This window comes from Ahaetulla prasina, chromosome 4 (genome assembly GCF_028640845.1).
Source record: "Ahaetulla prasina isolate Xishuangbanna chromosome 4, ASM2864084v1, whole genome shotgun sequence".
Taxonomy (NCBI): domain Eukaryota; kingdom Metazoa; phylum Chordata; class Lepidosauria; order Squamata; family Colubridae; genus Ahaetulla; species Ahaetulla prasina.
Genome location: NC_080542.1, coordinates 108,823,957 through 108,946,767, shown reverse-complemented (window position 1 = coordinate 108,946,767; position 122,811 = coordinate 108,823,957). Strand labels below are relative to the sequence as shown.

At 37.4% G+C, this 122,811-nt stretch overlaps 2 protein-coding genes and 1 long non-coding RNA gene across 5 annotated transcripts; 1 reads left to right on the top strand and 2 right to left on the bottom strand.

Annotated features, from left to right (window-relative positions):
• The first annotated feature begins 10,548 nt into the window (after nt 1-10,548).
• Nucleotides 10,549-14,675, top strand: LOC131196982 (uncharacterized). The gene is made up of 3 exons (XR_009154856.1): nt 10,549-10,641; nt 11,822-11,983; nt 14,548-14,675. It is a non-coding gene; the product is annotated as an uncharacterized LOC131196982 (long non-coding RNA).
• A 17,876-nt stretch (nt 14,676-32,551) lies between these two features.
• CRPPA (CDP-L-ribitol pyrophosphorylase A) lies at nt 32,552-104,174 on the bottom strand. 3 transcript variants are annotated; one of them, XM_058180512.1, is made up of 11 exons: nt 103,907-104,174; nt 96,576-96,855; nt 64,472-64,621; nt 61,397-61,501; nt 57,481-57,526; nt 52,501-52,598; nt 51,010-51,099; nt 49,997-50,089; nt 49,387-49,509; nt 42,658-42,742; nt 32,552-33,236 (listed from the first exon to the last, which is right to left on the bottom strand). In XM_058180512.1, the coding sequence occupies exons 2-11, from the start codon at nt 96,798-96,800 to the stop codon at nt 33,208-33,210; spliced, it is 1,044 nt and encodes a 347-aa protein (XP_058036495.1). In that variant the 5' UTR covers nt 96,801-96,855; nt 103,907-104,174; the 3' UTR covers nt 32,552-33,207. The 3 variants fall into 3 exon arrangements, with proteins under 3 accessions (XP_058036495.1, XP_058036491.1, XP_058036494.1); XM_058180508.1 differs by having other exon boundaries at nt 32,873-33,236; nt 103,750-104,174; XM_058180511.1 differs by lacking the exon at nt 32,552-33,236 and having other exon boundaries at nt 42,275-42,742; nt 103,750-104,174.
• Nucleotides 104,175-115,561: 11,387 nt separating this feature from the next.
• On the bottom strand, nt 115,562-120,184 carry SOSTDC1 (sclerostin domain containing 1). Its single transcript, XM_058180513.1, has 2 exons — nt 119,879-120,184; nt 115,562-116,871 (listed from the first exon to the last, which is right to left on the bottom strand). Exons 1-2 carry the CDS (start codon nt 120,069-120,071, stop codon nt 116,456-116,458), a joined length of 609 nt encoding a protein of 202 aa, XP_058036496.1. The 5' UTR covers nt 120,072-120,184; the 3' UTR covers nt 115,562-116,455.
• Nucleotides 120,185-122,811: the final 2,627 nt, after the last annotated feature.

Below are 122,811 nucleotides of genomic sequence, written 5' to 3'. Positions count from 1 at the left end.
TAGATTAAAGCGGTTGACATTAAGTTTAAATCTATTGGTTGCTCTTGTATTATTGCAATTAAAGCTGAAGTAGTCTTTGACAGGAAGGACATTACAATAGATGATTCTATGAGTTAAACTTAGGTTTTGTCAAAGGCGATGGAGTTCCAAGTTTTCCAAGCCCAGGATTTCAAGTCTAGTGGGATAAAGTATTTTGTTGTTTACAGAGGAATGGAGAACTCTTCTTGTAAAATATTTCTGGACACGTTCAATTGTATTGATGTCAGAGATATGGTGAGGGTTCCAAATAGGTGAGCTGTATTCTAGAATTGGTCTAGCAAATGTTTTATATGCTCTGGTTAGTAGTGTAGTGTTTTTGGAAAAGAAGCTACGTAAGATTAGGTTTACAACTCTTAGAGCCTTTTTTGCTATGTATTTGCAGTGGGGTTTGGCACTTAGATCATTTGACATGAAAACTCCAAGGTCTTTAATGGGATGGGGGTCATATGTAAGGTAATGTCCATCAAGCGAGTACTTAGTGTTTGGGTTCTTTTTTCCTATATGTAAGACTGAGCATTTGCTGGTTGAGATTTGGAGTTGCCAAGTTTTAGACCAAGCGGTTAGATGATCAAGGTCTTTTTGAATGATAGATGTATTATCAGTGGTGTTAAATAGTTTGACATCGTCAGCAAAGAGAACACAATTACTTGAGATATGGTCACAAAGATCATTAATGTATAGTATGAAGAGTGTTGGTCCAAGGACGCTGCCTTGAGGAACGCCACTCTTGACAGGAACAGGATTTGATAGAGCATTGCCAATTTTGACCACTTGTTGTCTGTTAGACAGAAAAGCAGATATCCATTTGTGAAGGGGTCCTAAAATGCCGTAGGATTTTAGTTTTAGGAGAAGTTTATCATGTACTACTGAGTCAAAAGCTTTGCAGAAGTCTATGTAGATTGCATCTATTGTTTTGCCTTGATCGAGATTTGTAGTCCATATGTTTTTGCAGTGGAGAAGTTGTAAGTTGCATGATAATTTTTTCCTGAAACCAAATTGTTTATTGGAGAGTAGGTTTTTTGCTTCTAAGTGTGAGATAATGGATTGGTTGATGATTGATTCCATGACTTTGCAGGTGACGCAGCATAGAAAGATTGGTCTGTAATTTTTGACTAAGCTGGGGTCTCCTTTTTTGAAGATAGGGATGACTGTGGCCAGTGACCAAAGTTTGGGAAGGGAACTGGTAGTGAAAGGTTTATCAAAGATTATGCTTAGGGGTTCTGCTATATTAGTGGAAAGTTTTTTTAAGAAATAGGCACATAGTCCATCGGGTCCAATAGATAACGATGGTTTTATGTTATGAAGAGCTTTTCCAACATTTTCTTCTGTGAAGTCTATATGAGTTAAGTCATCATGTTCATTGCTGGTACGATTGTGGAATGTCGGATATGTGTCATCGCTGTTAACAAAAACTGAGCCAAAGAATATGTTGAAGAGGTTGGCTTTAACTGTTTCGTCATTGCATTCTTTGTTGTTAGAATCTTTTAGTGGTGGGATGAATCTTGTGTCTTTAAGTTTATTGTTAACAAAATTATAAAAGGCACGATTGGAATTTGTGCGCAGAAGGTCCTCTTCTTGTTTGATGTGGTAATTTGTGCATTCAGTTTTTATTTGGTTGCATATATTTCTGTAGCGGTTTTTGAAATTTGCTACAAAGCCTTTTTTGTTTCTTTTCCAGAGGGATTTTTTTTTTGATTGAAGCTTTTTTATTGATATGAGTAGTTTGCTTTTCCTGATCATGGTTGTCATTTGTGGTACATATAGTTTAATGACTCTATTGATTTCAAGTAGGAAAACTCTATAGTGGTCTTCAGCAGTTATGCAGTTTGCAAACAGATTTTGCCAGTCCAGAAATAAAAGATCGTTGTTTATAAGGTCGTAGTTGGCTATTTTGAAGTTGTAGATGGGGATACTATTGTTATGACGATTTGAGTATGGACATTTATTGAGACTAAAATCAATCATGCAGTGGTCACTGTTGGAAAAAGGTTCTTTAATTTGTAGTCCATAAATTGAGTTTGGGTTGTTGCAGAAGATGAGATCAAGGCAGTTGTTGAGTCTTGTATTGTTAGTTACAAGTTGTTCAAGACCTAGGTTTGTAACAGCGTTGTATAGTGTAGTATGGATTGGATCACTTGTACATTCATTAGTTATCCAGTTAATGAGAGGTAGATTTAGGTCGCCCAGGAAGATGAGAGGGTATGGGCAAGAGGTAGCCCATGTTAGCAGTGAGGTTAGCATATTTGCATGGGTAATGTCATAGTCAGGAGCTCTGTAGCATAGTAAGAATCGAAGAGTAGTGTTAAGGGATAGGTCGCATACAATAGTTTCAGGGAGAAACTTGAATATTTTTTAGATTCAGTCACTTTTTGTAAAAGATAGCCACTCCACCACCTCTTCGGATTTCACGATCTGATTGATGAACTTATCTTATCTTATCGCATTCTTTGACAAAATGACAAAATTAGTAGACCAGAGGAATGCTCTCGATATAATTTACTTGGACTTTAGTAAAGCATTTGATAAAGTAGACCATAACCTACTACTAGATAAAGTAGAAAAATGTGGATTAGACAGCACCACCACCAGATGGATTCGTAACTGGCTGACCAACCGCACTCAACGTGTAGTCCTCAACGGAACTACATCCACATGGAGGGAAGTATGCAGTGGAGTACCCCAAGGCTCTGTTTTAGGCCCAGTACTCTTCAACATCTTCATCAATGACTTGGACGAGGGGATAGATGGGGAACTCATCAAATTTGCAGATGTCACCAAGCTGGCAGGAATAGCCAACACTCCAGAAGATAGGCTCAAGTTACAGAAAGATCTTGACAGACTTGAACATTGGGCGCTATCTAACAAAATGAAATTCAACAGTGAAAAAAGTAAGGTTCTACATTTAGGCCAAAAAAACAAAATGCACCAGTACCGTATTTGTGGTACCTTGCTCAATAGTAGTACCTGTGAGAGGGATCTTGGAGTCCTAGTGGATAACCATTTAAATATGAGCCAACAGTGTGCAGCAGCTGTTAAAAAAGCCAACACAGTTCTGGGCTGCATAAACAGAGGGATAGAATCAAGATCACGTGAAGTGTTAGTACCACTTTATAATGCCTTGGTAAGGCCACACTTGGAATATTGCATCCAGTTTTGGTCACCATGATGTAAAAAAGATGTTGAGACTCTAGAAAGAGTGCAGAGAAGAGCAACAAAGATGATTAGGGGACTGGAGGCTAAAACATATGAAGAACGGTTGCAGGAACTGGGTATGTCTAGTTTAACAAAAAGAAGGACTAGGGGAGACATGATAGCTGTGTTCCAATATCTCAGGGGCTGCCACAAAGAAGAGGAGTCGGGCTGTTCTCCAAAGCACCTGAGGGTAGAACAAGAAGCAATGGGTGGAAACTGATCAAAGAAAGAAGCAACTTAGAACTAAGGAGAAATTTCCTGACAGTTAGAACAATTAATAAGTGGAACAACTTGCCTGCAGAAGTTGTGAATGCTCCAACACTGGAAATTTTTAAGAAAATGTTGGATAACCATCTGACTGAGATGGTGTAGGGTTTCCTGCCTGGGCAGGGGGTTGGACTAGAAGGCCTCCAAGGTCCCTTCCAACTCTGATGTTATGTTATGTTATGTTATGTTATGTTATGTTATGTTATGTTATGTTATGTTATGTTATGTTATGTTATGTTATGTTATGTTATGTTATGTTATGTTAACTTGATATTCTTTGTTTGAGATAATGGAGTCAGGAAGGGATGAGTCCAGCCATGTTTCACAAACAAAAATGATATCGAATGTACCACTGTTTAACATTTTGCATAGAGAAATCACAAAATATATTTTATGCCAGTTAAAAATATGGTGAAATCCTATTGTGCTCTTCTTTATTGTAACAAAGTATCTAAAAGGTGGAACAAGGAAAATAAATTTTGTAAAGTTCTTATTATAATAATGGTTGAATCCTAGAAGGGAGGGAGGGAGGAAGGGAGAAAGGAAGGAAAGAAGGAAGGAAGGAAGGATGGATTTCTAATACTCAGCCAAATCCTCACATGGAAATTCATTGGGGAAACTAGAAGGAAGTTGTTTGTATGTTTAAATATGAAAATATCTCTGAAACAGTGAACCAGAAGAGCACACATTGTGTAGGATAATACTAAATATTAAGAAATCACACTGGTAGTATCCACTCAAAGGCCACAGTGTGTTAATCTCTTAAGGTTTTGCAGAGGCTTCTTGCTGTTTTCTCTAATGACAATGATACCATCTAAATAGTATTGAATGCCTGGACAGCATTGAAGTACATGGTTTATGGCTCTTTGCCAAAATGCTGGTACAAATACTACTCCAAAATAAGTCTATTGTAATAATATAGTCCAGTGATGGCTAATCTTTTTGCCGCCATGTGCCAAAAGCAGGGGCAGTGCAGGAGGTCGTGAACATGCATGTCCACACCCAAAATGCAATGCCCCCACACACGCCACACATGCGTGCATGACCCCCCATGCGCCCCCTGTGCATGCACATGCAATCTCCTGTGCTCCCCCACTCTCCACACATGTGCGTGCAATCTGCCCACCTTCCCCGCCCCCACAAGGGTGAGTGACCCCATGGCCCATTTTGGGCCTGGCAAGCCTCCCTGAAGCCTCCTGGGACCAAAAGCAGCCTACAGGTCCCTAACCGTCACCCCCACACATGCGCTCAAAAACCCCTCCCTCTCCCATACACGAGTGCATATCTCCCAGATGTGCACTGCCCCCGTGCCTGAGACTCAAAAATCAGTTGGCCAGCAGAGGCATGTGCACATTTGTGGTGGTGCTGAGCTGGCCGACGGCTTGTGTGCCTGTAGAGAGGGCTTTTCTCTATAGTTTTTAATCATATTTCTACATATTTGTAGAATTTCTGTACTGCTCTTTACATTCACACTGTGCTATACAGATAGTCCTCCACTTACAACCACAATTCAACCCAAAATTTCTGTTGCTAAGCAAGGCAGTTGTTAAGTGAACTTTTCCCCATTTTAGGACCTTTCTTTCCATAGTTGTTAAGTGAATCGCTGAAATTATTAAATTAGTAACATGGTTGTTAAGTGACTATGGTTTCCCCATTGACTTTGCTCATCAGAAAAATTGCAAAAGATGATTATGTGACCCTGGGACACTGAAACTGTCATAAATATGAACCAGTTGCCAAACATCTGACTTTTGAACATATCACATGACCATGGGAATGATGTAATGATTTTAAGTGTGAAAAATGTTCATAAGTCCCTTTTTTCAGTTCCCTTTTAACTTCAAACAGTCACTAAATGAACTGCTGTAAGTTGAGGACTACTTGTGCAGCAGAACCTATATCCAATTGTATTAATATTGTTTTGCCATTATATTTTGGTGTGATCCCTATGACTAGCCTTATTTCATTGTTTATGCTTTAAAAGCCATAGAGCTATCTGTTTCATTCACAAATTTTTCAATTTAGTTCACTGTCAAGGTTCCAGAAAAACCTCTTCTGCATAAAAAAAACTCAGAAGCCATTGTCTTTCAGAGTTCTTTACTAGCATGAGGAAACTGGCACACGATGAGTGAAATTCCAAAACTGAACTTCCAGATTCTTTTCCCAGTTATACAAACCCCAAGAGTCCCACCCCCCCGACCCCTTTGATGGTCACATGGTCCCACGTTCTCCCAGTTCATTCGAATATCTTCTCGCCACTCCTCCTGCAGATGTGAACACCATCCGACCTTGACCGCTTGAAGAATATTACCATACTCCTCAACCCCCCTTCTTCCCCTCAGGGGAAAAATGTGGCAGCGTCTGGAACCCTAAAGTCTAGTATGGTATCCAGGCCTGACAACTAAAATTTCTATGTTATCTTTCACTCTAATGTTTCCATAGAAGTGGCAATTTAAAATACTTCTTTAAATGTTATATTTGCCTCTGTTTTCTTAATTCTTTCAGAATTGCGTGGCCAGTCTCTTTTTAGCTCTGTATCTATATGTATTGGACAACTTGGAATGCATTACCTGACTCTGTAGTTTCTTCTCATAACCCCAAAGGCTTTATTCAAAAACTGTCCACGGTTGACCTCACCACTTTCCTAAGAGGACTCTAAGGGGCGTGCATAAGAGCACATACGTGCCTACCGTTCCTGTCCTACTGTTTCTTCCCCTATGTATATATATGTTTTTAGTACCTCGTTTCTCCTCATATATACGTTCATATATTATATAACCATTTATGCAACGCTTGTATATATATATTGTTATATTGTTATGACAAATAAATAAATAAATAAAAATAAAAATAAAACAAAACATTCCAATATCTTTTTAAGAAATGTATGCTACAGCAGACCCTTTCTCTTTCAATCTTAGAAACATAAAACATTCTGCAATCAATAATGATTTTTCTCACCAAATATTCCTTTGTTATTTTTATAATTCTGCAAAATTGAAATGTGAAGGATTTCTGGGCCAATCAACATGAATGCCACTTCTCATAACACTCAACAAAACATCTTTTTTTTATTTACTGCAAAAAGTGAGGCAAATGTATCTGCATATAGTGTGCAGATATAGAACTGTTAAACATATTAAGCCTCCCAACTGCTGAATTCTTTTTTCTGTCTTTATTCAGTACAATCAGTTCATCATTACTAGCCCAGGCCAGTCTATCTATGTACATATAAAAACACTATGATGCTTTTTAATTATTTATCCAAGTTAGCCATGACCATTTTGTCTTTTTTATTGATCAAGCAATAATATCAGAAATATTATCAATAATATGATAAATAATAAATTTATAATTTATTATTATTATTATTATTATTATTATTATTATTATTATTATTATTATTATTATTATTATTATTATTATTCTGATAAATAATATCAGAATCAGAAATCGTTGTTTTGGTGGCTTATTTAACTGAAACAACTAGAAAAACAACTCTAGTAAATCTGAAAAAATCATTACAAACTTAAGATAGTATAACAATAATACAATTAAGCGACCAATAAAAATAATATTATAATGCACAACAACTTGTGAATTTGTGAATGCTCCAACACTGGAAATTTTTAAGAAAATGTTGGATAACCATCTGACTGAGATGGTGTAGGATTTCCGCCTAAGCAGGGGGTTGGACTAGAAGGCCTCCAAGGTCCCTTCCAACTCTGTTGTTATATTATATTATAACTGACTAAGACTAGTTTTGTTTTTTTTTGTTCTTGGCTTTTTTTCTGAGAGCTAAAGAAGAATGCATGGACTGATAGAGACTGAGTGGCATGTCACAAATGAACTTTTGTCCAGACTAAGTTTATGCATAATGCTAAGCCAAGATTTTTAAATTATAGTTTATTCAGTGAACCACAATGATAAACATAATTTGAAGACATGTTGAGCCACTCACTATTTTGTGTACTTTTAAATTAATAAGATCCATAATAGCTTTATATATAAAAAGGTTTTTTAAAAAAATAATTTGGCCAATAATTACAATTTTTTAAAAAATAGAATGAAAGGAATCACCATTTTCTAAACTTCAATATAGAAATCTTTTAAATATAAATCACTATTTTCTTCATGCCTGGAGACTATGACAAAATTTTGGAATTGAAAATGGAAACATGATATAAAATCTGATGGATGTTATCAAATCACCCTCTAGACAAGAAAGGCATCAATTTCTGCATTTCCGAAAAATTTCTGGATCTGCTTTTCTTCTCATTTAAGCCAGACAAAAACAACTCCCTTCATCTCCTAGGCTGAATTGCCTCAGGTATTTGAGGCATTCCCTTTCTCCTCCTCTGAGAATAAAAGAAAGTAAAAGATATTGTATCCTAAAGTAAACACATCCAACAGACAGGTGGAGTATTGTATTGACAATAAGAAAATGCAAAATACTTGTAAAGGGTGGGAAAGAAAACCTGACCTTGGGCCACTAAATCAATCTCTTGGACTGTGATTCCATATAGCAGTCCAATAAAAGGGGAAAGGAAAGGAAACACAGAAGAAAATTGTGCACTGCTACGGATCATCTATTAAACTGTCTGTTGAATCTGGTATAATGTTAAACAGACCAAAGATACTCTGGTATTGTGCAGCCGGAATTCATAAAATATTCAGTTGATCCACCTCTATAAACGTATTCACTGAAGCCCATATTTCTCTTTTTATTTTAAAAGTGTGGACAGAGTCTGTCTACTCATCAGTATCCCACTGTCAGCCCTAGCATCTACAAAGAGCAGACTTGTGGTTTGTTTTTAAACATGTCACTAAAAAATCTTTTTAAACTTTTATCTCAGTCTATTTGCTCATATATGTGTAGGCATGAATGAAATTACTTTGATTATTTAAAGTCAAGAATTTAGTTTAATGTATTTTGACCAAAGACTGACAAAATGGGTTTATTAACTTCTTCAATGTTTTGGTGTCATCCATAACAGGCTAGAAATTCATGTTCTTGATGGCTAATACATAGTTTTTGAATATTCTCAAAAGGACTATTAGAAGAGGACAAACAGGAAAAGGCTATCCCATTTTCAGATACATAATAATTAGGCATACAATTTGTATGCCTAATTTCACTTTTCAATCTTTTTGTTGACAGAGAAACACAAACAACTATTTAACTTGTTCTCCATCCACCCTACCCTGAAACTTTAAGAAAGGCAGATGTGGATAATTAGATAACAATTAATATGGTTGGATAAAATGCAGTGATCCTTAATATGATGAAACAGTTTTGAATGTTGACAGGGAGGAGCCTAAGTTTGATGTTCTGATATTCTGATAAGAACTTGGTATGTTCAGTTTATTGGAAAGAAGACTGAGGGAAGAGATGATAGCAATTTTCCAATGCTTGAAAGATGCCACAGAGAATAGAGGATTCAAATTATTCTCCATAGCTCCTGAGGATAGGATCAGAAGCAATGGGTGAAAGCTCTTCAGAGGAAGATCCAATCTGGAAATAAGGAGAAATTCCTGACAGTGAAAACTAAGAAGAAGTGGAACAGCTTTCTTTCTGGAGTTGTGGGTGTTCCATTGCTGGAGGTTTTCTAGAAAAAATTACACAACTATTTGTCTGAGATGGTATCAGGATCCTGCCTTGGGCAGGGAATAGAAGACCTCCAAGTTCCTTTCCCACTCAGTGATTCTATGACAACCTCTAGTTTGGGTGTCGGCAACCTGTGGGTCTGGAGCTGCATGGAGCTCTTTCATCTCTCTGCTGTGACTCCCTGCCAAACTGGATTCCACCAGTGGCTGGTCCCGCCCCTTGCCCTCCCCTCCCAGTCATTCTTCATCTAGCCTGAGAAGGTAAGGACGATGGCGGGGAATGGAGATTCACTCCATATTCCAGATGGATGGATGGATAGATGGGTGGGTGGATGGATGAGACAGGGAGAAGGTGGGAGAAAGACAGAGAAAGACAAAGATGATAGAGAGAGAGAGAAAGAGAGAGAGAGAGAGAATGAGAGATACAGAGAGGGAGGCAGTGAGGGAGAGGGGGAAAGAGAGAGAAAGAGAAAGATGAAAAAGAGAGAGAAAGAGACAGAGAGATGAGAGAAAGAGACAGAGAGATGAGAGATGGAGGGGAGGGAGAGAAAGGAGAAGGTGGGAAGAGATAGAAATAGAGAGAAAATGAGAGATGAGAGAGAAAGAGAGAGATACAGGGAGGGAGGAAAGGGAGAAAGAGAGAGAGAGAAAGGAGAAAGAGAGAGAAAGAAAGAGAGATGAGAAAGAGAGGGAGGGGTAGGGGTAGGGGGAAGAGGGGGAGAGAGAGAGAGAGAGAGATAAGAGGGAAAGAGAGAGACAGACAGACAGGCACAGAGACACACAGAGAGAGATACCTGTTTCCCATAGAAAAGAAAACACTGGGGGCCACAAAACCTTGATAGGCGTGGCTGGAGGGTCATGTGATTGGGTGGGAGTGAATGACATCAAGTTGGCCACACCCACCCAGGTTTTGTGGCTCCTAGTGTTTTCTTTTCTGTGGGAAACAGGTTCAAATGGCTTATGCTGACATCAGAACCAAAATTAATAAGGAGCACATTATGTTCAGATCTCTGGAAAAGACTCTAATGGCGGAAAAGGTGGAGGGAAGGAAGACAGGACAGCAAGCAGCAAGGTGGATGGACTCAGTTGCAGTGGTCATGGGTGCACCAGCGGAAGACCTGAAAAATCAAGCTAGAGACATGTTGTCATGGAGAAATCTATTTATCTTGTCACTAGGAGTCAACAATGACTTGGTGGCACTAACCAATCAGTCAATCAATAATTTACAAAATTCATATTATGAAGGTATTTTTAAGGCAAGCCAATGAGCAATCAAACCCAGTAAATAGCAAAGGAAAGAAAAAGGGTTTCTTTTTTTTACTTTCTTCTTTGATAATATAGATTGATTTTGTGAGGCTGTTCTAGTTCCTTCCTTCTGAATTTACAAGGAAACTGGAGCTCTATAACTGAAGAAATATATCCTTTAGCACTTGATTGTTTTCCTGCGAGTGAAAGGTAACAAACTAAATTTCTTCCTGCCTTAAATCTGGAATTGTTTTCAGGCAAGACTGATATTAATATTGATGGAGGGAAATGGTATGTATTACTGCACTGTTGAGTAACTAAACAAAACAATTACAACTTAATAAATTAAATTGCTACCTGTAATTATATGCTTATAAAAAGTGATTCTTTCGAGGAATACCAAGATTTTAAATCTATTCATTGAAAAGTTTAGCTGAGATAGACACATGCATTTTTAAAGTGATGAGTTAAAATAAATGAAATGAAACTGCTTTGTATGTTTTATATATATTTTGCTTCGTAAGAAATTGATATAAAATATTAAGTCACTGTAGAAGCTTTTAAATGAAACACTGTCACCTATTAGTGAGAATAACCCTTATTCCTTTGCAAAAGCACTTGGAAATTAGTCAGTCCTCACTGCTGGCACAAATAGCAGCTTTAAAATCCTTTATTACCACCCTGTTTGTCTCTAATATGCTCTGGAATTTTCTTTATGAACAGCGTGGTAGTAAAGAGATCATAACATTCTTTATAGAGAGAATGCTGCCCTGGTGCACGGTTATAATGACTTATTTTTTTAAAAAAAACAAATGGAAATATGGGTAACTCAGAGCAAGTAAAATCAAAATTTAAAATAATATTTTTAGATTTTGAACATTTTTAAATATCAGTAATTATTTTAATGTTTTAACTACTACACTCATACTTTATAGTAACTGTGAAAGACACTAGAGATTATGGGAGCCACTGAGTCGGGGGCATTCATTCATTCTTCTGTGGGATAGCTAGTCAAAATGTAGAAAGAAAGTAACATGCAAAATAGACACAAATATCTGAAACAGAAAAAGTGGGAAACAGCTCTTTTAAAACCATATCAGAAAAATGCAGTTGTAGGTTGCTTTCAAGGGAGTAATGGATGAGTAGACTTCTATGAATAATTCACTGTTTTGAACAGTGTACACTTACTCTAGCAACCATTTGTTTTATAAATCTTGTCCAAATTTGCCAAAAGGTCTATCTGGAAGATCCAAATTTTGACAGAATAAATGGCAGTGCAAATGTGTTGTTTGTGAAAGATCTATTAGCTACTCTTGTTCCTTCTAACTCTGAACCTGTTGTAGCTTCTCACAAAAATTGTATATTTTCCCCGATCCAGAAGATGAGAAACTTCAGGAAGCAAGCTCTGTAACCTGTCAAAAAACCTCATATGATCTGAAAGATAAATTACCTTTGCTTTTGATCTTTTCAGGGGAAACAACAATATTGCAGAAATAAGAAAGAAGTGGCGTTATTGAGTTAGACTTTCTTGATCTTATAAAAACCAAGACATAAGAATATTGATGCTTCCAGTCAAAATAATAAAAAAATTAATTACAGAAGTCAAACACCATAGAAAACTTTATTTTGTCAGGTAAGAAAATGGTCTATATAGTTCAAGACCAGTTATAGTATTTTTATCAATAGAAAGGAATGGACATCATATTCTTTTGTAAATAAAAAATAAAGGATATCATTTTAGGGCATATTGTTATTGAGAAATCTATGTGGCCACTAGGAGTCGACAGAGACTCGTGGGATGTAATCATGCGTGCAGATATTATTATTGTTTTTGCATCTCATCTCAAAATACAACTGAATTTACATGTCTATAAAAGTTTGCTGCCTGAAGAATATGCTTTCATCTATCTTAGTCTTTCACAACAGAGGCATCATCTGGTACAAACTATGCTGAGGAAAAAATGATGAAATGTGTATCATGATTTCATACAACACATATTCCATTGTGTGCTCTACTCCCCCACGTTTTACATCTCATGGTTTCATACCCAGATTTTTTTAAAGAGGATAATGTATCAGGTTTGGTTAAAGGATTAACTTGCTTAATTGCGAAAAAAGAATTGTGAGGAAAAAATTCTTTAGGTCCTATTTTATTTATTTATTTTAAAGGGTTGTATGTGGAAAATAGGCATGGTTTAATGAAATCTGCAGATAATACCAAGCTAGGTATTGTTAACATAAGAAAAGAAGCAGGAAATTATGCAGAATGAATTGGGATGACCTCATGAATTGGAACAATATAAATGGAATGCAATTTAATAGTATGAAAAGTAAGATCATGAATGTGAGATCAAGCAATATGTATTTTGTTACCGGCTAGGACTTATTAATTGAAAATAACTGAAGAGATACAGGTTTATTGCTTGATTATATGCTGACAAAGACCCACTGACAAGATGCAGTTGCTAAAAGGGCAAATTAATTCTTGGGTATATTTGTGTGAGGTCTATAAGTTGCCAACACAAACAGTTCCAATTGAGTCATCCTTGGCCCAACTATAAGTAAACATTCAACTAAGCCAAAAAGAGAGAATATACTATATGTGTACATTTGCTGCTTTTTCTCAGTCAGCAAAATGTCTTAAGATGTTCTTCTGAGCATGTTTCAGAGATATCTAAGAAAGAGAAATAGGAATAATATCCACTAGACACGGCTGGATTCAAACAATGCATTAAGTAATCACTGCAACAATCACAACCTGTTGAATAAACAATAATTACTACTTAAACAATAATTACTACTTTTATACATTACACTAAGCTAAATAAAAAACATAGTTAACATTATGTGTGAATTGTATCAACAGATTAAGTCAAAACCAATCATACTACAGTCCATTAAGCTATGAAAACCAAGAAACATGGTTTATAAAACATCTGTCATGACTCAGCATTATGTATGAATTCAGACATGTGAGGTTTATTAAAAAATCATAATTAAGCAAACATTATTTCTGAATATTATGTATACATATGAACTCAATACCACATATAATGTTGAACTCATTTCTTTTTGTGCCACAAAATTTTGTCTCATAATTTTCTGATACTTAACAATGGGATTCAAATGGGAAAGCAATAAACTTGCTGCCCTTTGATGATTATCACTATTAGTGTTATTAAACTTCACAATAATTTATAACAATTACCATCTTCAGTTCATCCTTTTATTGTCTTAGTAACCACAAGAATTAAATTTATGCTTCAAAATAGCTGTTTCTTCTTTTCCTTCCCCTTCCTATTTCAAATAACACCTGTGACTTTGCTCTGAAGCGCTCAGCTATTTAGTTATATTTTTGAGTTGTGTTTCCTATTCATTTTGTAGAAGATGACTTTGATTAAAGTTTCATAAGGAGAGAATTTTGTGCATATATTCTAGGAAAGAGCGTCTCAAATATATACTACAGAAATAAAAAGGTAACGAAGGTTTTTCAAGATGACATCATGCTTAATATGGACAAGACATGACCACAAATAACCTACAATAACCTTTTAAAATTAGTTTTTTCCTGACTTTATAAAGCAATATTTTATTTGGCAGCTTTTCATTGGCATGCACGTCCAACAGTTTTGTTTGTTGTCTGTAACCAGGAAGATACAACCAGGATTTTCACGTAAACTTCCTTCAGTTAATGTGGTTTAGCAATTTTTTGGCTCATTGTTACAAATTGCTGCTGCTGATTTTTTTTCCCTTTGGAATGTGTACTAAGAACAAGAATATGAAGACTAGAAAAATTGTTTTAACTTCAAGATCATTTCATCCAAAAAGAGTTATAATGGCTTTTCAAATACTAGCTATAGCATTTTATATTTAGCAGTTATGTAATATTATGCTATTGTGAACACAAAAATGGGTGGAAATCTGACTCTATCCACCGAAGCATTGCAAGACAGCAAGAGGCAAATTATTATTTGTAGAAAGATGTATGTAAAAAAATAATTTCTAAACTGGGGCTAGGCAAGTCATATGAAAATAACAGAAATGCTGTTTAGGCCATCAAATCCAGCTACATGAAAAAAATCTAAATAAAAGCATCTTTAACAGATAACTGTCTCATCTCTGCTAGGTAACTAGATTGAATGATGAACATTTATCAATATTAGAAGATTCCATTTTTAACTTTAATCTCTCTTCCAGTAATGATGATCATCTTTCAAAAAAAACAACTTTAGATTTTGGAAGATTTTAAGTGTAGCAAAGAGGAAATAAGGAAAACGATATACTAAAGCAATCATGCATATAAAAAGAACTGAAATGCTGCAAAGTATCATTCGAAATCTTTTCTCTGTCTTACCATTTGAAATAGGAAAAAATGTATTAAACGTTTGTTCTGAAAACAGAAGTCCATCATACTTCCCTTTGTCCTTCATATAATCTTGTCATTTACTGTTTTAACACTCAAAATAATATTGATACAAGTAACTGTATGCAAATGTTGAAGTCTTTCCAAAACTTAATTTGCAGTTTTTATTATCCTTGATTATTAACCATCTTGATTAAAGGCAAGATCTAAATGGCTGGAAAAAACAGTTTCTATACTATAATTTGCTTTGACTTAGTTTTTTGGTATTATTTTAAAATATACTGATTGCTTTTTTGGCATAGCACACCTTCTTGTCCTTGAATATACTATATCTGTTAATTTGGATTTCCTTTATGTGAAAACAGGGTCATTTGGTATTAAAATTAAGTTAAAATAATGCCAACTTTTGTTTCATGTCATTGGGTGCCTCTAAGCTATTGAAGTTATTTTGATGTGAAATCCACAGAACTTTGATTTTGACATATTGTTCTTCTTCTTAGTACATTTGCAGTATTTGGAATTCTTCAAGAAATCAAGTACTGTGGAGTTTTCATATTGGAAAGTGGCCAAAAGAATAGAAATGAAAGAATAAATCTAACAGGACACCTTGGATTTGATTTCCAAAATATATTTCAGAATACATGAGAATTCAGCATGGCACCTTTATGCATTAGAATAGCTACATCTTTTCCTGGGATTATGTGCTAGCTTTAAGATATTTCATGTTCCTTTATGCACTAAAACATCTTTTGAAAGGTGAGCATTTGTCTATATATTCAGTATATATTCAGCCCTAAAAACTGTTTCCAATTTGAAGCAGTGAATAGGTCTGTGATGGCAAACCTATGGCATGCGATCGTTGCCCTATCTCAGTGCATGTGCACGCCAGCCAGCTGATTTTCCAAAAGCTTTCATGGAGCCTGGGGAGAGCAAAAATAGCCTTCTCCATCACCATCCTGGAGGCCCTGGCAAAACGGCCATTTCCAGCCTCCGGAGGGCCTCGGGGCGGGGGGGGAGGTGGTTTTCGCCTAGAGCCTGGGAAAAATGAAAAACAGGCTTACAGGGCCCACCGTGCCATCACGTGCCAAAAGCGAGGGGAGCGCAGGGTGTGCGTACATGTGCAGGGGCTGGGCACATTGAATTATAGGTGTGACACCCCTCCCCCCCGGCACTCCCTCCGCTTTTTGCAAGCGATGGAAAAAAGGTTAGCCATCACTGGAATAGGTCATGTGTGTTTTTTGTCTGTATATATCCTAACAAAAGGATTAAGAAGAAGAACTTCCAGAATTTTCTTTTCTTTTTTCTTTTTAAAATGTCAGTAACAAATTATTATTAAAACAAAGTATCATGCATGGAAAGGAACAAAATTATTTTGTTGTTTGATCTGATATAACAAGTATTTTTAAATTTTAGATTTTGGTAAAGCTTATATATTTAAGCTTTTTGTAAAGATCAGGAAATGATTACCACTTCTCTAGTGTTGTGATATTTATTTATGAAAATGTTCCAGTCAGGTCTGCATATTCAAATTCTTCCTGGTCCACTTTCATGAGTACAACCTAAATCTCTGGCCCAGAATGATTCAAAATATAATGATCTATTTTCATTAGCTTGCAGAAGAGATGTTACCTACAAGCACCTAACATGATTTGCTAATTCTCTTAAAATATATAATTATACAAATAATATAATATTAAATATTACAATATTTAATTTTTTCAATTAAAATTGAGCCAGTAAGATCTATTTCTATTCTCCTCTTAAATAAGCTGGTTACCTGAAATAATTTGTCTAAATGATGAGCCTTTGAAGCAATGTAGATGAAAGAAAAGGGAAAACTAGCTAATTTGGAAGCCATACTAAGAATCTGAACAAAATTTGAAAATGAAGTGGTTTAATCAGTGTCAAAATTCATGACCCTATGTGTCTTATAATAGTATAGTACAGTGATGGCTAACTTTTTGCCATCGTGTAACAGGGCGGTCGTGTGTGCCTGCATGCCCATTCCCATAATTCTATGCGCTCTGCTCCTGCACATGCAGGTGCTGCTTCCTCACTCCCACCACTCTTGGTATACAATGCCCCAGTAGGCCCATTTTTCTCTCTCACCTGCTCCAGAGCCTTTCTCGGAGTCTGGGGAGGGCTAAAACGGCCTTCTCCCCCTCCCCCTCCCCCACCCCAAAGCCCTCCGGTGGCCAGAAATAGCCCATTTGTCAACTTCAGATGTGACTGGAAGACTCATTTTTTTGCTGTCCCCAGCCTCCCAAGGCTCTCTAGGAGTCTGGGGAATGTGAAAACAGCCTTTCCCACCCCCCAGAGGCTGAAAATGGCTCGTTTGCCAACTTCCAGTTCGTTTCTGGCCTTCAGAGGGCCTCCAGGAGGATGGGGAAGGCCCTTTTTGCCCTCCCCAGACTCCTAGAGAAGTTCTGGAGGCTGGGGCCAGCCAAAAACGGGCCTTCCCCACCACCACTCCAAGGCCCTCCAGAGGCAGGAAACAGCCTGTTTCCCTACTTCTGGTGGGTCCAAAAGGCCCAAAAATCAGCTGGCCGGCATGCACATGTGCATCAGAACTGAGCTCATGTGCCCACTGATATGGCTATGCATGCCACCTGTGGCACATGTGCCATAGGTTCGCCATCATGGGTATAGTAGATAAATATATAAATGGATATGGCTCCAAAGGAAGCTATTGCAATGTTGGAGAAAGATGATTTTGTACTGATATCTAAGACTACTGTATGCTGAATTCTGTTTTCCATAATTCTATATTGGATGAATTCAGAAACAGCTAGGAGCCTTTGTAGCCTTAAAAAAAGCATTTATCCATATTTCATAGGTTATTTAAATGCAGCTTCTTTCTCTAATGTCTTAATTATATAGCTCTCTGACAATATATGTCTTGAATGAAAAGAAAAGTTTCACTAATGAAACATGCCCTATTGACCTAGCCAAAATTAACTGGCTTTGCAAGAATATAGCCAGCCATGTAAAAACAGGAAGCTGTATTTCCCCAAGTAATTCTGATTCACCATGAGAAAAACAACTGGTTTTCTCTCTCTCTTAATGTGTAAAAATGTATGGGCAGGAATAAAGCATATATATGCCTTTCTTTAAGGTGTGTGGGTGTATGCGTGCCTGCGTGCTTCCAGTAGAGGTTCTCCAGCACTAATTTCAGGAGAAGCCTGGACTCAAACATAGTCTGATTTAGACAAAGGTTTAATTTTGCACGATTACCGTATATACTCGAGTATAAGCCGAGTTTTTCAGCACATTTTTTGTGCTGAAAAACGTCCCCTCGGCTTATACTCGGGTCTATACGGCTTATACTCGAGTTTTTTTTTTTTTTAAGCCCCTCGGCTTATACTCGAGTATATACGGCTTATACTCGAGTTTTTTTTTTTTCTTTTTTTCACATTTTACCGGACGGAAGCCCTGCCGGTGCAGTGAGAGGGCGGGGCGGGGGAGCCGCCAGCCTTCTCAGCTGAGGGAGGGAGGGTTTCCCCAACCGGTAGGTGCCTCATTTCCCACCCTCGGCTTATACTCGAGTCCCCAGTTTACCCCAGTTTTTGGGGTAAAATTGGGGACCTCGACTTATACTCGGATCGGCTTATATTCGAGTATATACGGTACTGTTATTCAGTGAGCTGGGCAGAAAAATCCCATTATTTCTCAACAAGCACAATTTTTCTAAAATAGATTACCATTATCTTAACCCCTCAAAAAACACCAGAAGGTAAATCTTCCTTAATATTCATTATTTTGTGATAGTTTCTCAGCAGTAACATTATATTTTTCCCCATAGATGGCAGATTTTTTTAAAAAATACTCTACATGCCAACACATCTGCTTAACATGTTAATTTGTGGCTAGATTTTCATGTGGAATGGCCTGTTTAAATGGACAGAGTGGGCAGGTGATTCCCTTGAGAGGGAAGAATGTGCATCAGGTAGATTGTTGCAAAACTGATTTGAAATAAATTGGGTCCCTATCAAAAATGCCATCCGCTTTGTCACCCTAACATCTACCTTTAGCCGACTATATGACTATAGGTGTCTTTATGGAGTTTGAATTACTCCATAATCATTCACTATTGTAGGACATGGGAAACTCTCTTTTTTCATTCTTCTTGCTTTCAAAAAGCACAAATTAAATCACACTAATTAGTGAATAACATACAATTTAAAAATGAAGTTTAAATATTGTGGCATAAATATGCCATCCACATATGTGTTCACTAGTGATGGAATTCTAATTTTTTTACTACCGATTATGTGAGCTTGGTAGGTGTGGTGTGGCGTGATGGGCGTGGCTTGATGGGCATGGCAGGGAAAGAATACTGCAAAATCTCCATTCCCTCCCCACTCCAGGAGAAGGATACTGCAAAGTCCCCATTCCCTCCCCACTCCAGGGGAAGGATACTGCAAAGTCCCCATTCCCTCCCCACTCCTGGGGGAAGGATACTGCAAAATCTCCATTCCCTCCCCACTCCAGGAGAAGGATACTGCAAAATCTCCATTCCCTCCCCACTCCAGGGGAAGGATACTGCAAAGTCCCCATTCCCTCCCCAGTCCAGGGAAGTATACTGCAAAGTCCCCATTCCCTCCCCACTCCTGGGGGAAGGATACTGCATAGTCCCCATTCCCTCCCCACTCCTGGGGGAAGGATACTGCAAAATCTCCATTCCCACTCTACTCTGGGCCAGCCAGAAGTGGTATTTGCCGGTTCTCCGAAAATTTCTGCTACAGATTCTCCGGAACCTGTCAGAACCTGCTGAATAGCACACCTAGTGTTCACAAGCTACATCCAATTCCCCAAACCAAAGCAGGGTCTTGACTCACTAAGTCCACAGAGAGAATTTGACCTGTCTTTGAAGGATCTGAGGCAAATGATAAGTTGTGTCTTAACATACTGCAATCCCCTTTTGTTCAATCAATGGTCAGCCTCTTTTCAATACTAATAAGGTGGCAGTGACTGAAATGTAAATTGAACTTACACTGGAAAAAAAAAACCCAAACAGGAATATTTCAGGATACTCTTGTTTACTCCACTTTTATTTTCATTTTAATCTTATATAAAATAGTTTATGAACTCATCTCCAGTCCAATTAAACTACATTAAACCCAGAAAATATACAAAATAGCCTTCCTAACCTGCTGTCTTTCAGAAGTAATATTAACACTGTGACTGCTCAGAACCAGTCATGACACCAATGAGTTGAAGACTGATTTAATCAACTGGTGGGGCAGAAAACAACTATTATAAATAAAAAATAACTACATAATCAACTAATGTTAAAATAAAAATATTTGGTAATTGTACTACTAAATATTGAATAATTTAATAATTTTATGGCCCTTTGGAATTTAATAATTTTATGGCCAGTTCTCATAAATCAAGGTAGTCAATACTATTACTTCCACATTTATAGAAACCAAAAATATGTCTCATTATGTTACAGAGTTACATTACATAATAGAACAAGAATGAAATATAGATTCTTTATTACACCCACAGTAGACTTGTTAGCAAATGAAAAATAATAGAAATTAAGAGATACTTCACAATGTTTCCCCTGTAACAGATGTAACAGCTGTACATAAGTGGTGTCTTTAGTGCTGATTTATTAAGGTTATAATAGTGAGCGTAGGACAGTTAAAATGTACATCTATAAGAAGTACACAAATGATAACGAAGTAAAGCAAAACAAAATAGATAAAAATAAAACTAAGTTAAAGTTTAAAAGGACTTCCCTGTGTATTATTCCACTTTAAGCCTTCTTATGGCAATAGCTCCTGATAAGAACTTGGCAACTCTGTTCATAATGCAGAGTCCTGATCTGAAAACAGGAAAGGAATTGTCTTACCTCATTGAAAACTACAAATGTCATGCACTTTTTGTACCACTGCTATAGAGGCATTCTTAGAAAATAAAATGATATGTGGTTGTAGCATAGTGTTTTGTCTTGAAATGTTCTGTTCAGAAAAAAAAGTAAATCAAAAGTTAGAGTAATAGCATTCAGTCTGAAGATATAATGAAGAGAGATCCTATCAGTTTCCCTTTTGATAAATTTAAAAGAAAATTGAGAGCTATTGAATAAATAAAATAAATAAAATGGTTCTTGTGATTGTCTGTATCTACTACAATGATTATTTTTATAAAAAAGCATGTTAGCTTTTCAATAAAATCAGAACCTTAAAGTCTGCTCATTACCAAATATATAAACCTGGCATCAACCGTTCTTGAGTGACATTAACTAATGTGCATAGTGGTTTAAGTTGCTTTAAGTTCTGGCAAATTCACAGTAAAGTGAATTTCCTGGCTGACTCGGAGCCTTGTCATTTCCCTTTTTGTTAAAACTTTTGTCTACCAAAATAGGTTGCTTAAAAAAAATTAGGTACCTTCCTGAGCTTTTGGAGGAAAGGTGGAGTGTGACAGGCACTATAACAATAGAATTTTATATTTATTGTTGCTATGTAAGCACAATAGGCTTTGGCAAATCAAAATAAAGCAGATTTAAAGAAAAATTACATACATGTGTCCATACACACATATGCAGCTAAGCACACATGGTTAAAAAATCTATAGACTAAAGAATCAAATTGGTTATTTTTCTATTAACCTTTATCAAAACTGCAGAAGTGTACTGTTTTCCATGCAGTCCCAAAGTGATTCACTTTAATAGCTTATGTAACCAATGCAGATTGGTTATATATCTTCACACTGATGATTAGATTATACTATAAATCAGTAATGTGACTTGCCTTATACTTTTTAAAAATAATTTTATAAGAAGATCTGTCACACAATAGCACATTGTTCCAGGTGCTGAAATTAACCAATAATATTCAGAATCCATTGGACCTATAGAGTCATTAGACTTTATAGGTCCAATGTTTGTTTCTCCGTGTCATATACTCTGTTTCCCCAAAAATAAGACATTCCTTGACAATAAGCCCAGTTGGGCTTTTGAGTGCATGCGCTAAAAATAAGCCTCCGCCCGAAAATAAGCCCTCCCTGAAAATATTTAAATGCAGAGCTGGAAATCAGGTAAAACGGCAAGAGGAGCCCTATCTTGCTCCATGTGCCCCAAAATACTAAGACCTCTCCGAAAATAAGGCCAAGCACTTATTTTGGGGTTCAAAAAAATATAAGAAAACATGGTAATATATGTGGGTGTATGAATAATTTTGTATTTGTTTGTTTGTTTGTTTGTTTGTTTGTTTGTCATGATTATGTAGTGTATATTGGAGGTGGTGACCCTTTGAGAACTGTATGCAATGAAATTGCATTTTAATGTATGTCGATTCAAAGTGACAATAAAGTTATTCTATACTTGTACTTATTGTACAAGTATAATAAGTAATTGATCTCTTATATATTTCCAACTTCAATTATTTATTCGGGCTTATTTTTCTATTTATTCTCATTTCTTCTTCTTCTCAGAAATTACCTGTATAGGTAATAGACAAAGTCTGAAGGATAGCCCCTCCTTAATATAATTGTTGGAGAATGAACTTCTATTTCAGTAAAGACAGGGAAGGGAGAGCTATCTTTTTTGAGCTATCATTTATTATGCTATAGTCCCTCTGCTGGACCAAGTAAATATAACAGACACTTGACATTTCCTTTGCAATTCCTAAGTACAATTATTCCAGTACATGGAAAAAAAATCCCTTAAACACTTACATCCTTGACAGTAGCAGAGTGAGAATTAAATTAATGAGTACTGTGGCTGTTTGCTTTTCACAGCACACCTCATATTTGCTTCATTCTATCTTTTGATGAAGAACAATGGACAAAACTATTTATTGCCTATAGTACTGTTTTAGATGGTCAGCCTAGACATGGTAGGGATGAAGGGGAAAGTGGAATATGGTTTGGGGACCATCTACACATGATAGTATACAATTAACATCATATGAGAGCCACAATTCTACCTATGACTCAATCCATGTTCATGAACAAGTTCTCTTCCCACATTGGTTCTGCTTTACCAAGAAAAATAATCCCATTGGAATGTATAATTAAATCAGAACTGGGAACATGTGATCCTCCTGATATCTTTAGATTCCAATTGCCATTAAACCAAGCAAGTGAATCCATGGTGGGGGATGATAGGAATTCTGGTCCAAAAATATCTGAACAATGTAATTTTTCAACAGTTTTAATAGTAAGAAAAATCAGGATATAAAGGTAAATAATTGGCCAAGATTATGCAAACATGTCCAGCAATTCCTTCTCTAAGTCATATTGCAAATGATTCGACATGCCTCTGATTATATGATCTGGTCTTACAACATTGGGATGTCACCTATAAAGTTTGCAGTGAAACATATTTGCTACGTAATAAGGCAACAACTAAGAATAAAAAAATACCTAAAATAAGATTAATTTTACTGTTGCTCCTGATACATACTAGTTGCATGATCTCCATCCGACAATATATTTTGACTGACTTATTGTATTTTATATTCTTAGTACATATAATCAAAATATCAACATATATCCACTTAGGTATAAGAAAATCACAATCTAATATAAAAGGCAATAGATGCAATTAAAAGCAGTAGTGAAAACCTCATTTGCTAATTGCCCACTGGAACTATTCACACTAAACAGTTTCTGGTAGGTAAACAGTTAGGCAGCCTAATATAGAGAGAATATGAGACCATTGCAAAGTGTGGACGTGCAGCTGCAACATTATCTCTTGTCCTGGGAATTACAATGAGGGTATTTATAGCTTAGTATCAGGCCAGGCAATAGACAAGAAGCCATTTAGGACTTTCTAGATAAAAACACATATTATATGTGTTTCTAAATAGAATAGAATAGAATTTTATTGGCCAAGTGTGATTGGACACACAAGGAATTTGTCTTGGTGCATATGCTCTCAGTGTACATAAAAGAAAAGATACTTTCATCAAGGTACAACATTTACAACACAATTGATGATCAATATATCAATATAAATCATAAGGATTGCCAGCAACAAGTTATAGTCATACAGTCATAAGTGGAAAGAGATTGGTGATGGGAACTATGAAACGATTAATAGTAGTGCAGATTCAGTAAATAGTCTGACAGTGTTGAGGGAATTATTTGTTTAGCAGAGTGATGGCCTTCGGGAAAAAACTGTTCTTGTGTCTAGTTGTTCTGGTGTGCAGTGCTCTATAGCGTCGTTTTGAGAGTAGGAGTTGAAACAGTTTATGTCCAGGATGCGAGGGATCTGCAAATATTTTCACGGCCCTCTTCTTGATTCGTGCAGTATACAGGTCCTCAATGGAAGGCAGGTTGGTAGCAATTATTTTTTCTGCAGTTCTAATTATCCTCTGAAGTCTGTGTTTTTCTTGTTGGGTTGCAGAACCGAACCAGACAGTTATAGAGGTGCAAATGACAGACTCAATAATTCCTCTGTAGAATTGGATCAGCAGCTCCTTGGGCAGTTTGAGCTTACTGAGTTGGCGCAGAAAGAACATTCTTTGTTGTCCTTTTTTAATGATGTTTTTGATGTTAGCTGTCCATTTGAGATCTTGCGATATGATAGAACCCAGAAATTTGAAGGTTTCTACTGTTGATACTGTGTTGTCAAGTATTGTGAGAGGTGGAAGTATGGAAGGGTTTTTCCTAAAGTCTACCACCATTTCTACGGTTTTGAGTGTGTTCAGTTCCAGATTGTTTTGGTTGCACCACAAGGCTAGTCGTTCAACCTCTCGTCTATATGCGGATTCGTCATTGTCTCGAATGAGACCAATCACTGTTGTGTCATCTGCGAACTTCAGTAGCTTAACAGATGGATCATTGGAGATGCAGTCATTGGTATACAGAGAGAAGAGAAGTGGGGAGAGCACACAGCCTTGGGGGCCCCTGTGCTAATTGTACAGGTATTTGATGTGATCTTGCTTAGCTTCACCTGCTGCTTCCTGTTTGTTAGGAAGCTTGTGATCCACTTACAAGTCTGTTCCGGTACCTGTAGCTGGTTTAGCTTAGTTAGAAGAATGTCTGGAATGATGGTATTGAATGCTGAACTAAAGTCTACAAAAGGACCCTTGCATAGGTCTTAGGAGACTCAAGATGTTGTAGGATGTAGTGCAGAGCCATATTAACAGCATCATCTGTTGATCTATTTGCTCGGTATGCAAATTGCAAGGGGTCTAAGAGCGGATTCGTGATGGTTTTCAGGTAGGAAAGCACTAGCCTTTCAAAGGTTTTCATGACTACAGATGTTAAAGCAACTGGTCTGTAGTCATTCAGTTCCTTGATGGTGGGCTTCTTGGCACTGGGATGATGGTAGGCGTTTGAAGCAAGAAGGAACATAGCACATCTCTAGTGATTTATTGAAAATATGGGTGAAGATGGGGCCAATTGGTCAGCACAGACTTTTGAGCAAGAAGGAGTTATCTTGTCTGGGCCTGGAGCTTTTCCTGGCTTTTGTCTGTGAAATAGGTCCTGCACTTCCTTTTCTGTGATCACTAGGGGTTGTGAACCCAATGAAATGGGGTCAGTTGTAGGAGGCTTGGCTGTTGTTGGTGTGTCTGAGATGGGGTTGTGGAGATAGGTGGCTGTAGTTTCCTTTCAAACCTGCAGTAAAACTCATTCAGGTCATCTGCCAGTTCTTGATTACCTTCAGCCTGGGAAGGAGGTTTGCCATAGCCCGTGAAATTTTTAACAGTTTTCCACATGTTTGCTGGTTCATTTGCTGAAAATTGATTCTTTAGCTTTTCAGAGTAGCTTTTGCTGCTCTTATCTCCTTGTTAGGGCATTTCTGGCCTGATTGTACAGCATTTTATCACCTTTTCTGTAGGCTTCCTCTTTGGAATGTCGTAGCTGCTTAAGTTTAGGTGTAAACCAAGGTTTGTTATTACTGTGTATTCGCAAGTTCCTTGTAGGTACACATAGGTCTTCACAGAAGCTGACATATGATGTTACAGTATCTGTGAGTTCATCCAGGTCTGCAGAGGTATCTTTAAAATATTCCAATCAGTGCAGTCAAAACATGCCTGTAGCTTTAATTCTGATTCCTCCGTCCAGGTTTTCACTGATTTAATTATTGGTTTTATGGCTTTAAGTCTTTGCCTGTAAGCAGGTACAAGGTGAATCATGCAATGATCAGAGTGTCCTACAGCTGCACGTGGTAAAGACCGATAGGCATCTTTTAGTGTTGTGTAGCAGTGGTCTAGAGTATTCTTGCCTCTGGTGGGACAATTGACATGCTGAAAGTATTTTGGTAGTTCTTTCCTTAAGTTTGCCTTGTTTAGATCTCCCAAAACAATGGCCAGTGAATCAGGGTGTTTGGCTTCAGCCTCCATGATTTGGTCAGCTAGAGTTCGTAATGCCTCGTTTACACAGGCTTGTGGTGGGACATAAACAGCAATTAGAAGAAATGAGGAAAATTCACGAGGCGAATAGTAAGGTTTGCAGTTGATAATTAGAGTCTCTAAATTGTTGTCACAGAATTTGTAAATTATGTTAAAATCTTGACACCAGGATGAATTAATATATAGGCATAAGCCTCCTCCTTTCTTTTTACCAGATGTTTCTGGAATCCTGTCTGATCGTTCAATTTGAAATCCTGGAATGTTCAGGCTGCTATTTTCAATTGATTCATTTAACCAGGTTTCAGAGAAGCATAGGACTGCTGAATTGCGAAAATCAGAATAGTATTTGTTTAAGAGGAGTATTTCATCCATCTTATTTGCAAGTGAGCGTATATTTGTTAGGAAAATTGAAGGCAGAGGAGTTTTAGTGCGAGTTCTTAGCTTGATTAAGATCCCAGATCGTTTACCTCTTTTCCTTCGTTTCCGTCGTTTGGTTTTTTTAGTAATCCATGGCTCCGTGGGAATTGCCTCCTCCTGTGTTAGAATCTCCTCCGTGTTTGTAAAGACAGGCGGGGGTGAGATTAAAGAAAGCTGCTCCTTAAAGAAATGTTCCTTAATTTTTAGCAGATGGTCTCGTGAGTAGGAAATCCGTAGTGAGTCACAGAGAACAATTAGAAATAAAGAAACAATTAGAGAGCATTTCACCGAGGCAGCCTTCGTCGGCGCCATCTTAGGTCAATATAAATAAAAACACATTGAATTTCAGGCACAATTTCAAGCAATTCAACCACAGAACAGGTAGGTTATGGTTATATTAACATGATAAATGAATACTAACAAATAAACAAACCAGCACGTAAACAAATAACGGTAAACAAACCATTAATCGCAAATAATGAAATGGTTGCCATTAAATGACTTTAGAAATGGGATAAAATAATACAACAATTACTATACATGTATTTAGCACAGCCCCCCACAAGGCTGTGTGCTCTCCCCACTTCTCTCTATATACCAATTACTGCATCTATAACAATCCATCTGTTAAACTACAGAAGTTCGCAGATGACACAACAGTTATCAATTTCATTCAAGACAATGATGAATCCGCATACAGACAGGAGTTTGAACAACTAGCCTCGTGGTGCGCCCAGAACAATCTGGAACTGAACACACTCAAACTGTAGAAATGGTGGAAGACTTTAGGAGAAACACTTTCATACTTCCACCTCTTACAATACTAGATAATACAGTATCAACAGTAGAGACGTTCAAATTTCTAGATTCTACCATATCGCAAGATCTAAAATGGACAGCTAACATCAAAAACATCATTAAAAAAGGACAACAAAGAATGTTCTTTCTGTGCCAACTAAGAAAGCTCAAACTGCCCAAGGAGTTGCTGATACAGTTCTACAGAGGAATTACTGAGTCTGTCATCTGCACTTCTATATCTTTCTGGTTTGGTTCTGCAACCCAGCAAGACAGACACAGACTTCAGAGGATAATTAGAACTGCAGAAAAAACAATTGCTACCAACCTGCCTTCCACTGAGGACCTGTATACTGCATGAATCAAAAAGAGGGCTGTGAAAATATTTACAGACCCCTCACATCCTGGACATAAACTGTTTCAACTCCTACTCTCAAAACAATGCTATAGAGCACGTTACACCAGAACAGTTTTTTCCCGAACGCCATCACTCTGCTAAACAAATAATTCCCTCAACACTGTCAAACTATTTACTAAATCTGCACTACTATTAATCTTCTCATCGTTCCCATCACCCATCTCCTTCCACTTATGACTGTATGACTGTAGCTTTGTTGATTGTATCCTTATTATTTATATTGATATTGTTTCCTGATTGCTTATTTGTACTCTATGACTAACAGTAAATGTTGTACCTTATGATTCTTGATGAAGGTATCTTTTCTTTTATGTACACTGAGAGCATATGTAGCAAGACAAATTCCTTGTGTGTCCAATCACACATGGCCAATAAAAAATTCTATTCTATTCTATTCTATTCTATTCTATTCTATTCTATTCTATTCTATTCTATTCTAGCTAGTATATAACAAAGATTCTATGCCACAACTAAAAATATGTTTTTGGGTCAGCAATGTGGAAATGGCAGCTGCTTTTGGAGCTTTTGATCAGCTGGCCTTCATAGACTGCAAATGTCTTCTAGGTTTTGAGGAAACCAACCATCTCTATAAAAATGAATAATGGATGGGAACTGACCAAGGAGATATTCAACCTAGAAATGAGGAGGAACTTTCTGACAGTGAGAACAATCAACGAATGGAACAGCTTGCCTTCAGAAGTTATGGGAGCTTCATCAATTGAAACTTTCAAGAAAAGTTTGGACTGCCATTTGTCAGAAATGATGTAGGGTCTCCTGCTTGAGCGGGGGGGGTGTGGTTTGATGGATTAGATGATCTATAAGGTCCCTTCCAACTCTTTAAAAGGTCACAAATTTAGGACAAGCTTCCCAAATTCCTTTCTCTCCTGAACCTTGCCCCAGAAATCCACATTTCTTCAAAAAACAGTGGAGGAACTTGTTGAACTTTCTCCCTTCCTCCCCGCCCCCATTAAGTACAGAAACTAAACTCTCCACACCTGTCCTTCAATCTCAACCCCCTTTAACCACTTAATTTGTTAAATTTACTTCATGCCTGGAAAGAGGGTGACAAAATCTATAAGTTACTTACTTTGATGACTGCCATATGGACATTTAAATGTACTCCTAATAAAATTCAACGGTAGGAGGAGTGAAACTACTATTGCTGAATAATTAAATGTATTTTATTCATTGAAATCTTTTCCAGATCTCTAACTTTCCAAATTTTTATTAATATAAATATAAATCTATCATTTACATATGTAGATATAGGTAGAAAGGCAAAAAAAATCTAAGCATAGGATATGAAAGCTAAATAACTTTGGGGCAAGTATAATAATAGATTTGCTACAATACTATGAAGAATCCAAATGTACATAATAAAATCAAAAGTGAAACATTCAGTGTTCTAAAGAGAGGTGAGGTGAAACAAGATATGAAATGACCTTTATTGTCACTTTTTCTGTAAACACACTGGCATACATTAAAAAATAAAATTCTTATGCCCGTTCTCAAAAGAAAATAAACCAAAATGTTGAAAATCCAGACAAGCTAACGACACAATATGAGACCAAATGCTTTATTCAAGTTTGCATTGCACTGATGACACAGCAGTTTCTCACCTCCTGATTTGTTTTTAAATCTATCTTCATGTAATCCATTTTAGGCTCTAAGGAGCAAACATTAGCAAGCAAAATAGATGGTAGTGACACTTTATATATGGATTAGCCTTTAGTGTAGTTGTTAGCCCTCCAAGTTTGCCTCATTTTCTATTTCGATCACACAGTCTCCTCCTCCTCAGAAGATGCTCAGCGCTTCCTTGCCTCAAAGGTTGCTGCTCCCTGTGACTCCGCCACCCAAATCACCAATCACTTTCAGAGACTGCATTAAGTCTCACACCCTCCATGCAACCCCACACTTCTGCCGCTGGCACCTTCAACAGAAACAGTCTGTAGCAATGCAGACTCTCCAGAACAGTTTTATCAATAATTCCTCTATTGCTAAATATCTCCACATCTATTATAGGTTGATAGTCATATAACTGTTTGGTAATACATTTACACTTTCTTGACACAATTTCCATAGATTCACTCAAAACAGATGTCACTTTCATTTCCAAAACCCGAACACTCTTTGAGAGTCGAAGAAGCTGCAAAGAAGCAAGGCATCGCCATTTTAGAATCATGCAGAACACTTTAATTCTTAGTGAAATTATTCGAGCATTATTTCTCCATATCCCCTACCTTTGCTATTAAAACTATGGAACATACTATCATATATTATACACTACTAACCAGAGCTTATAAAACATTTGCTAGACCAATTCTTGAATACAGCTCGCCTGTCTGGAACCCATACCACATTTCAGACATCAATACAATTGAATGTGTCCAGAAATATTTTACAAGAAGATTTCTCCACTCCTCTGAATACAACAAAATACCTTATGCCACCAGACTTGAAATCTTGGGTTTAGAAAACTTAGAACTCCGCCACCTTCAACAGGACCTGTGTTTAATTCATAGAATCATCTATTGCAATGTCCTTCCTGTTGAAGACTACTTCAGCTTCAATCACAAGAGCAAACAATAGATTTAAACTTAATGTTAACCACTTCAATCTTGATTGCAGAAAATATGACTTCTGTAACAGAGTTGTTAATGCTTGGAACACATTACCTGACTCTGTGGTCTCTTCTCAAAATCCCCAAAGCTTTAACCAAAAACTGTCTATTATTGACCTCACCCCATTCCTAAGAGATCTGTAAGGGGCATGCATAAGAGCACCAACATGCCCACCGTTCCTGTCCTATTGTTTCCTTTCATTATATCCAATTTATATAGTTATTACATACTTATGCTTATATATATGCTTATATATTATATAGTTACTTTCATGCTTATGCTTATATATAGTTGTGACAAAATAAATAAATAAAATAAATATTTTAAAATACAAAGGTTTTGTATCTGACAGGATACACATAAGAAATAGTTGGTAGGATTATAAACATTCTAATTATTGACAGAAGAACATAGTAGAAGAAAAATATCTTTCTATGGACAACACAACATGGCACAACTAGAAGAGATTTGTTTCAATTTTGGCAATGAGATAATTATTTTTTATCACTTTCCAGATTGGTGACAACTCTTGCAGTGATGTATAACCAAAATGGATTGGGGATATAGATTGTATAACACAGTATTGTGTTGGCAATGTGATCATGGTTAGTTGCAATTACATCACTATCAGATTACCAAATTGAAATATGTCTTGTAGGAATAGTGAATTTAGATGAATAAATACAAAATCCTAAAAAACTGAGAAGAAATGAGGAAAATATGGATGCAAATTGTGCCTGTTAGGTAACTGAGCAGGTTGCTAGTATTAAATACTTACTCAAAATGAAGAATAATTCTAAAGGAAATAGAAAGAAGTTCCTATGTGTTAAAAATTATAACTTTATCACTAAAAGCATTTAGAACAGGGCTGTCAAACTCCTGGACCACAGGCCTGATGCGTCACGAAACCGTGACGACGCGAGTTTGACACCCCTGATCTAGAAGGATCATGCTTTTCATTGGAAACACAGATAAGACTGTTACAGAGGGCAAATCAAGGGAACAAGATGTTATCTGTATTACTATGCTGGTATTTTATGGCAAAATGAATTTATCTCACTTATCGGAAGTTTGCTTACATTTTATTTTAAAGTAAATCATTTTTTCAATTAGTCTCACCAAAGTGAGAGTTTAACTACAATTTCTCAAGAATTAGACTTCTTAGTTCTAGTTATTAGTATAATAATTGTGATTTGACACTGTGGGCATAAAATACTGAGGGAATTTTATTATTTCAACTTCTTCTGAGTATCTTACTGAGATAGCAATTGTGATTCATAACAAAATTACCATCTGTTGAGTTTCACTCAATGTTCCAGATTTTTTTTTACTGATAAGAGATAAGAGAACTCTCCAAGTCTAACTAATAAGAGAACTCTCCAAGTCTAACTAATTTCAGCCATGTTACAAGTTATTACTATTTTTTATTAAATTAAGGTACACTAGAACAAAAAAAAAAAGATAAGCTACAGCAGGTGGCAGCACTTCACAGATTATAAAAAGTAATTTGGTGAGATGAAGCTACTATTTGATGGGGGATTATTAGAAAATGCCAGGGATGCAATTTAAATGGCAGTTAGAATATCCTGGAAGACAATGGTGTTTGATTTCCATCCATGGGTTTATAGGAATTACTTGTATCAAGGAATTTTTTTCTTGGTTTTAGCATATTACAGCTATATATCTGACACTGTCTGATCCTAAAAAGAGAGTCTGGTCAGCACTTGGGGTGGAATATCACCAAGAAATCCAAGGGCTATAGATTATATATAGTATTGAATACTGCTAATTATTCTATGTGTTTATGACTGTTTTGCTTATTTATATCCTTTTTTTGGCGCCAATTTTTTTTCATGTGTCCATGTCTATGTCTATACTTGTTCTTGATGATAAATGAATGAATGAATGAATGGTAAAGCAGGAAGAATGTCCTAGGAACAACCAATAGCAAACCTATTTATTTATTTATTTATTTATTTATTTATTTATATATATATTTATGTCACAACAATATACATAAGCATCACAAAATGGTTATATAGTATATAAACATATATATGAGGAAATATGAGGAAGTATAAGCATATATGTATAAGAATAAAAAAACAATAGGACAGGAACGGTAGGCACGTTTGTGCTCTTATGCACGCCCCTTATAGTCTCTTAGGAATGGGGTGAGGTCAATAGTAGAAAGTTTTTGGTTAATTATGTTGTCTTAGGCACCTAGAGGGACATTTTTCTGAAGTGCATGAAATGCATTAGGCATAACTGAAAGGAAAAGTTATTATAATGAATGGTTAAGCAGAATCTGGACTAGCTTGGAAAGCAAATTTGGTGTTTAATATAAATTACTCAACACTTAATCGATTGACTGGTTCTAGGCCACTAAGAATTTCAAACCATTAATTTGGAAGTTTAGTTGTTAACTCAGAAGGGGCATAATGAAGCTTGCTCTTTTCAATATCCCTGAGAAATCTGGCTCAAGTTAACCATGGAAGAAACTAACTCTTCACAAAATGAGATAATTCACAATAGTTTTAGAAAATTACAGTTAATTTAGTCTTTAATTCTATTTTAATCTAACTTTTTTCCTCTAATAAATTCCTCTAGGAAATTCATATGTCTGATAATTACTGACTGCCAATCGGTTTTACTTATTAAGAGTAGTAAATGGAATTATTATTTTCTTTGTTTTTAAACCTTTCTAGGTAGAAAAGAAATGTTGCTGGAGTGTCTGGGTGGCAGCTTGCATGAATCTATGCAAAACACACACTGGATTAATGAGGGATTGTTATGATTTCAAACAACAGGGAAAAGGTAGCTTTTGCATTGTTGACTCAAGGCATTAGGAAAAGTTTGTTTTTTCAAGCTTAGTATGATTTCCTTGAGCGGGTGTTAAGCAGCCACTCCCAGCTCCTTTGCAGACAGTTAAGTTTCCTTCCTCTCTTTTCTTTTGCCTATATGAAAAAACAAAACAAAACATAAAACCCACATTTAAACCTTTAAATCTTTTTAAATATTATTTTCATAGCAAATTTAGAAAAAAGTTAGTGAAAGTCTGGAGTTCATTGAAATTGGTCTGTTCATTTATTTTCATGGAAATGGGTTTTGAACAATCCAAGGAAAAATGGATTGACTTAGTTAAAAGCTGGTATTCATGTAGCACAACAACAAACAAACTGCTGTAGTGGTAGGTTATCCTTTCCACCAGATGCTCTTCATCTGTAGTTTGTTGGCTGCAGAAGTGCCATCTGCTCTCTGAGCCCCAACAAACAAAGCTGAAAGATGCCAAAGACTAACAGCCTCAGTTCCTGATCCAAAGAGGCAAGGGAAAAATTCTTGTGGAAGAGGACCATTTAAAATCAAGCAGGGTGGGCTTATAACAAGGAAATCTGGCCAAGAGAAGCACAGAAACCATGAAAGTTGGATTGGTCAAACACCATTTGAGGACAAAATGTTCTGAATGTTAAGACATTCTGGAAAAAGATGATCAAGAATGAGTGATGTTGTATATACTCCTCCTTTTCCAGTACAGCCTGAACAGTCTGTAGGAGGAATAGACTGAGAGAAATGATCAAGAGCAGGGGTGGTATTCACTTACCTTCACTACCGGTTTGCAAATGTGAGCACGTGCATGTATAGTGCATTCCCTGCATGTACAGAACATCAAAAACATGGATAAATGGGACATGATTACATCTGGGTAGGTGGGCAGAGCCTCCCGCAGCTGCCGCTACCGATTCACCCAAACCGGATAGAACCGGCTGAATACCACCAGTGATCACTAGTATACCAGAGATGAAATCCAGCAGGTTCTGACAGGTTCTGGAGAACCGGTAGCGGAAATTTTGAGTAGTTTGGACAACTAGCAAATACCACCTCTGGCTGGTTCCAGAGTGGGGTGGGAATGGAGATTTTTCAATATCCTTTCTCCAGGACTGGGGAAGGAATGGGGATTTTGCAGTATCCTTCCCCTGCTATGCCCACCAAGCCACACCAAGCCCACCAAGCCACACCCACAGAACCAGTAGTAAAAAAATTTGGAGTTCACCACTGGAGTATATTCATGCTAGAAAAGTACCTACAGCAGTGATAAAGGTTCACAGGCAAGAACCTGAGGACATGAGTATAAAGATGCAACTCTTGGTCTTAACAAATGGCAGTTAAACCACTTTCATCAGGGAAAATAGCATATAGAAACAAGCAGAAACAAACAAGTAATTTAGACTCCCACCTAAGAACTAGCTCTTCTAATTTGGGGGTGGTGGGAGGGGATTGAGGCAAAATTTCAGATCAAAGGGCATTCCCATTATTAGATAGTATTTTCTTATTGTTAAAGGAAAGCAAGCTGTGTCTCTTTTCTCCTAAAGCCCCACTGCTGCCACCATTATTAATATCACTTGTGTCATATACTATTTTATTTTATTTGCAACAGAAAAATCTGCACTATCAGGTTTAATTTGTATAAAAATTGACACAAACTTCTTCAGTAGAAAAATATTACTGTGGCAAAGTCACTAAGAAAAATATATCTAACAGTTGGTGGCTGTCCAGATTTCTTAAGACATCAATAGAGCAAAATAAACATGTTAAATCTCTAGATAAATAATATTTTTGAGTGCAATTATAGCAAGTACAGATTTAGTGCCTGAAAAAACGTGATTCAAAAGCAAGCAGTATTTTGAGTTGGTAAAAATTATCACAAAATGTGATGTCTATTAACAAAATATCTGCCATAATGGATATAGATAAAAAAAACCCTTCCATTTAATTAGAAGCCAAATGGATGAGATTCCTATCTTCTAATTCAGTTTTGTTCTTACAGGACAGTTGAACAAGTTTCCAAATAACATTTCAATGTTTAAAGAATGCCTATTCTTATAAATAAAGATACATTATATATACTTGATTGACACTTTGCTTTGTAATTACATTCATTTTTAATTTCAGATATCTTTGAAATAAAATAATAAGAATTCAACAAGATTAGTCAAAGGAAATTTCCACAGGTATTTTGGAATCGACAAACCATACTTTGCCTATTATCTGATGGAAAGTTCACAAGGTAAGGACTACCTGCTATAGTTATTTTCCTTTATGATTATAATAAATGTGTGTCATGTGGAATTAATATTCCTTTCCAGTTATGCAGATTAAACAATGCTTGGATTCACTTCACATCCTGTAGCAACAATGGAAATGAACACACCCAACTATGACTCATTATCTTACAAATCCATGATTGTTCTGTGTTAACTTGCTCTCTTGACTCCGGTTGGATAGGATTAGGACACTTCTAATTTATTTAATTGCTTTCATTTTCTTTTCCTCAGTCACATTGAAGAAACCTAACTTTTGCAGGCAGGCTGATATATATTCACAACCTTTTTAATTTCTGCAAATATTGAGCTATTGGGTTTTTTTCCAGAACATTTTTATATTTCCCAAAGAAAAGATGGCTTTGGACAATTTTCAACATTCCCTTGGCTAAACTTTGCAAAAAAAATTTTTTAAAAAGTAAATAACAAAAAATTAGAAATAGTTCCCACTGCTGAGACAACTGGGTTTCGTATTTTTCTTTCTGAACCATTTGTAGTTGACAAACGTGGTCAAAATATGAATCCATATCTGAATGCAAGACATGTGGGCAGTGGTGGGATTCAAACCATTTAACAACTGGTTCTCTGCCTTAATGATTTCTTCCAACAACCAGTTCAGCAAAACTGCTCAGAAAGTAAACAACCGGTTCTCCCGAAGTGGTGAGAACTGGCTGAATCCCAACACTGCCTGTGGGAAAGGATTCAATGTGAGTGGAGGAAACTATGGTTAGAGTTGCCTCCTTCTTTCCATTCAAGCATCTAGGTGAAATAGAGCTTTTGGACTAAGACTGATGGCTAACAGCTTTGGAAATCCAGGTTAAGTAATCCAGCGTATTTTAGATTATTTTGAACAATAATTTCCAGAAACTTAAGCAACACAACAGATGGCAAAAATTTGTGGGAGTTAAAAAAATCTGGAGGACACCAGGGTACTTATTTCTGCCTGCGGCAACAAAAGTGTCAACAGAGTATTAAGACAGGAAGCGCCGAGCCTAAAGGAATAGATTTTCTTTCTATTTCAAAGGAACAGATGGGGAAACAAATTACAATGAACAGGAATTAAAAGTAGTTGATTAATGTGAAAAGCACAGTGTCTGGTTTTTTTGTGGCAAAAAAATTCAAATCCCTTAAGTAAAAAGCTTTCTAATGTAAATCAAGTCTTACAAAAACTAAATTCAATATTATTTTAGAATCAAAATAGATTCTGCTTAGTATTAATCCACAAGCCATAGTGTTGGACTTCCTTGATGCCATGTAAATTAATATTTACAGAAATATGAAGCAAATAACTTATTTAACATTGCATTTCCATAGGTCAACAATGTATGAATCAGTTTTTAAAATGCAAAAAAAAAGCAACCCTCAAAAAGCAAAAATGTCTTCCATGCCTGACACATTTTTAATAGATTGCTCGTTATTATTTTGCAAATATTTCAGTGTTCAATTTCTCCATAAAATCTCCGCAATAATTATTTATTTTATAGGACAATCAGTACTAATTATTTTTAATTGTATAACTATTTTCAATCAAGGCCACTGTGTTTTGAATAATTTGAGACAATTAAAAATTAGCCATAATAACAATCATGTGTGGAAGTAATCACAGCAATAATTCTTTGTTCAAAATTGACAGAAAGCACCTGTAAGACACAAGTGCTATGTGGTCTGTTTGAAAATAAAAAATTCAAATGGTAGTTCTCAAAAGGTTGAGTTTTTGTTGTATACCTTGGACAAAATACAAGTCACTAACAAAACAAAGAATTTCCAACTACAGTTTTCATCAGTAGATTCTAAAATTAATTGCTTTTGCTGTGTTTTTGCAGTAAAGTTTGAATCAAATCAAAATATTTTTCAGTGAATGTACATATGGAAACATGAAAAACAGGATCAGATACATCTACATTTATTCTTATGTTTGCAAGTTCAGCACCAATCAAGCTTCAAGAAGATGGCCAAGAAATAGATCTTTCAGCTAGATTTACTATATTACACAAATACAAAATCATAGAAATTCATGAAAAACATTATCAACTAAAGCACCACAAGGGATATTTATTTTGCATGTCTTGCCATCTATCCAAGTTAATCTAGAAACAAAAAAATTGTGATTCAAGAAATCAATCTTTGAAACAAGAAAAAAAGAAATACTTTTGAATAGCATTTTATCACAGACACAAAACGAACCATATATTTCAAGATAGGATAAATATCAAATCATACATTTTCAACAAATGAGATTAGAATTAAGTAATTTCACTATATAATTAAAAGACTAGTTAGGAGTCTGTAAGCATAGCCCAAAGAGGGATATACCAAGGTTTCTCTATAGCTACTTTTATCTATTGCATTGTCAAATTGTTTGCTTAGAAATTTTTGTTTGTTTCCTGCTCCTTATATTGCTGCGGTATGGAAGTAAACCCTCTTCCTCAATTTGAACCAAGGTATATTAGAGCAGAATTTTCACCCAAGAATTTGATATGAAGAGGTTTCCAACCAACTTCTTAGTCATTGCCAATTTGGTTTAGTATTAAGGCATTAGGCCAGAAACCAAGACATTGAGTTATCTAGTCCTATTTTGGGCATCAAAGCCAATTAGGTGATTTTGGGCCTGTCATTTTCTCTCAGCCCAATTCATCTCACAGACTTCCTGTTGTGGGAAAAACAGGAAGAGGAAGAGATATTAAAGATGTTCTTTGCCTTGAGTTATTTATAAAAATAATAAAGGAGGAATACATATTCTATTATTATTTGTCAATCAGCAAGCTTGGATTAAATGTTTTTGTACTGTTCTCCAAGATCTCAAACTCTGGAATAAAGCATACAATAATCTTAAACATTTTTTACCACAATTATTGTGATTTTTTTTAAGTCATCAGGCAAACTGCTGCTCTGTTTTTTAAGTCATCAGGCAAACTGCTCCTCATGTAAGTCAAGATCTTAGTTAGATCTTGACTTACATGACGGAATAAAAAGGAAATTTATCAAATTTGTGAATCATACTAATCTGACACCTTAAATGAGATAGCCTCAAGATCCAGATGGAACTTGACAGACTTGAACGCTGGGCCCTATCTAACAAAATGAAATTCAATGTATCGAAAAGTAAAGTTTTACATTTAGGCAAGAAAAACCAAAAAGTACACATATAGATTGGAGTTAACAGCAGTAACTCTGAGAGGAATCTTCGAGTCTTAGTGGACAACCAATTAAATATGAGTCAACAATGTGCGGCGGTGGCCAAAAAAGCCAATGCAATCCTAAATTGCATTAACAGAAGGATTTAATCAAGATCAAGTGAGGTACTAATTCCTCTCTATAAAGTCTTAGTAAGACCACACCTAGAATACCACATCCAGTTTTTGTCACCACAGTATAAAAAAAAGATGTTGAGACTCTAGAAAGGGTGCAAAGAAGAACAACAAAGATGATTAGGAAACTGGACGCTAAAACATATAAAGAATGGTTACAGAAACAGAGTATGGCTAGTCTAGTGAAGAGAAGGATCAGGGGAGACGTGATAGCAGTTTTCCAATATTTGAAACTGTTTCCCAAAGCACCTGAAGGCCAGACAAGGAATAATAGATGAAAACTGATCAAGAAGAGATTCAATCTATAAAAAAAAAAATTCTGACAGTGAGAGCAAACAACTAATGGAACAGAAGTTGCCTTCAGAAGTTGTGGGAGCTTCATCACCAGAAGCTTTCAAGAAGAGACTGGACTGCCATCTGTCAGAAATGTTGTAGGGCTTTCTACTTGGGTGGGGGGTTGGACTAAATGACCTACATTGTCCTTTCCAACTCTGTTAATCTAAACTGAGTTGCTTAAAGCTTTTGCCTCTACAAATCACCAACTCTTCATTTGCACCATTGCAGAAAATCAAGACAGTTGAAATGCAGAGCATATTTTATGTGTTAAAATGCATCAGAATTGCTTTGGGTATGAATTTAAGACATAACTGATTGAAGTACTATAAATTTAGAATGATTCTTTACCCTTTAACATAATATTGTAGCAATGAAGTAAAGTTGGCAGAGATATATTTTTGATAGTACATGTGCCATTTCAATAATTCTGATTCAAGATTGTAAAATTTATACTCCAATCAAATTAAGAAATAAATATATGCTGCAGAATCAATTATTATCCTGTTAATATTGGTTTTATTTTGAATTAGTAGTCAAAGCACTTCATACATCATTTCAGAAATCAAGCAATAGCCCTATAAGATAGGCTAACAAGATTATTTCTATTGTGCAAATAAGAAAATTATACATTCTTTGCTTCTAAATCCATTTGTACAAAATTATTCACTTTAATTTATCATTTATTTTGTTAACTACTATATCTCATTTTTTATATTGTAATGTTGATATTTAGAAAAATATGACTTTCTTTTTTATTTTTATTTTTCCTCCCTTGAAAAGTTTGACCACAGTCTTGTTCTTTCCAGTTGGCATCCTATGATGAGTGCTTGGTGCATATGAAAGTACACAATTGTATACACTGCTATGAAGAACTCACAGAATTATTGAACACAAAGAGAAAAACAAGGCCAAAAGATCCTCTGTCTATGCAACCATTCACCATATTAGTTTGTTTTTAATAATTTGCATGATCTTCTCAGTATTGATTATATCAGTATATAATCAGTATATCATATAGTTCTCAGTATATGATTAATTATCTACTCAACCTCAAAGACTTTGTGCATGAATATACACAGAAAAATATAAAATTGCTTAATGCTCATCTAACATCAGTCAAACTTACTTAGTATTTTTATATATATATTATATGAAAACATGCAGTTGAGGATCATAAATGCAACTGGAGTGTGTTCATGCATACATAAGGCTATTAGGATACAAATTATTCTATATGAATACTAAGAGACAACTAACTACTAAAGTGGGCTTTAAGTGAGTTTCTTAAAATAGCACCATAAGTTAAATTAGTATTAAAATAATGTTTTCCGAAAATAACATAACAGAAAATAAACAACGTATTAACAATTTTAAAAGACATTTAAGCTCTTAGTCCTTACTACCAAGACCATAGAACTACAAATATGCAATCTAAATGTTTAACATTTATTCCTGAACACAAGTGGTACAGTGGTCAAGATGTTGGCATAAAAACCATCTAGTTTTCCTTCAGACATAAAAGTCAAGCTGGTAGCTTTGGGCCAATCATCCTCTCAGTCCTACCCACTTTACAGAAATGTTGTGGCGATTGTAGCAGTCAGGAATATTATATATTCCCTCCATTTGTTCCAAAATAAAGGCTGGATAAAAATATGGTACTAAATAAACTGTGTCTGCATAAAAAAGGGATTACTTAAAATACTGTCAGCCTTCCTAAGTAAACCAGAGAGGAAAAATATCGACATGATACAATTCTACTTTACTGTAAGGCTACATTAACAGAGTGCTGCAACTTTGAAAGTACAAATATTTCACTCTCTCATTAACTGCCTGTCAAGGAGAGGAAGAGAGCCTCTGAGTCTCTTTCTCTGCCCATTACGCATCTATTGGTTGTGCAGCTTATCTTACCATTTCCTAGGCAGCATATTTTTTCATCCTATCTCCTGAGATCTTTCTCACATACTAGTACAGTATAAATTATCCATTTGACAATGCGAAGTGCTGGTTCAATTACACACAAATAATGCATTCATGCGTAATGTCAAGCCCACAACCATGAACAACAAACCCTAATAGCTGGGCTGAAGCAACTTGGAGGCCAAAATTAATAAAAAAACTTAAGCGTAGTGGAATATGTAAAGCTTGTTTACAACTACTTGAATTAGTCTTTTATTTTCAGCTCAGGAAATTTATAATCAGCTCATGAAATGAAATGGAATTTGTGTTTAATCCTATCCTTAGGATTAAGGATTAAGGATTAGTTATTAGAATATAATAACTTGTGTCATAAGTGTAATTTGAAATACTTTGTTATATTATTGATTTTACTATTGTGTTTCATCAATTCAGTCTTCTCCAAATTCTAAAATTCTTAGCAGTGTTTAGATATTATGGAAACTGAAATCCAGGATATCTAAGAGAAAATATTTTGGGAAAGCTGATCTATCTCCATTATATATTAAGATGAAATAAACTGTAGGGGCTACATAAAGCAAAAAAAAAAAAAAAGATTGTAACAACACTTACATTTTTCACATGGACTTTTCCTATTTTTCCTACCTACACAAAACAGCAAAACTATGAACATACAACTATACAGTATTTCTCTACAATAACAGCCATTTACATTTTAATAAATACCATATTTTTCGGAGCATAAGATGCACTTCCTCCTCCCCAAAAGAAGCTGAAAATTTGGGTGTGTCTTATATTCTGAATGTAGTCCTGCCCCCACCCCGCTGCCCTCCCCCTTCGGCCTCGGCAGGTCCTCTTCCTTGCTGCAGAGATTGCCACTGATAATAATTTAGCCATTTTGGGCACCGCACAACACGTTTTCAGCCTCCAAATGCTCCATTTGAGAGTCTTTAGGCTGCGTTGATTGCCAAAGCACATAGTTGCTGATCACCGCTGGAAAACGCAACGCACAATGCCCAAAATGGCTCCCCTGAACAGCTCCTGCCTTCTCTTACCCCTTCTGCGTTTCACCTACTTTAGTCATTGGAGCTCCCTCCGACAATCAGCTGTGCTTTTGAAGCTATTTTTGAGCCTCAATGAGGCGCTTCAAGTGAAGTGCGCAATTCTGCACTTCGCCTGCTGTTCTCATTGATGCTGTGCTTTAGAAGCTGTAGTTTAGCCCCAACCCGTGCACTCTCAAAGCCCAGCGAACTAATGTGCTGAAGCTGACCAGGCTTAGGCCGCTAGCCAGATGAATACTTGGTCGGCAGAATTTTTTTTTTGCCCTATTTTCCTCCCCAAAAACTAAGGTGCACCTTATATTCTGAAAAATACGGTAACTTCTGATAGATTCCTTAATTTAGAGTTCAACAGAACCAGACTTAAAACAATTTTCGGTTTACCAGCTCACTGTCATATAAATTTGAACCACTTACTTTTCACTTATATCTTCTTAGAAGTATTTTATTTAGCCTATTTCATACCCTCCTCTCTGCTCAAGGCACTTGAGGCAATGTGCAACTGAATCCTCTCAATTTATTATAAATATATTTTATTTAAAATATTTGTATTTCATGCTAAATATATTAGTGACAAACTCTAGTTCTTAATTGTTAAAAACATCTGTACTTTCAAACATAAATAACTAAAAATATTATTTTTTCATGCTACTAGAAGCTGACCAACAAATGCAGGATTTCGTTCTCTTATCAATACAGTAATAAGTGCAGCTGCTGAATCCATAGTCTCTTGAAGCTTTAGACTCTCCTGAAAGAAAAAGAAAAGTTATTCCAGAGTGAGAAACATTTCTAGAGTTTAAATATAAAAATTCCTGCACAACACCAGTGTTTGAAAGCAAATCCCTCGTTCAGTATTTCAGATCTGCATTTTGAATGTTCTTAGATTGACATAGACAGAATTGCTTCTGAAATCCAAATTCTATTCGCAACCTATACCACATTTTTTTCTAATTATTCTAGCCTAGGTTTTCTCATTTGTAGTGAATAAACTTATATACAATAAATTATCAGATATATCAGAATAGAAAGCATGTCAGAAATAATTTGTTCTTAACATGTTAAATATTGCACAGAATCATCCACCAGCTGCTTCTTTCTGCAGCTATTGCTGGCATTTTATATCCAGTTTATAGATTATATGAAATACCAAAACTTGAACAAGGAAGGAAGGATCTATTAATTACAATCTCTCTTTCTATCTTCAATAATTGGATGTTATTGTACTATTTATCAATTATTGATATTAATATTAATCAAGCTATTAATACACTTCAGGAATTAATTAAACATTCCTGAACTATATTACCAGTAATAGTTGTTAATAAAATTAATGTTTTCTTACATGTATATACCAAATACCATAGCATCTATTATAAACCGCAAACGAAATCTGAAAAAAGAATTGGAATCCTGCCAATACCATTAATATAAATTCATATTAAAAAAATTGAATCTGCAAAAATACCTATCCATCCATCCATATCCAGCCCACACACTACCTGGCACACATACCCATAGTTTTTGTGACCCAGACACCCACTTGCTTTTTCACCTTGCCAGCAGCCACCATTTACTTACCTGCTGGCCTTAGATTTGCACTACAGTTGTATCCCGACTTTCTCCCCAGCTTCCCATAGGTAAAATAAATTGGGAAGCCAGCAGGAATTTGAGAAGGAAGGGAGGGAGGGAGGGAGGGAGGGAGGGAGGGATTTTTCTGATGCTCTCTGGCAGTTTTCCACATGGAATCTCAATGGTAAAGTCAGCAGATAGCTCCCACTGCTATTTTTTTGCCCGCCCATGGTCATTCTATGTCTTTGTTTAGATAAGCAAGCATCTCTGAAATAATGATCCAATGGGACATGGGTTATTTAGTGATATATAGGAACTAAACATTGTATTAAAAATCATATCATTTTCACCATCCATTGTTATATTTAGATTTCATTGGGAACTACACTAGTGTTTTTTTTAAAAAATGTAGCAACATATATTTAAATATATCTAATATTTCTCATAAACATGCCCACAATGATTCTCTCCAAGCTGAATATATTTAAATTTCATAGTTTAAACATAAGCTTCTATTATCACAGAACATTCATTCATCTGTTTTTAGGAACAATATCAGTTCTGAGTAGAAACATACACTGATTAAATGAAGTCATCTTTCTAAAACTACTAATCCATAATCTGTGCATCATGGCTTCTCAACTAAATTGCAGATCTGCCTGTTAGTTGGTTCAAATTAATTTTCAAAAGGAGAACAGCAGGAATTGTTTTGTTAACTCACAAAATAATAATTATAATTATAGGATTTTCAAGTTTTTATTATATTTATGAAACCCAGCTATTGCTCTTTGTAGATTTGAGCAAACCAAAGCCCAAAGAAAGATCAATTAAATTTACAACTTTAAACCAAAGTTATTTCAATGGTTGAATATGGTGTCTGAGGTTAAGATTAATGCATTTTTAAATTCAGTAGGAAGACAAAATTGACTTGGATTTAATTTAATGATACTTAAAACAGAGTCACAAGAATCTCTGGAACTTAATTTATACTACTAACTTAAGTTCTATTTATTTCAAAAGATTCACTCCAATTACAATTAAACTAATTTAATTTCTTAATAAAAATCCAAATAAAAATATTTAGGATCTTAAAGTTGTAAGCAATCCAAGTAATAAACTGAATTACTAAAGTTGAAAAATTATGCTTATATTCCTGAAAGTAAAACTTATTAAATCAGAAGACACATACGACTGCACTAAAATGCAATTTATTTCCATCCATCTAAATGCTGCATCAGATACTGAAATATATGGAACAATGTAAGCTCTACATTTTCTATTCCACAGGCTATTATCCTCTGTTTGCTTGATAAAAAATGTGCATGGAAGCATTATTTCAAGAAGAATCTTTTTACAATTTAAAGATTGAAGTACACATATTATCAGATTCTAACCTTCTTTTCCACAAACCCTGGAATATCTGGTGGGATTCAATTACAAGAATCTCAAATTACAAAACCACTATTTTTCATGGATTTGTTCAAAATTAACTATTTAAGCCTTTCATTGGAAACATGAGGATGGATTATTACACTTAAGGTATTCTAAAAATGTGATTTCACATGTTATAATTCTAATAAGCTGTACAAATTATTTTTCCTGAACACCTAAAGAGAACAAATATTTATTTTCTTAATAGTATGAATAATTCTAAAAACAACAACAGGTTAACAAATAAAATCGTCTCTTTTTAAAAACCTACTAGTGCTATCCAGAAAGAAAAGATGCCTTCTTTAATCACACTATGCAATGTATAAAGTGTAGACAGCAATGTTGCATATATGGTGACAGAAGTAGGACAACATCTTTCTTTGCTTTTTGACAAAAAACTTTCTTTGGAATATTTTGCATCTTTCATTAGCTGACAGCTTTAACTTCAAGTCTCAGCAGACATATCAGAAGCAACCTCATTTAAGAAAAATTAGGAATGAAAAGGCATGAAGTATGTATGGATGTTTGTGGGAAGAACCATTAATAGAAGAAGCAGGAAATAGAAAATAATTTTTGCTTTTAATATTATGTACTGACAAATTTTGTTTATATTTATACTACTATTCAGCATTGCCAAAATCGCATGTCTCATTTTAGAGTGGCGCAGCACAATGGCGGCAGCTGCAACCGCTGCTCCTCAGCTGATATGGAAGCTGCAAGGCGCTGAGCCCGGGAGTTGTGCAGCTCAATAGAGCGGCAACAGCAGTGGTGGCTGAAACCGCTTCCCAGCTGGTGTTTGGGGGGGGGCAATGGCAGCGATTGGTCGCAAGGCTCCATATGCCATGGTGTTTTACAGCTGACCTCGTGGGGTCTACTAATATTGGAAGTGGCATTGTCAGCTAAAGCTGAGCTAGCCAGCATGCTACAAGCAACTCTCACACAAACGGTGGAAAAAACTGAAATCTAGGAGTCCAGAATGGTCCAGGAATGGTGTGAACAGAGCAACTGCCAAATATGTCTCGTAAGATCGACTAAGTCGAAAAACTGGGTCCAACAGAAATGCATGGAGGCATGGCCAAGAAAATTGATTCAGTCTCTTGGGCAGATCTGACTGTATCAACCCATTCCTGGACCATTCTGCAGCCTATTGGGAGAAAAGAAAATAATTTTTGCTTTTAATATTATGTATTGACAAATCTTGTTTATATTTATACTACTATTCAGCATTGCCAAAATCTTAAGAGTATTAGTTTTAATGAATACACAAAAGGAAATTACACCTAAACAAACTAAAAAAACCCTTTAAAACAAAGGCAAGAAAGGATTAATGACCAGATACTTTTTATTAAACAGTGATATTTCTGCCAAATAAACATGCTCTCTCTCTGAATTAAATAATGGGATGTTTATGAAGTTTTTCTTCAAAATTGCTAATTATTCAATTCTTTAGCAGAGATTTTATTCCTAAACAAAACAGCTATTCAACTATAACTTTCTGCTTCTCTACACAGTTCTTCCAACTGCAAGTATAACAAAAGTATTTCCCAAATTTCTCTTGTTATATCCATTAATTTATTTCTTTGCTCTGTTCATGATTAGTGATTTTAATTGCAATGAAAAAATAAAGAATTTTCAAAATTCTTCTAGTCCTACACCCTGCTCAAGCAGGATACTTATACCATTTCAGACAAATCGCTGTCCAGTCTCTTCTATCGGTAATTTTTTTTGGTTTTTTTTGTTTGTTTACATTTATACCCCGCCCTTCTCCGAAGACTCAGGGCGGCTTACAATGTATAAGGCAATAGTCTCATTCTATTTGTATATTTTTTTACAAAGTCAACTTATTGCCCCCCCAACAATCTGGGTCCTCATTTTACCTTTAAAGGGTGGAAGGCTGAGTCAACCTTGGGCCGGGCTCGAACCTGCAGTAATTGCAGGCTCTGTGTTCTAATAACAGGCTTCTCTACTGCCTGAGCTATCCCGGCCCCTATCAATTGTTCTTGATATAATTTGCAGGCACCAAATATATTAATGTATATATACCTTGGGAAAGGCTGGCCATAACATACATAATACATATTTTTTCACAGAATAGTACATTGGCTTTAATTTGCATTGCATATTACATCATTGCATCTGCTTCTATCTGTATGTAGATATGTATGTATTAATATATTCAACTCTAGAATAACATATTCTATTTGGGAAAAAGGAAATAAAGATTGTTCTTGTATACAGGTATAAGCAGTCATAAAATTAGAAATATTGGCTGCAGCCACAGTCTTGCACACTGAGGAAATTAATGGCATTAATTGAAATTTATTTCTTGGGAAGGTTGCTTAGAATTTATATGAACTTCAAACTTCTATTGGGAATTTTTCATTTCTGGAAAAGGAGGTGGCTACTATTTATATATCAAGTATATATATTTAAATATATTTTACTTTATTCTTGCTCACTGAAAAAATGCTTTGAACATCTGCATTGTCAGGATGCATGCATGAGCAGGTAAATGAATGTCTTTTGTCAATATAAAGTGTTAGAACTTGGGCAATAAATTTATAATTATAAATTAGAACAAAATGAATATCTATTACCTGTTACTGTAATTATATTAATAAAATCACTGTTGACTGATGAAGACATGTGATATTTATGCTTGAGGGTTTGTAAAGGAAAACTTACTGATGGTCAAAATATTTGAGCAATTGCATTTTGGTCGAGATTTTTACCAGAAAGATAGTATAATTTTCCCCGCAAATTCCACTTACATAAACTTTTTATCATTCTTGTACATGACTCAGCAAAGCACCGTCATCTGGTTTACTTGCTCACAATTATATTTTATCAAAGATAGCTATCAAGTAGTATGCATTTTATACAGTTCAATGCAAAAATGGTAAACAATTTTTCAATTAAGTTAGATCAAACTAATTATAGTAAGGTGATACTTTATTTCTCAATAACCACAAATCACAGCCAGATCTATAAACTATATAGGTTTATTTTTCACAAGATTGATGTTCCTGACATACAACACCAATCACATTTATTCTACATGTATGCCATACTTGTAAAAAATTTATTAACACAAGGAATCTTGTTTTTGAATGATTCCAGGCTGTTTTATGCTTAGAGAAATCCTCCTTCTAATTGCAATATGGGATGATAAGTTTGTATATTACAGGTCTGGTTGTGAGATGGTACGAGACTGGATTTTTTATTATGAAAACTATAAAACATTTCTTAATACTCTCAAAATTGTTGAATCTCTATTTTCTTATTTAACTTATTAAACTTACAGTGTTTTATCCTATCTACTTTATATTACTCTATATTATCTAAGATTTCTTTTTTTCTCTCTATATATCCATGCATCTGACGTTTGGAAGTCCTTTTGTACAAGTCCTTTTGTATAAGTGAAATCACGGTCTATAGTTCCACATATTATAGCTTTTTTCCCTCCCATGCTACATTTTGTTTTTACTGTGTCTTTAATGTCTTAATGTCCCATTGTCCAAAAGTTACTTGTATGGCCAGATTTGGTTGTGAAAGTCACTCACTTTTTGCTACAAATCACCTCTCAAGAAAGACAAGTTCCTGGGATCTTCTATAGCCATGTAGGCCTTTCTTGTCAGAATTCAGGGCTTTGGAACTGAAAGATGTCTTAGTCCTTCCGGGTTCTGACAAGTTGCTAGTCTCCTAATTCTCCTGCCGCACTCCCTGCCATTGATTTCCTAATGTATCACTGAAAATATTGTGATGGCTAATATGACTGCTACTAAAGCCAAGCTTCCTGGTCACCTGAGACCTCTACTACCTGGCTTTCCAAGGTCTCTACTTGTTAAATTTTTTCACCATCACATATCAGACTTTCACCTCATGTTTCTTCTAATTCTCCATTGCCTGCTTCTCTTCTATAATATCGCTAGGACTTCAGTATTTCTTATTCTTTTCTTTCTTTTTTATTTCTAAGAATGGCTACTTGCCACCCCAATCACAGACAGAAAAGCTTAAGCTTCAAGCTGGTAGGAAGCATGGGTGAAGTTCTTCTGGGCACATTCCCAAAATATGCCTATGGCACCTGTTCTCCCTTCCCCACCCCCATACACAATCCCTAGCATCAGCTCACAGCTCTTTTCTGTTAGATTGCTTGCCAGGAACTTCAACCACTTCACACACTGCCTTTAATGACCCACATGGACTTGGGTTTATGATGGTAGCCACTGCTAGGATTGCTGTTGCTAAGTGATGTGGTCATGTGATGTCTTGCTTTAAAATTGCATTGTTTAGCAATGAAAATTCCAGTTCCAACTGCTGTCATAACCTGAAGACTACTTGTATGTTACAAAAAACTGATACAGATTTTTTCCCACTTATTGTAACACATACCTTTTTATACTGTATAAAGAGACCATAAAGTAAAATATTTTTCTTTTTAATTTCCTTTGCAAGTATAGTTAAACTTTCAATTCCACTGTTAAAAGGTGTATTTTCTAAAGTACCCATGTTTACCTGCAAAGGAAAGACACATCCAAATTATTAATTATCAGAAATGTTTATATTTTCTATCGATACAAGGAGAAAGATCATGATTGCTATCTTACAGTTGATCAAATATTTTTTCTCTGAAATCTTATGTACATTTTGCTTGCAATTGTTAGCATGCTAACCATGGAATAAATACAAAGATTAGTCTATTTCTAAACAAACATGCATAACTGAATCCCATATCTTACCGTATCTGTTCTTTTATATTTTGTCCATCTTCATTTTAAACCATTGCTTTTTGTATGGAATAAGAAATCAAACAAAATATCCAATAAAAGGAAAACCTTCTTCTGGAAGAGCAATAAATTAAAAAACCAAGTAGCTAGTTGAATAATTTTGGTTTCCTTTTTACAAAATCCCTTACTTGTTACCACAATACTTCTAAAAATAAAATATTAATATATTGCACCAGATTGATCAAATATTTTATAAGCTGAAGAAAGAAACCTACCAAAATGAGAACAACAGGGTACAAAACCGAAGCACCTGTGTTTTCAAGTTTGTCTACCAGCAGTGAGACTTCCTCAAAGGCAGGCAGTTTATTCTAACAAAAAAGGAAATAAGATTCATTTTAGAAACCAAAGATATATTATGCTCCTTTTCTTTTAGAACTATGACATATGCTGAATCAGATCGTGTACATACCTACACTGAATTTAAAGTACTATTAAGATTTAAATTTCTCTTTTTCCAAGCAATTAGAGCCATAGAACTAGAACAGTTGAAAAGAAACATAAAATGCAATCTTCTTAAGGTCATTTATGTGGTCAAAAAAATAAAACATTCATAGTAGCATCTTGGGTCTGGATGAGGTATCTTCAGCATCATTAACACACCACCTGCACAGGATATAACAGTCTTTCTAAGAGCAATTTGTTCAGAAATTCATTTTAAAAGCTATAAATAATTTGGATCATAGTAAATTTGCCCAGGTAAGCCAAGTGCAAATTTATGTAAAAAAAAAAGCTAAAAAAGCTAAAATTGCTAACAAATTTGATGTCTTCCTATATGTGGTGAATTACTTACACCCTCTGAATCTGAAAGCATATATTTTGAAAACTTTATATCAAGCTCTACTGTTTTTTGAACTTAGAATACATATTTCCAGTGCAGAATGACTGTTGCTAGTGCAAAAACAGTTTTTCCAATCACTTTGAAATTGTTTCAAGCTCATAATAGCCTTGTTTCAACTTCGAAAAAAAATCAGCTCAAAATATTTCCAAAATGATCAACACAGCTGATTTCACTCTAAAATGCATCATATCAAATTTAAGCTATATTTTTCCACATTTCTCTGAATGTGGAAATTCAATTAACCAAATTGAATGACAATTTGGTTAACATATACGCTAGTACAAATTTAAAAGAAACATTTAAGTAATACTATGTGGCTAAAATATTGTTTTTAAAATTACATAAGTCGTCTTCCCCCATAAACTATTATTTACTTTTTGTAATACTTACTTTTATGTAAATAAAGTTGTAGTATTGTCTTAACAAAATATTTTGTAGATTGTCATTTTTATGAAGGGTAATTGCTACATTTTTAACATGCTGAAAAGAGAAATAGAAATTGTTTAATAAATTCATTTCTAAAACTTGTTAGTAATGAATTGCTAAAACTGCATGTCTCAACTGATATACAAATTGTTCACTGAAGAATCAAGGATATTATTTGCATGATTTATAAGTAATAATTAATATTTCATTATTCAAAGGAAAAAGAAAAAAAAGAATCACACTGCAGAAGAGATAAAGCATTTTGCAGACTGTTTTCTGACCAACGTTTATTTCCTTATTAAAAAATGTATATAAACACCCAAAAGGAATGTAAGAAATATTACAGAAACTTGTGAAACGTTTGAACTCATCAAATTTGCAGATGACACCAAGCTGGCAGGAATAGCCAACACTCCAGAAGATAGGCTCAAGATACAGAAGGATCTTGACAGACTTGAACACTGGGCGCTAACTAACAAAATGAAATTCAATAGTGAAAAAAGTAAGGTTCTACATTTAGGCAAAAAACCCAAAATGCACAGGTACTGTATATGTGGTACCTTGCTCAATAGTAGTAACTGTGAGAGGGATCTTGGAGTCCTAGTGGACAACCATTTAGATATGAGCCAGCAGTGTTCAGCAGCTGCCAAAAAAGCCAACACAGTTCTAGACTGCATAAACAGAGAGAGAGAATCAAGATCACGTGAAGTGTTAATACCACTTTATAATGCCTTGGTAAGGCCACACTTGGAATATTGCATTCAGTTTTGGTCACCACGATGTAAAAAAGATGTTGAAACTCTAGAAAGAGTGCAGAGAAGAGCAACAAAGATGATATGGGGACTGGAGGCTAAAACATATGAAGAACAGTTGCAGGAACTCGGTATGTCTAGTTTAATGAAAAGAAGGACTAGGGAGACATGATAGCAGTGTTCCAATATCTCAGGGGTTGCCACAAAGAAGAGGGAGTCAAACTATTCTCCAAAGCACCTGAGGGTAGAACAAGAAGCAATGGGTGGAAACTAATCAAGGAGAGAAGCAACTTAGAACTAAGGAGAAATTTCCTGACAGTTAGAACAATCAATAAGTGGAACAACTTGCCTGCAGAAGTTGTGAATACTCCAACACTGGAAGTTTTTAAGAAAATGTTGGATAGCCATTTGTCTGAAATGGTGTAGGGTTTCCTGCCTCGGCAGGGGTTGGACTAGAAGACCTCCAAGGTCCCTTCCAACTCTGTTGTTATGTTGTGTTATGTTATGTTATGTTATGTTATGTTATGTTATGTTATGTTATGTTATGTTATGTTATGTTATGTTATGTTATGTTATGTTATGTTATGTTAACTGTGATAAAACCTAATAGAAGAGGTGATATATTAAACATGTTGAACACAACAAGTTCTTGACCAACAGCAACTTTTATATATTGTCTTTAAATGTTGCTGAGAATACTCACTTTCACATGATTCTTCATTTTTTCATTTAGGAGAAATCCCACTTGTACTGCATCTTCCTTTATGTCAGTAATAATGCAAACTTCCTGTGATATAGTGTCTGGCAAAGACAATTTAAAAGAAAAGAAAGAAGAACAAAAAGAACGGGAAGATTAATTTTCTTTACTATTACCTCATTTCCAAGATCCTTTAGTCTCCCCGTATAAAATCACAGTGTATATAGAAAACAGAATGTTTTTTATGACAACCATTAATATTAATGATATTTCCAGGCTTAAAATCTTGGCTAATTTTCTGAATTTTTATAAGGGGAATATATTATGGATTGTTCATGATAAACTGTACAAAAAGTTCCAGGAGTCAAAACAGTTGTTCTGGGCATGACTGTTTTGTCTTTCATTCATAAAACTGATTGCTACTCCTGGATATTCACAAGATAGCTTTGTATTTTACCAAGTTCAATTGGTTATTCATTTCCACATTAGACAGATTCTATAAGCTACTTTGTAGTGGAGTTTTTTAAAAAATATTCTTTATATAGTAAGATAGACATGAGTTAAAAGGGTACAATAAAGTTGTTGGTTTTTCTTTTGTGTGCTTCCAGTTGTAGATAAAAACAAGGGATTCAATTGCTTTATTCAACACACAATGTTATACTTGTTCAATCATTCAACTACAATTTGTTTTTAAGTTTCTGTACATAGAAATTCTACTGGTCCAATGATTATCCTAAATTATGCTATGTGTGAAGAATAACTACCGTGTTTCCCCCAAAATAAGACATCCCCTGATAATAAGCCCAATCGGGCTTTAGAGCGCATGGCAATAAGGCCAAATGCTTATTTCAGGGTTCAAAAAAATATAAGACAAGATCTTATTTTCGGGGAAACATGGTACTAATAAAAAGTCTTCCTACCATCCAAGGGTTTTAGCATCAAAATAAATGTATAAATCTTCCTTTGATAGGTACTTTATTAATGGAGATGCTATCTGCACCTCTGGATAATCTTCTTCTAGATTATTGAGTTAAAACACAATAACTGGGACTAGGGAGAGATAGAACAACTACAGATAACATTAATGTAAAAGGAACATTTTTGTTTTAAGCATCATTTTACTTTATAGAAAAATGCTGACTAGGTGACAAGTCAAGCAGGACATACAAAGTTATGTAGTGCCTGCTGGCAATTCCCCTGTGAACATAAGACTTAGTGCTTGATTTTTAAAAAGGTAAGCTGAAACTGGAATTCAGGAGGTCATATCATCATAAGAATTTGATCAGCGTTCCAAAAATATTAATTCTTCACCTAATTTTAAACATACATTTTAGGGACTACCTTAAAGGCAGACTGAAATCTTCAAGCTTACTTGTTTCAACTAGAGGTTCAAAGATATAGTTAGCCTGAGGCAAGAAATCCTTAAAGAGATTCTTTCAGGATGTTTTTATGCTATCCAGGTTCTAACTACTTTTATAAATGAGTCATCCTAACTGCAGGATGAGGTTTCCCTATTTGTAGACTAATAATATAAGAAAAAGGAGAGACATGCGCCACATTGTCTGCACATCCAGCAAGTTGCTACCTGCTTTATTTCAAGTGCATTAAGACTTATTTTTATTAAATCAGTATTCTATTATTTTCCAATCTACATTTTTTTAAAAATACAAAAACTAAAAAATGCATAATTATTATTTGTGTGTGTGTGTTATGGAGTCCTTGGTGTTCTCTGAACTTGGTTGTTTGCTTGCAGATGTTTCATTGCCTAACTCCCCAAATCATCATATATAAAACTGTTTGTTTTTCTTACCTACATCAGTGTTCAGTTTAATAGAATGGAATGTATTCTTTGTCAACAGTTTATTCTGCCTACAGGAAAAACTTGATTTTTTTCCTGAAGCATTTATTAACTATATTTGCATAGATAGGATTACATTTGTAATTCAAAGTATCAAATAGAGCTCAAATAATTAAAAATAAGTGATATATTAATTTGTTCTAAATTATTTTAGCCCATGTATCTCAGTTGACTTACTTTAATTACTTTAAAGATCAATAGGATAAATTATAAGCTACTATTTAAAATGCCTCTAAAAATATCTATGCAAGCATTCTGTTTAGTATTTAGTTGTAATATTTATTTAACAAATATATATGGCCATCCATATATCCAGTAGAAATCTTAGGCAACAATAAAAGACACACACACAAAAACACACATTTGAAATAAGCAAACAACCCTTCCCAGAAACCACTTGCATCCATCCATCCATCCATCCATCCATCCATCCATTATCCCATTTATGGCCCATTTATAATTAAGACAAATGAATACTAAAGCAAATATCTACATATTCTTCACTTTTCCTTGTTATGTTCCAAAGTTTCAAAATAAATTGCAACTGGATTGTTTTCCATAGCTATCGTAACAGCCAGTTATTTTTGTTTATGCAAAAGCATTAGATTCTCCTTTTAATTTGTCTATGATATGAAACGTTATCAATAATGTTATGATATATGTGAGATCCATCTGTTACCAATGAATATTCAGTTTGGATCCAGATTTAAGATGATCCAATCAATAGACTTCTTTGGTGACTAAAAATGTCATTAAGTTGAATGATGAGTAAGAGTCCTCTTTGTAGACTTTAGTTCAGCATTCAATACCATCATCCCAGACACTCTTCTCACTAAGCTAAACCAGCTACAGGTACCTGAACAGACTTGGAAGTGGATCACAAGCTTCCTAACGAACAGGAAGCAGCAAGTGAAGCTAAGCAGGATCACATCAGTTACCTGTACAATTAGCACAGCCCCCCCCCAAGGCTGTGTGCTCTCCCCACTTCTCTTTTCTCTGTATACCAATGACTGCATCTCCAACGATCCATCTGTTAAACTACAGAAGTTCGCAAATGACACAACAGTGATCAGTCTCATTTGAGACAATGATGAATCCGCATACAGACAGGAGGTCAAACGACTAGCCTCATGGTGTGGCCGAAACAATCTAGAACTGAACACACTCAAAACCGTAGAAATGGTGGTAGACTTTAGGAAAAACCCTTCCATACTTCCACCTCTCAAAATACTAGACAACACAGTATCAACAGTAGAAACCTTCAAATTTCTAGGTTCTACTATATCGCAAGATCTAAAATGGACAACTAACATCAAAAACATCATCAAAAAAGGACAGCAAAAAATGTTCTTTCTGTTCCAACTCAGAAAGCTCAAACTGCCCAAGGAGCTGCTGATTCAGTTCTACAGAGGAATTATTGAGTCTGTCATTTGCACCACTATAACTGTCTGGTTTGGTTCTGCAACCCAACAAGACAGACACAGACTTCAGAGGATAATTAGAACTGCAGAAAAAATAATTGCTACCAATCTGCCTTCCATTAAGGACCTGTATATGCATGAATCAAGAAGAGGGCCGTGAAAATATTTACAGATCTCTCACATCCTGAACATAAACTGCTTCAACTCCTACCATCAAAATGACGCTATAGAACACTGCACATCAGAACAACTAGACACAAGAACTGTTTTTTCCCAAACGCCATCACTCTGCTAAACAAATAATTCCCTCAACACTGTCAAACTATTTACTAAATCTGCACTATTAATCTTCTCATCGTTCCCATCACCCATCTCCTTCCACTTATGACTGTATGACTGTAACTTTGTTGCTGGTAATCCTTATGATTTATATTTATATTGATTGTTTCCTGATTGCTTATTTGTAGCCTATGACTATCATTAAGTGTTGTATCATTAAGTGTTAAATTTGTACCCTATGACCATCATTAAGTGTTGCACCTTGATGAAGGTACCTTTTCTTTTATGTACAGTGAGAACATATGCACCAAGACAAATTCCTTGTATGTCCAATCACACTTGGCCAATAAAAAATCTATTCTATTCTATGACCCTAATGCACTGGCAAATTCAAATTTGGATAATTTGATCCCAGAAATACATAGCATTTACCTCACTGACTACTCTTAAAGGAAACCAATTATGTATCTTTCAACCATTTTCATATGAATAATTAATATGTTTTTCAACAATATAGTTAATATATAGTTCTATATATGTAATATAGATCTACAAATAATATATAGTTCAAGTTAATGTAGAATTGAAACTGTAGAATATGTGATGAAAATGTCTGGTTGATTTAATTTTTAAATTATTTTAAAATATTTAAATATTTAATATTTAATTATTATTTTAGAGATATCTCAGATGGCACATGGGTCAGAAATCTGAAGCCAGCATAATTGTTTCATTTAATTTTTTGAATTTATACATAACACTTTCTCATAAATAACTCAGTGCTTTCTTCATAATTTCTATTTGCTCTTATATGAGAAGAACTTAATGTACCAACAATGAAATTTTTATATATTTGTTTATTCATTCACTAAATTTCTGAAATTAACATCAAACTTAATATTAACCGGTGATTGCCAGTCTATTAAATAGTTACATTCACAGAGAAATAAGACTAAAAATAGACAAATAATGAAAAACCTACAATTCTGTTTTGTTCAAAAATTTAAAAGGTCACCACTCCAAATGACAGCAATATATTTGCTATTTGGGATATAAATAATTATAATAGTGTTTCTGCTCTTCACAAACACAGCATATAAACATGTACATATACATCATATCATTCATCAGGTATTTACACTAACTGACTACTAATGTAACTGACTACTAATCCCACTAATGTAACATATTAAGCAAAATCTACATTCTACCACAGCCCTCAGTGATTAGTAAATTTTTAGACTTACCAAATATAATTATAGAAATATTTTATTCTAATTACTGTTCTTTTTATATGCTGGAATTTTCCCCTTATTTGTAAAGCAGTCTCGGATAGAAGGAACTGCAAGGTTATCAAAAAGAATTGGTGAATGTGTCCAATGCCTAGAAGATAATTTGCAAATTGCAGAAACAAGGAAAAACACATACCTTTGATTAAACAATCAGCTGCAAAAAGATCCCACTTGTAAGTAACCTAAAGGATAAATAAGATTTTCTAGAGAAATCAATATATTAATATATAATTGCAAGCAGAACAATGTCCAAAAGCAACTGTTTACAGTATATGTAAGCACCTCTAAAAGATTTAAGATAGATTTTGAAACATTTAAAATCTATTGAACATTAATTTTGGCACCTTGCAAGAAAGTTTGTATTTCATTTAACAATAATATTTATTATAAGTTACAATTAATAAAGTAACTATAATTCATTCAGTAACAGGTATATATCTGAAAATTATAATCTTAATGAACAATATCATCAAATCAAATATCTTTATTACATTCTCTGATCAGTAAAAAAGAAATTTAATTTAACAAAATTTATTATCAGCAGGTAAAATCAATAAAGACAATAAAACAAAGGTATCTAATTGTTCAACAGTATCACTTGGTGAAAAAGTATCTGGCACCTAGTATGTGATTTAATATCCCTTAAAAAGTAACAAATTTATATCTAACTAGTATGATTTCAAATTTAGCAATAATGGGGAGATTATAACATATCTTAGGACATCACAGAAAGGACACCATAGAAGAGACATAATTAAAAGCAAAATTAAAACAGAGCGAAAAGTAAGGGACATAATAAAAATACAGTTTAAAAGGCAAGCTAAAAGGTGGAAGGAACGCCCTATATAGATGCAATGCCAATGAGATTTGGTTGCTATCTTACCACAGCAGAGGCAGCAGGCCAGTATTGTTAAAGATTACTCTTGATTTCTCAGATTAGAACCGGGGAGCAGACCTAGGTCTTAATACTTGACACATTAACTTCAAGCCTCAAGACTGCATTATTGGGTGCATTCTGGGCTACTGAACAAAATCCTAGGAAATTCAACTGAAGCTTCATAAGACTTTAGGTTTATATATAAGCCAAGATGTATCCCATACAACCCCAGTTCAACTGCTTTTGGAATGTAATTTACCTATGGAATTTAGTTATTGCTTGTGTGTTCTGTTGGGGAGCTGAAGTGGCATAATTTGCCTGTGCTGGTAATATCATCTACAAGTGTTCAGGTTTTCTAATGGTTCAACATTTTTTTTCTTTAATAGAAAGGTAAATAAAATAAATTCAATATATATTTACAAAATAGGACAATTAATATACAGTAGTACTCTCTGTGAACTAGTGGTTTCAAAAGTTCATGTTAGTTATTCTTTCAATATAATATTCGATATAAACACTTTAACAAGAATGAAAAACTACACCTGCCATTCTTGCTTTTTCCTCATGCCAGTCAAACCTGAGATGTACAGTGCACAATAAAGGGACAAGATCAACGCTTGATTATTTTCCTATTTTTGCCACCAAATGTTGATGCCGTTGCCAAGGTTATATGTTTTATTGGACTGTCCCAATCATCATCAGAGAAAAAAAAAGTCTGTAATTAACTTCTCTTATTTGCAGCTACTGCAGCTACAGTAGCAATATTCAAGTAGTGAGACTAAGAGACTATTCCCTTTTTCTAATGGAACTCTAAAGACTACAGTTCATTTCCATTTTCTTGTCCCAATCAGATATATAATTAAAAGAAACATGGAAGCTAGTCTGGCAGGCCATGAACTATATGTGCAATTTATAATCTATGAAAGATCTTCTGATAATTGTTCCAGAACATTACAATTTCTTGTATTGTGTAATTTTATATAAGCTCCAAACTTGTTATTGCATGGATTAAAATATAAAGAAAACTTTCCTGCTGTTAACCCTCAAAACAGAAGGATAAAGATCCTATCCATTATGTAATATTTTGTGTTATGCTCTTGTACAATGTTGTTCTATTAGCTTTTCTACCTACCTACCATATTACCAGAATATCTTCCATTTTCCTCTATGTTTTTTCTTTCAAGATGTTTAAATGTTACTACTGATGATCTTCTTTTTTTTCTGTTCAAAAAGTTTTTATTGGTCAAAAAAGGTTTATACAAATACATATCAGGTATGGTAAATTTTCATTTTTCTTATACAAGATAAGAATTTTGCTCAAATTTTAAACACATACAACAGCCATATGGCAAGCAGGTGACACGAAGTAGCTAAGTTTACAAATCTTACATACGCAATAAAGAAGGGTCAAGAATAAACAGAATATCATACAAAAGAGAATAAGGAAAACCAACACAATACCAAATATCTTTGTCACTTCCTAGTTTTGGATCTCAGAACTCTGGGTTCAGCCTGACCCAACTCCAGGGCCGCAACAGCGGCAGCCGCCTCCGCCCCATGGTCTATAACCTCCCCTTCTTCAATTCCTGGGTCATCTAATTCCAGGAGGGCTTTGTGTTCCTCCACGTAGGCCGTAGCCTCCATAATTGTACTAATTTTTTCGTAATGCCCTCCCGGAAAATCATCAATCCTCTGGCATCAGCCATCTGAAGCCTACTCCTTCTGGTACAATTTGCTTGACAAAAGTAATATTTCTTTCTCATTTCACGTACCTGTCTGGGAATCTGCCTCAGAATGGCTATCTCCTGCCCCTATAAGTCAGTGCCCCACTCCTATGTTTTCTAAGAATTTCATCTCGCCTCTTCTCACAAATTTGCCATGAACCACTCTGGGAACTGCATGCGTGCGTGCATATTGTGAATTAACTCTATAAACTCGATCCACATCCCAATTCATGAAATCAACACCTCTCCCAAGAAATTCTCCCAACAATTTAGTCACAACATCTCTCAAATCTTCTTGGTCCACTTCTTCCAAATTTTGAAACCTAAGGAAATAAGACATTTTATCCATCTGTAGTCCAAGCACAGCATTGCCTGTCGCCTCCTCTCTTTTCTGCACTGCCCGCATCTCACCCTCCAGACCTTCCACTTTCTGCTTGTTTTCTGCTGAGACTTGTTGAGTATCCTTTAAATCCTTTTGGATAGTCCCAATTTCTGCTCTTATTTCGCTTGGCCTCTTTGCAAATCATCCAGTTTCTTGTCCATATTAGATAACTTTTCCAGAATTCTCCATCTCTCCAGCAGTTGGTCTCTGACCTTTGCCATTTAAAAAAAAAATTTCAAAATCCTCAGGCAAGCACAGTATCCTTGTAATTTCCTCCGGATCCACCAGGGGCACTCACAGGAGCAACGAGTCCAGAGTACAGTTAGTCAACCAGGAAGTCAAGGGAAGTGATGTCATCAAGATTCTCATAGTGAAGGCGGAAGCTGGACGCCACCACTGTTCCCCAGAGGAGGGGGCCTCAAACCTCCCTCCTAAATTTCTCCATCACCTCTTCTCCAGAGCTCCACAAAACCGTAATCTTCTTATTTTAAGTTCTCCTCTCTCCAGAATGACTCGTGCTCCTTCCAGCCGCAGGGGAGAAAACCCCCGCACTCCGGAGCACTCCACTGCCACCGATATCCCTTCCTTCTCCATTCCTCAATTCTTCTCCGTTCCCTGTTCACCACCAGGCTGCTGCAGTTATAAATCCAAAGCCCCGGTGTCACCGGGCACAGCGGCCCAGGCGACGACCAAAGTAATGGCCGTGGCCTGTGGCCTCCAAACCCCGCCGAGCCTAGGACGCGCCAGCATCGGTCCCCCCAGTCCTGTATGTCGGCTGGGAGACCCCTGGCGAGCCGTCCGTGCGGCAGGCGTCCTTTTCGGAACACCTGGCCCCTGGGGGCCTCGGCGGCGGCCGGATTCGGGCACTGGAGGCAGGAGAAGCCTCCAGACGACCGTTGCCACTGGACACCGGAAGTCGTCTCTGATCTTCAACTGAAATATTTTATTAACCATAAGTATTATTTATTAAACAATATAATTAATGTGTTAAATTTAATAAGATGGCAGATGTTATTATAATTAGTGCTAATAACACCTAGCTATTAATATAACACTATTATGCTCTTACCTTCCATAAGTCAGGTGGTCCTTCAATAAGTTTAGCATTTATTTTGCTATATTTTAAAGCTAGATGCAAACATTCTGTTCCATAATCCAGATCATAATCACTACACTGTAGAAAATAAAAAGAACAAATTATAGAATATTTTAAAAATAAAATTTGTCATTTAAAATATGGCATGGGATCTTCAATGGATTTACAGAACTTCAACAAAATAGATTGTATTTCTCTATGTTTGGTTAATATTTTAAAAATATTGCTACAAATACAATACCTTCCCCCTCCTGGAAAAAAAGGGTAAATTCTGGGTATTTTTTAGAATCATACAGGAGTTTTTATCTGTGTGTGTGTGTGTGTATACACTTAAATGTTCCCTATTATAATGATAACAATTTTAATTGCTGAGCTGTAACTTTGAAATCCAACCCCTTTTTGCTCCACTGTGCTTCAATCAAATATTTATTAATATAATGTCTCATAGTACCAAGATACAAATGCAACTTAATGACTGGTTGCTTAATGACCATTCAAAGTTACAATACCTGTAATGCACTTCTGATCATAGCAAACTGCCACACAACTTCCCCTGCATAGTCAGATGATTGCAATCTGGATTCTTGGCAATCTGATTGCACTTACCACCATTTGTCAAGTAATAAGCTCACCATTATAATTGTTATCATTATAATAGAAAACAAGTTTTCACACATACAGAGATGAGAACTGCTGTATGGATCTAAACATATTTGAAATACTACAGACAATGATCACATAATTCCATTTGCAATCTTCTCTGCTGATTTCTCCAACGGCAAGAGATCAATGCAGGGAAGGTTGTAAGCTGTTTCCACCTGCTGAGAGGATTCCCTCTTGTCTGTTGGGAGATAGCTGAAAGAACTCCCAGCTGACTTGTGCATGCTTGGATTATGAGGGTCAATATCTGAGTTGGCAAGAGCTAAAAATCCTTCTTTCCCACTTCTGAGGACATCCAAGTTCAATACCTACTTGAATCTTGGCAGCCAAAATCCAAATGTGCACAGAGCCCAAAATCTCTTTCTGCCTCTTAGTCCTTTCCTTGGCCTGTCTCTCTGACCTTTCCCAGTCAAGAACTGTCTGCTAAAAGAGAATCTCAGCTCTTGGTTGAGAGGTCTGTATGTGTGTACGCGTGCGCCTGTGCACATGCAAACCCTAACCCTAACCTAACGCTAATGTCAATTTGGCCAATATTCAATTGAGTTTTAGCCTTCCATAAAAACTTTTTCATTAACTTATCCATTTAATATAGCTAATAGGAAGTAACCCTGGAATCTCTCTTAAAATATACATATAAATGTAATGTTCACTTAAAAATAACTAATAGTACTTGACTTTTAGTATTTGCAAGTGTATGCACTAAATAAAAATCTTTCCATAATTGAAGCACTTATAAAGAAAGTTATAAATTATAATTTATCCATTTTGTTTCAGTTAAGTAGCTTGTCTTGAAAGCTTTAAAGATGATACCTTGTACTAGATTTTAGAAATTAAAAATAATAGGGAAGAGTCTCTGTGAGGAATTCCCTCTTGCTCTGAATCTGTGAGCATCCATTATCTCGCTTTAAAATCAATTGGCAATAAGAAGCGTTCCTGAAGGCATCCTTCTGTGTAATTTAATAAAGATTTCCGCTACGCATCATCCAATGATAGGTTAATTATTTTTTAATTATTTCTGCTGAGTTGCCCCAATACTTTAAGTTTTGATTGTAATTTTGTAATTATTTTTTTATCATGGAATTGATCATTATGTCTCAGATCTTAATTCTAGAAAAATAGCAATAATTCTCTTTAACCCTTCCATGATTTTAAGATCTCTATGGATCCCAGATATGCCAGTTACAAACTTGTAAATTTAATATCAATTTGTGTAGAAATGGGTTGGAATTTCACTAATAATTCAAAGTCTGTTATCTTTTCTATTTGAAATAGTAATATATCTGAATTAATACAGTTCTATTCAGTCCATTAGGACTGAAGGAGCCATCATTCCTTCTTCTCTCTATGGCATAGCAATACATTGTATATAAGTTCATCCAGTTTTTCTCTCCAATTTTTGGAATTGAGCTCTTGTTTTGAAGTGAGTGAGGAAGATCTATTTAATTTATGGGATATTGTTAAAAAGTAGTATATTCACTAAAACAAATTTAAAAGGTTCAGACACAAATCATTTACCATGAACTATCTATATGAGCAATTTACACTGTCAGGGTAATTATGATTTAATAGCTGACCAACTGCTGTAAGGCTGTAAACTGAAATGATGATGCAAATCAGCAGGGTTATCACTTTAAGAGGCTGTCTATATAAGAGAGGCCCTGTGAGAGGGTCTCTCTCCATGTGTGCTTCCTTGCTATAGTTGATGATTGATTGCCTGACTTTGTCTAGTATGTGTATGTATATTTTTTGTAGATAAATCGCTATTTAAAAGACAAACCTCTGTTCACTGTATTTTGCTCCTGGGTTGTTTCAAAATAGTCACATTGTGTGCACTCTGACATATATTTGAGCAGGATAGAAAGCAATCATGAAAATCAGAAATCAGGAATCCTGACTCCCTCTCAGCCAAAAGAGAATTGAGGGGCAAAAATACGAGGTCAGAAAGTGGATAGAAGGGGACCTTTCATAAGAAACAAGCAGAATTAACTCGAACTGCAACTTTGCCAATGTCATTTCTAGTTCCATTCCCACTGGTTTCATTCATTCTAAATTTCCTATGTGTAGCATTTGGAAGTAGGGCAAGCAATAAAACCTTCATCTTCCAGCTAACTCAGTTATAGATGGATAATGACACACAGGTGGTAACAGGTAGATATATCCTTGGGAAATAGTAGTCTGCTCCTGTAGCAGGAGAAGGCGGCTGCCTATCCTGAGATCTACCTATATTCAAGCACAACCAAATCCCTAGCCAAGAAAAAGAAACACTACAACTTCTTCTTTAAAAGAATAACTCATTTGGAGCTTTCAGGTGAGGAATGGCATTTAATACTAAACAACTAAGTCAGTTGTTCTTATTATTATACTGAGGGCAAAAACCAAAATACTTACCTGAAGATATGCTTGATGGATTTTATCAAATAAGAAAGCCTGAGGCATTTCACTTGCTCTGTACTTGGCACGATCTAGTGAATGGTCTAAACATCCCTCTGTAGTGGAAGCAATAACCGTGGAAACAAGAGGACGGATTGCTCCTGCTGCCTAGAGTACAAAAAAATATCAGCTTTAAAACAAGTCAAATCAAATTAAAGAGTTTAAACTTCACATACATTGTTTTTTTTTTGTTTTTTTTTTATTCAAAAAGTTTTACAAAAATTTTTTTCCCCCTTTCCCCCCAACCCCTCTCCCTTCACAAACCCCCTCCCCCTCCCCCCCTGGCTTCCCGGAACAAACACAAGGTATAGTTAAAAATAAAACAAACATATGCTAAAAAAAAAAATTTTTTTCCCAAAACTATTATACCAATTCTCCCTCTCTAGCTCTGACTTCCTCCTTACATAACCAAATCCTTCAAAAAATTAACAATAAACAATAATAAAATATATAAATCAGTAGAACAAATTAATCCTAAAATATTTAAAACCAGCTAAAACATAAAAATCCAATCCAGTTCAGAGAATATCTCCCTTATAGCTTCTATAACCATATAACCATATAATTCTTTCGGGGACACAAATATTTTTGTCTATTAATATTTTAAAAAAACCTTGTTTCAAAAATAATACTATTGTCTCTTGCCATTTTTTTTGGTGCATTAATCTCTGTCTTTCCTTCGTTGCTCCTTTTAAAAAGTCAATCACAATATTTCCTAGTAATTCCTTATGTCCAGAAATCCAAAAATTACTGCCGTATATTCCATCAGTCCAAAAAGAGAACTCTTGGGAAACATTAAGCTTGTGAGTCTTTTCCATTTGAGGACAATCTCCTGTAGCACAAATTCAGGCAGCTCATCCAAACTATTTAAAGAAAACTTCTTTAGATCACCTTGTTTCTTCACGATCAAATCTTCATATTTATCCACTTTTATTTGTATATCCTCCATTCCATTTTCCGAATAATTGCACTGGTTAATTTGCTCCAAACTCTCATCCAAAACGTCCCCATTTTTTATCAATTTGTATTTTGAATAATTAAATACATTCTTTCTGTGTAGTCCTGTATAACGTCCGAACCCTTTCTTCTGAAAGAACCTCCATAACAAAATTCCTGCTGAGAATCCCCTTGTAACGTACTTAAACAGCGTAATATAATCCAACAGTCCACAGTCAAACACAATAAGATAAAATCTCCATTCAGTTTCGATTCAACAGCAAAGCTCCCTTTGATGTATCGCTCTGCTTTCAGTTTCTCTAAAACGAAACTGAAGGGGGGGAGGAAGTCAGAAAATCAAAAATACTTGCAAACCAATAATTGCTCCTCACATTCGTTCCTCCTGCTTTTCGTATCCACAAAAAAAATCAATTGCTAGCAGAAGTGGACATCTTCCTCTTTTCCTGCTTTTTCAGGAGCGCAGAGAATACTGGAGGTGGGGGAGGGGTAAATAAGGGGATTCACCGTTCAGGACTTTGTATTACAAAAACAAAGCCCCTAGGGGAATCTACCCAATTCCTCCCCCTTGCTCTGTCTCTCTCTTTCAACCAGAGAGAGAAATGAAGCCGGGATCAGTTGTTAAATCCGGCTTTTACGGTATTCAATGCGGAGTGCCATAAACTGGCACCCAGCGAGAAAGATGGCGCCACCCAGAAGCCTCTTCACATACATTGTTATACATTATTATTAGTTAGCCGAATATAGATACAGATTAATTCCATGTGAATAAACGGCACACCAGAATTAAGTAAACAAAATATTTATAACAAAATTATTCAATGATACACAAATAATTAATCCAAACTCTTATTTGTATTTTCTGTATTTTCTAAATGGAAAATTCATTATCATTATTTGATGATTAAGCTGATCATCAAATTGACGTATTTCATTACGCTAACTCTTAATATTGATTGAATGCTGTTGAATGTATGGCAAAGTTTCTTTGAATTTATGTACCAAAGAGTTTCTGAACAATACTGAAAAATATTGATGGCTACGCCTTCAAATAGAACGAGATTATATTATCAAATGTGTTATCAAAAATAACTTATTACAGCGATCATTGTGAAACAGTTTACTTATATTAAAACTTTTAATTGTCTATATATTTCATTTCTAGTTCATTGATAAATAACTATAAAACATTTGTTTGCCTATTAAATTTGATTTAATAGCTTTGTAAAGGAGTACCGTAACATTAGATTAACTTAATTTAGACAAAGGATAGTGCTTGAAACATTTATACACTTTTAATACTTGTTTTTAAATTACAGGCTTCTGTATGTATATACATATATTTATAACAAATACACAAATTCTGTCACCAGGATATCCTTTATAGATATCATATGCTAAGCATTCATGAAAATGGTGAATTAATTTCTAATATAAATTAGAATGATATAAATAATAAACTCCAATTACAGGAAATGGTTAGTAATAAGGCTGAACTTTGAGAACAAGTTTCTTTCCCCTATCTAAAATTCAGCTCTATTTGTACAAGCATAAATAAAATGCAAAAGTACATTAACACTATGTAACTCATGTCATCAATTGTCCATTTCATCAAATTAAACATTAACATTTCTAAAAATAATATTCATATTAATATGATTTTCAACTTTAGCACAAAGATCAAAAGCAAAGTGGGGGTTGAAATCACCTTGACCTTATCACTAACTTTATCAGGAAGGTTTTATTCAGATTCCTTATTTATCCAATTCTGCCCACTATTTGTTCCTCTTGTTGATAGAACACTGTCAACTGGAACTAGAATTTACAAAATTGAAACAACTTTTATTTGACAGCATTCATAACCATGTGTTACACATTCTACATTCAAGCAGAATTAACTGTGCACTTATTTTTGCAACAAGTAGGAACATGTACTTCTGTTCAGACATCCATACTCTCACAAATTATATATCCAAAAATCAACATGCTTTACCCATAACTGTAATTATCACTTCTGCTAGCAGAACTGTCTTAAAGAATTACTTCTTTTACATTTTTAGAAATGCCACCTTCAAAGAAAAAGCAACCACAATTATGTGACTTAAATATTTCAGTTATTTTTCAGAAAGTACATATTTTGTATAATGAACATTAAATTGACATTGGATTTATACCACTTCTTTGGCATTAAACTGATTCTGTAATTATTTTAATTACCAACAAAACTGAAAATTAATTTGTAGCAACTAGAGAACCAACATTTATATGTTGCCATATTGCTTATCAGTAAACCCATGGTTATTACTTCGACATCACACCCACATTTATTTTGGACACTTTTTGGATAGTCACTTGTTTTTAAGTTTTAGTATTACTGTGGACACATATTTTCAGTGAGCATAGTCTCAGACTCTCAGTGCAAGACAAGAAAAAATACCATGAACAATTATGTGAACATTATATTATTAATTAGACATACAGTGGTAATTTGAGAGAGGGGAAAATCTCTCTATGTTTACATGATTTTATATACACATCTCCCCAATTGCCTTTTTCCTATAAAGTCCCAAATTTCTATATATTTTTCTTCTCGTAAGGAAATACCTCTATTTTTTTTAACAACCAAAGTTCAGGGTGAGACAGAAATAAATTAGCAGGAAACATTAAACTGTAATTTGACTTGGATCCAGATCCTCTTGTACTTTATCTAGACCTATGCAAATCTATTTAATCTGTTTACTTTTTCTAGATTGTCTGTTGAATTTATTTCAGACATAACTAGGTCTGCATCTAAATCATTTTCTTGAAAGATGCAGTTTCATACTGCAGATACTGGAAATTGCAGAATAGATAATAGCAACCACACATAATAACATCCAGATCACCTTTCCCAGTATAGTTCTTAAAAACAAGAAATTGTGAATAGATATTCAGTGAAATACATTGCGCTGTAAACTGTTAGTTACAATTCCTAAACTTCTTTAAAAAGTTTCCAATGCAAAAATAATGATGCTCTTCAGAAAAAAAACTATCTACATGGTGCGGCTGAATTACCCAAGCAGTTATAACACCAACCAAATTTACTATTTACTAAAAATAGATGACTATGAAAACATTATGATTTTCTTGTCTGCAAAAGAGTCGAAACACAAATATAAGCAACTACCACCCAGGATACTATTATCTGAGAATGAGGGAAGTTATGGCATCTGGCATTCCTGATGGTTTGCAGTTGCATCCAATTTGTTGTGTTGGCGTCTTTGACACACGAGGTGTTGTTAGTCTCTCTCCTCAAAAGACCATTCCTGGATTCAACAATTTTGAACAATTATCATCATAGCTCTAATATTTTTTTAATATTACAATTACAGAGCACCTAAAACAAGGGATTATTTGGACCAATTTCAATCAGATTTCAGAATAGACAGAATTAGACTTCTACCCTAATGGCATTCCAGAACTCCTTGAAAACTTGGCTATCCTCCAGGCATCAAGGTAGGATGGATTTAGTTCTCTTGTTAAGATGTGCGTTTTGTATATATAGTGTGTTGCTGAACAGATAAAGGTGATAAAGATAGATAGATAGATAGATAGATAGATAGATAGATAGATAGATAGATAGATAGATAGATACACAGACAGACAGACAGACAGACAGACAATTGATATATAGTGATATATTCTGTATTTGTATAAATCAATTTAGCACAGCAACTAACAGATTATAAAAGACCTGAAACAAAAGATCTAGTTTTTGTCCAAATAGGAATGGAAAAAAAACTATTAATTTCTTTGCCCAGAACAAACCTTTACCTTAGCTTGGCTTCTATCTAAGCACAGAACTTTAAGTCAGGTCTGCACGACATGCACCCTACCAACAGTTTTAAAAAGTAATAAATTTACAGCTGCTGCACTGCCAGCAGTCCCAGTAATTATGCAGCTCCACCGGTTAACAGTTGTTTGCACTTTCAATATAAGTGACCAATGAGGATTTTTAATTTATCAATGTGGACCTTTTTCCTCAAAAAGTTAGCAGGCATACTTTGGTTAATGGAAAGTACAGCTAGTAAGAGAATTGAATGGGATATAATGGAGTCCAGATAATTTATCCATATTGTTCAGGAGGTAGTAGAGGTAAACAGTATGTAATACTGTGCAATTATCAAGAAAATTGTAGAGAGCCTGGCTGCAGCTACATGAGAATGTGGAGGAACATTTGGTGCAAATGCAAACTTTATTTATTGAGTTGGAACAGCCTGGAATGAAGATTCCTGAACCTCAGAAGATGCTGTTGGTGTTAAATAGTCTGGATGAAATGTGGGACATAGTTTCGGCCGTATTTGAGTGCAAACCACAGCAGGAATTGCGTACGGAGGCCTAAAAGCCTGTTTAATTTGTGAAGAGCAAAGTCATTTTAGAAAAAGCCTTAAGAAGAAATTCCTGAGGTGGGGGGCCAAGGAGCAGAGAGTGAAATGTAACAGACTGGTTGTCTGCAGAGACCAGAGCAACAAACAATATGTCTGCAAAGAGAAAAGTAGTAGAAGAGACCAGAATACAACCCAGCAAAGATTTTCTAACAGAAAAACCAGGAACAACGGCGGTGTTTCATCTGTGGTGAAAAGACACATTTGAAGAAAAACTGTTTGCAAAGGAAGAAAATCAACTGATGGATAAGTTGCTGTGGCAAAAGTTAGCTATTGTAATAGCAGAGACAAATGGTTAATAGACAATGGGGATAGTCAAACAATAGTTAATAATTCTAAACTGTTTTTCAGAATGGATCCAGCTAGAGAAGATGCAGTAGCCTTGGCAAATGGGCCAGAAAGCTAAAGTCATTGGAAAAGGCAGTGTGGGATTATCTGGAGGAAAAGTTTAGTAACATATTGTGTGTGCCTGAAATGGAACATAACTTACTCAGTGTCTCTAGTTAGACAAGCAAGAATTTGAGACCACATTTGTAAATGGGAGGTGTCTCATAAAGAGAAATGGGAATGTAGGATAATCTTTTTGTGTTGCAGGGACAAAAGGTTCAATGGTTCAAATTCCAAACACTTGGAAATGTGGAATGTAGAACAACATGATTCATGCATTCATCTCTTGCACAGAAAGCTTGGTCATGCCAGCTTCAGAGTATTGCAAAAGATACAACAGTTTGGAGAAGAGTTAAATTTAAAGGAATGTAAGGCATATTTGGATTGTGCAATATGTAAGTCATCAAAATCCAAAACATTCCCAGTAAGCAAGGGTAGCACAAGGCAGACAACAAGAGCTCTAGACCTGATACATGCAGATTTGGTTGGGCCAATGCCAGCCAGTTTGGGAGGAGCAAAATATGTGCTGGTCATTGTAGATGACTACAGCAGATTTGGGGTCTGTTATTTACTAAAGAGTAAAACAGACGTGCTACAGAAATTTAAGCAATGGGTAAGCTTCGTAGAAAGAAGGTATAAACAAAAGGTATGTCAGCTGCAAACTGACAGATTCAGAACTCATGTGAAGTTTTCAACAGTGGTTGGGACAGTTAGGAATAAAACACAGACACATTAATCCGTATGCAGCAGCTGAAAATGGTGTGGCTGACTGGTGGAATGGAGTCTTTAAAACAATGAAGGACTCACTGTGGAAAATTCTGGTATGAGCAGGTCATATTGGGGTGCAGCCCTGTTGACTGCTAATTATTTAATCAATAGGCTGTGGAGTTCCTCTATTAATAATACTCCATATGCAGTGCTATATGGGAGAAAGCCATCTCTGGCACATTTAAGGGTTTTTGGAAGCAATGCATGGGTGCATATTCCAAAGGCAATCAGGAGAAAAGGTCAATCAAAGGCTAAAAAGCTTAGATTTACAGGCTATGAGCCTGGCTCAAAGAGCTATCACTTTAGCAATGAGAGCAAAAGAATAGTGATTTCCAGGCCTGCTAGCTTTGCAAAGCAAAACTGTAACAGAATTGATACCCATTTTTGGAATGATCCACTTACTGATGGTGATCCATTGAGTGATGGTAACTCAGTGATGGTAACTCACTTAGTGATGATGTCAGCATTCAAGGAGGAGAAGCTGAAAAAGATATGACGCAAGAGAGGGCTGAAACACAGCAACAGTCAATGCCATGCAGGTCAGAGCGATGGAACAAGGGGATTCCACCGGTATTCTGCTAGTAAAGTAAAGATGTGTAATGTGTGGTGTGAGCCAAGAAACTATAAGGAAGTATTAGCGTTACCTAAAATTGAACAAGTAAAGTGGAAAGAAGCCATGGACAAAGAAATGAAATCCGTGGATGAACATAAAGTGTTCACATCTATGACTTTGCCACAGGGTTGCAAAACCGTAGGATGTAAATAGGTATATAAAATGAAAGGACTACCCAATAATGAGGTCCAGTATAAAGCAAGGTTAGCGGCACAAGATTTTTTACAGATGAAAAATGTGCATTATGATGAGGTATTCGTGCCTACAGTAAAGAGTGAAAGCATAAGGCTGACACTAGTGTTGGCAGAGACACGTGGCCATAAATTTGGCATTTTGACATAACTGCATTCCTCATTGCAGAATTAGAGGAAGAAATTTACATGGTTCAAGCACCAGGGTATGAAAGTAAAAAGCCTAACACGGTGTATAAATTGAACAAGGCCATTTATTGGCTGAAGCCGTCAGCCAGGAATTGGAATATCTGTTTAGATAAAGCATTGGAAGATCTTGGGTTCAAGAATTGCAAGGCTGATGGTTGCATACACACTGGAAAATTACAAGGTGGGGATTGTCAACTATTAGCATTTGGTGGATGATTTTTGTTTCTTTGCAAGGATGTGTCACAGGTAAAAGAATTTGTTAATAAGTTAGAGAAGCAGTTTGAATTAAAAAAATTGGGAGAAATACAAAATTATATTGGTGCGGAGATACAAAAAAACTGAGAAAGGTGGTTATATTCTCACTCAAAAGAGAAAAATTGAACAGCTGTTGGAAAAATGTAATATGAAGGACTGTAATTCTGTTCCAACACCTGTGAGCACAGATTTTATTAACAGTTTGAGTGAAGACAAAAGTGAAGCCTGTGATCAAGAGATATTTCAGTCAGCAATAGGGAACCTCTTATATCTGTCACAGTAGTCCAGACCAGACATAGCTTGTGCAGTAAGCATCTTTAGTCACTTTACTGCTGCACCAACACAATTGCATTGGATGGGTGTAAAAAGGATTCTCAATATTTGAAGGGAACTGTGAATTTGGGTCTTCAAATACAGGTCTCTGAAGAATTAAAATTGAAATGCTATATTGATAGTGATTATGCCAATGATATAAAAATCAAAAAGTCCAATTCTGGGATTGTGGTATTATTTGGAGGGGTGTTAATTGGAAGTCCGGAAAGTAAACAACTGTAGCCATTTCTACTGTGGAGACAGAGGTAACTTGGTACGTACAGCTATTACAGGATTTAAATATAAAAGTAAACGAAGCTTTTAACAGCATATGAGGATAATGCTACCTACATTAAAATGGAAATAGGTGACAGAGTAAAAAATGGAAGCAAACATGTGGACATTAAATATTGTAATATACAAGAAGCCATCAAATGTAAATTAATTAGCTTGATTCACTGTTCGTCAGAGGACATCTGGCAGACATAATGACCAAGACATTGGGTGGAGTGCACCATGGGAAGAATATTAAGTTATTCAGTTTTATGTCTATTCCAGTCAAGAAGGGAGGAGTGTCAGTGTGTGACAGAGTTCTTGAACTGGAATAGGCATAGCAACAAGGCCAGCCAATGGGGGCTGCTTGGTGGTTCAGACAGCTAGAAGCCTTGGCATTGCTCAGTTCAACTGTTCTGTATATAGGAGACTTTGTCTCTGCTGACCCGGCCTGGATATTGTATATATGCCTTATGTGTTATTATGTATAGAGTATATCAAAGAAGTGAATACACCTCTTCACATTTTATAAATATTTAAGTATATCTTTTCATGTGACAACACTGAAGAAATGACACTTGGCTACAATTTAAAGTAGTGAGTAAACTGCTTGTATAACAGTGTAAATGTGCTGTTCCCTCAAAATAATGCAACACACAGCCTTTAATGTCTAAACTGCTGGCAACAAAAGTAAGTACACCCTGAGTGATAATGTCCAGTGGGGCCCAAGTAGCCATTTCCCCTCCCTGGTGTCATGTAACGTGTTAGTGTTACAAGGGTTCAGGTGTCAAGGGGGAGCAGGTGTGTTAAATTTGGTGTTATGGCTCTCACTCTCTCATACTGGTCATTGGAAGTTCACCATGGCACCTCATAGCAATGAACTCTCTGAGGATCTGAAAAAAATGAATTGTTGCTTTACATAGAGATGGCCTAAGCCTGTGTTGGCGAACCTGTGGAACGCTTGCCAGAAGTGGCACTGTTGTGACCCAAGTTCCTGGACCCGGACTCCTGGACTCGCATGATTCAGAAAGTGAGGGAGAAGACCTGGCCAGCCCTGCTTCTCGTGAGCCCTTTCTCTCCCTGGCACCCACTCAAAGGGAGGAGGAGGGGCCGGCAAAGCCTGATTCCATGGAGCCTCCTTCTGATTTGGCAATGTCCCAAGAACAGTTTTGGAGTGATGCAAGATTACGAAGACGTGATCGGCGTGCGCAGCAGCGGAAGAGTTGGGACAAAGCCAAGTCATAATTGTCATGCAGTGACATCTGCAGAGACTATAAATAGGAGGCGGGACTTCCTGGTTTTTTGTCTTGGACAAAGTAATGAATTTGGGCGGGCAATCTGTATCAACGGAGGGAAGAATATATTCGTGAGTAATTCTGGCCTTATCTGTAATTTCCTTGTTATCTCCAGAAACTTGGCAGGCCCGTGGGTAGACGTAGCCAGGACATTTATATATATGTAAATAAATCAGAAAAGAGGCCTCTGACTGACTCTTTGTTGGGAGTATTGGGGGAAGGGAAACAGATGTCAGGCCTGGAAACCATATTAAACTTTAGGTTTCCAGACGCTGCCACATTTTTATCTTGAGGGGAGGAGGGGGGGTTGAGGGGTATGGTAACATTCTTCCAGCGGTCAAGGTCGGATGGTGTTCACGTCTGCAGGAAGAGTGGCAAGAAGTTACTCGAATGAACTGGAAGAACGTGGGACCGTGTGATCGTCAGAGGGGTCAGGGGGGTGGGACTATTGGGGTTTGTATAACTGGGGAAACGAATCCGGAACTTCAGTTTTGGGAATTGCACTCATCGTGTGCCAGTCTCCTCATGCTAGTAAAGGACTTTGAGAAAAAGAAAAGATGCCTCCGAGTCTCTTTTACGCAGAAGAGGTATTTCTGGAACCTTGACATTATTCCCAAAACCGTAAAAACTTTCTTTTGCTAACGGTACCCTCTCCTCCTCTCAGAGGGGGCCCGTTAGAGGGGTGCTGGGCCCCAGTCTCTGTAACCTCCACAGCGGTGCAAAGACCCAGTGAAGATGGAAGAGCAGCAAATTGAAAGCGTAGAAGGAGCCACGAAGCAGGATTCTAACGATTTAATAGAAGTCACCTATTTCCCATCTGAAGACAGGACCCGAAGCCCCGAAAAAGAACAGCCTGCTTGTCCGCTTGGAGCACGCCCCAAGGACTCTGATTCATGGGTGAGCTGCCAGTCGGGAGAAAATATTTCCCCGGGGGGGAATGGAGAGCCCCCTCCCTCTTCTCAACCTCACTGGAGGGCAATAAAACCTGGAGAATCGGTAGAGTCCCTAGATTGGGACCTGAAAACCCCCCTGAAATCCCAGTCTCTATTAGACCTCCCTGAAACTTTTGAGCGGCTGGAGGTGAGACCTCGAGAGCCTTTAGCTCAGCCTAAATTCACTTTCCCTCCCACCAGAGAGAGAGAGACTACTGAAGCTCGAAGCCGTTCCGATGAACGCAAGAGAACCCCCCCTCCCTCTTTCAAACGGCAGGGACTTCAAGTAACACCAAAAGCCTGGGGGGGGATCGCAACTCCCCCCTCCAATTGATCTTTCCCGCCAGCAGAGGCCTACGCTGCCTCCAGCAGCGTCTATCCCGCCTGGGTGGGCGTTCTATCCGGGACAAGGGTGGATTCAGTATCAATGGCAACCAGCTAGTTCAGCCCCTCCCTTTCCAGTGGGCCTCACGCCGATGGTTGTTTCATCTGCTGCAGCGGTTCAAAGACTTTCTTCTCAGCAGCCAAGAAGAATGCCACCCCCCTCTGCAGCCCAACAGCCAGCTGCAACAGCAGCAGCCCCACCCCCGCAAATCCCTCTGCAACCGCAAGCAGGCCAACTAAACCCCCCCCAACCCCTCCCCCTTTCAAACCAACCTTTGATGGGAATCCACACCACCTGGCTTACTTTCTCAGCAGAATTGAGGCTTACGCTGAACAATATAGACATCAATACCCATCAGACAGAAGCCTAATCAACACCATCTCAGATGGAATGAATGTGGGGCTAGCTTCAGAGTGGATAGCACAGCTATACAATGCACAAGCACCAGAACTGAATAATGTTCACAAATTTATGACACTGCTTCGCAACCGTTTTCACGATGATGACCTAATTGCAGAATGTGAAACCACCTTAAAAACAATGAAACAGGGCAACAAGCCGCTCAAACAATTTGTATGGGATTTCAGAAGAGTTGCTGGCAATCTTAGACATTGGCCAGAAGCCATTCTTCTTCATTACTTCAAAGACGCAATTGATCAAAACATCAGGAAGGCCTGCTCCACCAGAGGAATCCCAGAACAACTGAATGCCTGGTACAACGTGTCCATTGCTCTGGACAGAGAATTCAACCCCCTCCAAAGCCAATCACCAACTACAGCTCCACAAAGACCACCTACAATATCCTCCCCCTCCAGACCAACCACACCCTCCACCTTTCAACCTTCAACAATGATCAAATGCTACCGTTGTGGGAAACTAGGTCATCGGGCGTCAGTTTGCCTAGCCCCAACACCCCTCCCACAGTATCGACCACCAACTGCTACCCGACCACGCAACCCCCCTCGAAAGAATCCTAATACCAGTCGCTTCGCGAGGCAAGCCACAGACCTCCTCACTGACCTTCCATCGTCCAAGTCGCCTACCGACGACTCAACCCAACCAGAAAACGACCCAATGGTGAGTGCACCTATTCCTCCTTTTGCCATTAAAGTGAACTTAATAATTCCAGGAGGAGGAACCAAAAAACTTTTAGACGCTATTGTGGACACAGGATGCACCAGATGCCTGATTTCAACCTCCACAGTCGCCCAACTCCATATAAAAACATTTCCCTTGAAACACCCAATTAAATTCCACCAAGTAGATGGAACCTTAATTGGTGGCGTCCCAGCAACCCAGCAACCCGAGTCACACAACTACTTCGCTTACAAATTGGTGCCCATCATGAACTTATAAGATTCATAGTAATTCCTAAAATGTCAGAATCCATCATCCTGGGTTTAGCGTGGTTGGACAAATGGGAACCCACAATTAAATGGGAGGATGGATTCAGGAAAATTATATGGACCTTCGGACCCTTAGACCAAATCCCACCCCCCCCAACAACAAAAAAAACCCTTACCCAAAATGACCACCAGATGGAACCAACAACCACCATATCCAAGCCATCTCCTAAAGAACCCCGCATTCCTAAAGAATACATGGATTTATCAGATGTTTTTAGCGAGGATGAATGTAACCTCTTACCACCCCACCGGCAAACTGATTGCGCAATTGAATTGCACCCAGGGGCAAAATTACCAAAACCCAAAATGTACTCAATGACGCCAGCAGAAATGTCTGAACTAAGAAAATACATTGACACTAACCTAGCCAGAGGGTTCATTGAACCAGCAAAATCACCTGTAGCTGCGCCTGTGCTATTTAAACAAAAAAAAGATGGTTCGCTCAGATTATGTATTGACTTCAAAAATATCAATGCGATTTGCATACAAAACACTTACCCGTTGCCACTTATGCACGACCTGTTGAACCACCTATCAAAAGGAAAAATTTTCACCAGATTGGATTTAAGGGAAGCCTATTACCGTGTCCGTATCAAGGAAGGTGATGAATGGAAGACAGCTTTCAATTGCCCCTTGGGTAGTTTCCAATACCGTGTCATGCCCTTTGGTCTCCAAGGGGCCCCAGCTGTCTTTATGCAACTAATTAATGAAACCCTGCACCCCCATCTCTACAATGGGGTTCTTGTCTACTTAGATGATATTCTTATCTACTCAGACAATATGGAACAACACATCAAATTGGTCAGACAAGTTCTTAAAAAGCTCCTAGCCGCCAAGCTATATGTCAAACTTTCCAAATGCGAATTCCATAAGGAATCCCTCGACTACCTAGGTTACCGGATATCAAACAAAGGTATCGAAATGGACCCAGGCAAAGTGAAAGCAGTATTGGATTGGCAACCGCCACGCACACGTAAGCAACTTCAAAGTTTCTTGGGATTCGCAAATTTTTACCGCAAATTCATTCCTTCTTTCGCAGAAGTAGCTCTACCATTAACGGAATTACTAAAAACTGGGCCATCACCCACCAAACCCAAACCTAACCAACCCCTACCTTGGACAATGGACTGCCAACGTTCCTTTGAACACCTGAAATGCCTCTTCTTGATGGAACCGATTCTTCAACACCCGGATCCAAATAAACCTTTTGTGGTCCAAGCTGATGCAAGTGATGTAGCAATAGCCGCTGTCTTACTACAACGGGATAGCGAGAACAACCTTATGCCCTGCGCCTACGTGTCTAAAAAATTGACGGACACTGAACGCAGATGGGCAGTTTGGGAAAAGGAAGCCTTTGCGGTACGTTGGGCACTCCTCTCTTGGAGGCACTTCCTTGAAGGGGCGAAAGAACCATTCGAGGTGTGGACTGACCACAAAAACCTCGAATACTTAAAAAAAAACCAAAAACTTTTTCCCAAACAAGTTCGATGGGCTCAGTTTTTCAAGCGCTTCCATTTCACCCTCAAATACATCCCAGGCGACCAAAATCTACTGGCTGACGCTCTATCTAGGAAACCACAATTCAACAGCCAACGCGAAGAGGTGATACATGCGATGATCCCCGATAGCGAACCAGCAAGCCAAGCACTTACTCGAACGCGACCACACCGCACTACCAACATCCCACCAAACAAACTGCTAATGGACTTAAAATCAGCACTCACTGATGATGCTTGGTTTAAGGAAAACTCGCCACACCTCACCTTAAGGGATGGGATACCCTGGAAGGGCACAAAAATTTATGTACCCGTCACTATGCGATTGTCAATACTACAAAGAAGCCACGACTCTCGCCTAGGAGGTCACTTTGGCTATTTAAAAACTCTCCACTTGGCCAGAAGACAATTCTGGTGGCCGAAAATGAAATCAGATATTGAAGACTACGTCAGGAGCTGTGCTACCTGCGCCACCATGAAGTCCAGACCAGGGAAACCCCCTGGACTCCTACAACCCGTAGCCGAACCCACCCGACCATGGGAAGAGATTGCCATGGATTTTATTGTTGAACTCCCACCTAGTGGAGGTAATACAGTGATATGGACCGTAGTGGACTTATTCTCTAAACAGGCCCATTTCACTGCGTGCAGCGGATTGCCATCGGCTAGAAAATTAGCAAAGCTCTTCCTCAAACACATCTACAGATTGCATGGAGTTCCAAAAAGAATAATATCCGACAGGGGTGTTCAATTCACAGCCAAATTCTGGAGAGAATTCCTACGGTCCATTGGGTCGTCTCAAGGACTTAGTTCTGGTTTCCATCCGGAAACTAGCGGAGCAGCTGAAAAACTTAATTCCATGGTGGAACAATACATACGTTGTTATGTAAATTACCAACAAGAAAACTGGTCCGACTTGTTACCATTTGCGGAGGTTGCATATAATAATGCGGTACACACCAGCACGGGGTTAACCCCTTTTCAAGTGACCAGCGGCATGGACTTCGTTCCAATGCCTGAACTCCCCGTTCAACCCCCCACTTCAGTCTCCCTAACAGACTGGATGAATTCATTAAAAAAAGGTTGGGAAAATACAAAAAAAGCTTTGGCTGTAACAGCTCGAAATTACAAAGCCCAAGCTGACAAACACCGTTCCCTTCAACCCCCTTTTCGCATTGGAGATAAAGTCTTTTTGTCTACTAAATATCTAAAATTACGAATACCCAGCAGGAAATTCGGTCCAAAATTTTTGGGTCCTTTCCCCATTGTAAAAATTATTAATCCCGTAACCGTCCAACTCCAACTCCCTCGCATGTTGGGAAAATACACCGGTATTCCATACCAGCTTACTCAAACCTGCTAGCCAATCCCGCCTAAGGCCTCTCCCTACCGCTCCCCCACCCTCCTTGATAATCCAAGGTGAAACCCACTATGAAATCAAGAAGATTCTTGACTCTAGACTCTACCGAGGTCAATTACAATACTTAGTCCACTGGAAGGGATACCCATTATCTGAATCTACTTGGGTCAAAAGTTGGAAAGTGAATGCGGACAATTTAGTTAAACAATTTCACGACACTTTCCCTGACAAACCTAAGAAACCTCTTGGAGGGGGGAGGGGGGGTAGAAGGGAATTATGCACCGTTGGCACTTTTTTTTTTATCGACTCTTTGTTTTTCTTTCCTAGGATATAGTTTCTTTTCCAAGAGGGGACGCCTGTCAGGCCTGGAAACCATATTAAACTTTAGGTTTCCAGACGCTGCCACATTTTTATCTTGAGGGGAGGAGGGGGGGTTGAGGGGTATGGTAACATTCTTCCAGCGGTCAAGGTCGGATGGTGTTCACGTCTGCAGGAAGAGTGGCAAGAAGTTACTCGAATGAACTGGAAGAACGTGGGACCGTGTGATCGTCAGAGGGGTCAGGGGGGTGGGACTATTGGGGTTTGTATAACTGGGGAAACGAATCCGGAACTTCAGTTTTGGGAATTGCACTCATCGTGTGCCAGTCTCCTCATGCTAGTAAAGGACTTTGAGAAAAAGAAAAGATGCCTCCGAGTCTCTTTTACGCAGAAGAGGTATTTCTGGAACCTTGACAACAGAACAGGCACACAGAAACATTCCTCAAGAGATGCATGGCCTCGCTGGCTCATCTTCTGTGTTCCTGTGCACACAAGCGCACTGGGCAGCTTTCCATTGCACATATGTGAGATGGCAAGCTGTTCATCAGGCGTGCTGGAAACTGGAAGTTCGGGTGCCAGTGTGCACATGCACAATGGAATGCTGCTCTTTTGGGTTTTGGCGCTCCCATGCGCGCGAAAGCCAGCAAGGCTCAGTGGTCCATGCATGGTCCAGGGATGGTTTTGCATGCCATTTCCAGCACGCAGGTCGGCACACAGTGATGTAAAAGGTTAGCCATTACTGGCCTAGGCTCAGGGGTGAAATCTAAATTTTTTTGCCACCGGTCCGGTGGGTGTGGCTTGGTGGGCGTGGCTTGGTGTGGGTGTGTGTGACTGGGTGGGAAGGACCAACATGACGTCACTCACGTCACTCTTTCTTCTCTTTCGCTCTCCCTTCCTTTCTTTTTCTTTTTTCTCTCTCTCTCTCTCTCCCTTTTTTCCTTCCTTTCTTTCTCTTTCCTTCTTCTCTCTCTCGTCACTCCCGCTGTGTGGGGGCTCTCATTCTGGTGGGGACAGCAGCTGACGGAGCTAGTCGCCCCACATTCCAGCCACCCAGGTGTTGTGTCTCGTCCGATCTCATCACCACAGCCAGGGTCTGCTTATCTGCTTCCAAACGCTGAAAAATGTCCTAGCATGCCTCCCGGCCCCAGCCCTGGCTCCATGCCCAGACAGGCTGAGGAGGGGGCATCTCCCGGCCCCAGTCCTGGCTCCATGCCCAGACAGGCTGAAGAAGAGCAAGTATCTCCAGCCCCCAGCTCTGGCTCCATGCCCAGGCAAACGAAGCAACTAGACCCCTCCCCCTCCTCCACAGCATGTGAGCCTGAGGAAGGTCAATTACCAACAGCTGCCGATTGGAGTGACCCTCGCGTCAGAAGACTTGATAGGCGGAGGCAACAGAAGGAAGGGAGGGGCAGGCCTGGATAAGTGCTGAGTCATGGAGCCACACCCTATGGCCTATATAAAGGATCTGCTTTCTGGCTGTCTCTGAGTCAGGCAAAGTCTAAACATATCTTGCTGAAGTCACTTTCTGGTCTCCTGCCTGCCCTGAGGACTTTGCTAGGACTTTGGCAGAGCTGCAGAGGCACACCTGATTCGGATTTCCCTGACCCGGCCGTCAGCGGAGGAGTGGGACACGACACCAGGAAGCCTCACACTGGGTCCACTTACTAGCCCTGCATCCTGTCGCTCGCTGGTGGCTCCTACTCCTGCTTGCTGCTTCCGGGACCGCTGCCGAGACCTCAGATCTCCTTGTTGCTGCCTGCTCCCTACCGCCTCTCAGCTGAGAGGTGGACGGGAAACAGCAGGCGCTCAGGTCGGCACTGGCCGTTTCCACACCTGCTCAGAGGCCCCAAGCCTGATCGGGAGCAACCAAGGCTGCCCAGGATTACTCAGGGCAGCTTGCCCAGGAGTAATCGGAACTCAATAGCCCAGACAGCATAGGGTTAATTAAGGCTTGCTAGTCCTGAGGAGGTATAGCTGGGTCTGTGCACTGGTTGCATAGCGGGGGGGGGGAGTCGGGGGAGTAGCGGGGCGGGCGCATTCCCCGTCGGGCGCATTCCCCATCATTGGATAGATACAAGCAGCGGGACCCGAAGTGGAGGGGAAGGCAAGCAGGCAGTAGTCACCCAGACGCCCTGTGGAAGCCAAGTGAGCCTCGCCAGTTCCCCCAAGGTGGCACTCCTTTGGCAGAGTGTAGCGGGTTTCCCTTCCCAACTGCCAGCATCGCCTTACATCTGCCTGCCATCCCAGTGCTGTCCATGCTCACTCCAGCAGAGCAGCAGTTTCTGCTCCAGCAGCTGCTGCAGGAGAAGGAAGAAAGTCCTCCGGGAGAGTGGACAGCCTGGCCCGGAAGTGGCGCATCCCCCGTCATGGGCTGGATGCAGGCAGCGGGGAAGGCAAGTGGGCAGCACTTGCCTTCACCCAAAGGCCATGCGGAAGCCAAGTGCGCCAGATCCAAAAGGCGAGCAAGCCTCGCAATGTCCCTCTAAGTAGTCTCGCACACCTATCCCTCTCCCCCCACAGCTGAGAGGGGCAGCGCTTCTTCACCAGCGGATCTTCTGCACATGCACAAAAACTGCACATGTGCAGAAGGTAAAATGTTACTTCCTGGTTAAAACCAGGTGGGGGGGAGGCAAAATTTCATGATTGCTACCGCTGCATGATTGCTACCGGATCGCCGAACCAACTGGGACAATTGCTACCGGATCGCCTGATCCGGCCCGATCCGGGAGCATTTCACCCTTGCCTAGGCTATAAGAAGATTGTTAAGACCCTGAAACTGAGCTGCAGCATGGTGGCCAAGACCACAGCGGTTTAACAGGACAGGTTCCACTTAGAACAGGCCTCACCATGGTCGACCGAAGAAATTGAGTCCCCATGCTCAGCATCATAGCCAGAGATTGGCTTTGGGAAATAAGATATATGAATGCTGCCAGCATTGCTGCAGAAGTTGAAGGGGTGGGGGGTCAGCCTGTCAGTGGTAAGACCATACGCCAATGCTGTATCAAATTGGTCTGCAGGACTGCCATCCCAGAAGGAAACCTCTTCTAGAAATGATGAACAAGAAAGCCCGCAAACAGTTTGCTACAGACAAGCAGATTTAGGACATGGATTTCTGGAACCATGTCCTGTGGTCCAATGAGACCAAGTATTTGGTTCAGATGGTGTAAAGTGTGTGTGGTGGCAACCAGGTGAGGAGTACAAAGACAAGTGTGTCTTTCCTACAATCAAGGATGGTGGTGGGAATGTCATGATCTGGGCTGCATGAGTGCTGCTGCACACTGGGGAGCTACAGTTCATTGAGGGAACCATGAATGCCAACATGTACTGTGAAATACTTAAGCAGAGCATGATCTCCTCCCTTTGGAGACTGGGCCGCAGGTCAGCACATTTACAGTGTTATACAAGCTGTATACTTACTACATAACATTGTAGCCAAGTGTCATTTCTTCAGTGTTATCACATGAAAAGATACACTTAAATATTTACAAAATGTGAAGGGGTGTATTCAGTTCTGTAATTTATTTTTATTTATTTATTTTATTAGATTTTTATACCGCCCTTCTCCCGAAGGACTCAGGGCAGTGTACAGCCAAAAGATAAAAACCCAATGTATATACAATTAAAACAAAAAACTTAAAACAGAGCACACTACAAAAGTGGCCGACATTAAAAATTTAAAATTTAAAACCCTAAAATAATAAAACCCCAAGTAAAATTTAATAAAACTGTTAAGCCAGTCCCGCTTGAATAAATAAGTGCGTTTTCAGCTCACGGCGAAAGGTCCGAAGGTCAGGCACTTGGCGTAGGCCAGGGGGAAGTTCGTTCCAGAGCGTAGGAGCTCCAACAGAGAAGGCCCTGCCCCTGGGGGCCGCCAGCTGACATTGTTTGGCGGACAGCACCCTGAGAAGACCCTCTCTGTGTGAGCATATGGGTTGGTGGGAGGCATGAGGTAACAGCAGGCGGTCCCGTAAGTACCCGGGTCCTAAGCCATGGAGCGCTTTAAAGGTGGTAACCAAAATCTTAAAGCGCACCCGAAAGACTACAGGAAGCCAGTGCAGACTGCGTAGCAGTGGTGTTACGTGGGAGCAACAAGGGGCTCCTGTTACTACTCGCGCAGCTGCATTCTGGACTAGCTGCAGCCTCCAGGTGCACTTCAAGGGCAGCCCCATGTAGAGAGCATTGCAATAATCCAAACGAGAAGTGACCAGAGCATGAGTGACCGTGCATAAGGCATCCCGGTCAAGGAAGGGACGCAACTGGCAAACCAAGCGTACTTGGTAAAAGGCCCTCCTGGAGACGGCCGCCAGGTGATCATCAAGACAGCCGTCCATCCAGGAGGACGCCCAAGTTGCGTACCCCTTCCCTTGGGGCCAATAACTCGCCCCCAACAGTCAGCCGCGGTTGCAGCTGACTGTACCGGGGAGCCGGCATCCACAGCCACTCCGTCTTGGAGGGATTGAGCTTGAGTCTGTTTCTCCCCATCCAGACCCGTACGGCTTCCAGGCACCGGGACAGCACTTCGACAGCTTCGTTGGGGTGGCCCGGGGTGGAAAAGTACAGCTGAGTATCATCAGCGTACAGATGGTAACTCACCCCGAAACCACTGATGACCTCACCCAGCGGCTTCATATAGATGTTGAACAGGAGAGGCAAAAGAATCGACCCCTGAGGCACCCCACAAGTAAGGCACCTCGCAGAAGACCTCTGCCCCCTTGTCAACACCGTCTGCGACCGGTCAGAGAGATAGGAGGAGAACCACCGATAAACGGTGCCTCCCACTCCCAAACTCTCCAACCGGTGCAGCAAGATACCATGGTCGATGGTATCAAAAGCTGCTGAGAGATCTAATAGGACTAGGGCAGAGGAACAACCCCTATCCCTGGCCCTCCAGAGGTCATCCACCAACGCAACCAAAGCCGTCTCCGTACTATAACCGGGCCGGAAGCCGGACTGGAACGGGTCTAGATAGACAGCTTCATCCAGGTACTGGGGAAGCTGCCATGCAACTACACTCTCTACAACCTTCGCCTATATAATATAATACTATATAATACTATATACGATATACTATATAAAGAAGTTTTGAATCCTGCTGAATTCTGTTGTTTGCTGCAACAAACTCTGACACCATTGATGTGTACCACGACCCTTATCGGATCCAAGACACTTTTCCTTCTTTGGATTTGAACAACTGGACATCACTCAATAAACAAGAACAGAGATTTGTCCAGTGAATGAAGTTCTTGAGATGAATTCAAGCCAGAATGCAACTAGAGTGCAGTATAAGCAGATTTACAGATTTTCTTTCAGAATCTGATTTAAGTATAACATTAATGGAGCCTTCCTGGTTTTATCTAGCCAGTCGCACTGTCAGGGAAGCCAAGCAGCAGTAATGAAGCAGCTTCAACTATAATTTCAGTATGATCATAATCAGCCCAAATTAGAATTCTGGTTATTGTTACATGTGAAAAAGATTTATTTTCTTGTAGCTAATACAAAAAAGAAATTCTTTTTGCTATTATAGAGCCTCATAAGAAAAGCTGCTGAGTTATTGTTAGGTACAAGTTACTACAGGTTTCTGAAACAACAGTAGCTTGCTTTGCAATTACATTGAGGCAAATTAGAAATCAGAAAAAAGATGCATAGCTTAAGGCTGTTGATCATTTATGGTCTTGCAGTTTTCAATGAAATGGCATGCACTAATTGTGTTTGAAACGCTTTATCCCTGGTGCCTGGTACAGATGAGAGAAAGTTAGGATATCCATGAAAAACAGGCTTCAGTATATACAGTACTTACATTATATTTTATGTATTTGTATCCTAATTTTCATTCCAAAATGAAGCCCTAATAGTTTTGAGGGGGGGACCCCAATATTTTAAAAGATAAATGTTCATAAACTGCTGAAAATGAAAATATTTCAATAAATCTGTAAATTTAATTCAAGTAGCAACTAATTCAGTCTATAAACCACTATAAACTCATAAATAAACAGACCTCTAGAAACAGTTGTATAGTTGTGTGAGTATATATAGTTGCATAGTAAGGTATTTCAGTTTTTCTCAAAGCTTGAATATTCTTCTTGTAATAATGTAAAATGCTAACTATTAGACTTCAAGTATTTTAATTATTTTGGATGGAAATGTGGCTATATTAAACTTATTACCATAGAAAACTGAATTGTATTTAGCATGTGAGAAACAGACAAATAGACATCAATTAAAGCAAGTAAAACTATTAAAAGTAATAAAAAAACAATGTGTAAAAAACAGAAATTACACCTAGAATCACAAGCGTGTGTGTGTGTGAGAGAGAGAGAGAGAGAGACAGACAGACAGACAGACAGATAGACAGACAGAAAGAGAGAGAGAAAGAGAGAGCAAGGGAGGGAGGGAGAGAGAAGGAGAGAAAGACATTGACTGCATGCTCCTAATGATACGAAGCTCTAGATTACTTCGTTATTTAAATAAGGACAAGTAATATATGTTCATATATCTCAGATACTATTTTAATAATTCAAAGAAACAAGACCTATTAAATTGTGGAATGAAACAGAATAAAGCCTGGTTTGGAATTATAAGCATCAAAAAAAATTGCTTTCCTAATTAGAATTATATCAGCCTGAAGTAAGAAAAATAAAATATTCTGTCCCCAATTTGAAGCCTAAAAAGACCATGGTAAATATTTCAGGTGGGCTAAGTGGTTACAATGCAGTACTGCAGGCTACTTCTGCTGACTGCCGGCTGACTGCAATTTGGCAGTTCGAATCTCATCAAGCTCAAAGTTGACTCAACTTTCCATCCTTCCAAGGTCAGTAAAATGAGGACCCAAGTCGTTGGGAACAATATGCTGACTCTGTAAACCGCTTAGAGAGGGCTTTAAACCACTGTGAAGCGGTATATAAGTCTAAATACTATTGCTATTTCTATAAATACAACATACAATTAGTAGACTGCATGCCTTTAAAGCAGTGTTTCCCATTCTTTGCAGCTTTGCAGATGGAGGGGGAGGGGATAGTTATGGGAGGGACAAGTGCGCTGCTCACGCAAATGGAACATGCACACACTTACTCGCCTTCTGCTCACACAAGTGAGGATGTGCTGGCATGCTCACACACCACTTCTGAGGCCCAGTTTCAAATGGCTCAAAGTCCAGTAGTGGACCACAGCCAGGGAGTTGCAAGTTTAAGGGATGCAAGTTGGTAACTTCAAACTCTTGTCCATTTTCTTCTACTTATTAGCTAGGTTGTAGAAAATCAATCACCAAAGGCAAAAGTGAATCAATGTTCTTGGGAAAGATTAATGGGCAATAAGGCAGCATTAACCTAGTTTTTGTAATTAGGGTGAGGAAGAAGAATTCGAGTTTGTATATCTGCATGTGTGCGCATCATATGCTATGCTAAAAATATATGTAGTTTAAATCATATCAAATTTTGAATTTAGAGCATGTAGTTTAATCTGAAGATTAATATATACTCAAAGAATCAGACTGGCAATAGACCAAGTATTATCCCTGCAGAAACAATATGGTTAAAACCAGGAGACTGGTGTAATGTATTGTTTTGAATCTGCCAACAGATATTATTATAATCAACTTTCATATCAAAATCTATCTTTATGTATTTGACTTAATTATACACCAACACTATATCTGAATATCAAAACACCTTCATTTTAACTTTTTTTGCCATTGATGAAATAAAAATCCAAGTTTTTTTAAAAAGGCACAAGCATGATATTAACTTATTCCTGAAATTAAAGCAGAATAAACTGAAATTTTAGTTATAAGATTTCATGAGAAAATTGGAGTTAAGAAGACTCCTAGTCCTATTTTTCAGGATTGACAAGTTTCTTTTTTTTAAAAAAGTGCTGAAAACATTTTTCCTTGTGGTACTGTTAAAAGTGTTGGCAATAGACAATTGCTAGGGGCTTTGGAATGCTGCCTTCTTCTGTATTCACTACCTTTCACAACTTGTATTGGCAACAAAGAATGGGTTTCTAGAAATGTATAAGTTTAATTATGAATTGCTTCAAAACATAAATGGAATTTAATTGGTTACAAAGCTATATTCTAACATAATCAGGAGATTGTTTCATACAATTAATTTGCTAGGGCATAATTTAGTAGTTCTCATAAACTGCACATTTTGAATCCTGCAGGCAAATAACAAACTGATTAGTAAATGTAATAATGTAATTTATTCTACTGACAAGTGGAATTAAAAAGTGCAATATCCTACTTGATCAATTGCCATTTCAAGAACATTAAGACTTCATACAATTATGCTATTCATATGGTATGCAGAATCTGAATTTACAGTATCATTGTTGCATGAGTGATTTAATGTTAAGTTTCAGCCAAGATTAAAAAAAAAAAAAGATTAGGAAGTCTAAGTACATAATTTAAAAAGGAAATAATTACTCTTCATAAAAAATGTTTAACAAAGCAATATTTATGTAGATTTCTCATTCATCCCACTTCATGTTTTAGAGTAGGTTTTGTATATTTTTTTCCTAAGTGCCCATCAATAACGATGGATTTAGGATGACACTCCAGTTTACTGTGCCAAAATAGAGGGTATTTATATTGCTTTTCTATAGATGCAGGCACTAGCTATGCATAGGCTCTACACAGAAGAAAATTTAAAACAGAAATATGAGACATATTTGTAAAATATAACAAACTGGGTCCTATCCAACAAAATGCAATTCAGTGGCGAGAAACTAAGATTGTATATTTAGGCAAGAAAAACTACATGCATAGGTATAGAATAGGTGACATCTAGGTCAAAAGCAGTAATTGTGAGAGGGATCTGGGACTCCTAGTCTGAGCAAGCAGTTCGCTGCAGCTGCCAAAAAGGCTAATGCAGTTTAAGGCTGCATCAGCAGAGAGAGAGAATCAAGATCATGTAATAATAATAATAATATTTTAATTTGTATACCGATACTAATACTTTAATGTGAAGTATTAGTACCGCTTTATGCTGTACTTGTAAACCCACACTTGGAATACTGCATCCAGTTTTGGTTGCCATGATATGAAACAGATGTTGAGACTCCAGAAAGTGCAGAGAAGAGCAACAAAGATGATTAAGTGGACTGAAACAATGAACAGTTGCAGGAACTGGGAATGTCTCATCTAACAAAAACGACTGGGGTGACATGATAGCAGTCTTCTATTATTTGAGGGGCTGTCATAGAGAAGAAGATAACCAATTTCCCAAGGCATTTAAGCACAAGACAAGAAGTAATGGATTGAAGCTTAACAAAAAGTGATCTAGAATTAAGGAAAAATGTTGTGACAGCAAGAACAATTAATTAGTGGAACATTTTGGCTGGAGGCTTTTAAGACTGGAAACCACTTGTCCAGAATGGTATAGAGCAGGGGTGTCAAAGTGAAGGCCGGCAGGCCAGATTCGGCCCACAAAGCAGTTGAATCTGGCCCACAGGAATGTCCTGGAAAATGCAAGGGACCGTCCCGCATCATATTGCCCCCCCCCCATACCAGCGGGTGCTTGTGCAAATGCTTCACTCATCTAGCAACAGCCGAAGCTTGTCTGCCTCATCCCACCCAGCCAGCCAGCCTTTGTCTCTGTACCCATCCTGTCTCCTCACCTTTGCCCCAAGTCTTCATCACTCAGCCTTCGCCTCTGCATTTTCTCCCTTGCTTCTTCACTTCTTGCCTGGATTCTCGTTCCTACACCTTCGCTGCTCCATTCTCCCCCATGCTTCTCCACTTCTATGCCTGATTCTCAACACCTTCTTCTTCCTATTCTCTCCCACACTTTTGTACTTCTATGCCCAGATTCTCATTCCTATACTTTCTCTTCTGTGCCCAACCCTTGCTTCTCAACCTTCTCCTCTGCGCACAGATTGTCTCCACCTTTGCCTCTTCACCCAGTAGTGGCAACAGGTTTGCCCTTAAGGAAGGAGGTAAGTGGATGCCCCCTCAGGGAAGCAGGGCTGGGCTGAGGTCAGCTGTGGGATTCCAGTGCTGAAGGGCTGGACTGAGTGCTTGCCCACCGTTGCCCAGGGCTCTGGAATGGAAGTAGAAAGGGGAAGACCTTGCTCCAAAGTACAGAGGAGATACCCATTAGAGGTCCAAAACCCTTCATTGGCATACCACACGTGTTAAATCATTGACACCCAACACTGATGGGTGTCAATTTTGATCATCTCCCATGAGCCCCCATCCCTTTGCCCCCTGGGCCCCAAAAGCATACCATGCTCCAAGGCTTTGTGGAAAATGTCTGGAAGTCAATGGAGGGTGCTTTGGTCTCCCCCCAAAGGACAGACCCACAAGGTGGTCTAGGAATCTAACCAGCACTGCCTGCAAAAGTGAAACTTTGAATGGATATTTCAGGCATTTTGAACTCTATTTCTGGGCTTCTCAGAAGTTGGAGAGAAATGTCTGCTTTGTCACATAATTATATTTATGCAATCCAATAATTTCTCCCAAACTTAATAAAATATTATTAAAGCATTGTAAATACATGTGTTTTAAAGAAGCATTATCCTTGTTACATCTCCAATGTTTTGGTAATTCTTTTCTATATAAACATAACTGAGTCCAGTAAATTATAAATATTATTTTTACTGGGTGAATCTTAATATGAGAGCCACTGATATTCTTGCAATAGAAATTGAAATACTTAGTGTTTTTAAACTGGAAGGAAAAGACTGGAGAACCTCCTCCTAGTATAAATGCTCACAACTGAATCCCAATTTCAATTGTGGTATCTAGGATGTGTGGATAGGATATCACTGCAATGTTTGACAGCATTACCAATAAATATATAAAGATCAGAAGCCATATTTCACTAAGGCACTTGGCCTGTGCAATTGGCCTGAATCTGCTTTAATGAAGGATGCCATCTAAAGATGAGTTGTTTTGTTTGTGTTATCAAGCTGATCTACCTAGATTGGAAGTTGCCCTCTGTTGTGGTAGAAAATTTAAAGGGATGCCAATAATTGCAAAGTTTCAAATAATAATTGCATCATTTCCAAAGCTAACAGATTTCATTGAGTCACTAATCTTTCACCCAGATAAACCAGGAGCAGGATTCCCAAAATTTATATTTATAATTTTATTAGAAATTACACTAACAGATAAAAGCTGTTGCCCCAACAAGCCAGCATCCTTACCACTCATAATTGGAAACAGGCATTCCCTTTTGAGAAGACCCAGCCTCTTATTCTCAAAGCAGAAGTTGGACTCAGAGGAAACTGCTTTCTGCAAACTTCCTTTTCCACAATTCCACACACAGCAGCAGTGTCATCTGCCTCCTCCTTTGCTGGGAGGATGCACCAGACAGGGAAATGCCAATGATGTCTGGGATTGGGAGGACATCTCCTTTGGCATACACCATTCCAAGTTTATAGACTTTTATAATAATAATAATAATAATAATAATAATAATAATAATAATAATAATAATAATAATAATAATAATAATAATAATAATAATTTAAATAATTTAATTTGTATACCGCCCTTCTCTCGAAGGACTCAGGGCGGTTTACAGCCAGAATAAAAATACAGCAATACATACAATATTAAAAACAAACATTAAAAAACTTATTAAATTTGGCCTAATATTAAAATACAGGTAACACTAAAAGTTAATATAAAATTAAAACCCCATAAAATCAGCTAAAAATTGAAATTAAAATTCAAGCCAGTCCAGTCCACATTTGAGCTTACAAACTGCCAATCATGCTGGGCTAGGGGAGAAGGCTCTCCCCTTCCTATGTCGATAAAAGTTATCAAACTTGGAATGCGTATAGGTGTGCGTGCATATGCACTAGGCTGCCAGCAGTTTGGGAAGGTAAGGAGCTTGTGGGGTACCAAATTGTCCCACATCAAGTTAGGCAGTATGACTTGTTCTGTCCTGAGTGAGCCACGCCCCGTGAGTGGCATTAAGATGGCCACATCCATCCAGTTGGCTATGCCAACACGGACAGCCACGCCCAGTGAGCGGCATCAAGCTGACCATGCCCACCCACTCAGCCATGCCCAATAAGCAATGCTGAGCTGGTCACACCTACCTGGTCAGCCACACTCACCCAGTCAACCACGCCCGTCCGGCCTCCTGAGGTCAGCCATAGCCCTGATATGGCCCTCCATGAAATTGAGTTTAACACTCCTGATATAGAGTCTCCTGCTTGAACGGAAGCTTTCAAGGTCCCTTCCATCTCAGTTATTTTGTCATTAATCAGGACTTCTTTTCAAAGGCATTAAGGGTTGGCTGGCGATCACTATATAGTAATTTCTTCCTTTCCACTTTTGGGATTTGCATTATGGGCGCACTTATTATTTTCTTGATAATAGTGATTGCATCCAAACTTGGCTTAGATTATTCTACTCCTTATTTCAAGAAGAATGAACACTGAACCAACTCCTATATTTATTTGAATGCAATATGCTTCTCATTAAAAACAAGGTGTAAAAAATTGAGTTTTCTGTACTTTTTTAATGTGCTCCTATTGTTTTCCTTCTCTATTTTTTTTAAAAAATAATTTTATTGAGGAAGTTTTTTACAAGCCAAAACAATACAAATGTAGAATAAAAGTGCTCAGCAAATAGAAAAGAAATATAGAGATAACCTTTATTGTCATTTTTTACTGTGTGCACATGACACATATTAAAAATGAAATTCTGTCACCCACTGTCAAAATACACACACACATACATAACACACATACAGGTAATCTACATGTATGTGCATTATGCATGGGTGTATATGTGTGTGTACATAGTCTTCTATTTCTTTCTACAGCTGTTAAGTGAATCACTGCAATTGTTAAGTTAATAATAAAATTGTTAAGTGAGTCTGGTTTACCAATTGACCTTTCTTGTCAAAAGGTCACAAAAGATGATTACATGATCCCAGGACACTGCAACTGTCATAAATATGAGTCAGCTGCCAAGCATCTGAATTTTGATCACATAACCATGGGGATACTGCGTAAGTATGAAAAATGGTAATAAGTCAGGTTTTTTTGTAACTTTAAATGGTCACTAATGAATGGTTGTAAGTCAAGGACTACCTGTATACACTTCTATATATACATATATACATATACATATACATATATATACATACGCACATACACGCATACAAACATATATGTCAGTGTATACATATACATATATGTACATACCGTATATACTCGAGTATAAGCCGACCCGAATATAAGCCGAGGTACCTAATTTTACCACAAAAAACTGGGAAAAACTATTGACTCGAGTATAAGCCTAGGGTGGGAAATGAGGCAGCTACTGGTCAATGTAAAAAATAAAGATAGAGCCAAGTAAAATAACATGAATATTTATTTGAACGAAAATTGCAAAACGTCTACTCTGCAATTGTGCTGGGAAAGCCCAGGGTTGCCCGAGCATGAAAAAGCAAGAGAAGATAGTAAAGCAATAACCCAGTTCTCAAACCGCTTGTTCCAGCCTAAAGTATAGGGTCAACTAGAAGAGCGATCCGGAGAGAGAGCTCTGAGGACTGGGGCAGGGAAAGGCCGCTGAGGAAGGAGGATTCCCAGCTCTAAACAAAGGGAAATCCCGGCAGACCCCACGGGAAGGAAGGGGACAGGCTGACTCACCGAGCATCTGGCTGAAGAGCAGCTGCTCCAGGTCGCCCAGCACGGTGACTACTAGCTCGAGCGGTTTGACTTCGGCGTAAGGCCCCCGCGGGATGCGGCTGCGAGGAAACCATTTAAAAGCCCAGCTTCTGAAGCACAGAGGGAGAAGAAAGAAAGCCCTGGCGGTGCAGTGAGAGGGCGGGGCGGGGGAGCCACCAGCCTTCTCGGCCGACGCTTTCACCGTTCGGCTGGACTGGGACCGGCTTGGCTCGGGTCCGCAGTAACTCCCGCCAGGCTGTGCCGCGAGGAAACCATTTAAAAGCCCAGCTTCTGAAGCACGGAGGGAGAAGAAAGAAAGCCCTGGCGGCGCAGTGAGAGGGCGGGGCGGGAGAGCCGCCAGCCTTCTCGGCCGACGCTTTCACCGTTCGGCTGGACTGGGACCGGCTTGGCTCGGGTCCGCAGTAACTCCCGCCAGGCTGTGCCGCGAGGAAACCATTTAAAAGCCCAGCTTCTGAAGCACGGAGGGAGAAGAAAGAAAGCCCTGGCGGTGCAGTGAGAGGGCGGGGCGGGGGAGCCGCCAGCCTTCTCGGCCGACGCTCGGCATGTCGGGGAAACCCTCCCTCCCTCAGCCGAGAAGGCTGGCGGCTCCCCGCCCGCCCGCGCGGACCGAGCCAAGCGGTCCCAGTCCAGCCGAACGGTGAAAGCGGAGCGGTGCTCGGCATGTCGCTTTCACCATTCGGCTGGACTGGGACCGGCTTGGCTCGGGTCCGCGCGGCGGGGCGGGGGAGCCGCCAGCCTTCTCGGCTGAGGGAGGGAGGGTTTCCCCGACATGCCGAGCGCCGCTCCGCTTTCACCGTTCGGCTGGACTGGGACCGGCTTGGCTCGGGTCTGCGCGGCGAACTGCTCAGCCTTGGGCAAATCCCGCCGGATGATCTCGCCGCCTCTTTGGCGTCTCCTGTGCGCGGTTCCCGAAGTACATCAAGACGTAGACTCGAGTATAAGCCGAGGGGGCGCTTTTCAGCACAAAAAACGTGCTGAAAAACTCGGCTTATACTCGAGTATATACGGTATATTTTATCATCTCAAGCTAAATTTTCTTAATAGCTACCTCCTTTTCAGTTCTTTCCTTTCTAATCATCAAAACCATAAATCACAAGTTTATTTTTTTGTTTGTTTTCAGAAAAAATTTTAAAGCACAAAAGTTTACATTAAAAAATCACATATTTTCTTCAAAATTCATTCTGCAGATAAATATACTTTAAAATCCCATTACACAATCCTAAAATATTAAGCTTAAAACAGAAAGTTTAAATTTATATTTGCTCTCAATGATTTTTTCCTAGAATATTATAAAGCAGGAAGGTATATTCTATCATTTATTCAGATGACTAATTAAATAATTCTTTTTACCAATAACACTGTACATTTTCATCTAGTCTTATTTATAAAATGGTTCTTTAACTTGTCAAAAGGATTATTAGTTTTTCTCTTTTAGTTTACACTGATCAGGGTGGATAAAAATCGGTGATTTTTTAAAAAAATAATCAGATTTTTTTATTAAATCAGATTTTTTTATTTAAATCAAATTTATTTTAATAAAATGCTTTTAGAGTAAAAATGTATCTAAAATTAGTTTTCTATTTAAGATACACTAATAATTTAGTTTATTCAGCATGAAATGGAGCTTAGTTATGTAGCATAAGGCTGTATATTCTGCAATATCGGAACTGTTGGTGAGCCAACAGCAGGTAAATGGAGGAGCTGCTGCGGGACAGAGGTGACAGTTGCTCTTTAAAAATTATGATTTAAATCGAGTTGATTTAAATCAAATCCACCCTGACACTGATCATGTTCTTCTTTTATTCATTTTATTCTGAACCCATCAAATGCCTCTCTCCTTCTTGCTTAGCTGCCCCCCACAAGCCCAGCTTTTGGTGTCTTCCTTACAACAGTGTAACTGAATAATGATTCCTCATACAGAAGAGAAGGGATTTTGCTAAATAATTTGGGATAAATATTTAGAATGTTCTGATGTACCGTGGTGGGTTACTACCGATTTGTTCCAGATCGGGTGAACTGGTAGCAGCGGCAGCGGGAGGCTCCACCCACTCACTCGGACACTTCTGCACATGCGCCGAAGTTTCGCGGGTGAGCACACGCACACGAGCAAACGGGTAGCAAACTAAATTGAAACCCACTACTGTGATGTACTATGTAAAAATGCAACAGATTAAGTAAAAATCAATATGGCTAATATTAATTGCAATAACTATTTCCATTATGCCTGTTTATGTTAACTATTTCTGACATCCATAACATACTTTTGATTCTTTGTCTAATAAAGTAAAGAAATTCATAAAATTAAGGCATTTCTTTCTTAGTTATCTTATTAATATATTCAGGTTCAATATTCAGTATTCCATTTGTTTAACCATTTAAATTATAGAAAATTAAACAATCTTTACTTATTAAATTTTTAGATGGAATCTGATAAGGCAAAAAAACATTTTGTTATATAAATGTGACTTAAACCCTTAAAAAAATTTTTAATATATTTTACTGAAGTTAATTGTATTTTCAGATGGTTAACATTCAAAGGTTACAAGGCAAGCACAAGAGTTTTAACTTCCAATCGTATTTTTCTCTGGTTCCCATTCCTAATGATTTGCTAATGATGATTAAGATCCATTCATTTTTAAAAGCAATGTGTGCCCATTTTGTACTGGGACTCTTATTCATTCAAGAAAAACAAAGTAATAGTTGCCGTTACTTGTACATAACACTTGTACCTTGTGTATTTTTTTTAATTTTAGTCAATAATTTTTAGTTATGCATATTAATGGAAAACATAAAGTTGATAAAGACTAAACTGCATATTGCTAGTAGTGCAACATTACACATCATTTATAAAACTTACCCCATGCTCTTTGGCAGCCATAACGACTTTAAAAAGAATATCCTCCTCTACAAATGGTCTGACAGCATCATGGATTACTATTATTTCTGGTTTCTGGAGTGTAGCACAGAATGTATTGCCTTTTACAAATACTTTCAATCCATTGAAAATAGATCTGTGACGGGTTAGTCCTCCTTCCACTACTGTTGTCCGCTCATGGCCATATTTTCTAACAATAGATTTCATTATTTCAATATTCTCTGAAGAGACCACCACAACAACATCAGTAATCCAGTTGATTCTGTAAGACATTGAAGAAAAAAATATGTCTAAAACTTCTTGGAACTTAATGTTTAAATTTTATTCTATTTGGAAATAAATATATAGTATAAATAGCTTCCAAAATTTTGGCTATATATTTAGATGACATAGGATATTTTTCACCATAATACTGTATAAAGACATAGCACAAATGTTTACTGTATAATTTATAATATATATTCAGTGAGTGTGAAATTGCAGCCTTAATAATAAGACTATGACTAGAATAGAAAAACCTCTTGTAGTCACGACTAACTTAAATTTTACTAATTTTGATGGAAACATAATCTCCGTTTCCCAATCACAATTTATTTTATGACTTCAGATTCATCTTGAGTGTTTTCCATGAGGTTGTTAGCTGAGGAAGTTGCAAGGTAAAGATAAAGTTTAAATTTAAAACTTAATGTTGATTAAGGTGTTGGATTAGGAATCTAGGGACTCAGGTTCCCTTCCAATCTGGGCCTAACTAGTTAACTAGGTAACTTTAGACAATCTAATTCTTATTTACCTTAGTTACTGAACTGAGCTCCTAAATAAGAATCAGAGTATAAATCTAATAGAAAATACTGAAAGAAACATACATGTTTATTGAATTTCATTAGTGATTATAAAAAGTACCTGCTGAATTTTATTAGTTGATATAATTATAATATATCAGTGATTATATAATATAATTATATATAATATTAATATGGGAAACCTGAGTTGACAATTACACAGGAAATATTTCCTAATGCAATATTTTTTAATATTTGTTTTACATCTTAGATCTAGAGCACATATTGTCATATTAAAAAACTGCTCAGGATTTATATATTCAAATTAATACAAAAGGATTTTTTAAAATGTGAAGCTAAATATTCTACTAGCATAAAATACGCATTAAAACTTAACATTTTATAGAATAGAATAGAATAGAATAGAATAGAACAGAATAGAATAGAATAGAATTTATTGGCCAAGTGTGGTTGGACACACAAGGAATTTGTCGGTGCATATGTTCTCAGTGTACATAAAAGAAAAGATACCTTCATCAAGGTACAACATTTAACATTTACAACACAAATGATGGTCATAGGGTATAATTTAACACTTAATGATAAGCAACAAAAGTTACAGTCATACAGTCATAAGTGGAAAGAGATTGGTGATGGGAATAATGAGAAGATTAATAGTAATGCAGATTTAGTAAATAGTCTGACAGTGTTGAGGGAATTATTTGTTTAGCAAAGTGATAGCCTTCGGGGGAAAACGGTTCTTGTGTCTAGTTGTTCTGATGTGCAGTGCTCTATAGTGTTGTTTTGAGGGTAGGAGTTGAAACAGTTTATGTCTAGGATGTGAAGGATCTGTAAATATTTTCACAGCTCTCTTCTTGATTTGTGCAGTGTACAGGCAACTATACATATTTTCAGATCACAATTAAAGCAAAGGAAGAACTGTGCTTTTTCTTTAATTGTTAAAACTTGTTTTATGAACAATTTGAAAAGGAGATTCAAAGATAGTATACTCTATTCTTTCACAAACTCTGTATCTGTGATGTGGTATGTATGTTTCCCTACTAATACAAGTACTGCATTGCATAAACTGTGTTGTTCTTGTCAATTCAATTGACATGGTCAGTAGAAAAGCTGAAACCATTATTTTGTTTCTGTGTGTGGAACTAAGAATGTTGAAACTAACTTAAGGCTAAAGCTGACAAACATCATATCCAACTTCACAAACTGATGCTATTTAAACAGAATACTTTATTGCGACCAAATATGATTAGATAGGGTGTTGGCAATCTGCAACTCGGGAGCCGCATGCAGCTCTTTGGGCCCTCTGTTGCGGATCCACTTCCCATCACTGGTTGGCCCTGCCCCTCTTATTTATTTTTTGGTTATTTTTGGAAATACGGGCAAAGGACCAGCCCACAGACATGGCTTAATTAGCCAAGCTGGGTTACTTGTTTGGAAGTCTCACTGACATTGTTTTTTTGTTTTTGTAAAGCTTTTGCTGCTTATCTACTTCCTTTATGGATCCAGCTGGTGACAGGCCTCCCTCACACATAAGGCATCTTAACAACTCACAAATTTGTTTACCAAGAGCATCTAAGAGAGCAGGGGGATGTAGGTCATTAAGAAAGGCTACTCACTTAACAGCTAGCCCCATTTGCTACTGTAGTATGCAGACTCTATTATGGCTATTTCATCTATCAGATGTAACTTTTTACAGCTACAAAGCTAATAACATTGTTTGAACCAGCAGCATTTTCAACTTCTGAGACACCAGAGATACTAAAACCATTAGTTAAATCTTTTAAACCTAAAAGATCTACTGTTTATTTTTATAATTTTACCAATCAATTAATTTAAAATTCGAAAGTTAACAGATGAACTAAAGAATTAGAGGTTCTTATATTGCCTAGACCAGTGGTGGGTTGCTACCAGTTCGCCCCAGATTGAGTGAACCGGTAGCAGCGGCGGCGGGAGGCTCCACCCACCTGCCCAGACGCTTCTGCACATGCACACAATCTTCTGCATGCACGTGCACCCACGAGCGAACATGTAACAACGGGGTTTGAAACCTGCCCCTAGCCTAGACAGTGGGAAAATATTTTAACTTCTAAAGTAATAGTGTCAATAGATCAAACTACGAATGAAAAATGCTTAGAAATTTCCATTTACATGCCTATTTTTTCCCATATAGTCAGTTCTACTGACAAAGAATAATAAAACAAAACTGAATATGAATATGAACTGCTTTCATAAAGCAGTTATGCAAACTAGGAGAATTTAAAACCTGAATTGATAACATGGTAGTTGAGAGCAAAAATGACTGTCCATGCCTTACTGGGTATGAAGTTTTGTCTTACCCAACTTCATTGTTGTTGTTTTTTAATCTGTTAATTTAAAAAAGTAATTGCAAAAGTTAACATCCTACAAAGCAAAGAATTGATCTTAATAGCCATAGCCCTTAGACTTATATACACTACATAGTGCTTTGCAGCCCTTTCTAAGGAATTTAGAGAGTCAGCATATTGCCCTCAACAATCTGAGTTCTCAGTTTACTGACTCAGAACATAATCTATATTTCTAACACAAACTCTGTGCTTCATATAGTTCTGATAGGTTTAGAAAATAAGACAGTGGGTAACTCGCTTTGCTTCCTCATTGGTTTAGTAGGGCACTGAAATCATTTTGAGCATGCTGGAAAACATATTCTTATAATTCCAGAAGAGTTTATTAACTTAAAATCTGCAGATCTTGATCTAAATTAAATTAAATTGACCAAGATTTAGTTCAATGAGTGCAGTGCTGGATGCAGTACTAACATAATGACTCACACTAATGCACTGCAGAAAAATAAATTATTTGTCCAAAGCCAATATTATTTCATGCTTGTTCTTTCAATTATATGCTTGGAACAAATACAAACCCATTTTGTTTCCCACAATTCCATCACACAAAATATATAAAAGATTTTAGGAATTTGTTTTCAGAACCAGGCTATTTTGTTCAATATGCACAAGAAACTTCATTTAGAAGTTCTTCCATTTTTCTTCACCAGGCGTGGTCCATTAAATATGAAGTTCCAAACTTATCCTGGAACTTATCTTTTTTTTTTTAACTTCAAAGTATCTATTAGTAAGGATTTTAAAACCCGGATGGTTTTACAGAAAACTTAAAAATACAACTATGACAAATCCTCAAAACAAAAATACATAACAAACCTGAAGCCTCAATTAAAGAACTGCAGGGAACAGATGATAAAATGCCACAACATTTTTACTGAAGTCTGCAGTTGAGTGTATCATGTACATATCAAAAAGGTATAACAAAAAGGTTGAGGAAATGTCGGATCCTATGTTTTAATGTCTTTTTTCATCCCCTGCAGGCATAGAAAGGGACTGAAAACAAAACTCCTAACAATATATAATAAAATACAATTTTAATACTATAACTCTATACTCAGAAACAAAAGTGAGGGAAATACAATCAATATAAAACTATGTATAATTTTGAACTGAATAATTACAATATTTCCAGCTTCATAAAAATCCTGCCAAAAATGAATTGGCAGTCCTTTTGAAGAGATCAGGCTCCAAATATAACTTTCACAAGAGAAGAGCTAAATGGGAAAAGGCTCTTATGGAGAGAGATTAATTAAAAGGAAAACTATAAACAAGCAAAATACACAAATAGCAACAGGATAAAAATAAAATAAATAAAATAAATAAATAAAGTAGAACCAGCAAAAATGAGAAAAAAATCAGTTCACCAATCCATCTTCGTTGTTATATCATAACTAAGACTATGCTAACCTAAAAACTCATTCAAAAGTAATTTGATACCAGACTTCACTAAACCTTAGACCTCAAAGAAGTCAAATCCTAACTCTACCTTCCCCTGAACGGTTAAACAATTAATTCAAAAATTCCCCAACATACCGAAATGGTAGCTGGGCAGACCCGACCCTACATTAATTATATTTATACATGAATGGTGGGGAGGGAGAAAAGAGGAGAGAGTAGGAGGTAGGAAAGAGGAGAAGAGGGGTAGAAGAGGGAGAAGGAAGGTATAGGGTGGAGGGAGGAGAGGATGTAGATAAGAGAAGGGGAGGAAGGTCTGCAAAGTAGAAGAAGGTAGAAGAGGGAAGAGAGTTAAAAGGAGGGGGTGGTGACTGGGCAAACCCGACTAATTGTATATGACTGTACATTGGATGAGTTGTTGGATATGAATGTAAAAATAAAACTTTTTTATAAAAAAAAATTGAAAAAAAAATCCCCAACATACTTTTATCATAAAAGATCAATTAAAACTAATGATTATGCCAAACTAAATCCCTACTAATAGAGATTTTTTAATGTAAAAGTTAATCCAGTAGACAATCCCCAAATTATAACATGAATATAACACTTGTTGTTGTTAGTTGCGAAGTCGTGTCCGACCCATTGCAATCCCATGGACAACGTTTCTCCAGGCCTTCCTGTCCCCTACCATCCTCTGGACTCCATTTAAGCTCACACCTACTGCTTCAGTGACTCCATCCAGCCATCTCATTCTCTGTTATCCCTTTCTTCTTTTGCCTTCAATCTTTCCCAGTATTAGTTCTTCTCCAGTGAGTCTTTCCTTCTCATTAGGTAGCCAAACTTTTTGAGTTTCAGGATCTGGCCTTTTGATCTTCAGGATCTGGCCTTCTAAAGAGCAGTCAGGGTTGATCTCCTCTAGGACTGACTGATCGGTCTGCAGTCCAAGGGACTCGCAGGGGTCTTCTCCAGCACCATAGTTGAAAGGCCTCAATTCTTTGGCGCTCAGCCTTTCTTATGGTCCAACTTTCACAGCCAAATATAACACTACCACTAACCATAATACAATCTTGGACCTCAAGAAAACCTACCTAAGCTTAATTTTTTACATTAATGTCAAATGTTTTACAGTAAAGGTAACCTTAGTGTTCTTACTTTAAAATTTACCATGGCAAGTAACTCAAGTAATTTCTACCGATATAATACAAGTGTAGGTCCACTGCTACTGAAAACTTACCCCCAAAGACTATCATTGCATTAAATGTAAGCCCAGACTTTATGGGAGCCCATCATAATCCAAACTGCATTCTAATGCCAATACAATTTTTGTACCTTAAAATGTAAGCAGATCACCCTCACATAAAATAAAGGCCAACACTATATGGATATCTAAAAACTCATTCTACATTGAAACAAATGTAACCAGAACTCAGGGAAATCTAGCTCTAATTATAGTGTACCAATAAAAATAATTACCTTGGCAGTTATCCAACACAACAAATTAAACAATTTATTCTAAAATTATTCCAATGTTGCAAGATTCATTTTTCTCACCATGTACATGTATACATCCAAACTAGATTCTGTTGTTTCTCCATGTCATATATGCAGGTATATGCATAATTTTGTATTTATTATTATTTATTTTGCCATGATGTGTAGTGTATATTGGAGGTGGTGACCCTTTGACACCTGTATGCAACTAAATTTTATTTTAAGGTATGCCAATTAGTGTACTTTCAAAGTAACAAAGTCATTCTAAGATCAAACTACACAGCTGAAGTAACCTTACCATTAAACATATGTCAAGAGATGTATACCCGTAGATTTTAAAATGCTACCTGTTGTCGTTTTGTAGGTATGTGTATGTGAATTGCTATCTCTGCTTTATTGATACAAATTTGAATGCATGCAGGTGATCTTTAAAAGAACATTCAGGGTCCAGAATACAGCAGTGCATATGGTGAAGGTCATCTATCAATTCATGGGGATTGCTGGGTTGTTCTGAGAACTGAAGTCCAGACATCAAGTTATCAAGGTTGAGAAACACTGATGTGGTTAATGCACCAAGTCAGAAACCAAAGACACAAAGTCTAAGAACCACATTCTTAGACACAAAGGGAACTGAATGATTTTAGGCTATTCACTCTGACAGTCTTGGGAAGTAAGCAGTATCGACTAGAAAGCACACATGGGGGGTAGGTGGGGGGAGAGAGAGAGAGAGAGAGAAAGAGAAAGAGAAAGAGAATGAATATGAATACATCCAAATCGTTCAATGAACCTTATTACTCAGAAAGCACACAGTCTCGCTTTAGGTACATCATGGGAAGTTCAGAGCTGCACTCAACCTTTTCCTTAGCCAGAAGCTTCCCATGCTTCAGGACCAAACTGCTCTTAGGGCTATCGTGAGTTTTGGAGATGAGCTATGCATATCGCTCCCCTTTGCGCGCATGCGTAGAACGGAACAGCTCTCGGAAGAAACCTGGCCCGTCACGCATCTTTTCCTCTCATAAGCACATGGGAACGAGATGCTGAATGATACAGGTGTGTTTGGGACGGAAGGATGCAGCAACTGTACAGCTTTACCTTTCTATCGCCCGCACGGTATAGCTAATAAGCGGCCTTCCCAGCATGGGACAAAACTGCTTGGGGGTGCTGCCACCCAGCCTTTCCCCGCTTCCTCCGGCAGGTAGAACCGCTGCTACAGTTACTGGCGGAGATCGCCGGCAGGGTCCGGTCTCACCTGCCTCTTCTATGTCACCGGTTTTTCCGACTCCAGCCCCCGGCGGCTCCATTACGTGCTTGCCCCTCAAAAACGACTTGCAGCAGGCTACTCAATTGCTTTGCCTTGGATTTGAAATCCAGCTTTTCTGTGAGTCGCAAGAGTTCTCCGTTTTAATCACTCCACATTCTCATGGGACAATTGATTTTAGTCTCCATTTTTAAATCGTTTCTTTAAAGCTTTGCTGGCCCTTTAAAGGACCTTTCGGAAGTGGAAGGGAAGCCGAAGAAAGGGCGGAAGAGAAAGGGGGGGGAAGCTGTTTTACCTACTGCGCACGCGTTGCTTTTCCTAGTCGGATGGAAAACCATTGATTGGAGAAGCAAAAGCTTCCCGTCTCGCTGCTTGATTCAGACTGTGCCCGCTTTTTATCTGGTTGGATTGGTGTACCTTTTAAATGTTTTTATTCATGCATATATGGTGTGTTGATGAGAAAAAGGCTTTTAGAAGCCCAACAAGTTCAGAGAGATTCCCATTCTCGCCTTTTGTCACAGAATCTTATCTTAAATATTAACTGCCATGCAGTATTCTCTGCCATGCAGTATACATTAAACTATGTTTTCTACATATATAGACTATGGGGTAGGTGAAAGTAATCTATGCGTATGTTTAGTATTTATTCTTCTGAGAATACTTGATATCCTCTTGAAAGCTTAAGAATGCTCACACCGACTTTAGAATATAGTGATTTTTATGCTTTTTATTTTTCTTAATTAAAAAGTTTTGAAAAATTAAAAATGGGCAATGCAGATTCTGATGGGCATGAAAAGTATCTGCTGGTAGATTGGTGCCCATGATATCATGTTGCCTGTAACTGAACTTAGTATTTCCTCAGAACTTGGGGGACAATTTTTTGAGCACAAGTAATACTTCTAAAGCACTCCACATGCCCACTTCCAAGCTTTACAGTTTTTTTCCTCTGGAAAGATAATAGTTATAAGCTGGCACACTTATATATACATCTTTATATTGTTTATGAGCAGCTGTTTAGATTTTAGAAATTGTGGTAGAATTTTTATGTTTTATTCACTGTTTCCATTTGTTATATTAGCACAGTTTTGCTGTTGTGGCCAAGATAATTTCCTATAGATGTCATGGCTCCTATTCAATAGACTTCTTTCTTCTATATTGAAAAACAAGAAAGTTTTACAAAATTAGTGTAAATCAATGGAGTGAATCCTAAAATAAGTGTAACTTGTGGTGTATTCAACCACAGATTTAGTATTCTTTTAAAAAAAGAGGTGGCAGGAATGAAAACAACTTTGGGGTTACCAGACTAAAAACCAGGAGACAGAGAATTCTAGTCCCACCTTAGGCATGAAAGCTGGTTGGATGACTTTGGGCCAGTCACTTTCTGTCAACCCATAACATCAGTCTGTTGGTAAATTCTTGTCACAACTAATGGATCAGAATTTGGACCTTACACCTGCAGGAAAAATGCTGGGAAGAAAAAAAATGGTGAAGGAAGAATTGAAAAAGACAGAGAAAATGATAATGAAAAGATAAAAAGTGGCATTTTTAAAAAAAACTACTTCAGTGACAACCATGAGCAAGCCTAGCTATTAATCTAAATTAAAACATCTTATTTACTTATTAAATTTCTATACCACTCATCTTGCCTAAGTGATTCTCAGGAAATCAGAGACTGATTTGGTAAATTAGTATCAAATATACCTATATTTGTTAATGTTACTTATCTAAACTGTATCATAGCAATAGCCAATGTTTGGACTCTGCTTGAGGAAAAAAATGCTAGGAAGAAAGAAAAGGGGGGGGGGAGAAGAAATGAAAGAAAAAGAGAATTTAAAAAGTACTTCATTGACAATGAGGAAGTTAAGTATTCACACATAATGTAAACCAAGCTGCAATGTCATTTAATAATATTTTTTCATTTGCTAGAATAAATTATGTTCAACAAATGAAGTAGACATATATTATACCTGGCTTCTTCCACATATGTCTCTTTCAACATTTAAATATTTTCAAAATATTTACAAGAAATGATGTAGTTACATTCACTAAGGCTGAAGTAGTTTTTTTAACATGCCTCTTTTTCTTCATTATCTTTTTCTCTCTCTCTTTCAATTCTTCATCTTTTAATTTTTCAAAATAAAATGCTGGTCCAAATTAAAGGTCCAAATGCTGATCCATTAGTTGTGACAAGAATTTACCACAGTGAATGGATATTTATATAGCTCCAGCATATTTACCACCACATAACTATTTGGAGTTTTTTTTTTTTAAAAATGATCTGAAATAGGCATTCATTATACCTTATATCATGCACATTACCATCATTGGTAGAGTGTACATTTTTTTTCATATCAAACTTTCTCCAGACAGAGCAAAGAAGTATGGAAAAAGGGGTTTGTAAATTGCAGAAGTATTTGTACTGTCATCTTTGTTTGTATTGGGGGTAATCCGGGGTGAAATCTAAAAATTTTCCCTACCGGTTCTGTGGGCATGGCTTAATTGGTGGGCATGGCTTGGTCAGATGACTGCGTGGGCGTGGCCAATAACAATAAATAAGAAAAACAATAAAGTATACAAAACAATAAGAGGTACCAAAAACCAACTTTTACACTTTTCACACCCACAACACAACACAACTGACTCACACACAATGTAAAAGCAGCTGCACTTCACCCAAAATGCCCCCTGCAACAAGCAGGAACCACACAGCCACAAAAAGCTCAAAAACCAACTTTCACACTTTACACGCACACACAATACAACACAACACAACTGACTCATACACACACAAAATGCCACATACAGCTTTGTGAGATTTTGTGCGTTTGTGTAGTTAGAATGAAACATTACAGAAACATACCAAATCTCAGAAAGCTGCACAAATATTTTATTATTTTATTTAATTTATATTTTTAGATAAAAGCAGTTGAATTTAAAACTTCCTTTTAAATTTAGACGTAGCAATTTAAAGTTAATTGCTGTTTAAAAAAAATACAATTCTTTTTTAAAAAAACCAATTAACTATTTTTTTAAAGCTCCCCCCCTCCCAGTTACTTACCCAAGGGACAAGGCAGGCAGATTAAATTGCTCACTAATAAAATGGATTGCAGGCAGGCAGATTCAGTTGCTAGCTGATGCAATTGATTGCAGCAGCCAAAGCAAAGCAAGGCAGGAGCGAGCCCAAAAGCAGCAGCAAGTAGGCAAGTGGGGACTGTGCAATTGGGTGGGCATGGGTGGAGTGGGTGGGCAGGGATTTTTGCTACCGGTTCTCCGAATTACCCGCCCCCATCGCTACAGGATTGCACAATCCGGTCCGAACCAGGAGCATTTCACCCCTGGGGTAATATTTTTATTCATAATAATGAGTTTTCTATGTGTTTTCCAACAATCTCCATTGCAGTTAGTAGATATTTTGTGTGACAAAATATTGTTGACGTGTTATGATCAACAAGAGACTCAAAGGCCCAAAATGAACATAATATCTTTAGAAGAAAAATAGTTTTAGCTATAAGTTTTTAGCATTCAATTAAGCTTTCTTAATTTTGGGACATTCAGATGACTATGCTTTAAGTTGTCAACTTTATGTGTTTTTCTGTCACTTTAATATATTTGTTACCAGAAAACATTTCTATTAAAAGAAAAAAAACAGTAACTTCATCAGGGACATCAAGGCAGTTGCTGAAATCAAAGCTCCCCTGTAGTATAATGAAACTCCCATCCCAGCATGCCTTTCTCTAAAAGAAAGGCTTTAGTGCACTGTTATAGAATAGAATAGAATAGAATAGAATAGAATAGAATAGAATAGAATAGAATAGAATTTTTATTGGCCAAGTGTGATTGGACACACAAGGAATTTGTCTTGGTGCATATGCATATGCAGTGTACATAAAAGAAAAGATACGTTCATCAAGTACAACATTTACAACACAATTGATGGTCAATATATCAATATAATCGTAAGGATTGCCAGCAACAAAGTTATAGTCATACAGTCATAAGTGGAAAGAGATTGGTGATGGGAACTATGAGAAGATTAATAGTAGTGCAGATTTAGTAAATAGTTTGACAGTGTTGAGGGAATTATTTGTTTAGCAGAGTGATGGCCTTCGGGAAAAAAATGTTCTTGTGTCTAGTTGTTCTGTTGTGCAGTGCTCTATGGCGTCGTTTTGAGGGTAGGAGTTGAAACAGTTTATGTCCTGGATGTGAGAGATCTGTAAATATTTTCACGGCCCTCTTCTTGATTCGTGCAGTATACAGGTCCTCAATGGAAGGCAGGTTGGTAGCAATTATTTTTTCTGCAGTTCTAATTATTCTCTGAAGTCTGTGTCTTTCTTGTTGGGTTGCAGAACTGAACCAGACAATTATAGAGGTGCAAATGACAGACTCAATAATTCCTCTGTAGAACTGAATCAGCAGGTCCTTGGGCAGTTTGAGCTTACTGAGTTGGTGCAGAAAGAACATTCTTTGTTGTCCTTTTTTGATGATGTTTTTGATGTTAGCTGTCCATTTTAGATCTTGCGATATGATAGAACCTAGAAATTTAAAGGTTTCTGCTGTTGATACTGTGTTGTCTAGTATTGTGAGAGGTGGAAGTATGGAAGGGTTTCTCCTAAAGTCTACCACCATTTCTACGGTTTTGAGTGTGTTCAGTTCCAGATTGTTTTGGTTGCACCCCAAGGCTAATCGTTTGACGTCTATATGCGGATTCGTCATTGTCTCGAATGAGACCGATCACTGTTGTGTCATCTGCGAACTTCAGTAGCTTAACAGATGGATTATAGTTGCCATCTTGATTTTTGCTCATCCCTATCCCATGCAGACATCTCTAGTTTTGTGGAAGTATCAGAACATAAATAGTTGCTGCACAAATATAAACTATAATCTCCAATTAAATATTAGTACAAGCAACGATAGAGGAGAACAAGAGCTGTTTTACACATTATTACAATGAATAATAATGGAGCTTTCTGATAACATATTTTAATACAATGAGTTACTGCAAATGATTCACATGATTGTAGGCATACACAAATGCTAAAGCTAAACTTTAATCCTTAAAGCTTGATCCTGTTCTAAAATCTGAACTTTACATAGGTCTTAATTGCACCAAATACTAGTGATGTGGAAACAGTGCTTTTTGAAGTAAAAATTTGAAGTAGCATCTGCAAGTGTCTCAGGATGCACCACACATAACACAGGATTCAGCTTATGACCTTTGACAGATATGTGAATAATTTGTGAAACAATTTATTTGTACTTCTTATATCTAGGATCAGTAAGAACTTACAACTCAGTGTGATGAATTCAGATTTATAGAACAAAATGTGCATGCATTCAATATGCATAGGTATCCCCAATTGCATTGTATATTTCACAATGATATCTTCCAAATTCTGGATATCCTTTCCTTTTCATTTTAGAAACTGGAAAGTGAGAAGCATAACAGCATTTTAATAACAATGCAAACCATAGCACCTTGTGTTTCATCTATTTTTATTTTAAAAACATGTTAATAGCAAATTGAAAGCAGGATTGAAGAGGGCACATTTATAAAATGCTGTTTGTACGTGGCATTATGTACTCAAGGTAATTCTTTAGTTATGGAAAATATAATTTTGCATTTATATACGTTAAATAGGAAATACATTTGAATTTATGAAGGAAGAAGAGATGGGCAATGCATTCCTATTGCACTTTTTTTCTCAAAGTTAAAACCCACTGTGTTTCATGGAGTTTACTATACTGAGAGTTGGGTGGCAAATAAATTTGAATGAATGAATGAATGAATGAATGACTCCCTGGTAAGTCTGCATAGAAGCGTGGCTGCTTTCTGATGTAATGAGTATGGTTGGGCTACAAAGCAAAGTAGAAATATGAAATTATTTGAAAAATTGGCTGTCTTTCAGGAAAACACTCAGGCAGGTTTAGTTGCACGAATAATGCCAAAGCAAAAAGAAGAAACCCTGGGACAGAATGTCTGCCTGGCTCATAAATCTGCAGACAAATTTAAGTTTTAACCTGAAGCTACATTTATAAGTATGTCAGTAAAATTAAAATCAAAGCTTTCTTGCCTGGCCTGCAGGAAAGGAAATGCATCATGAAAAGAGAATGTTTTTCAGCACTCACCAATTTTTCTGAGTTCTTTAAACCCTCCAAGTTAGCACATTAGCCACAAAAATTCCAGAGTGGAATGTGTTGAACTCACACATGATTGATATGGCACTCTTTAAGGAAGGATTCAAAGATCAAGTTTAGAGAGATGATAGTTAATTATGAAGCAGAAACGTTTTAGGTATTTCCAAGGACATTATTTAAAAAGTCAGCATTCTACTACCTGTATTGAACTTGGTTTGACATTTCAAGATTGCTAGATCATTGAAAACGAAGGAATTTTAGATGTTGCGATTTTTGTCAATAGGATTATTATTATTTTAAGGAGACAAAGCAGAATAGAAGAAAACAAAACTATTCTTTGTTTACAAAATACATGAAGATCATGTTTTAAATGAAGAATACTTTCATGCCTTCCTAATATATCTTTTCAAATCACTGTATATTTGTATTTCATGGTGCTATCAAATTAACTTCTATACCACAGGAGAATGCATTATTTTTTTTCAATATTTAGCAGAGGAAATTTTTTATCAACAAAAAACAATTTACTAACAGTTTACTAATAATTACTAATTACATTGTTCTTGCAGCTTTAGTTCCTAATTTCAGTACTGGATTTTTAACAAGATTCCTGTCCTTAAATGTAACTAATAATTTTCAAGGTACACTTTCTATTCTAAAACCGCACAGCAGCTTAATCATGACTCTTTGTCTATTGCTGCAGACAGATCTTTAACATCGTGAAACCACCCACCATTCAAATACTCCAGATATTTTATTCAGCAAATGAAAAGTGTATCAGATGAAAACTATTATTTTACAGTAAGTAATATAGTTGATACGTCAAGATGTCTTTTTAAATGCTCATTATACTTTAATGACATAGCTGAGGTTCAGAAGGTAAAGTCACTCATTCTTGACATAAATAATTCTGGTACTATGCCAAGATCAGAGGTCAAGCACAAGATTAAATCAAGAAGATTTAAGATTTAAGAGCACAATAGTGCCTACCGTTCCTGTCCTATTGTTCTCTTCATTATAGCATTATATGCATACTTTTACTTATACTTTTACTTATATATACTTTTTCTCTCATGATGAATTATTGTTTATGTTGATGATTGTATATACAGTTGTGACAAAATAAAAAATAATAATTAAAAAAAAGAACAGAAATGCTGTGTTGGATCCAGACTATGCAAGTGAGCAAGTCCTTTTAGATATTTAATCACAAGTTATTCACCTTTCTTTTACGCTATTGGCTCATTTCCTATTCCTAACACAATATGGGCTCTTTCATGTGACATGGTGTCTATGTTCAAACAGTATGATTGACCCAGTGTGATTATCCAAATAGAAATACTCTTTATATATCAGTAGGTATACATGGTAGCACATGACTTGGTGAAATGGGGATCAGTCATATGATTACCTCCCACCTATTGCAAAGGTTGCTTGAAGGTTGTCACTTTTTTCTCCTTTTTTCCTACTATTATGTAGAAGGAAATTACAACACCACTACCAATACTACAACTGTAAGGGACTGTGAAAATAACTTTGGGAACTAGGATAAGGAGGAGCCTCAGGCTAAACTATAGTTAGACAAAAGATACCTGAGCTCACAGAAAAAAATGGGGTATAGAAACCTACCTAATTCTCTGAAAATAAAGGCAATAGAGGAGAGAAATATTTTCAAACTTCCAGGATTCCATTATTGCAACCTTACAACGAAGGTAGTGTTAATATTCATGAATTTGATTTGTTGTCTGAATTATCACAAAGAGCTAATTATAGTCAGCCTCTGATAAACAGAGATGATCCATCATATTCTATCTCTACAAGAAATTGTAGTTACTACTTTATTTACTAAAGGAAAAGCTCAATAACACAATACTGGGCAGCGACAGAAATAATAATAAATGGCTTGAACTATAATTTAAACTATTACCTATTAAGAATTACATGACTTTTTTGAAGTCAAAACAATTTTCTGGATATTTTTTATACTAAACAAATTTATACTTCAATATATAGCGGTATTTTAGCCAATTCCTTTTTTAAAAAAATATTTTATTTGGAAAATTAAGGTAAAACAAAAACTCAAAAAACATTGTTAAATTACAGGTTTTTTTGAAAACAGTATTTCTAGACCATCTATGTATACATTTTAAGAATGCTCCAGTTAAATGGGTAAAAATATCCTATTTCTAATCTATTAAAAATGGGATTACAGGTAGTCCATAACCCATGGCCACAATTGTGCCCAAAATTTCAATTTGCTAAGTACCCCATTTTACAAACTTTCTTGCCACAGTTCTTAAGTGAATCACTGCGGTTCTTAATTTAGTAATACAATTGTTAAGTGAATCTAACTTCCCAACTGATTTTGCTCGTCAGAAGGTTGCATAAGGTGATCACATGACCTTGGGACACTGCAAATATCAAACTATAAGCCAGTTGCCAAGCATCTGAATTTTGATTACGTGACCATGGGGGATGCTTCAACAGTCATAAGTGTGAAAAACAGTAATAACTAATTTGTTTGCCATTGTAATTTTGGTCACTAAATGGTTGTAAGGCAGGGGTGTCCAAACTACGGCCCGCGGGCCAGCTGCGGCCCGCGGGTCAGTTTTTATTGGCCCGCAGCAAATTTTGAAATTATAACTGAATATGGCCCTTTTCAGCCGCCTCCCGGTGCTTGCCCGGTGGCTCGCTGCGAGGCTCGTGGCTCCTCCGCATGGGCGGGGAATAATGAAGGGAGGGGGCGGAGGAGGCGGCGAGCGGGAAAGAGGCTGCTGGCCGTGCCCGACCCCAGCAGTTCTACCCTCGCCTTCCTCGGGCCGCCTGGTGAGGCTCCTCGCGCCTCCCCATGTCGGACACGCGTGGCGGCAGTGACAGCCATCGAGAAACAGGTGAGGAGGCGGCAAGCGGGAAAGAGGCTGCTGGCCGTGCCCGACCCCAGCAGTTCTACCCTCGCCTTCCTCGGGCCGCCTGGCGAGGCTCCTCGCGCCTCCACCCCTTGGGCAGGGAATAACGAAGGGAGGGGGCGGAGGAGGCGGCGGCGAGCGAGAAAGAGGCTGCTGGCTGTGCCCGACCCCAGCAGTTCTACCTCGCCTCGGGCCGCCTGGCGAGGCTCCTCGCGCCCACCCCTTGGGCAGGGAATAACGAAGGGAGGCGGAGGAGGCGGCGGCGAGCGAGAAAGAGGCTGCTGGCTGTGCCCGACCCCAGCAGTTCTACCTCGCCTTCCTCGGGCCGCCTGGCGAGGCTCCTCACGCCCACCCCTTGGGCAGGGAATAACGAAGGAGTTTCAAGTTCATACCAAATACAAAACAAAGTTAAGATCAGGGTGTCAAACCTGGTCTTTAAGACTTGTGGACTTCAATTCCCAGAGTTCCTCAGCCAGCTTTGCTGGCTGAGGACTCTGGGAGTTGAAGTCCACAAGTCTTAAAGAGACCAAGTTTGACACCCTGGCCAAGATGAATGAATATGAAACATTTTCCCCTTAAATGAAGATGATATCCACATATTGTAAACTGCACACTTCCCTCGCTGTCTGAAATCAAGTCTGCTTTTCCAAAGGCAGACCTTTCTGCTAAAAGGAGAAATATGTTTCTGTAATTACATCTCTTGTGACAGAATTCAACCAGCGTTTTCAAGATTTTTCTGTCATTGAAAACAAATCAAGCTGTTCTCGACCCCTTCCTGGTGGATGCAGAAGAAGTGGAGGAGAGTCTGCAGTTAGAACTGATTGAAATGCAATGTGATGATTCTCTGAAGAGTCAACATCAGCTTCTCTCCCTCCCTGACTTCTATCAGAGTTTGGATCATACCAAGTTTCCTCTGATGAGACGCCATGCAAAAAGAATGATGAGCCTGTTCGGCTCAACATACATATGTGAACAAACATTTTCTCTGTTAAATCAGAACAAAAGCAGACTGAGATCCAGAATGACTGATAGCCATCTCTGTGAAGTCCTTCGTGTCTCAACCACCAAACTTTCATATACTTAAGCCTAAACTGTGCATAGGGACTACCCAGACGGCTGAAAAAAGTGATTTCTGACAGGTTCTCACACTTTTGACCAGTCCTCACACTTATGACCGGTCATCATTTATGCCTGTTGCAGCATTTTGTGCATAAGGACTACTCAGAGGGCTGAAAAAGTTATTTTTGACCTGTCCTCACACTTTTGACTGGTCCTCACACCTACAACTATCTTTACATTTTGCACCCTATCTTGTAACCGTGGTGAAGAGAAGCAGTTGTGAAATGAGTGATATGGTTGTTAAAAATGCTGCAATGGGCATAAATGTGAGGATGGTCATAAGTGTGAGGACTGGTCAAAAATTACTTTTTTTAGCCCTCTGAGTAGTTTCTATGCCCATAGCCACATCCACTCAGTCACATGACCACCAAGCCACACCCCAAAATAAGCCACGCCCACAGAACTGGTACGGAAAAAAATTAACACCCCCCCCCCCCCCCGTTCAATGGTGTGGCCCGGGCCTTTGCTTATTTTTCTGTATTTGGCCCTCACCAAAAAAACTTTGGACACCCCTGTTGTAAGGTGTGGACTATCTGTACAGAGAATAATCATTTAAGATACAAGTCATTTTGGTAATCATAACTAAGATGCACAAAAGTTTGCAGCTGTGGAAATGGCAGTGTTCCTTTTTAAAAATTTACTGCATGCATGAATCTTAGTGTATGTGATGAATGGTGCAAAAATGTATTGGAATAAACGTTACTGGGTTTTTTTTAGTGAGGCTGAGGGGAATAAAAATAACTATGTTGGCCATACCCAAGAATTTGAACAAAGAATACAAGAAAGTGGCATGTTTTGTATTGTCAACAGGTTGAAGATTCCGAATGGTATTGCAATCCTTAGTTAACCAGTGGTTAGTGATTACTGAATTACTATTTAATTCAGTAATACTAATTACTACTCAAGCACTCCAATTTAAAAATAAAACTATTTTGTCCTGGTATCAAATTTAAAGAGAGAGTCAAGAGAAAGACTCTCTCTCTTTAAATTTGATACCAGGACAAAATAGTTTTATTTTTAAATTGGAGTGCTTGAGTTCTGTTCCAATGAGGTACAATTAGTGAATGTCAGATTTAAGGCCATGCAGTCATTCCATGAATCATTTCAATTCATTTGCTGTTATGCCAATGCCAGCACAATTGTCTACCGTATATGTATGGGTATATGAACTGGAAGGCCACTGACGTAGTTCCCTTAATGTATTTTCCCTATCATTGAGGACATCATCTCAAAAAAAGGCTGTGAAGTGAAGTTTCAAGATAATTTTCTCTGTTGGGCAATGCTCATTTTTCATACTACCTAAGTCTCTTGACTAGGATGGTTGCAAGAACATTTATTGCCAGATCATTGTATGAATCAAGTAATTGGCCAGTACATTGGCTTTGCATTAACATGAATTTTGCATGTGGTCTGTTGCTATACTATATACCATACTATCATACCCTTATTTTATTACATCAGAGAAAATAAAAGGCATTGTTATTGGAATTTTTTAATTAAAATGAATGATATTGACAAGTCAATCTTTGGACTGCAAAAAATGTATTTTACAAAGTATTTACAAAGCATTTTAAAATGTCTTACTTAAACTGTGTTTCTTTTTAAAGAAAAGGTATAAAGGTTAAAATATCTATTTATATTATCTACAAATATATATTCTAATTTGGTAACAAATCATAGGAAAATATGCTTGATGCTTGAAAGAATGGAAAAGATATCAGACAGCTGTCTTAAAAATAGAAAGCACATTAAAATCATTAAATAATTACAATGTCAAATAAATAGGTTTTATTCAAATTTCATTTTTTTCCTGCTTTATATTTTTTTCTTTTTGTTGAGCAATTTGTTCATATAGTTATACCATATTGTGGGGGAAAATAATTCCAGCCAACTGACATCTTGTTTAAAGTAAATGTTTTAATTTCACTCTAGTGAATCTAATTGAAACATTTATTTTAAATAATATGTCTTTGCTGCCAATACAATATGTGATCTGGAAAGTGCCTTTGAAAAATTCAGAGTAGTTGCTGTCTGCAGTATAAAATGTTTGACTTCCCATGGCAAAATATTCATTTTCCTTATTTAGATATGCATATATAAACCAATAAACTGTAGGCTTATAGGCCACTTTTAAAATAAGAAGGGCCACTTCTAAAAAATCCTTCAGAAAAGAATGCCCTTCTGAGTCTGGTCAAAGCCACAAATGTATATATATCCATTGAAGAAGCAACCACAACATAGGATGGGTTTTGTTAGGTAGTGACATCTGTAAAACAGAGTCATTAATAAGGGGAGGGTTTGTGTGTGTATGTATGTACATATACACGTGTGCGCACACATACACATACACATACATGCACACTCCACATACATTAAGTTCTTAACTTGGAGACTGCTTTGTGGTTTTGCTGTTCTTTTTTCTTTCTTTATGATGTTGGTTTGGCTTGGCTTGAGTTGCTCCTTCAAAGTTATGACTTGATTCATTGTGTTGTCTTGTGTATCGTTTACACTTACAAGCTGTAACCACAGTTACTTTGTAGGTTCTTGTACTTCCATCTTGACACTGCAGCTGAATCCTCTGGGTGCGAGTTTTGTCATTGACACATCTCCATTCCTGTGAACTTCTTCTGCTCCAGTACTTGGTTCCATAACCTCCCCCAATCCAGTTCGGTAGCACTGGCAAAGGAAGGCATTCCCCAGCACAAACTAACTCTTTCAAAGGGTTTATGCTAGTACATTGACCATCTGAAATATATTTTGTTGATCTCAGTTCTCGACAGCCAACTTGAACTCGACCTATCAAATACAAAACAAACCCTTAGTTAAAATTTTTGTATCATAGATAGTATCAGACATAGCATCAATGTTTATTGAAAGTCATTCATATGGTATTACAGTTAGCTCAACCCTAGATAACTGTGTAGATCTCAGAAGATTCATATCAATTCCACTTTCAATGTCTTTATGCTGTTTTCTTCTTAATCATTCTTATTGCAAGATACTTCAGTTACAAAAGAACTTGGAGCATAATCTATGATTTCTCATATCACAATGTACACATATTGGACAGCTATGCTGTACCTTCAGCATCATTTTTCTAGAGAAAGGAATTCAAGCTGGGTGCTGAAAATAAATCAACCATCTCATATTACACTATGTATATTTTGGAAGAATGGCAAAGTGGATAAGGATGCTAATTCCAATCTGTTACTACAATCAATAGGTATTTCTGAATGTCATGGATGATTGTGCATAATCATGTTTTCCTTATACGTGAGATATGTGTATTACATTTTGGAGTCTTCTGGGTATGCATTTATCAAATACTTTAAATTTGAACCCCATCTTATCATTGCGGAGCATACTAGGATAAGGTATATTTTAATAACCCAATAAAATTCAGATTTTATTGAGTTCTGTTTACACTCCAGTCCTAATCTGAATTTCTGGGACTGGAGGAAACCATCCCACAGAAACAATATATAAATATACGTAGTTTTCTCTCAAGCTAAAGAGGTTGCTGTTAGTACTGCATTAGCTACTGATGCTATCAGAAATAACTTCCATGTTGTAAGATTCCCTTTCATCTGCCTGTTTTTCATAGAAAATAGTCCTGAATCTCAGTTCAAGCTGGATTTTCTCCAAGATATTAGTATTAAATTTTCTGTGAGCTTATCCTGAATGTCAGTTTAATACATTATATTGAAACCTAATTATAATAATTAAAAGCTTGCAAGTCATCTATAAACTTGATTCTATTTTTGAGGATATTTCTTATAATTCAATATTCTTTGTACATGTTCTTACTTAATATAGAGCACTTTCTTTAGAGTGTGGTGTTATAGAATTATACACTGCTTGCAAGTGTTTCTCTTAAGAATTGAGTACTCCTGCACAACCTGAGGCAATGTTATTTCGTTTTTTAAAGGCAACTGACATTGTACTAAGGTGCTGAAATAGCAGCAAATGCAGACATGTTTCTGCCTGCTTTGCTCTGTATATATCCTCATAGAAACAAGCCCGGTCCTTATTTTCATAATTATCCCTTTGAAAGGAACGCACACCATGAATTTCATCACACATCTTTCAGTCTTACATATTCTTAAAGTAAATGTTATCATGCAAACAATGCTTTGTAATTATCTTATGATAGGAACTTTCCTGATGTACTGAACTACAACTCTAAATTCCTGGATCTGCTAACATTCTTGGATGTTAATGTTAATATGTAGCGCACTTAAGAGGTCACCAGCCTTCAGAACGCCTATGTTTATATGTGAGAGAAAAAATAAGCAAATCAAAAATGCAAAATTTATTTTTAGAACTTGTTGAAATTGAGTCCTTATGTAATTAGATTCTTCTATCAATGTCATTCCTTGAAAATCAGCATGTGTATGTTGAGGTACATTCAGTGTGGAAATTCTATGTAAAACCTACTGAAATAAAACTTGGATATCCACTGGATTTACATAAAGTGCCAACATGACTTGACTGGATTTAACATGTTTTTTTTGAGCCAGAGAGGCATGGACCACCACTGGACAAAATGAGGCAACAGATACAGTAAGTAGTTTTCAAGAAGATACCAACTTGACATTTTCCGAGCATTTCAGATTCCTTCCTGAAGAATTCTGGTCCACCACTATGTTCTTTTGAATATCTGCCTGCATGTTAAGCTTTCCTAGTATTTTTTTTTTCATTCCTGGGACAGTTTACTGACAGTGAATAACTACTGAGCTATTTCAGTAATAATCAGACATGATAGTTCCTGTATCTTCAAGTCACCCTTCCTAGAAAAAGTAGTTAAGCCTTTCTGTCACCGAAAAATGAAACTATTTCCTTTAAAGATCAGGTTATTCATAGCATGTTCCTTTTTTTTAGAGCTAGGATGAGGCTCAAGACAGAAAAAAAGAATTTCTGGTTGCTTATACTTCTCTCTGAGCAAGAACCAAGCAAGATGCTAGGTCTTTGGGGGAGAAAATACTTTTAGCTGCCCAGAATTGGTTGACAATGTTTGCATACCTGCTTGTTTACACATCTATATCAGTGTTTCTCAATTTTGGCCAGTTTAAGTGGGCTGGGGATTCTGGGAGCTGAAGGTCAAACATTTTAAACTCGCTTAGGTAGACAAGGACTCATATAGAGGCCTCACTGATGCAAGTGCTAAATAGAATAGAATAGAATAGAATAGAATAGAATAGAATAGAATAGAATAGAATTTTTATTGGCCAAGTGTGATTGGACACACAAGGAATTTGTCTTAGTGCATATGCTCTCAGTGTACATAAAAGAAAAGATATGTTCATCAAGGTACAACATTTACAACACATCAGGATTTTAAAATCAGGATTTTAAAAAAATTTAAAATCAGGATTTTAAAAAATAATGAAGGGAGGCAATGGAACAAAACCAAAGCTCTGTACCTGAAGGTAAATGTTAGCTTTATGTGCCTCAAAAAGCGCTCAGCACTTGTATTTCTAAATTAAAGACACAGAAATACACTAACCTCAAGTTGCCCCTAATGCTTAGGTGTTTTGGAAGAGCCAGAGTTAATCTTGGGTGACAGCAGTACGACTGATCTTGCAGTCCGAATTAGGATTTGGGTCTCACTGGAGGAGTGAATCAAAGGTAAACGCTTGTACCTATAGCTAAGCTGATCCTCGGTCTGCCTTACGGGGGAAATCAGAAAAGGTCGTGCTTATTCTTCTTCACTGCAGGGTTTTAGTGAGCATTCGATCTGGAACACCCCTGCTTTTAAAAAAGAAAGATACTACATCTGAATACACATGTATATAATACTTACTGCTCCGATCGAAGCCTGCCTGCCTGCCTCCGTGCCTCGCTTGATTCATGGTGTTGTTGTGGCTGCCGGCCGGGACAGTTTTGACGACGTGGGTATAATGGATCTCAGTTGCATCGTTTTTGAATGCCACGCAGCTCTTCAGGAGCGCGCAGGCCAGCAGAAAACTCGGGAGGTGCAGAGCAACAGCAAGCATGGCCAGAGTAATCGCGGAGACCTCTTGGAATGTGGGTGCTTCTGCGGCCACTTCTTCTCCAAGTACCGCTCAGTGCCTGCGGAGCGCCTTTATATAGTCCCAGGGGTTTGGCGCTGGTTCAATGTGAGGTTCCAGATGACAGCAACGCTCAGGCGAGGGTGGGATCCACTGGAACGGCAGTGGGGTCTGCTTTACCAATAGAAACCTGAAGGGGTGGTGGTGGTGGAGGAGGAGGAGCGAGGAAGCCCGCGGAAACCTTGGCTGGAAGTAAAGTGGCGATTACTTATCTTTGCCCTGGGCAACAGCAATGCCCGCCCGGCTTTGCACTGGAGCGGGGGAGGCATCATCTTGTCTGATTAGAACTCCTCTAACGCCGAGCTGCTCTGCTCCGTCTTTTGTTAATACATCTGCAAGCAAAGAGGATGGAGAGTTACCAGAGAATAGTTAGGCAGCGCTGTACTATAGAACTATAAAAATAAAATTTTTAAAAAGTACTAAGGAAATATCTTCTTCCCTGCCTTCTTTTTAGCCCATTTCTTCCTGCTACCTCCCTTTCTCCCCCCTCCCCCCCTTTTTTATTTCTTCTGGGCTTTTTCCTCTGCACATAGGGGGAACTGGAGAAATGCACAGTTTGCTTCTTTGACCAATTTAAGGAATGCCTTGAGAAAGATGTTAATAATGCAGCTCTGATCAACACATTATTCTGTCAGCAATATTTATGTTGAGAATCGTCTTCTGTTAAAATGCAGAATATCTTTGTGCTCCTCCTGCTGAGCATGCTTCCATTCTGCAACTTTGGCAGTCTAAGAAACTTTCTCTGAAATAAAGTGTAATATTTAAGATAGCTGCTGACTGACTCCCTGCCCTAAATGTGAACTACTTTTGCAGATATGAAGAGCATTGAAATTTATTTATTTTATTTGTATTTATTTATTTGTCACAACAGTATGTATAAGCATAAGCATGAAATAACTATACTATATATAAGCATATATATAAGCATAAGCATGAAATAACTATAAGAATTGGATACAATCAAGGGAACATTAGGACAGGAACGATAGGCACGAATGTTGGTGCTCTTATGCACGCCCTTTACAGACCACTTAGGAATGGGGTGAGCTCAATAGTAAATAGTCTTTGGTTAAAGCTTTGGGGATTTTGGGAAGAGACCACAGAGTCAGGTAGTGCATTCCAGGCATTAACAACTCTGTTACTGAAGTCATATTTTCTGCAATCAAGATTGGAACGGTTCACATTAAGCTTAAAACTATTGTATGCTCGTGTATTGTTGCGGTTGAAGCTGAAGTAGTCTTCAATAGGAAGGACATTGTAACAGATGATTCTATGAGTTAAACTCAGGTCATGTCAAAGATGGCGGAGTTCTAAATTTTCTAAACCCAGGATTTCAGGTCTGGTGGCAGAAGGTATTTTGTTGTAATCAGAGGAGTGGAGAACTCTTCTTGTAAAATATTTCTGGACATGCTCAATTGTATTTATGTCAGAAATGAGGTGTGGGTTCCAGACAGTCGAGCTGTATTCAAGAATTGGTCTAGCAAATGTTTTATATGCTCTGGTTAGTAGTGTAATCTTTCTGGAGAAGAAGCTACACAAGATTAAGTTTACAACTCTTAAAGCCTTTTTTGCGATGTAGTTGCAGTAGACTTTGGCACTTAGATCATTTGATATGAAAACTCCAAGGTCTTTAACGGGGTGAGGGTTATCAACAAAGTAATGTCCATCGAGCTTGTATTTAGTGTTCTGATTCTTTTTTCCAGTGTGTAAGACTGAGCATTTGCTGGTTGAGATTTGGAGTTGCCAAGTTTTTGACCATTCCAACACAAAGTCAAGGTCTTTTTGAAGGGTAGCCGTATTGTTGGTAGTGTTAAATAGTTTAACATCATCAGCAAAGAGAATACAATTACTTATAATATGGTCACAGATGTTGTTAACGTATAATATGAAGAGTGTTGGTCCTAGAACGCTGCCTTGGGGGACACCTCTATTGACAGAAGCAGGATTTGATAGGGCACTGCCTATTTTGACCCTTTGTTGTCTGTTTGATAGGAACGCTGTTATCCAATTATGGAGGGGTCCGGAGATGCCGTAGGATTTTAGTTTTAGAAGAAGTTTGTCATGTACACTGTCATGTCATGTACACTGAGTCAAAAGCTTTACAGAAGTCTATGTAAATTGCATCAGTGCTTTGCCCTAATCAAGATTTGTAGTCCATATGCTTTTGCAGTGAAGAAGCTGTAAATTACAGGATAATTTTTTTTCTGAAACCAAATTGTTTATTTGAGAGTAGGTTGTTTGTTTCTAGGTGGAGGGTGATGGATTGGTTGATGATTGATTCCATTACTTTGCAGGTGACACAGCATAAAGAAATTGGTCTGTAATTTTCAATTAGGCTGGGGTCTCCTTTTTTGAAGACAGGGATGACCGTGGCTAGTGACCATAGTTTGGGAAGGGAGCTGATCCTGAAAGATTTTTCAAAGATTATGCTTAGGGGTTCTGCTATATTAGTGGAAATCTTTTTTAAGAAGTATGCACGAAGACCATCAGGTCCAATAGATAGAAATGGTTTCAGTTTGCAAAGGGCCTTTTCAACATTATCTTCTGTGAAATCTATTTGTGTTAGGTCGTTATGATCATTGGTGGTACAATTGTGGAATGTTGGGTATGAGCCACTGCTGTTAACAAAGACTGAGCCGAAGAATGTGTTAAAGAGGTTTGCTTT

What these genes read in the sequence shown, in the direction of transcription:
- CRPPA (XM_058180508.1), bottom strand. Translation starts at nt 103,958, where the DNA reads ATGGAGCCGCCGGGGGCTGGAGTCGGAAAAACCGGTGACATAGAAGAG. An exon ending in ACAACTTTATTTACATAAAA is followed by an intron (nt 50,090 to 51,009) that starts GTAAGTATTACA and finishes CTTTTTTGTTAG; the next exon opens with AATAAACTGCCTGCCTTTGA. An exon ending in ACCCTGTTGTTCTCATTTTG is followed by an intron (nt 49,510 to 49,996) that starts GTAGGTTTCTTT and finishes TTTCCTTTGCAG; the next exon opens with GTAAACATGGGTACTTTAGA.
- SOSTDC1 (XM_058180513.1), bottom strand. Translation starts at nt 120,071, where the DNA reads ATGCTTGCTGTTGCTCTGCACCTCCCGAGTTTTCTGCTGGCCTGCGCG. An exon ending in GGCAGGCTTCGATCGGAGCA is followed by an intron (nt 116,872 to 119,878) that starts GTAAGTATTATA and finishes TGTATTTGATAG; the next exon opens with GTCGAGTTCAAGTTGGCTGT.